The sequence below is a fragment of the Dermacentor variabilis genome, chromosome 5 (assembly GCF_050947875.1).
Source record: "Dermacentor variabilis isolate Ectoservices chromosome 5, ASM5094787v1, whole genome shotgun sequence".
In the NCBI taxonomy this organism is placed as follows: domain Eukaryota; kingdom Metazoa; phylum Arthropoda; class Arachnida; order Ixodida; family Ixodidae; genus Dermacentor; species Dermacentor variabilis.
Genome location: NC_134572.1, coordinates 143,043,464 through 143,187,642, shown reverse-complemented (window position 1 = coordinate 143,187,642; position 144,179 = coordinate 143,043,464).

The window sequence follows — 144,179 nt, the reverse complement described above, 5'->3', positions numbered from 1 at the left end:
AACCCGCCCATTTCTAAGATAGATATTGCAACTTCGTTTGATCAACTACCTCCCAGAAATACTTGTGTCGTGAGTAGAACTTGTTGCGGGGCGAGTTGGTTGGGGTCAAATTAATACATTGTTGCACCAAAAAAGGAGAATAAAGACTTGGGAAGCAGAGAATCTGTCGTTTTGTACTCTTCCTCTCAAGTCTTTATTTTCCTTTTTTGATGCAACAATGTATTCATTAGTTGTGTTGTCATCTATGTGAGATGCATAGATGGGGCTTCTTGAAGGAGGATGTTGAAAGCATTCACTTTCTAAAGGCTCGTTTTAATATGGAATATATTTTCACTGCCTCCCAAAAAGAAGCATTTGTTGCACTCATAGACACATTGTTTCATGTTCACCATTATCGTATACCTTAATTGAAATGATATTACTTATATGTGCTTAAGCTTGTCCGTTGAATGATCCTTACTCCAGGGATCAAAACTTTTTTCTCTAAGTTCCATTCGACAACCCTTCCTCTCAATACGTGGTTGGAGAAAAGGGCTGTATGGTGCCGTAGTGTCCACGAACTGAAACTATTTATTCCTGTTTTGTAGACTATAGAGATGCCGGGTTTTTCTGGGAGATTCTCCAAAGAACACTGAAAGATGATTTAGATATCACAGAATACATAATTGGTTTCCTGCCTTTTAAAAATCCTCTGTGACCCATCGTGCGGTATGCTCATGCTACTTGGCCTATAAGGCATTTTTCGCAATAAAACATGCGACAGGTGTGTTGAACCGTCCCGGAGCACTCGGTAACTTTTTACGGGAAGCTGCTGCTTAAGGTCGCAGTGTACGTGGACGCCGCACGAGAAACACCACAGGAATGATTTTCTTTACTGGACGCTTGCATGCGCCTGCCTCCTGAATTTTGAGTGTGTTTTCAGACACCTTCCATTTCTGTAGCGCGTTGTCTTTCTGAAAGTTCTGCTTTCATGCATTAAGGAGAAAAAAAGGGTTCTGGAATAATAGTCAGAGCATGATGTTGCTGCGCTCGGAGCCCAGCGTTCGAAACCCGACCCCGGACGCGCTTAATATTTAGTGAATACGAATCAACTCGACATGAACCAGACCAGTGACTGATCGACTGACCAGCCGATCGAGATTCAAAGCTTCGCTTTGAAACAGGCTCTAGAGGACTGAGCCTTCTGCGTAAGACACGGTCAGATGCATTGGGTGACCATATGAGCTTTAAAGTTAGGAGTGCTTACGTCAGTAAATATTATTTCACTGTAACAGTAGTAAATTTGTTCCACTGACAGGGGCGTCTGTTACAACAAATCTGAAAACAACATAGGTGCGACACGTGACCGATTTCACCCTGCACTACAACGTCAGTCATGGCTTCATAAATTGTTGAGGCACACTTCCGAACGCCCTCTCATCACCGTAGTCTGTTTGTCACTGTACGAATCTACCTTTATTGTGAGACAGAGCCACCAGCTTGCATGCTCATGGTGAAGTTATGAGAACTAAGAAATATATACCTTGTGGACTCTGGGTATCACAGGAGTGCCGACCACCGCGGGTTCGAGCTTAGCGAACTTCGTTAAAACACGTTGGCGGGCTAGAAAGAAACAGATGCATGAAGCGCTATCTTTGTGTATCTGTTTATTTCTACGTCCTCGCTCAGTCCCGCTTATACACTCTATCATGGAGCTTAGCGAGCCACAGGACCGCGTCAGCTGTCCGCCTCTAGCGCCGTTGCGCGCGAACTCAGGTCCCGAAGGGATACCGAGCGACGCACGGAGTAACACAGTATTGTGCTCAGTTGACGGAAACCGTTTATTGTATCCGGCGGCACCCGAAACTGCACAAACGCTTGGTCCCGAGTCGGCGGAGAACCAAAGGGGTACCGCACATAGGGCGAAAAATAGTCAGGGGCGCCTAAGCACGACACTGCGAGAGCACTGGCTCAAGCTGGGACTCGCCGCTAGGAAAAGGCCCGGCAGCTATGCTACTTGCTCTCGCGATAACCAATGGGCCAACTTGCGAAAGCTCGCGCAATCTCCTTCAGCTTGGGCCTCCGATAAGTGCGCTTCGCGTGGTACGCCCTCGCGCGAGCATTAGGATCCCATTCTTCGGTTTAACGTCCGGAAAGGATCAACACAAGGTATGCACTCCTCGCATGGGCAAAGGCACCGTGTGTGAGCTCAATTCCTAGTCGCAAAAGTGGCGGCGGACGAGATCAAGCATGTACGTAGCCGAGTCCAACGCCAGAAGACGCACACTCCTGTCACGAGAGTAGCCACCAGATGACACTGTGACATCAGCGCCTCCCCCACCCCTTTCACTGCGAACCATCGCGGGTGGAGCACCACTGCTGACAACCGATTTGGAGCGAGAAGAGGGTGAGGCGTAGGGGTGGCAGAACAGGTGAATGCGCCCGCACAATGGCGCTGGCGAATTCATCATAAATCCCCACAACCTTAATGGACACAAGATTTCATGTCTCTTATAATGTTATAAGTAACCATAAGTTACGGCTCCAGTAAAATTTACATTCGAAGTAAAAACCGATTCGAATAATCAGGAAAGTACCCCCATGTGCTTGTCGTAAAACAGTCTTTCTTGATACGCCAGTTTTTAATAGCCAACAAATTACTCTTAGAGTTAAATGTGCCGGGAAACCAAAATATAAATGAAGTTACGCTCCCGCCAGACCCCTTTACATTGTTTGTATCTTTAACCATAGGAGAAAATACAGAATTAGAAAGGCACTGAACACATACCTTGCTCCACTTGTGTTTTTTAAAAAAATATATGCTAAAGTGCCATATACCCCAAGAACTTGCTAATTTTTAATCAATACCGCAGAAGACGAAATTCTAATTGCCAGAACAAATATAGGGGTTTAACGCAGCTATAACATTGATCATTCGAAAGCTACATCAGGGAGTTCAAACAGGATTTCCCGACCTGTCGATATGCGTTGTTGACATTTTGCTCGGCTTCCGGCAGGAACCGTGCGAAGCAAGCTGCCCACAGTGGTCAATGCAACGGCAGGAGCCGGGTAAGAGGGTTTGCTCTGCCAAGCTTAATTTGATACAAGGGCGTTTTTTAAAAAACGAAGATTATTTTCAACGCGACGCCACTTTCGGGCTGAAACGGTCCTCCGTGGACGCTGTTTTGCGAAAAGCAACGCTCCGTTCGAATCGTTGCCTCTGAGAGCTTATCGACAGGAAACACGCGGCTTTGTTTATCGCCGTGTGTTATCCAGCAACGCTTAAACGCACCTTTATTATCAAAATTCTTAACAAAAATAATAATGGCTACTGTATGTCTTCCTCTCAGCTTTCCTTCCTTTCTTTTTTTTTTGGGGGGGGATGGGGGGAGGGTGCCCGTTACATACGCGGTAGCTAAAAAATTGAAAACAGTTTGATGTAACTCCAACGCAGTAGTTCTAGTATTTGTGAAACTTTTGTTCAAATGCTTTACAACTAAATGTTACGCGTACGATTGTCATCATTTTTATTCTCTGCAATGTTTCATGCCCAGTAAGACTTGTGTTGGAGCACTAGATCGTTGAGAAGCTATGACGAAAGGGAAACACCGTTTCAGGTGGGTGCACTCTGTTACACGTCAGAGCATTCGCTATCGAGAAAGCAGTGGTGAGCGGACATGCATGCAAAGAGAAGTACGGCGCATGTCTATGTAAACATCTTCAGGGCTTTCCTAACGGTTTTGTCTCTCTCTGTCTCTTTCTTTCTCTCTCTCTCTCTCCCTCTCTCTCTCTCTCTCTATATATATATATATATATATATATATATATATATATATATATATATATATATATATATATATATGTAAAATTGCACAAATTCCTATACGTGAAATAACGTGCGTTTCTCCGTCAAGTTGTCTGTGTGTTTTAAATAGGGAGTCTTTTTATTTCTTTAACGCCCTAACATCATTTCTTAAGGTCACCTGTGGCCTGTAGAACAAATGTACTCATTGAGCTAGATTACTCGAAAATGCGAATATCACTTGCACTAAAATTCAAAAACCATAACTGAATAGTCAACGTTCTCGCTAGTTATTTTAGTGCACACGTTACAATATATGATCTGAAACCAGTTGTTTCACAAGGCGGATCCACTGAGAACCAAGGTGGCGCTTTTTAAATGGCGGAGTACAGGAAACCTAACAAGACGTCAACACCTGACGTTCCCTGTGCATGTGGTTTACTGCACGCCTCAAGCGATCAGTTCATGTTTTCTAGAGAAAAATTGGGGCATTTGAAAATTGAAATGAGATGGCCTAGCCAGTAGCTACAAAGCTTGCGTTGCCACGAACCATGTAGCTCCGCTACTTCATTACATTATTTAGCGCACCTAATTAATTAGCGAGTATATTAGTACACTTCACCTGATTTTAGATTTCCGCCGTGCCAGATTACCTGGTTTGTAAAAACTTGCGTTTTCATCTTGAGTATCCTTTCTTTAAAAATTTGTGCCAGTTTTTGTGGGAACGCCCGGTATGATGGCTCTAAACCTGTCGGGAGTCGAAAGTTTAGCTACATTTGTTTAAAGTACCACTCATAGGAGAAATTATTGATTGTGAGTTTTAAGTTTTATTGAGTAGGTCCGTGTCTGATAATCACGGAATGAAGCCGTGATCAATGAAACTTGACTTATTATTACTGGTAACATCCTTAATTATGATAATTTTTAACGTCAAGTCTAGACGTGCGCCGAAAACCAGATGATTGCTGCGTAGCGGCGGTCGCAACTGTGGGAGCACCTGAACTCGAGCGCTAAAGAAAAAAAAAAGGTGACGTGGAGAAAGGCGGTTGTTCAATTGCCAGTTGCATAATTCCTCCGCCAGTGGCCAGCATGTTACACCGTACCGTCGACATCGGAATCGGGGTCATTTTCATCGTTAAGTGTGGCCGACGACTTTGTGCAAGTCAGAATTCTTACCGCAATGGATGTAGCAAAAGAACGCACCTTTGCCGTCTGAAAAACAGTGGCCCATTGTGTTAGCTTACCCACACAGACGACTGTTGGTTGACCATGGTACAAAGTAACCACATTCCTCCAACTATGTTTTCGGAGGGATAGTTTCTGAATTTAATTTAAATCGAAAGGTTAACCCATGGTGGCACACACGTTTAGTGTATACGTGTTAGCACGTCTTTATTATCGCTTTGCAAAAGAAAGGGGGGGGGGGGGGGCACAATATATAATTCAGCTCGGCACAGGCCTAAATGCCTAAAAAGAATCATATTTTTACACCCTGCATACTCATCTCCGACGCACCAGTTCAATTTTTGAAAGTGGAGGCTCCTTGGGGACATTTTGCTTTGAGTATTAATATTGAATACCTGCATTTCTCTCCATCGCATGATGAGTAGTTTTGATGTGTTAAGGATTCCACCAATGAACAAGTTCAGGAATCAGTTTTCATGGACACATGGGGTGTTTTAACGGCAGCTCTGCTGGAATTCATGTCTATTTATTTGATGTAGGTACTTGTAGGGAGGGAGGACGGTGTGCTTCAACACAAGCGAGGAATTTGCATTATCTCCAAGGATGCTACTCTCCTTAGCGATACTTAATTGAGTAAGGATGATAGCGAGTTACACCACTATGAGTGATGGTGTCCTTAAAAAAATTCACTAGGTTGCCGCTTTCTTGATTTTTGATTCTTGGAATAAATTTGAGTGTTAGTGGCTGAACCCCCATTATGGAATGATATGTTTATATATATATATATATATATATATATATATATATATATATATATTATAATACCGAGACCGATCAAGTTGTCCAGCGCTGTTCATTCCAAAAAAGGCAACGCCCCCGCCCGATGAAGTAGAACAAGGAAGATGGTGATGGCTATGTACATACAAATGAAAACGATGAAGTACGTAACTAGTGCTTCCAACATATATATATATATATATATATATATATATATATATATATGTATATATATATATATATATATATATATATATATATATATATATATATATATATATATATATATATATATATATATATATAAATATATATATATATATATATATTTGGAATGTGAAGCTCATGGATTATTCCACTAACGAATTCCATGGGCACAGAACAATACAAACTTGATACATTACGCTGACTTTTCAGGATATTTATGTGTGTTACCAATGCTGTCTGAGGTCCTGAAAATTGTTGCTGAACTTTTTGCCTACACACTGTGAAATTGTACAAATTGAAATAACAATTGTTTCCCTTCAACCTCTATCACCAAGCAATGTGTGCACGAAATGTGTGTGAGGTTAAGCACATAAGATCAGCAGGTTCGCGTGGCTGTAGCCTCTATTTCAGAAGCCTTGAAAGAGTTCGTTTCTATCAGTTCGTACATGGTTGCAGAGAGCAATGAAAATAACAAGAATACATTATTGGGCGCAGTCTTAGTCAAGTCCTGCATAACCTCCTCCGTATAAGCGTTATGTTCTCGGTTCAGCCGAGACCATTGCATACACTCTTAAACAAAATAACACCCTTTGGGCCGTATCTTTCCACACAGCAATAATGATCGTCTGTCTTGTCCGCATTACCTTTCTTCAACGCTGCTAGCCCCGTGCTTGCAAGTCACGAAAAGCATGCGCGTTATCAGCACGAAAGAGCATTCTCGACAGGAAAGTAGCGAGCGCAGCGTTTTCAAGAGACTTAAGCAAGACAGATGACGAATGCTGTTGTGTGGCAACATACAACACAAAGGGTGTACATTTGTTCAAGAAAGTATTAGCGTACTTTCAAACACGAGCATGCCTGACAAAACGCGGCCGACCGGCTGCTCACGGCGGCATGCTGCCAATGAGCAAACACAACGTTCATATGCAGCCCTGCAAATTTGCACCCCCCTCCCTCCAAAAAAGAAAAACGAAACGCGCCGAAGCCTTGAGAGAGCGTTACAAAGCAAAAGCTGCCAGGAGTGGCGAGGAAGATGCTGTGAGGGACAAAGAACAGATAAAGGCAAAAGGAGAGAACGAACAGATTAAGAAAGAAGTCATCGCATCTGTGCGTAGCTTTAATGACGGAGAAGGAGGAAAGACTGCGCCGGGCCGGGATGGAGCAAAAAGATAGCGTGAGCCGGTGGACGAGGCGATTGTTGGCGGCGGCACTTATCGCCAGATCTTTGTACCGGCGACGTCACGCGGCTGTGCTCGTGTTGTGAAGTCACCTGGCCTTTGCTTAATTTCTGCCATTGTATCATTATCAGCGAGCAGAAAACGACTGTCTGTGGTTTAAAGATCTGAACGCGTCGTACTAATGCAGACACGTGCATTGAAGGTTTGGCGTGTGAACTAGCTATAACTTCAGGTGTAGTTCCTTTTCGGCTTGCTCCAATTGCATTATTGCAAAGGTGATTTCTTTTATAGCAAGTTGTCCTTTAAAAATATAAATTATGGGGTTGTACGTGCCAAAACCATATTGTGGGTATGAGGCACGCCGTAGAGGGGGACTCCGAAATTTGGGCCACTTGGGGTTCTTTAACGTGCACCTAAATCTAAGCGAACGGGTGTTTTCGCATTTCGCCCCATCGAACAGGTATCCTTTCGTCAACTTTGCGAAATGAATTCATTGCACTTCGTAGTGTAAGTTTGTCGAACGACGGTTTGATATTGAACAATTAATTTTCTGGAACGCACTTGCCTCCGTGTCAAGTGTCCATTTTCGTGGGGTTCTGGCTTTGCTGTTCAACGCGCCGAGTTCACTCGAATTCAAGGCCCAATTTAGCTCGAAGCTTGCTTGACGAGAAAATAATCATTTTAATTACGACGCCGCATCAGCACCGAAATGTCGCTTTACTATAGAATAATAATTTGCCACAGTACCTCTTGTAAAGGAGCGCAACACTCGTTAATTGTGAAGGGGCGAAGTTTTATGCCACTGGCATGATTTCAAGGGCGCGCTATTGAACGTCGAGCTAGTAGTTTAAAGTTTTATTGCAGGCTGAAAAATCTCTGGATTTCAGTACTGTCGTCGTATTATAATGTCAGAAAACAGCGCGGCATTGCTAAAAAGCTTTCAAAGAACAAAAAGAAACATATCTGCAAGTTGAAGATTTCGCTTTCGTCTAGTGATTCTTATGTAGTGTTAATTTTCGGCTACGAGGTACCCACTAGCCCCAAAATAGGCCTTAATTAGACCTTTCTTATGGGCTTTTCTTTCTCGAATTATAAAATTTCTGCAATTGCTTTTTATTCTCACTTGTGTGATTTTCTTGTATACACAGGATTAAAGCAGGAGAGGTCGACACTAATAACAAAGCCACCACAGGAGGCAGAACCCCCGGCTCTGCAGAGCAACTATAGACTGGACCAAAGCACCGGTAAGGAAACATCAATTTCAGAAGGGCTGTTCATTGCAGTGCGCAAAGATCATATGCTTAGATGAAGCACTCGAAGGAAAAGCTGATATCTTGCCAGCACGAAAGTGGGGTGGGGTATAGAAAGAAACAAGTGTTTACAATATTGCTCGCATGTGGATCAATGACATCGCAGCCCTTGCTCGCGCTGTAGTATCGTCACATGCAAGCGCACATCCAAGAGCGCTCTCATTAATTCCCGCTGATTTCGCAACAGTGGGAAGTACTGACTTTGTTTAGGCGAGTGTAAATCAATGGAAGTGCACCTGAATGTCAGTAAGTGTAAGAGATATAAACCAGCACCCTTGAGTCCCAGCTTACAATCTTGGCCAATTAGTCATTACCTGCAAATGTGAAGAAATTTTACAGTGAAAGAAACCATAGGCTCAAGCACTTTGAGTTGAGTGAGTGAGTGAGTGAGTGAGTGAGTGAGTGACTGAGTGAGTGAGTGAGTGAGTGAGTGAGTGAGTGAGTGAGTGAGTGAGTGAGTGAGTGAGTGAGTGAGTGAGTGAGTGAGTGAGTGAGTGAGTGAGTGAGTGAGTGAATAAACTTTTATTTGGTCCAGCAAAGCGCGATAAAACGCGCACCCGGCTAATCCCACGACGGGACTGATTTCGAAGAGTTCAACTATATGTGAAATGGGCTGGTGCAGAACATGGCGAACGCAACTGAGCGTACTTTGGTCGCTTTAGTTGCTTACTCAGAGCATTACGTAGGTTCATTTAGTGTCATGGCTTGAATACTTTGTTTACACTACGTATGCACTCATTGCATTCAGATTAAGTTGGGATGGACATTGGTACAAATAACGCCAGTAAGTGTCAAGCACAGCGCTGTATCTTCAAAGGTCAGACATATTCGCATGTCCTTCAGAATTTCTTACGTATTGTGCACATGTGAAGTGTGTGATATGGAACACTCTTCTTTCTGTAGCGAATCATCGACACCTAATTTTATAATATCAGGATGGATGGCTGGACGTGTTGGTTGAGCGTGATCTGTTGTGACAGGCGTCAACTTTTGTACACGGTGGCCCACGTCAATTAAGACTGACAGAGGCTGTACCGTCGTGCCATCGACGACATCCTGGGCTGCTGCTGCAGGCAGCACAAGATCACCACGTCATACCATCCCCAGACAAACAGCCTCGCCGAGCGCTTGACTAGGATCTCAGCACACACGATTTCAAAGAACGTGTAGGTTGACCACCGAGATTTAGAACTTGCGCAACCGCAGGTGACGTTCGCACATAATTGCTCCATCCACGACACTACTAGATACTCCCTCTTTTATATTTTGTTCGGACGGGAACCACTTCACCGATTGCACATTTCTTCCTTCCCCTGCAATTTCGACTAGTTAATGCGTAAGCGATGCCTTTTGCACGAGCTGATTGCGCGCGGCCGACAGCCCGTAGTAGACGTCCTGCTTCATAGGACAATGAGAAGTGCCTTTACGACCAATGACACCATGACGAACATTTTGGCCCGGGTGCCCTCGTGCTGCTTTGGACCTCAGCCCGACGTGTTAGCCTTTCTGAAAAGCTCCTCCCTCACTACAAGGGCCCATGCCTCATATTTCGACAAGCGACTGACGTCACGTACGACATTGTTTCTACCAGTCCCGCAACTTCTTCTGTTCCCTTGTCCGCCGACATTGTCAATCTTTCTAGACGTGTATTATCACGCCTCCTCTTCTGTGGACCCTTAGGGGCGCCGGGCCGGCGCTTCTGCCGCTGGGGGCCATGCTACGTGATATTCGAAGATCGCGTGGACATTTGGATTTGGTAGGACTTACGTATAAGAGGCCTCTGGCTTATGTGAGGACGACCACATGCTTTTATTAATATTGGATGGCTTCCGTGTTGGCAAGTTCTTGCTTCCCCTTGTAAATACACCGTGTAAATAATTTACCTGCAGTACTTCCACTTCACAAAATATAGGACGCGTTCACACATAACCGCGCTAGCACTTGGCTTCTTCAATAGCCGTGAATATCACGTGCACGAAATAGTGTTCAGGTCAAAACACTACAGCTGTCTCTTCGCCGGCTTCAATGCATTTGCACGGTCTTTCGCGTAGAAAAAAAAGTAGTAGTTCTTGCATCTCTCCGCAGTTTAACAAGACATGTAATTATGCGCCCAAATCCATTCACACAATAAATGATGAATAGACGGCAGAGCTGCAAACGGCAAGTTTGCTAATAGCATACATTACGTCAACGCGGAACACGGCGAAATCTATGGAGGCTCTGCGTGCCCCGGAAAAAAATATTTAACTGGCGGTGTGAGCGATGAGGGAGAGCGCGTAGGACAGAAAGCACGGATAAAGAAAGGACGGCGGAGGAGGAATGGATCTACCTTGTAGCGACACTCTTTCAAAGATTCTGCATTCACAACGACTCTAACTTTCCTCGCCGGCCAGCCTCGCCGAGGCCGCCGACCACGTCCCTATTGGCCTACTGGCGTCGCATGGGGCGACATGCCCGGTTCGTTTCTATACAGTGTTCATTTTTTTTAGCTGCACAAAATTTTTATTATTAGAACATATAAATCATGCTAACGTTATGTTTACCATTCGAGTGCAGAATGGGCAGCCGCTAGATAAAGAGCGATTTCCACAGTAACGTGGGTCATTAGCGAAGTTACGGTAATTACCATTCTGATTATCAACGGTAGGTGGCTACAGCAAGTGGGCACTTTGGGGCCCGCCCTCGACACAGCCTATCACAACGATCAAATTTTGAATGGCGGAGGTCATGTGGAAGCTACGCGAATAATTAATTCCCCTTGGCAGGCTCCTTGAAACCAAACTGGATGCCAAAAGAGCGTTGGCCATCGGTGTCGCCGGCCATAGTCATCATACTCACACCGTCGTCGTTACGCAGGCGTAATGCATTCGTTAATATACCTTCGTCCTGAGGCCGTCGAAATCGTCAAACCATAGTCGTCAAAGCTTTGTCTTTCATCATGCATGCAGCAGTGGTGGCCTTCTTTGCCTAACTAAAGACCCAAGTTGTCGAATAGCGTGGGCCACAAGGTATGTGCTCGTGGCCATGATGCCGTTGTGGTTGCTGTATTGTCGTCATTCCAAGCTTCTAATCCCACTCTTTTCATGGCATTGTTCCCACGCCATCGTCGTCATACAGATTGCCATGCATTTGTTGTCATACTGTCGCTCTGAGGCTGTCGTGGGCGTTTCATCGTCATTGCTTTAGTTTCGTCATTTCACTCTAACCATGCCGTCGTCGTTACACCATTGTCGTCATTCAGTCCTAATGATGCAGTCGTCGACATTCCATCGCCGTCACATACTCGTCGTAATCCCATTGTGCTTATTTGTTTGTTATGTCATCAGTGCCATCACCACTCAATAATTGCCAAGCATTAGTTGTCATGCCTTCGTCGCGATGCCGTCGTGGTTGTTCTATTATCGTCATTCTAACTTCATCATGCCCTTCGTCATGCATAAGGTTTCATGTATTTGTCATCACTGAGCCGTTGTCATGCCATTGTCGCCATGACAAAGTCCTCACGCGGACGTTTTGCTATCATCATCACTTCAGAAACGGCATCCCATTGTCAACATTCCACTATCGTCATACCGGCTTTGTTGTTCCATCCACGTTGTTTTTCATCATTCTGTTAGTCATGTTGCCGTCATTCAATCGCGGTTATGCTGCTGTTCTCAGATCCTCGTCGTCATTGCGTTGTCATCATGCGGTCGGGGTCGTGTCAACAATTTTCGTTACTTTAGAATTGATATGCGGTTGTTGTCATGCCATCGTCCTCAAGGCATTATCGCTATACAAACATCGTGACCCGATTCCCTCAAGCCATCGTCGTCCAAGAGTCTCTAGTTATACTATCATCATTTCAGAATAGCCATGTCAACGTATTCATGCCATCGTCGTCAACCCGTCGTTGTCGTTGCATATTCGTCACTGCGTTGTCCTCATCCTTATGGGTGAATTTGGCGAGCGAGTATATTGAATGTGGGCGAATGCTACAGCCAACGTATGCCACAAGTAGCCGATTCAACTGAAGTTTCAGTAAGACCACTTTACGCCATGTAATAGAAGTATCATAATGACGCCTACTGATTTTAAATAAGCGTCACTTCAACGACAATGTATGTGGCTACATTGCTTGAATGCAGTCGTATTGCCGTCCGAAGTGCTCGTGAGATGAATTACGCCATAATTTTCTCTTTAGCACACTGAAAGCGAAGAAATCGGGAGGACAGACAAGACAGCCAGGACATATATATATATATATATATATATATATATATATATATATATAAATATATATATATATATATATATATATATATATATATATATATATATATATATATATATATATATATCACAAAATCAATACAGTTAGGCTTCAACACACTTAGTGTTTAGTGTTCGTGTTTATTACTCAGAGTTTGCTTTTGAACTCTACATCAAGACATTGGTTGACTGAATGTGATTTAACAACTTATAAACAGCCTGCTTCAGTTTAAAATTAGGCATGTAAATATATTGAAAAAATATGATGATGTATAGTTACTTGCACCGGCAAGCCTGTAATGCCTTCATATCGGTAATGATAAGTTGAACTTGCACATATTTCAAAAGCTTCAGGACGAGCTACCTCAAGTTTTTGATGATTGTTTCGTTTTGAGTCAAGTTAGAAGCACACTTCCTTTGCCACAACATCTGCGTGTTTGTGCTGTTCAGAAAATAGCTACTGTCAAATAGAGCAAATGATTTTGCGAAGGAAGTGGAACCGCCTTCCATGCACGCTGCTCCCAAATATTGAGGCTGCAACTGGTTTTGCAAGAACCAGTGCGTAGCTTCTAGAAGGGATGTGTTTGCGCTTGACGAATTAGAACGTCGTAAACGCTCAAGAACTTGTCAGACTACGAAAATTATATTTGACACAGAAGCTCGCTATTCTCGTTTTGCTTAACCAAGGAGAAATGTCGTTACTGCGTTCTCATTTGTCGAGTTCTGAAAATCTGATTGTATTTCCTTTGTATGCAAATTCAGGGCTTGATGATTGGCCGCGCGTGCTTCTGTCCTCATTATATTGTCTATCTTTCTTAGCACTCGGCTTACACGCTGTTTCCCCTTCCAAATGGAACGCCATTTAGCCCAAAGTCGATCCGTTATGTCGTTTAGTCAAAAGAGACATAATAGCGCATGCGCACATCGTCTGGGCGTTTGCGCGTACTTAAAAGATGGGCAGGTGAACACGAAGATTGGCGCTTCCGCGATACCGTAGCTCTACTGCAGCACCCAACTTTCACATCGGCGACCGCTCGTGCCTCCTGTGAGCCTTTCTTCATCACAGCTGATATGCGCGGCGAATTCACGTGACGAGGACGGCAATGGACGTCTAGGTTGTAAGATTACTTACTGGAGGGCTTGACGACAGCGTTCGATTCTAAAACTGTCGCATACAATCACTCGCACCTAGATTTTGAGATGTCGACGCAGCAAAAGCTGTGTATTTAATTGTAGCATCCACGATATATTCGGAGTTGTCGTCGGCTAGCATTGCTGTGCTTTTTCGCTACTTTCGTTGCGGAATAGTTCTCAAAGAGAAGAAGATGCACAAATTAAATTTCATGAACCCGCCAACAGAAATTATATCCTGTACTTGAAGTTATTCTCATGTAGGTCGCTATGCGCAAATACTCAAAGCGCACCGCCTGGCTATGAAATTCACTCGGTGAAAAATCTTACACTATGCTGCAATAGATTAGGCACGCAATGTCCTTGGAGAGAGCGCAGATAGGAGGAGAAACAAGGATCAGCGAAGGAGGACGCGGAAAGTGTCCTCAATTTACGAAGTTTGAGGGAGTAAGCACAGTCAGGGTGGTCCGGTGAGGGAAATTGAGCAGTTCTCTCAAATAAGGCACGTTTTTCTAACGAAAGGATCGCGTTTTACACACCAAAAAAAGAAAATATTCATTTACAGGAACACACAAAATCAAACAGCCGAGTTCTTTTTGAACGTAGAGTGAATGTGTCGAGTTTTTATCTACGCACAGCCAGAAAATGTCACATGATTCGCGCATAGATCAGCGGCACTAGATGGTTGCTGGTTGTCACTGCTTGCTACTTCGAGACATATAGAAGCTCTTTTTGTATATTATATTACCTTTCTAATTGCACTATATTTTGCTCAATGCGCTTTATTCTGATTACGTCTGCCTAAATTCCATGAAAATAAAGATTGCCTTGTATCGTGAATCCATGTCATCACAAAGCAATAAACACAACGAGCCGAAGACGAAAATGAACAGCATCATCACTTTCTATTCAATACACGCACTGTGCGAGGACCATGAGGCCTTTCTACCGCCCAAGAGGGCGTTAGTATCCCAAGGGTATTATTTCCCACATATTATTTTAGTAGTTTAGCGTTCTTTTTTCCTTATTTAGCACTTGGCGCAGTATTTAGAATCACGCTTCAATAATTTCGAATTTCTTTCATGCCTCCACTATAGAATTATAGGACTGGACATTACGTTCACTTTCAAAGAGACGTTACCTTAGCAAACACTGCCAACAATTTCCTGACTTCGGCTACTTGGTGCTTCTAGTGTCTAGCCGAAAATTTCGCAATTAAAAAGCAGCAATTCGTACTTACAAAATCATTGCATCGCGCGCGTAAAGGTGGTATGGAACCTCGGTCCCCGTGTACATCAGGCCGATGCTCCTACTCTTAGGTCACTATTGCCAGACTAGACCTTTGAGATGATCGCTCCATGTGTCACATTGGGCTGAACATGGGTGTTTGAGAGCGCATTTGCATGCGATAGTCTCTCTTACGCCAAAGATGAAGAAATTGAGTGGGGAAAGTTATAGCATTTCATTAACTGCCTCCCAAAAGTTTGCTTCACACAGGTTCCCATGACGTGCGTTGTATCTGCATATTATGTTTTGTAAACATATATTTCACGGTAAAGAGTACCGCAGGATGTTCCGGGCTGAAACCTGGAATTTATCAATAGAATGCGTACTTGTAGTTGGGGGTTTACTTTGCACCCAACTTTTTGGAGGTTTAAAAGAGTGCACTTGCGAGAACAGGCGTTTGTTCGCGTGTGCTGCTGAGAGTATTTCCAGTGTCACAATTATGTTTATGTGACATTTCTGCATGGAAGTCATCGTAATCGGGCAGCACTCTCTACATCTCTCACTTGCTCTAACATCTTGGCCAAGAACTAACAATGGCAACGGTACAAACAGTGACAACTTACGGATTGCGTTCAGACATTGATTCCAGCGAACGTTTTCTAACATCAGGAACTTTGTTTCGCTAACTGCGAGCAGTAGCGTATGGCACTTGGAACTTCCCTCTCATCGTCGGCAAGTTCTGACGGGAACTTTGCGCTAAACGGGAAAAAAATGTATTTCACTGTATAATAAAAATAGGCAGATTAGAATAGGCAGGACAAAATGTCTGTTTCCCACGGCTTGCTTTATTTCCTTTATAGCAAATGCTAAAATAGTAGGCCAACAGTCAACCGTGCCAAGTCGCTTTTGGTAAGCACCTCAATTCATTTGTGAGGAAGTACGTGACCCAATGCAAAGCAGAACTTAAAGGAGCTGACGGAGCAGTGAGCACGGGATCACAGCAAAAGCCGAGAATTAAAACGTTCGTGCGGCCCAAAGAAAACACGGTACATCGCTCGTGAGATGGAGCGAACGGCCGTCGTGCCTGTTTGATCGAACGCCACAGGACCACCTGACGGCGACTAGGTACATAGCGATCGTTGAACCTACAGCAAAGCGCGAGGTTCTAGGAACCTTGTGGTTCAAGACTGTGTGCTGGTCGATGGGAAGGCAAGTGTCACGGGTCGTCGTCTGACGTGTATCGTCGGAGCGGGACGACTCCTAGTACTCCAGGAAGCTTCTGGCGGGCTTCCATTCACGCCTGCTTCCATCATTCAAGCCTGTTGCCATCCTCCATTCCTGCTCCATTCTGTTCACTTCCTTGTTTGACATCACCGCTGCAGGCCAGGGACAGCTGCAGCCACACCGCAACTTCCTGGGCTTCACTTCAGCGCAGCCAGTGAGACTAACATGTTTTGAGTGCTTTCAGCACTCCTGCCAAAACGTCTTCAATTACAAAAAACACATAGAAAACAAAAATAATGCGGGAAAATGCTGTTGAATCGGCGTTCTCCTACTCAGTATCGACATTTTTTCCCCGCTTCCTGAGTGCTCTGTATATACATCAAGTCGGAAACTGGTTGCCTAATAGAATTTGTTTTGTGAGCGAGAATTGGGATAGGGGCGACTGGGCCGGGAAAAGAATACTTCATTTCTTTTTCTGCGACGAAGGTTGTGAGGGTAAAATGACAAGTATTCGGTATCAACAGAAAACAAGCACTAGGCAAGGCGCGCCGATCTAACCGATGCAACACTCGAGAAAGTCTGGACGATTTCCTCTGTGTGCATTTGCTTCTCCTCGCAGACAGCTGCCACCGTTTGTGCACATCGCTGATTTTGCCGACGCCCTACACTGTACGCCGCTCTACATTAACCCTTATTGAGAAATTTGCCAGCCGCCACGCATCTCGCTTAGATCGTGACATGCGGTGGACTGGTTGCGCCTCTCATCGTGTCAGCACTAAAAACCTCAGTCGTCCCTGAGTACCCTTATCCGGGTCCAAAACAAAAACGTAATTGTCCAGAGTGGCATATGGCTGTGGCGAAGACGATGCTTTTTTATGCTAACCACAGTTAGCGAAGATTTCTGTTAAATACCACTATCTGGTGGAAGATTCGCTAGTGAAATGGGTCAGAACGTCCGGAAAGGCGATCCAAAGAGAACAAAATCAGGAATGCCAAAATAGTCCAGTCACGGCGTATGCAGCTTGTGTGGAGGAGAGGTACTAAGCATTTGATTGCGGAGATGCGTGCTCAATACCAAGTCCTTATTTTTTAGAACAAACCTTTCCGCAGTCAGGTAATTAACAACAGAAAAAAAGTCACTTTCTCAAGTGTGCGGACGCATTCTGTCAGCAAAATTAAAAGGGCCAGGGATTCGCGATAAAGATGATCTCCTTCTCTGCCAAAGAATGTTACTTGAAGTTGTTGACTGCAGTCGAAACGGGGAATTTCGAACTTTTCAGTGCACTCGTCAATTTTTGTTTGCGCTTCACGCTTACGAAACCATTCGCTTTTTCCGGTTGAGTCGGCGGTCAGTATATCGTTGCCCACGGATGCATTTAGAGAAATCTGACATCCGGCTATGACATACGCTAGCCTCCCGCTATGCGCCCCGACAGACGACTACGCAAGCCTTTCAACAAGCAAACGTTGTTATACTATGCCATAGTCGCAATACGGCCACTATAGGTTGATCGCACCCGCAGCCGGCGTCGTGGTCAGCAGTGCGACGTCACATGTCCACAGAGCCACCGCTGCAAATAAACGAGAACTCGGCCCATTCAATCACGCATCAAGTTTTCGGACGCGTTCATACTGTAAGATTACTGAACATGGTCATCTTACACACCCCTTCATTTAATGACGCTAACAAAGACTGCGGGCAATGTTTGGAAGACATCGACAAAGCTGACTTCTGCGACGCCCAGCTTACTCACTATACAGCCCGACTGCCTTCACATAGGTTACTCTGCAGGTAGCACATATATAAAATGCAAGCCGTGCTTGTACACTCATATATAAGTTTCAAAGTCATTTTTCCTGGCTGGATGGATATTTTCCAGTTCAGTTTCTTGCAGCTATGAATGCGTGGGGGCAGTTGTCGAAAAGTTGCTGTGGTCTCTGGCGTCTTTTATTTACATGTGTATGTGTGTGTGTCTGTCTGTGCATGTTTCCTCTCTTTGAGCACGTGCTTGATAGCTTTGCTTTACTTGTGATCTTTTTCTCCCCTTACGCCTCCCCCAGTGTATGATAGCAAACTGGATGTTGGTTTTCAAGTTAACCTCCTTGCCTTTCTCAAGCCACTTCTCTTTCTCTCTCTTTGTCCCCGTCCCTCTCTTTGGACTCCTGCAACGAGACATTCGCGGCTCATTTCTGGCTATATTATTCGCTGTCTTTGCGAAGCGACCTGACAAATGTGTGTGCCGGCGGCGTAATATACCGCGACGGAAACAACTGCACTATACGTGTGTGAATTGACGTACATGATATTTGTTAGTGCTGCTTTTAGGTTCGTGTCGTAATAAATGACAACAATCGCAAAGGTATGAGAATCCCCATGGTGAAGAACAATCTTTTACAATAGCTCCGATCATACAAAGGCGTGATATTATGTGAAGTGCATGAGTCAACTACAGGACATCTCATATATAACTCACTTAACTTTTGTTTCCAAGAAACATTGAACTTAGATCATTACAACGTAAGTTGGCTTTCTCCGACATGTTTTCTTTTCATGCTTTTCAAGTTTATCTTGAATACGCATGATCGTTGTAGGACCCTGTGAGGTTTCTATATTTCTATACCTGTGATTAAAGGGAACCTTCATAATGTCTATTAGTATGTCCACGGCAGGACGGAGGCCTCTCCGAGCGTTCTCCATTTACCCTTGTCTTGCGCTAGCTGATTCCAAGTTGTTCGTGAAGATTTCCTAATTTCATCACCTCACCTAAGTCCGTGCAGTCCTCGAGTACAGAATCATAGCGTATGGTAATCCGAACTGAGTATTGTTGGATTTAAATCCTGACCCGCATGGAAAGAGAATTTAAGTTTTCGCTTCTTGCGATACGCCGGAAGTAATCACATATGTGTGTTTTGTGTATAATAATGTTACGTAGGAAGACACTGACGAAAAGCTATTTACAAGTATATTTACAAGGCTACAAGGCAATACGCTGCGCTTGGCCAAGAGGCAAGAGCCCGCGCTAGCTGCTAATCCTCGTCGTCGTCTTCACACTGCTCGCCTTTCGTGATCGCACATACTGTGCCGTAGCACTACCCCCGGCGGCAAAAGCGCCGTCTCGGAGCGACTAAAGATCGGACTCGGAAGCAGTGTAGTAGGCCTTGAGCCTACTGACGTGTACGACATCACTAGATGCCAGAGGAGAGGACGAGGTTGAACCCACAGGTGCAATTTCGTAAGTCACAGGCGTCACCTGGCGCAGCACGCGGTAGGGCCCTGTGTATCGCGAAAGGAGCTTCTCGGAAAGTCCGACGTGACGAGTGGGCGACCACCGGAGCACGAGCGCCCCAGGCGAAAACTGTACGTCACGATGGCGGGCGTTGTACTGGCACTGCTGAGTGGTTTGTGAGGCCGTCAGTCGAGCACGGGCAAGCTGGCGTGCATGGTCGGCGAGGGCGATGGCGTCGCGCGCATACTCGCTTGTTGAGACCGCAGCAGGAGGAAGTGCCGTGTCTAAGGGCAAGGTAGGTTCGCGACCGTACAGTAGATAAAAGGGAGAAAATCCAGCGGTGTCGTGCCGGGAAGAATTGTATGCAAATGTTACGTAAGGAAGGGCAATGTCCCAGTCGTGGTGGTCCATGGAAACGTACTTGGCCAGCATATCGGTAAGAGTACGGTTTAACCGCTCTGTCAGGCCATTGGTTTGAGGATGGTATGAGGTAGTCAGTTTGTGTTGAATGGAACAGGAACGCACAATGTCAGCGATAACTTTCGAGAGAAAGTTTCGACCACGGTCAGTAAGCAGCTGTCGCGGGGCGCCATGAAGCAAGATAATGTCACGCAAGAGAAAGTCCGCGACGTCAGTGGCGCAACTGGTAGGGAGAGCCCGAGTGATAGCGTATCGGGTGGCGTAATCAGTCGCGACGGCTACCCATTTGTTCCCAGAGGATGACGTGGGAAAGGGACCGAGGAGGTCTAATCCAACACGAAAGAACGGGTCCACGGGGATGGTGATCGGCTGGAGATGACCGGCAGGTAGCACCTGACGTGTTTTCCGACGCTGGCAGGGATCACAAGCAGCAACATAGCGTCGAACGGAGCGAGCGAGACCAGGCCAATAGAAGCGGCGGCGGACGCGGTCGTACGTGCGGGTTACCCCAAGATGTCCTGCAGTGGGTGCGTCATGCATCTCAAAGAGCACAGTCTGTCGTAGCTGTTTTGGCACGACAAGAAGAAGGTCAGAGCCGTCAGGGAGGAAGTTCCTTCGATACAGAATGCCGCCCTGGAGGACATATCGGCGAACGGATGCGTCGGTAGGTGTAGAGCGCAGACGCTCGATAAGTGCTCGCAGCGATAGGTCTCGGTACTGCTCATCGGCGATGTTAGCGAAGGCAGACACAGACAAAATGCCGTTGGCGCTACTGCTGTCGGCGTCGTCAGGCTCGTCGACCGGGTAGCGAGACAGGCAGTCAGCGTCCTTGTGTAGTCGGCCAGATTTATAGGTGACAGTATACGAATATTCTCGGAGGCGTAAGGCCCAGCGACCAAGTCTTCCTGTAGGATCTTTCAGTGAGCATAACCAGCAAAGCGCGTGATGGTCGGTGACAACGGAAAAGGATCGGCCATATAAGTATGGGCGGAATTTCGCAACCGCCCAAACTAGGGCCAGACACTCACGCTCAGTGATGGAATAGTTGCGCTCCGCGGGGGAGAGGAGCCTGCTGGCGTAAGCGATAACCCGGTCGTGGCCACGCTGGCGTTGTGCCAGTACCGCGCCAATTCCGTGACCGCTGGCATCAGTACGGACTTCGGTAGGCGCTGAAGGATCGAAATGGGCCAGAACCGGAGGCGTTGTGAGAATGTCGATTAGATGTGAGAATGCAGAGGCCTAGTTATCGCCCCACTGGAAAGGGGCGTCCTTTTTCAAAAGCTCGGTTAGTGGTCGTGCTATGGCGGCGAAATTTCTCACGAAACGGCGGAAGTACGAACAAAGGCCGATGAAGCTGCGCACATCCTTGACACACTTCGGAACAGGGAAGTGCGCAACAGCATGGATCTTGCCTGAGTCCGGTTGCACTCCGTTCGCGTCAACGAGATGTCCAAGGACGGTAATCTTGCGACGGCCGAATCGGCACTTGGATGCGTTGAGTTGCAGACCGGCTCGACGAAAAACGTCCAGGACTGCTGAGAGGCGCTCGAGGTGCGTAGCGAACGTTGGGGAGAACACGATGACGTCGTCCAGGTAGCACAGGCACGTGGACCATTTGAATCCGTGGAGAAGGGAGTCCATCATGCGTTCAAAAGTGGCAGGGGCGTTACATAGACCGAACGGCATCACTTTGAATTGATAAAGACCGTCGGGTGTGACAAAAGCAGTCTTCTCGCGGTCGAGATCGTCCACGGCAATCTGCCAGTAGCCGGAGCGAAGGTCAATAGAGGAGAAATAGCGAGCACCGTGGAGGCAGTCAAGGGCGTCATCAATCCGAGGTAGGGGATACACGTCCTTTTTGGTAACCCGATTAAGGTGCCGATAATCCACGCAAAAGCGCCATGAGCCATCCTTCTTTTTCACCAGTACTACAGGTGACGCCCATGGACTATATGATGGTTCAATAATGTTCTTGGCAAGCATTTTGCGAACTTCTCCGTGAATAACTTGACGCTCAGTTGGTGACCCTCGATACGGGCGGCGATGAATAGGAGGGGCATCGCCGGTATTAATGCGATGTTTGACAGCTGTAGTTTGGGCCAAAGGACGATCGTTAAAGTCAAAAATATCGTGGTAGGAAAACAGAACGCGGTAAAGTTCACGAGCGTGCTCGGACGGCAAGTCGGGGGCAATCATTTTCTGGAAGTCGGCGATGGTACAATTTGCCGACTGCGATGGTAGAGGAGTAACGGATGAAGTGTCGTCAACTGCAATGGATGCTACTGAGTGGTCTTCGAAGGAGCAAAGGGGGGCCAGAGACATCCCACGTGGCAGCACTTGTGTCGTCAAGCCAAAGTTGAGCACTGGCAGGCAGACGCAATTCTCCGTAACAGATAAAACTGTATGAGGTACTGTGATCCCGTGTGTAAGGAGGACGTCTTGCAAAGGAGCCGCGATGTAGTGACCGTCGGGGACTGGTGGGGATGACACTAGGTCAACGTAGGTCAGTGCCGAAGGTGGCAAGCGAACGAAGTCGGCGGAACTGAGGCGACTGGGTTGAGGTTCAGCAGGATCGAGAACAGGCAGGTCAAGGCGGAGAGTACTGGCGGAACAATCGATGAGAGCAGAATGTGCGGAGAGGAAGTCTAAGCCGAGGATGATGTCGTGGGGACAGTGGGCGATGACTGTGAATAGCACGATTGTTGAGCGATCGGCGAAGGAGACGCGGGCGGTACACATACCAATAACGGGGGCTGTTGCGCCATCGGCGACACGGACAACAGGCGTCGTGGCGGGCGTGATAAGTTTCTTGAGCCGGTTACGAAGGTCAGCGCTCATTACGGACAAATGCGCCCCAGTGTCTATGAGTGCAGACACAGAAACACCGTCGACTTGCACGTCAAGAAGGTTCAGATGAGTGGGCAACGTCAGGAGAGGATTTGGCGGCGTAGGGAGCAATGCAGCGTCACCTCGAGGCGCTGCATCGTCTAGTTTTCCGGCTGGGAGCGGCGTCCGAAGGGAGTCGGCGAATAGGAGCGACGGGGCTGGGGAGAGCGAGATTGTCGTCGTTGGGGTGAAGGCGAACGAGAATAGGGGGGCTCGTTGCAGGAGAATCAGTGGCGGCATTATCGGAGCGTGCGGCATAGGGACGAGAAGGGCCACCTGGGGAGCGAGAGTAGGCAGTGTAAGTAGACCGGATCGGGGAACTCCAGCGACTGCGACAGTGCCGAGAAATGTGCCCGATTCGATGGCAGTAGAAACAAATGGGCTTGTCGTCACCAGTGCGCCATTCAGATGGGTTGCGGAAACGTGGAGGGTAAGAAGACGCGGGACGGGGCGGAATGGAAGAAGCCGGGCGGGTATCAGGGCGATGGGCCGAGCAGATGGTGTGAAGACCCATGTTTTCGAACTCCTGGCGGAGAACTCCCTGGATCAGTGAGACCGTGACTGCAGATGTGTTAGTGGGACTGGAGTCGAAGGCAGCCGGATAGGCGGCCTCGATCTCACGCCGGACGATCCTGGTAACATCAGCAGTGTTGTTGGGACGAGGAGCGTCGGCACAGGAAGATGTCGCTGGGGTGTTGGGCAGACGGGCAAACTTCTGGTCAATACGTCGGCTTTTGGCGAGTTCCAGGCGGCGGCACTCTTTTATAACAGCATCCACCGTCGCTACGTTGTTGCACACGAGCAAGTTGAAGGCGTCATCGGCAATGCCTTTGAGGATGTGGGAAACTTTGTCTGACTCAGTCATGTGGGTGTCAACTTTGCGACACAGAGCCAAGACGTCCTGAATGTACGTGACATAGGGCTCTGTGGACGTCTGCACATGGCCGGAAAGCGCCTTCTGCGCGGCAAGTTGGTGACCGTAGGGGTTGCCGAACAAGTCTCGAAGCTGTGTCTTAAGGGAATCCCAACTGGTGAGCTCATCTTCGTGCGTGCGATACCAAACTCTAGGTGTGCCACCGAGGTAAAAGACTACGTTGGCGAGCATAATAGTAGGGTCCCACCGGTTATTGCGGCTGACGTGTTCATACAGGCTGATCCAGTCATCGACGTCTTCCCCATCTTTGCCTGAGAATACGCCAGGATCACGGGGAGCGGGGAGAGTGATGTAGGTCGTCGAAGTGGCAGCAGGTGTCGGAGCCGGCGGAGTCGGGATGTCGTCGCCGGGAGCCATGAAGGAAGGCTCGACGTACCGTCCACTGCGAAGCTCCGTGACGAGGTACAGGGAACGTCCACCTCCACCAGATATGTTACGTAGGAAGACACCGACGAAAAGCTATTTACAAGTATATTTACAAGGCTACAAGGCAATACGCTGCGCTTGGCCAAGAGGCAACAGCCCGCGCTAGCTGCTAATCGTCGTCGTCGTCTTCACACTGCTCGCCTTTCGTGATCGCACATACTGTGCCGTAGCAATAATAATAATTAGCTTCCTGTGGCAGAATGTGATAAAGGAGGGACACATATATGGAGCAGTGGCGGGGTATAAAACAGACAAAAACATGGAAGCATAGATTATACAATGCATATACATTGCAAACAATCAGCTGGGGTGACTACATACTAGTGTACATTTAGCGAGAAGTGAAGCATGGGAATTACCGTAAGGCTTCTTGAGTCCGGACATGACATACTCAGATAAACAGGGACGCATGTACATCAAAACCTTTACATTAATAATTAGCAAAAGAGGAAAGCCGACAAGAACACATTATTAACGCTTGGATTGCACAAGACAGGTGCGAAGCTAAGAATAATTCACGCTCTGAAATGTAATGCCGGCTGCAAGCAACCTTGATTCGTGGAAGCTTATATAGAATCTTTTGTGCATAATTGGTTCAACTAAAACGGACATCCAATTATCTCATGATAATTTCATATTTGGCCCCTAGAAAATTCGTGAGGCTACACTCATAAACGAAATAACAATCATCCCAATTGGAATGCAAGCAATACAGTAGAATCATAACCCAAAATCAGCTGTATTTTATATATTACATAAATTAAAATAATAATATCATTGCATACTTGCAGTAATTATACCGAGAACCAATGAAGACTGGCACCGCGAACCAGCATCTAGAAGGATTAAGCGGAGGGTTGAAAATATTTCATAAAATGCCTCAATATTTCTCGTTGCCTATTCATCCTGTCTTTCTTAACTTCATTTTTATTCTGCATGTAGCGAAAGTTTGTAGAATGTAGAAAATATTGTTGCGCAGTATTGCAGTGCGCAGTGTTTCCCTGTGTTCTGCAGTTCGCAGTTATATAAAGTGTTGTCCCTGCTCCTCGTTCTCAGGCAACCGGCCCGAAGCAGCGTTTCCTGCAATGCAATGTAGATTTCCTGGTGTTGGGGGACCTTGTGAGACTCCTGGCTGAATTCACACGTCAAGAAGGGTCGCCAGTTCAGTCAGCAGAGTAGCGGCTGAGTGCCAGCGAATCGCGTGGAACAAAATGAAGCCACCGACGAGCTGCTAGCGGCACAATTCTCCGCAGCTCAGCAACGTCACATTAGCCTGCAGAATAATTAGGCTATCCATCCCTTTGTGTGAATAAAACAATTTTTCGCTTCCGCATTGCGGTGGAGGCGAAGCGTGGCCATCGTTTCTACAAACTTGCCGCGATGTTCTCATCGCGACGAGATGTGACATAGCATGCTCAGTTGTAGCAGCTATGTGGACTTTCCGCTTTCAAAAACAAGTACGCAGTAGGTCCGACCTGTCCACTCCAAATGATGCTGATGTGGAACCCGAAAATGATAGTGCTACAATGTGCCTTGCTTTGTGCTCCAAACCCTTCCTGTGCGTACCCACCTCTTCCTGATGCCTTTCTAATGCGTTGGCTCCATTCTCACTTTTTACCCTCTATTACAACAAAATTGGAGAGCCAACGTCAAATTGCGCCAAATTGTCGAGAAGAAACAGCTGCCGTCGGAATGCGTCGGCACGGGGAAATTTGGAGCTGTTCTGCAAAAGGCAATTTTGTCGCAATTTCTTTTGTCACTCCGTTACAGAGAAAAAAGAAAGAAGCACGATCGACTTTGTGATGGTGAGAATGCACACGTTCCTGGCGCATCTGCTGCGCAGAACAGCAGGCGTCTTGCGTTACTCCCCCTCCCCCCCCCATTTGCATTTTTTTGGTTGTCAGCGCCCAATTTCTACGGCATCTTTTGTTGCGCCACGAAGCTATGTTTTCAGAGGGTAGCAGCGCGGACCCTTTATTCGAGGACTTGACAGTCCGTCCTATCTTACTCCATGTTTGCGACGCTTCCAGCATTACCGGAAAACTGATGTTCAGTGACACCAGGCAGCCTGCACGCTGAACGCACATTGCAGCACTATATTATTCAGGCCGTTCATCGAAGCATAATGTCGAAGTCTGCATCTCCGCTGAGACTGTCCAGGTTCCTATAGCGACAATGTTATGAATTCTCTTCAATTCATTTCTATCGAATACCAGGTCACACCTTTTTTTTTGCGTTGCCTTCTGCACTTTGCAGGTTTAAAGCTGTAGCCACATAAATTTTTGCCGAAGCGTATCTGCCCTTGAGTTTGATAGGTTTGCTGGCACATTTGTTGGTAGGATGTTAATTCCAACTTTCTACATGCTCAGACGTTTGAGAAACATAACTCAGAAAAAAATATCAACGAACACACACATGATATTTCGTTATAATATGTTCGTGGCGTGCTGTACATACTTTCGAAATTGCCTTGCGCCATATCGGGCCCGCAGTTTCTTAATAGAAAAAAAATGATTTCAGCCCCGTCACGATGCTTATGATGGCTGCTTTTATTGGGATTGTAATTATATTCATGGATGCTCGTGGCACTTTCACGACTTCGTATTGCTGCCCCCTTATCGAGGGTGCAGGCATCATGTGCACGTGGTGGGTTACAGGCATGCTTGAAAACTGCGCAGGTGAGAACAGGGCAGGCGAATGACATTTGACCACGGGTGTTATGCAGCCTTTGCCAAGTTTCTAGTTCACATGAGTTTTACCCGAGGTTGCTCGGCTGCAGTCAGTAAACGGAGATAGGACGGAACGCGCAAAAACAGCAAGCGAAAAAAAATGTCGATAGAAAAGCCGCGTATGACAACATGAGCGCACCCTGCGTGGCACACTGCTTTCGAGCTTCAAGCTCAGAAGGCTGCGCAACCAAACGCGCCAGCGCCGCATTTTGTTATGAACGTATTGCCGCATTTGGCGATGCCGAGGCGGTCTGGTGGGTACCCGCAGTGGTTGCTCAGTGGCTGTGGTGTTAGGCTGCTGAGCACGAGGTCGCCGGATCGAATCCCGGCCACGGCGGCCGCATGTCGATGGGGGCGAAATGCGAAAACACCCGTGTACTTAGATTTAGGTGCACGTTAAAGAACCCCAGGTGGTCGAAATTTCCGGAGCCCTCCACTACGGCGTGCATCATAATCAGAAAGTGGTTTTGGCACGTGAAAACCCATAATTTTTAACAGTGTGGCTGTCTATCTGCACGCTTACCCTGAGCCCTTTGCCACTCGAATGCGTCGAGGGCGTGCATCCTCTTTCGGGCATTATCGTTCTACCCTCCATCGAACGCGAACAGGGCACACGTAGCGCATTCTTCCACCTACATTAAATGTTGCACTTGCTTTCCCCAAGGGGCGACAGCAAAGCGAAAGCTTACAAGAGCGGATACATTCAAGAGGATCGTACGCATGAGTGAGCTCATACGGTGAGCAGTTGCCAGGGGCGCTGCAGGGCTAGTCTTGATAAAGTCAGTGATACGCATAATCTGACCATTCCCCGTTTATTATAGGGGAATGGCAGCGCAAGCGCCGTGGTATGGCTGTTCACCGCAGCAGCTTAACTGAAGCTATGAAGGCCGCCGCCTTACGAACTAAAAACGACGCTCTATTGATAGAGACGGGAGGAACGGCTGTGGCTGCAATATGGAGGTGCCGGACGTGTTCTGGGGTCCGTACTGGCTCATCATAGAGAAAATGTGCCAGTTTATCTGCGTGCGCGAAGCCTAAGCGATGTGTTGTGAGGAAGAGCGGGCTGCCCAGCGACATTATCGATATCATCACCATCATCACTGCCAAGCGATATTCATCGCTTGCCCAGTGAAAGTTCCTGCGCGTGTACCCAATATTTAGTATGTTGTGCACTCCAAAGTGCTGGCGGATTGCCTTAGCTGGAGCTAACAGCGATCGCAGATGGATATCATAACGACACCGCAGAAACCGCATTTTGGCAGGTGGTGGGTCTTGCGTTCAATTACGAAATGGGGCTTCAACTGGAGGAAGGTGTTCCAATTGTTTAAATCCGCAGAGTTTGTGATGAAGAAATGTAATTGCACTAGGTCAAAAAAGCGAGCAATTCTCGACACTGACCCTGTTCGCGACGCTGCGGATCCGATACATCACTGATGACAGAGCAGCCATCTCAAACGACAGCTCCGATACGTTGTCGTTCGAGAACACTACGCTCTCCTCGGCACCGTCGTCTACCACGGTGCATAGACGCCTTGCAACTAGCTACAGTGGCGTGTCGATTATTACTTGCTGTCCGCTACGTAGCCACAATGCAGGCAACCAAACCCTGTTCTGGGGCCATGACAGCTCGAGAAGATGTATGCATAAGTCAGCGACGGTGGACGCTTTGTTTTCGATAGAGGTGCTCGGTAGATCACCGATGACAGTGAGTTGTGCATGTTTTACTTCGGCGGTCTATATATCCCTCTCAGCTCAGCACCGTGTTGCTGTCCGGAAATCTACTGGTTTAATTAGCCAGGTAGTTAGTAAACATTAATTATCCTTGTGGTAGAAGCGAATTGATGACTGAACGCTGTTGGTCCTATGAAATTTATGTTGTGTAAGTTTTTGTTTTGTTTTTTGTTTGTTTGGTTGTTGGTTCGTTCATTCGTTTGTTCGTTTGTTTGTTTGTTTGTTTATTTATTACCACCATTACTAAGCTTGTCTTGGCTACCTTTTATAATAGTCTGCGAAGGTAAACCACTCTTTAAAAACACTCAGTCGCTGTTCGGGCTGTTCAAACGAAATTTATGAGAATGGCAGCTTTTTAAACTTTTTTTAATTTCCCGAGGATAGCAGCGTTTTTCTTTCTTTCAAAAGTGCGTAGACACCGAGGCGATGGTTTGCTCCCTGTGCGCTCTGTTTGGTCTAATAAATTAGCCCGTTAAATAGACGAGAGGAATCACGAAAACGCAGTACTTGTAACACCATGACGGCTTCGACTAGTCGGTACATATTCTACAGGGAAGCAGCGCGAAATAGACGAAGAAAATAAAATTTGGTGAACACACACCAGCACTGGTGTGTGTTTACCGTCTTTTTTATACTTCGTCTTTTCGCGCTGTTCCCCTGTGGAACAATTCACGTAATTAATGTTTTTTTTTTTCTAAAACGAGAGTGAGCTTGGTTATCGAGCAACTCTAAGGAGTCGCTGACACCTGTCTAGTCAGTACAGTACAGTACAAGCGGGAGGACGGAGGATATTCAAATAAACAAAGTATTCTCCGCTCACTTTTAGCTTCAAGGGACAATGAGTGACAACACATTCTGGAGTTTTCATCGTAGGTGTCAGAAACTCAGATATCTGGCTAGAAAATCAGCAGGCGGCTTTGCCCTGTTACTCGTAGCCTGAAGTAGTTTGTCAAGTGCGACGTGAAAGCGAAAAACAAACAAAGAAAAAATAAGTAGAAGTCGAGGCAACTTCCTGGAACCACCGATCGCTTGACAACATTCAGGACACTCCTTCGACGGTGGCTACGTGTTGTCAACCCAGTATACTGAACGCATACGCACACAAAAGTAAACGACCCCACCCCCCCTCCCGCTTCTTCATCGCCTTCATAAGAAACCTAGCATAAAAGACAAGTCCCCAATATCGAAAGAAAAAAGCTCGCTGAACGTGACGTGCTTGTCGTGGAACTCGGCTGACAAAGAATCTCCGCGCTCACTTGGCTGTAATGCGAAGCTTGTAGACTTAAAGACAAAGTGGTGTTGACAGCGTCGACGACAAGGTTTCGGGCTTCAGCGAAAGCGTGGCAGGGGAATTGGGACGGAATTCATTTGACAACTTGAAACTTGTTCAATCTTTTATTTTTGTTCCCGGTACTATTTCTTAAAGCTGTCTTTGATTTGTGAGAAGAGGAAACGAACGGGACAAAGACGAGGCGCGAGAAGCGGAATTAGGGCAGGATATGCGTGTGCGAGTACAGCATTGCCTTAGCGCGTGGCATGGCGGCATCTATCGCTGTGCAGTGAGCCGTCCGTTCACAATGTTGCACTTATTTGACTAACCTTGTAGGCACAGGTAATAATTGGACTTCTCTCTTTACCATGACAAAGTCGAGAACTAGCGCGTTCGCCTCTTGCGCTATCACCTCTTGTGTTAACGTGATCGGAAGGTGAGCAAATTTGACCGTATATCATGCAGTTGTCTGCGAGCAAGCGAATCGATGACGTTATTTCGGATGGCAGACTGTTAATATAAATCAGAAAAAGCAATGGTCCGAGTACGCATCCTTGTGGCACACCAGATGTTACATTGGTAATACTGGAAATGAAGTTATCGACGTCGGAGAATTGATTACTGAATGAAACATTTTTTTTATCTAGGATACTTTTAGGGAATCAATTTTTAAGCAAGAAAGTTTAGCTATGAGACGGCGATGAGAAATGTAAGCGATAGCCTTAGCGAAATCAATGAAAATGAACGCTGTGTGAGAGGCAGTATCGAGGTTTAGAATAGTATCTCTAGTAAATTTGATTAGGTGTGTTTCACATCATAGCCCTTTCCTAAAATCACGCTGATGTTTCAAGAAGAAATTGTTACTTTCCAAGTTGTGTGCTACATTTGAAGCTATGGTGTATTATAGTAGTTTACCGGGAACCCTTCTTAGTGATATGGTGTGGTAGTCGTGAACAGCTTTCTTCTCACCGGACATAAAAAAAGGCATAACTTTACTGACCTTCCAGCCATAAGTAACGTACCCTGTTGAGAGGGACTGTTGAAACTAGCGAGGTATGACTGTGCTAGTGGGTACTCTTTATTTCAGGATTTCTGAGTTTATATCATCTATGCCCGAAGAATTTGGCATCTTCAGGTTGTTAATCAACTCAGCAACACCTGTGGTTGTAATACCGATAGGGGCATTGTAGAGATAGTCTAGGTCGATGGCTGTCGGTATCTACGAATGGTCTTCCTTTGTAGATATGGTCGTGAAGTGATTGTTAAAAACAGATGCGGAAAGCTCTCGTGGCATTGGCAAGCAAGAACCATCATCATCATTAGCAGCAGCAGCAGCAGCCTGGGTATACGCCCACTGCAGGGCAATGGCCTCTCCCATATTTCTCCAACTACCACGGTCATGTACTAATTGTGGCCATGTCATCCCTGCAAACTTCTTAATCTCATCCGCCCGCCTTTCTGCCGCCCCCTGCAACGCTTCCCTCCCCTTGGAATCCAGTCCGTAAGCCTTAATGACCATCGGTTATCTTCCCTCCTCATTACATGTCCTGCCCATGCCCATTTCTTTTTCTTGATTTCAACTAAGATGTCATTAACTCGCGTTTGTTCCCTCACCCAATCTGCTCTTATCCCTTAACGTTATACCCATGAATCTTCTTTCCATAGCTCATTGCGTCGTCCTCAGTTTAAGTAGAACCCCTTTCGTAAGCCTTCAGGTTTCTGCCCCGTACGTGAGTTCTGGTAAGACACAGCTGCTATACACTTTTCTCTTGAGGAATAATGGCAACCTGCTGTTCATGATCTGAGAATGCCTGCCAAACGCACCCCAGCCCATTCTTATTCTTCTGATTATTTCACTCTCATGATCCGGATCCGCGGTCACTACCTGCCCTAAATAGATGTATTCCCTTACCACTTCCAGTGCCTTGCTACCTATCGTAAACTGTTGTTCACTACCGAGACTGTTAAACATTACTTTAGTTTTCTGCAGATTAATTTTTAGACCCACCCTTCTGCTTTGCCTCTCCAGATCAGTGAGCATGCATTGCAATTGGTCCCCTGAGTTACTAAGCATAACTCAACTATCAAGCAGAACCAGAACTATCAAGCATTGGTGAAATGTCGGAACGTTTCGCAGGAGAGATCGTTTTTCAAAAGTTTTTGGGGGTTATTTAGAAGCAGAGATTGCAGATCGCAAGACAAGTACTGATGTTTGGCTTGGTGCAGAGCATTGCAATAGGCTTTATCACAACTTTTACGCTTGCTACAAGATACTGGTGTGTGCGTAACGTTTGGCTGTCCTGTAAAGACGCTTTTTTATATTGTTACGGTGCATTTGGACAGTGTCGTGCACGGAACACAAGCTCGCAACCGCATGTCACCCACAAATGAACGGACTGATTGAACGACTACATGACATCCTTACAGAGATGTTGTCTACCACATCCTCTTCTCCTCCCTCTTGCGCGCATTGCCCTGTTCAGATGTACGGTAACAATATTTTAGAGTACGAAGAGCTTTAATGAACCATGGTCTCGATGCGTTATCGCGAAATAAAATCTTTAGCATTTGCGCATGTGCTAATTCCATTACATTTTCTTTGTAGAGGCACCAATTCTCGTTCACTGTTCGCTCAAAGAAAGCTTCCAAGAATGACGACATGAAGCTTTCCAAACCATTGGTAATAGCGCTGGCGTTTGTCTTTTGTAATCAAATGCTTGTTTAGTCTTCAGGTGACGTGAACATGAAGGTGCATGGACGGTGAATTTCAATAGCTGGTGAAATAACCTAACCGCAAAAGTGATAGCGTTAGCCACCTCGGGTGCGGACGTTATAACAATATTCAAATTATTATTGATACGATTGTGTTGGTCGGTATATTGAAGAAGTGAAAAATCAAGTGGTTGTTGAACGAACTCACAAACTGCACGTCATTGGCCTCGCAAGTATTGCAGTGAATGTCCGGATAGGTAAAGGCACCAAGAAAAAAATGTCGGGTTTGTTATACTGGGTCGAATGAAGATAATGTTAAAGTGCAATACGGAAATGAAACTAGACGAGCTATTGGGTAGTCTGTAGCATGTGCCACAAATAATATTCGATTGGGCCAATCATAGGGAGACACAAAGAATTTAGAGACCAGAAGGCATCGGCACAAGAAATGACGTGATAGGTATCTTTTTTTATGGCCAGCAACACCCTCCCCCCCGCCCTCCTTTTCTGTAGTCCCTATCTCTGCAACAGATAATGAAATCGTCAGAATAGGACATAACTTCGCCATACGTAATTTCATAGCTGAGCCAAGTTTTCGTACTTTTCAAAATGTCGCATTCACAACCATCTATGTTTGACGAAATTTCGTTGCGTTTGGGAAGAACGCTACGACTGCGAGTCAATGATATGCATAGCTGCGCGGGGACGATAGGCACATGTGGCGAATTGGGTTTTTTCTTAGGAAGGTTTTAGTTCTTGCTTCTTTTAAGCTCTAGCTTTACACCAAGCTTGAGGCGAAGGACATCATTGAAAGGTCTGCTCGCGCATGTACTTCTAGCCTACTTATAGTGTGTCATTCGTCTTTCCTTTGGCGCCAAACAATACAATACACAGTGCAACAAAAATAGTTATTCGATCAGCGCTCTAAAGACAGCACTTTCTCTTATACCGTAATAGAAGCAGCCAAAATTACTACCACTGCCAAAAAATGAAAAAGAAGTGAAGCCTATTACAGGTGACTACAATAATATCGGCACACTCTTTGCAGCGTTGGAGTGTCGTTATTCACCCTTGTATACAGAGTGAACATCTTTAAGTTTTACGCAATTTTAGAAATCTACTGTTGTAGATGACATATTTCTAGCCCTTGAGCTGGGTTAGTCAGAGAGGGGGAAATTATTTGCACGACAAAGTGACACATATACTCGACTAATTAAGATAAATTAACAAATTAACTTTATAATTATTTACTTTAAGGCACACGCTGCAATTTGCGAATTGTAGCTGGTAGGCTCGCAAGGCGTACCCGCTCAAAATGAATTTACAGAATGATGTCAGTTTGGATATATATGCTCCCTCAAATTCGCGGTAAAAAAGCACTGTTGTCCCACTTGTTTTTTAAGAAGGTGCTCTTTTATGTATTTAAACAGAGGGGTAAGTGGAACCCCCATGTATTTAGTCCTACACTTTGAATGTTACACGCCTGTAACACCTGAAGGCCAGCTGCACACTGTTGATGATACGCCGTCTCGCATCGTCGCGTTGCTGCTTTCGCAGTTCGGCTTCTTCGACTCGTTTTCAACGCTTAGCTGCGGCTTCGCGCGCTCATATAGTGGTGTCAGACTCGCACCGACGACATTTCTCTTCGACTTTACGTTGCATGCTGTCAGCATGGGATTGAAACGTATGCTGTTCGGTGTGTTGTATAGGTGATTTCAATGAATGTATGCACTGCTCACTTCACTTAGCTAAGCGCTTGTAGACTAAGCCTTACGGGTGTATGAGCCACTGCCTTTCTTGCTTGCTTACGGGGGTATGAGCCATTGCTGATGATGGTAGTTTTTGTACCGCTGAACCAGACAACACGTTTTATTCAAGGCCATCGGGGGTATGAGCCGCTTAAGGCTTTCGCTTTAATAATATGTTGAAACTGTGGTCGTCTTGGAGAAGAATTGAGAGTGGATACGCCTTGCAAGCTCACTGGCTACAATTTGTAAATACCAATATGTCCCGCAAAATAATTAATTATAAGAATAATTAGTGAGTTTGTGTTAGTTGATTATGTGTCTCGATTTCTCGTGCCAGTAATGTCCGCCTCTTCGAATAATTCAGCTCAAGGACAAGAATTACGTTATCTGCAACACTGAATTTTCAATAATTCCGTAAAACCTAGAAATGATCACCCTGTATACGTCTGTGTGTAGACTCCTATGATTTCTGGAAAGCTTCCGGCGCGTTTTCTTCGAAATATTGTTACGTAAGCTCGCAGGCAGAGAGGCCTTTGTCCTGAAGCAGACATAAATATAGGCTGCTGATGATCAATGCTCACGTCAATTGCATGCGTACGAGAGTGCGCTGAGACACCGGCTGGTGTGCAACGCCGCGATCGGTAATGAACGCAGTGGGCACATCGATATCAATTTCAGTGTGGTAGAACTGCATAGGGTGAGCTGAAATAGAGGGTAAAAAGAAATCCCAAAGAATCCTTGACCTTTCTACGCGAATAGTAACGCAGCACCTAGCCCAGTGAGAACAATCAATGAAACGTGACCGCGGTAATGGGTCGTCCGAGACGGCAATGATGAGATCCATGTGCTACCGTCATGCGACACTTCGACTGCTACGGGAGCAGAGCGGCAGAAAATAAATTAAGCGGTCTGGCGATAAAGCCATCCAACTTTCTCTCTACTGTGGGAGTGGCACCATTATGGAGTTGGTTTCTATGTATATTGTTTCTTTACCACTGATTTTGTCGCTGTATCGTTGAGCGCTCCCGAAGACGCGCTTTTTCTCTAATTTTCGTATCTGATTACCTGCTTCGAGCTCCTCGTATAATTTATTCGTTAACTGCTATTTCTTCTAAATTCAGGCAAATTACATTTCACTGTCCATTGTATAGAAACAATAGAAATGAAGGTGTTGGACAACGAATATTTTTGCTATCCGAACATCCGGAAATAGCACTACTACATCTCTACAATAATAACAGTTGCATTTCCATACTTACTCCCATGAGGGGGAGAGCGAAGCAAGCAAGCTCAGTGCTTTTCCACTCTGGGAAGAAGGATGACCAGCGTATGTGGGCCCTTTAATGGCGAACTGCACCTCCGCCGCGTGTCGGCCCGGTATTTCTCTATCTTCGGGACTGGCCCACGTATGAAAAATTGTTGGTTTACGCGCAGACGACATCCGCCAGATTCTTGCCATAGACAGCTTCGCTGTAAAAACATGACACGTAACTATTGACTCAGTCTTACCAACTCCGTACAGACAGTTGAAAGCTACCATTTTTGGTAGCCAGTTAGGTTAGCGAACACAGAGGTAAGCGCTGTTCCTTTGCGGCTAGTTATTTCATGGCGGCGTCGTGATGCTATAGTGATGCTATAGGCCCATGCGCACAAAGTCTGTCGATATTTCCACACTGACCCGTAGCTTGCTCAGGCTTGCGCACGAAACACATGTTAGTAGTTCCCCTACAAGGGACCGGCGGTGCCGTGTAGGGCAGTATTGGCTCAGTCAAAGCTATTTGCTGGCCCTGACGACCCTCCGCACTGGATACAGACCTGTGGCGAAGCCTTTACAGCGCTTCTCCGTCTGCTAACTTTGCTAGCCGGACTGCACTATTATGACGCGACTGCTCCTACGAAGTCAATACAGATGTTAGCGTTAGCAATCTTGGAGGAGAGCTTTCGGACCTCAAGCCCAACTTTTCACAATGTGTCATTGCCTATTCGCGCGGCGCCATCATCAAGCTAGAATAAACTTACTGTGTCATTGAAACGAAGAAGAGTGTCTCTGAATTGGCAGTCGTCTAGCATTTGGGCAAATTTCGTCACTACATCTTTAAACCAATTGACACCCTTTGGGGGGCTTATTTTGCAGCAGAACGATAATCGTCATCTGTCTCGCTTGCGTTTCCTTTCTTAAAAACGCTGGGCTCGCTACTTTCCTGCCGAGAATGCTATGCCATGCTGATAACGCGCATGCCGTTCGCGACTTGGATGTATCGGGCTCGCAGCGTTAAGGAAAGGAAATGCGAACAAGACAGCTGACGATTATTGTGTGGAAAAATAAGCCCTAAAGGGAGTACATTTGTTTAGGAGTGTACTTCTACTATCCACCTTCTACCAATCTGGGCGCGAGCATAGAACGCCGACGCACTGTGTCAAGCCCCCATGCCGTTCAATAAATAGCCACCTACCATCGTCGACTTTCCCTTGGCTTCACTAAACAACGCTGACATACCTTCTGAACAGCGAAAAGGTCCACGGATTCTTTTAATACTGAAAGCTCTTTCCGCCTCTGCAATCGCCTGCACACCCACGTGCTCTTCGTCCTCAGGCCATGTATTTCTTAAGATCGGATGCACTTTTATGCTTAATCATATTACTTTATAAAATATCATACACTTAAACTTATTCAATCCTATCAGGCCGATTGTCAAAAATTGCGGCTCGCTATACCCCTGCGCATGCACATGACGTCTGTCGATATTTCCACACGGACCCGTAACTTGCTCAGGCTTGCGCACTAAACACATGTTAGTAGCTGCCTTAGCGCTACTGCTAACGTGTGATTGCACACGCTTCGGCAAATACATTGGCTCATGTCCTGCCTGTAAACTACAGAAGACGTTTCGCTATACTTCAGTTCAGCTTCAGCCTTTGCCATGCCCTGCGCCTCCATTTTGACTGTGTTGAAATCGACCTGTACCAGCTTGTTCTCTAACCTGTTTCTGGTACCAATAGAAAATTCATCTCACTCCATGTTTACATATAAACTGCTGCACTTTCAACGGCTGGCGTTCCTCACATCGCTAACTTCGTCAAACGCCACTTAAAGTGGCGTCGCTGTACATCGCGAAGACTAATGAGCGGCAGCGGACGCGTATTTTTTTTATTTGGTCTTTTAAGAGGTCCTCAATGAGTGCCGTACTGTTCTCGACAGATATGCGTAACACGTATTGTCACATCAAGTCCTATCTGAAATGACAACTGAACTTCAACTATTTCTCTGATTTGCCAAATTTTTGGCGAACTGGAGAGTTTGGTGAAATGAAACTTCGACTGGAGGCATCGTCCTAACTGGACACCAGTGCTCGTAGTCTTTCCTCAATAAAAAAAAAGAGACGCAATATTTGCGCTTTGCTCGATTCGGGAACATAATTTTTTGGATGACATCAGCAGTGAAAACACACAAGCTTTCCTCATGTGGTCAGTTTTCCGATTGGACGTATAGACTTTTTTAGCGATGTCACAAACAGCGGTAGATGCTCATGAGTGCGTGTTATTAGGACAGTTATTTTCGACTAATATAAAGTGTAACCTTATTCTTACCACGATGGGTTGCTTTTATCAATCAGTGCGTATAAATAATTACCAGCAACCCTTCCAGTTGTCTATGGTTTTGACTCACACACGCGCACGTATTCGAGCTCAAGCTAAACAACGACCGAAGCCTCACTAGCTGTCTAATCTCTTGAACTTGAACACCACCTGTGCAAATGCCTCATTCATTATTGTACAATATAGTGCATCACTTCACTATAATGTAACGCACTTCAGATGAAGTAAACCATGCAGGGGATGCTCCACTATCAATTGTCATACACTAGACCACCTTGCTTGCACAAGAAAGTAGATTGAACGCAATAAGCAAGCATGTAGAGGCTTCTACATGCTCCCTCACCTTGCAGCGTAAAAAACAGAGTAAAAACAAGCAAAGTGCGTTGCTGCAATGAGTAAAAATAAATGCTCTCTGTACAATAGGAACTTATCTGTTTACACATTTGCAAAGCTACTTCTTTACTGCATAGCATGAACATTACTATTGTTAATATTGACGCCAACAAATCTTCATATTAATTGTGTTGTGTGATCTGACTTACAAAAGTTGTTAACTATGAACTAGGTTGATATTTTGTGTATTTTAGATTTTACTTCTCTCGGTACTCACACAAAAAATAGCAAATTATTATTTTTATTCCTGTTCCTTGAGGTGCTTCTTTGTAGTTTCATGTACGATTTGTTAAATATTGCCAGAACAATTATTATTTCCACACACATATTCAATACACGAGTGATCAGGCTACAATTTTATGTATTGCAGTATACTTAAGAATACCGCGCCTTGAAATAAAATGAAATAAATAAAAAGCATACAAACACATATGAGCATAATTCTAGCACTATGGAAATATTTACTATAGTTTACTGTACTATTTATTTCTTGGTGGTATGAAAACAGCAGCTAGCAGGGCCGAGTTCAGCACAAAGCAGGCGGTCTGGGTTGCTTGAGGCACTATGTTGTTACGCAACCACGGTTACATGCCGTAGTTGAGAATGCTATCATACACGCATGCGGTGTGGGCCGATATTATCCCGTATCGCGCCGAATGAGAGCATTCTAATGTCTGATGGATCGCTCACTGCACAACACCAAAGAAGCTATGGAATTGTGCAGCGCCCAACAGGAAAAGGACACAAGGGGAATGTAAGCAAGAAAGGCTCCACCTTCAAATTGTGTTGGCCTACATCTTCACTGTAAAGGCACTAAAAGATCCATTGAGACAGGGAAATTCATTAGAGCTGCTTTGCATTGGTGGTGTTGAGAGCAAGCATGAAGAAATATTTTGTCGGCAAAGACAAATTTACCTCGAACACCAAGCACGGTCCTGAAAAGTATGGTGTGTAAGAACGGCCGCGTTGTGCGGTTTCGTCAGCACTTTGTCGGCAGCGACTCTAAGCAACCCCTTGGCTTTATGAACTGCGCAGGACTAACGAAGATTATTGTCAAACCTTCTTAGCGACTTCGGTTAACTGGCGAAATCAAACAGACACACTAATATTACTTCCATTGTGTACTGCTGACGTCGGTTACGGTGCTTGATGATGGCGGTGAATGTGTGTCATGTTTTGACATGTCATGTCATGTTTTTGATTGTTGTATTCATATAGGAGGTTGTGGCCAAGTACTGCACCAGGGTGGCCAATCCTGCTCTGGTGAGAGAGTGCGTTACCGGTTCTGGTCACCGGGATCAGGCCGCACTCCAGGCCTGTTCGTGCAATTTTCTCAACACACGGTTTTTTTTTGTATTTCCCGGTGGAGAATTGCGTGGCACCGGGATTTGAATCACGGTCCTCTTGCACTGGAGACGGATACTCTACCATCCCCGCAGGAGTTAAATTAAAAATTGAATTATGGTGTTTTGCGTGACAAAAACCACTTTCTGATTATGCACGCCGTAGTGGAGGACTCCGAAAATTTCGACCACCTGGGGTTCTTTAACGTGCACCTAATTCTAAGTACACGGGTGTTTTCGCATTTCGCCCCCATCGAAATGCGGCCGCCGTGGCCGGGGTCCGATCCCGCGACCTCGTGCTCAGCAGTCTAACACCATGACCACTGAGCAACCACGGCGGGTCCCGCAGGAGTTGTACGCCTCATTTAACCTACAGTGGTGCCCTATTTGATCAGTCAAGGTGGACCAATCTGAGCTCGGTTATACCGCATGGATGGCACTCGGCTAGAGAACATGGTATTTATGACCTGCACATGTGTGGCCACACATAATTGAGGATATATAATTTTTTTTTAGGAAGGTTTCCGTACAGTGATAAAAGGAAGGAAAATACATTAAAAGAAAGAAAAAAAGGGAGAAACAGGAACATAACATGTGATTTGAACTCGTGATCCTTCAATGTTGCCCGGAAAGGTAGCTCAGTCGGTTGGTTCGTCAAGCCAGCGGTTACTTTCCGAAAGCCAACGCGCTTTCCGATCGCTCAAGGTTGCGCGGACATTGTATAGCTCTAGCGTCTAGGAAAAAGCTTAAACAGGTGCGGGGGCAGCACGCATATCGTGGGAAGCTAGCCGCCGGAATAGCTATCTCAAGTGCTGCTGCTGGCGAGGGCAAAATAGCTTCGTGTAATTATAATAACCCTAATAGGACTTCTTTCAAAGAAAAGAAAAGGGAAACGGCTCAGAAGGCTATACTACGAGAGCTATGACTGATACTTTTCTATATATATGTATTCATTTCATCTATGGGATCGCATGCGCGCGCTGTTGGTTTTAAAGCGCAACCGTGGTAGGGAAACGGAAGGCGATATAAGCATGCATGTCCATGATACGCACACGACAAACTGCCTTACAATATTTAGAATTGATATATATATACACACACAAAAGCCAATATAGGCTGCTCGACACTATCTCGCGCGTTTTTATAGCGAAGTACATCAGAACCGACTCGTCGTTCCACAACAACCATTTCCTGAGTGATCGCCAGATATATGCCGAATAACTTCCTGTCATTCAATAAGAATGTCTCTTTTTCATTCAGCCTACCAATTCGCGCTGTTTCGGTTTAGACAAAACAATTTATCATTCGAGGCGCACTTGCCAAGTTTGCCTCCAATTAAAACTGCCTGCGATGCCTATAGTGCAGCTCTTATCTCACTCAACATACACAGTTCTATATACGTGCATCCGGTGCAATGCTTTCCGTTGTATCAGTAATTTCAATGTCATGGCCGATCATGTAAGCAAAAGTAGCTGTTTACTATTTACAATATCCAGAATTGATCAAACGTGAAGTTGTCACCGGCATTCCGAGTGGTTGGAAGGCATAATTTCCTGGAAAAATGGCCGCCAGAGGAGCAGCGTGAACTCGAGCGGCTTTATAGACTAGGAAAACTGCCTTAAAATATTTAGACTTGAGGGGAAGCTTCGTTAACAAACTATAACACATGTTTTGCTAGACGGCGGTGGTGGGCAGCCTTCACGCGCACCTTTACGACCTGCTTTACGGTGCTTTGGCGTGTATGCGATTGTGAAGGCTCTCTAAGCTCTGATGCTTGATCAAGATGAACAAGATGGCATGGCGACAACAAAATCACGACAGCCCGACGACGATGGAATGGCAACAGAGGCTAGATGCTCTTGTCGTCATTTGATTTGAAAGCTCGCAGATCTCGTACACTGTCGGAATGGTTCGTAGTCGAGCAGTGCAAGAAGAAAGCACGCACCTCCTCAAGAGACGCGCAACAAACTTCTGCGGCGAAGGCGACCAAAGTATTGAGGGATTCCGAAATTGTCAGCACAGGCCGGAGAGAAACGTGGCACAGCGTCGGTATAGCGGCAGCGGCATCGAAATCACCTGACGCAACGAAGTTCTCGTGCAGCAGCTCTTCGCGCATCTGCGTCAACGGAGAGCCATAAACGATGAGCGCGCCCCACAACTCTGCTGCGTAGCTCTCTCGCGAGAGCGCTCCTTGATTGACTGTAGTAGCCCATTGTAGGCCCCGCGAGAAGGCGTGCGGGCTCTCTCTTCTAATGCTTTGCTTTCTCCTCTTGCTTCTTTTCAATGCTTAACCCCATGCTACCGACGTCGGCTAGCAAACCGGATGCGCCCTGCTTTACTTTCTTTCCTCTCCCGTCGATATACTCTCTCGTCCTCCTCGTACGGTAAAGATATCGCCACTGTAGCTACGACATGTCGAAATGCACCTTGACACCTTGACATGATTATGGAAAAATTCCCATCCGGCCGAAGCTATAAAAACACCACAAAGAAAGAAAATAGCTTCTAAAAGGAATATGAAGTGTCTTTCTGACAGGACGAGTAGTCAACCAGCTCTCCGTTATTGCAGTTTTTTATTAATTACCATTGAAGTGTCATTATCTGCTTTGTTGCGACGGGGGCCTCACATGCATCCGGCATGCGCGGCAGTGCGCGAGCAGCTGCTCTCGCCTCCAGGCACCGGAAGCGACACTTCGAGTTGGCGCGAAGCCGTAAAGCAAAGAGAAGGTTTTTCACCATAGAAGAGGCGCCAAGAGGAAAGCGGTGAGGAGCACGCAGCGGAGGCATATAACGGAACGCGGAGGAGTCTATGGTGAATGCGCAAGAAGAAAAGCGTAGTGCGGCAACAGCGGCTAGGAGATGGCGCCACACTAGCGCGCGTCGTCTGGCAGGTTTGTCCGCGGCGGTTCCTGCGAATCGCGCCTACGCGTCACCTACGCGCTGGCTCCACGCGCTGGCTCTGGCGATCTCCAGATTACTAAGCAGTGGCGTCAAACTTCGCTCTGTTTGGAGCGTGCCGCACGAGGTCGCCAATATATAGCGAAATGAAAACACGTGTAGAGCTGAGTTCAAATTTCGCATTAGGGGGTGCGGTTATTGTCGGTGATTGTTCTTTTTTTTCAGTTTCATGTGGGATTTGGCAAACTGACTGAGACTGTAAAGCGATACATTTGTACAGAATTACCTGTCTGGTTGGGAAAATGATTCAATTAACAAGTACAACAAATTTCCTTTACGCTGCCCTTGGTGTCGTTGTTTGTTGGCTTCTTATGATATGACTAATAAAAATCCTTCCCTCAGTTTCCCTTCATCTAGTTCACCAACCAAATAACGGAACTTATTAGCCCAACGTTTTGGAGCCCATTAGGCTACTTATTCATGGGTTCAGAATAACACCTGAAGAAACAGCCGAATGGGATCCGATACGTTGGGCTAATAAATTCCATTATTTGGTTGAAGCCACCCTCAAGGTCTTACTTGACACTGTGAGAAACAGGGTTAAGCTGCCGGTACATTTTGAAGCTCTACGGTTATCTATCTCACAGCGATGACGAATATTCCAAATTGTTCCCGCTCGTTGTCACCTAAGGTGAAAAAATGAATGTTGAAACCTCGGTTTATTCGCGTACCCTGCGTCCTTCCGTTTGTACTGACTGGGTTAGTGCCAGCTACTTCTTGTAAGAGCTTCCCGGAAAAACTGCGCTCTCTCTCGTTTGAAACGGAAACAACAGTAATGACATATATACTATATTGATAACTTTATTATTATTTCAAAAGCTATTAATTAGAGGAATTTTATTGGATGTAGGATGTACCATCGTCTCATGGTTAAAGCACTTTTGAAATACAAAAAATGCTATCTTCGGGAAAGTAATTTTGAAAAACGTAAAGAAGCTCCCATTCTAGTAAAGGTCGATAAAACAGCCCGTTCCCAAACAGCTACTTGGTTGTTTGCCACAGAGGTTTATTTTCGGGGACCCTTGTACAGTGTGTCCTATCCAACCTTAGCCGAAGTGTTAAAAAAAGAAACTTATGAGACATAATGTATTGGGGCTGACAGTGTTCGCTAGTGAGCTCTCTGCTACTAGCGTGATAATGTTGGTGCAATTATTATGCGGCTAATCAAGAAAAACAAATATTTAAATTTCAACACTGGAGTTAGCGGCGTGACTTCGAATATGAAAGCTGTTATTGCCTTCTAAGACATCCCATGCAGTCGTTATGAGCTGTGAAACGTCTCGCGTAATAATTTTTTTCTGTTTTACTAGTAGTGCGCGAGATATCAAAAGTGCCGCGGATTGTCATGCCCTAGCGCATGACAACAGCGGTCGTGCAAGAGATTTCAAGGAGCCAACTCTGCTCATAGCGAGACTCGGCGACAGCGTCGAAGTGCCCAGAAAGCGGTGTGACTCCCACCATCAGCGAGCTACATTGTTGCGCGGGACAATCGTAGCAGTGACCAGGTGATTGCCTTTTAAAGCAGTGAGTTAACTTGCTTCTTTCGGGGCCGCGTGTGTCCTGGTGTGCCGGCGCTGCATGACGCGGCACTTTTCGCATTTCGCGTCCTACGAGTAAATCGCGCACAAACATAATTGCGCAGGACATTGCGGGCGCTGTAAAACAACCAAACGAGACTTTTATGACGAAACAACGGATTTCTGAGTCATAAGCCATGATATTTCTTCAAAAATTGAAGCGGGTATTTATACTTTGGTCCACCGCGGTGTTTAGCGACCATGGTACTGCGCTGCTAAGTACGAGGTTGCGGGATTAAATCACGGCCGCGGCGGCCGCATATCGCTGCGGGCCAAATCCGATAAGGCCCGTGTCCCGTGCTTTAGGGGCACGTTAAAGATTAATGCTCAAACTTTATCCGTAGACTCGCACTTCGGCGTGCCTCGTGATCAAAGCGTGGCTTTTGCGCGTGAAACCAAGGAATTCAATTATTATATTTCTCTAATTGTTCAGTCAAGACGTACAGAAAGATTATCCAGCGGTGGAAGGCGCTTGATGACTAAGCACAGTTGATCTACGAATCGTGTATTGTACCAGTCTCCTTTACCGCAGAAGCAATCTACCTCGAGGTGTTACGCAGAATTCCGCTTCAGGATGATGAAGTCATCGCCCGACATAGCTCAAGATGGGCAGCACGATTGTACCGAGTCACGTGTGCGTATTGCAACCTGTACTACCGTTACCGATGCGCTGTTCACACGCTCTATTCACCGCAGAATTAGTAAACAAGGAAAACGAAATATGATACCTAAATAATTTCTAAAAAAAAAATATGCAATGAAGCTGGGCGCTTCGTTGCTTGAAATAAAACCAGCTTATAAAAGAACAAGCACTACCCAAATATTTGTACAACAGCAAATGTACTACGTAAAACGCATCTTTCATTTTATAAGTGAATGCAATTTATTTCACATTTATTGCGATAGCAATTATACGGACGCTCAAGGCACGTTCTAGCCGTCACCGTCATGCTGTCCAGCTATTGCGGTGCATGCACCTTACGCACGGAGGCATTCAAGTATCTCCAGAGACGCGGAGGGCGTTCCGTTGCAAAACGACTGAGTGTACGCACCATTAACGTTCGACGTAATTGGCTCGGTGATTGAGCCAATTACGTCGTGATTCGTCGAAGTACGAGTGATTGAGCCTTGCTATGCTGGCGTAAGCTTTGTGTGCAGGCACTCTATAGGGACATTAGCGCTCCATGTTCAGATGCCCTGCGTATGCACTGGTCTGAGCGGAACCGACAGGAAATTTCATGCTGCGCTATCCAATATTTCACCAACGAAGTGCGGACACCAGCAAGCGCCAGCGGTGTAAGTCGCCTGGTAGCAGCCGGGGTGCTGTTCCTTCTGCCCGGCAGCATTTTGCTTATGGTGCTGCTTCTCACTAGCACGTCGCAACCGCGCATATTTGTAACACCATCCTAGCAGTTCGAGAGCAACGCCGACCCCTTACTATTTCGCCCAATGCTGTGCCCTTTGGGCGAAACTTTATGTTTACTTTTTTCGTTCAATTCCAGTACAAATGCAGATAGATCGATATTTCACGAATCGATACCTAAATGACAAGTCACTTCAAATTTTAAGGCAGTTCGTGCGTTGCTCAAAGCTAACTTTCGCAGGTCGAAATGCCTTTCTGACCGCCATATTCTTATTTCTTTATTTCTAAGCACGAGGCCAAAGGGTTGAATCCTTGTGACGGCAGCAGCATTTCGATGGTGGCAAAATGCCAAAACACCCGTGGGGGGGGGGGGGGGGGGGGGCGTGGGGTACTTAGATTTAGGTGCACGTGAAAGAGCCCCAGGTGGTCGAAATTTCCGGAGCCCTCCACTACGGCGTGCCTCATAATCAGAACGGGGTTTTGGCACGTAAAACTCCATAATTAAAGAAAAAATAGCTCTCACGCTACTGCGTAGTCACAGCCGCGGTGCCGGAATCATTTGTACACAGGCGAAGTAAGGCGCGCTTTTCTATTTCCTTCTCTATACACACGTGTTTGCAAGATGGGCTAAGGTTTCGGCCATTTAGTTGCAGATGGATGTGGGCTGCGCAGCTTGTTTCGCCTAGTTTGGCTTCTCGGTAGTGTTACTTGTGCAGCAACCAAAATTTGCTCAGATCGGCATGATCGCGACGTGAGCAGGAGCCTTGGATCAACAACACGAAAGCGATACAGCTCAGTATGGCAGCAGCGCGGCATCGAGTTCCATGCAGTAATTAACTAAGGGGAATTCTGGGGCTAGTGTCTACGGGAGCTGCAAGCCGGGCACCTAAGTTAGTTAAACTACTTCGTCCTTCTGGCGTCCAACGTCATCTTCAACAACACGTCATTTTCAACAAAGTATTGCCTAATAAATATTTCAATAAACTTTCGTAAAATGGCCCGACGTCTGGATTTGAACAATGGATCTGTAGTACAGAGGCCCGATATTGAAACCATTATGCAACGGACGCACGCATCGACAAGCGGCATAGAACGACATTATGAATTTCTCGCGGACAAGCGGGAGCGTTTCGATTTGGCATTTGGACAAGCTGAACCGCTGCTATTAGTATCGCTTGTGCGCATTCACAGAGCCTGCTGCACTTAAAGAAGTGTAGATTGCCCTGCATTTTAGGCCAACAAAGGCAGATAAAGCGCAGTAAACAAAGCCACAAAAGCGTCTAAATCCGCACGGAGATTAAACATCCATGTACTACCCATCATTCCCATGGTGGCTGAACGATTGCACCACCAGAGTTCTCTACAGTAATTATTGCAGGAAAAAAGGCTATGCAGGAACGTATCTAGTAATTGCGGACGCGATAGTGGAACGAACCCGAAATGACGCGAGTGGATATTGTGTATATGCGAGTGGTGGCACGTAGGTGAGGGTGAGCACACAAACGCGTGCTGCAGGACCGAAGGGGCTTGGTAGCTACCGATCGTCTCATAATGCTAACTTTATGTGCACTGCCAGTGGTGGTGCAGGCTTCGCACCTTGATGGTGCGCGAGGTGAGACGGACGGAAAGCCGTCGGCGCCTTTAATCACTTAGTCAGTGCTAATGGACATGTTGCATGAAGTTAGCTTGACGTTTACCGTCTGTTCTGCTCAGACCAGTGCATAACACACAGGAAGGTCAGCAGGAACACTATAACTGTGCTTGTGGTGTGCTTGTTCCGCAACGCTGTCCTGGCAACGAGCCGGACGAGCGAAGCGTTGACGGTGGGTTGACTTCGTTTTTTTAACAACATGCACTCCACTCGTCGGGCAATACCTCCGTACTTCAGTGGAGCATGCGTCATCCATAGCGGGAGAGCACAATCACGTTGGTACAACAGCGACGCACGAACGGCACTATAGCGTCCCTATAATTGTTATCAACAAATAAAAAAATAGCGCCCTTTCATTCTGTGAAAGATGCATAGCGAGGATTTATTGGTATGAGTGTATTGACAACTGTATTTATTTATATAGTCATTGCCATAGTCATTGAATAAAGACACATAAATGTAACTTCGTGGTGGTGGTTGTCCATATTTTCTGTCATTCGTTGCCACAGTGACCACAGTTTTTTGGTCGCTGTGGTACACCGCGATCAGTTGTACTGATATGTTAGACGTATTTTTGCCAGAGGTTAAATCTACACACGACCGGTGACGCGTGGTGAGCACATTCACGTCCGTGCAGCACTCAATTCAGAACCGTTCCAACAGGAAGGATGCAATCAACTTGCCGTTGTTGCGGAAAGGGCTGGGAAAGGGCGGTTGCCCAAGTGCACGCGCTCTTTCCCAGCCCTGCCCGCGACGAACAAGCGAGCGAAGTAACAATCGACAGTTCGTCCCCTTCCCTTCCTTCTTGTCTATCCCTGTCCACTTGCCTGCCCGAAGAATGTATTCAGAGCGACCGCCACGACTGATAACACGCGGAAAGAGTTGGACGATTTATCGCTTCGGCTGATTGTTTTTGTCAAAATCTCGGATAGACTTTTTCTGTTCCCAGCCATAGACGGCTTCGCTGTAAAAAGATTACATTGCTTCAGCCTTTGAATGCGGTTTAGGCGCAAGCATATGTGCGCTATTCCGTTATTGCGCATTGCGTGTAGAAAGTTTTAAATATGCTTTGGCTGTGCGTAAGTGTGACCGTTTTATCAAGGCTTATTTTTCTATTTTGTACGTTCTATGTTCATTTATCAATTTTTAGAAAGTCTAAAGCGCCATTAGAAAAGATGGTGAGGCACTATAAGGCAACACAAAGTTTTGTTATTTCAAGCAATTTAGAATTGTACTATTCACACTACTAATTTTTCCCTTCTTCCCCTTCTTCCTCTTAGGAAGTTTCATGGGCACACCAAGCCCGCGCCTTTTGCCGGATTCGTTCAGTTCGCATGCCCGGTGCTTGGCGACTACTTCAAAGTCGGCCAACTCGTGCTCAGTCTGCCGTCGCTTGCGTTGCGGCTCCGTTTTTCTCACTCGGTTCTCGGCCTTTCGATCCCTAGACGAACCCGGTACGTCCAAAGCGCACACAAAACCCGTAGCAAACATCAGCGAAGGTCCACCCAGCGCACCTCCACCTGCGCTCCTCTTCCGCGATGCTTAGCCGCCTTTCTCTTTTCACGCTTCGCTCAAATCCTACACTTTACTCTAGGTGGCATTGCTTTGCCGCGCGCTCAGTCCAAATTAGAGCGGTGAAGAAATAACAAATATATTCACAAGAGTCGAGGAAGAACTTGGTAAACGACCAAACAAAGAGTGGAAATAGTATGAGCTTCTAAAAGTAATTATGACAGAATTACGGAAAGAGAAGCAACATGCTCGTTGGAAAGAAGAAAAAGAAACCGAAAAGCTGGTGGAACAGGGAGATACGAGACGCGATCACCGAACGACAGAAAGCGCCATGACTACACAGGCAGGCAAAAAAATGTGCAGTCGCCGCAAGATGAAGTAGCCAAAAAAGGGGAAATAGACCGGCAGAAAAAATCTACGTTTATAATATGGGTTCGAGCAAAGATAAAAGGTGAAAGTGAATGTTGGTTGTCAGGAAACCTGGGACAATGTAACAGCATATGCTAGACGTAGATTGAAACAAACTGAAAAGGGACGCGGCATTGAATTACATACGAAAAAAAAACAGCCCAATCTTTACAAAGTAATGGAGAGGTTGTATTTGAGGGAAAAAAAAGGGCATGAAAAATAACCAGATGGAAAAATATCTGGTGCTGACAAATTTCCCCTAGAAGAAATCCGAGAAGAAAATTCCTAAGCGCACAACCACAGGGCCAGATGACGTTCCCGCTAGACTGATTAATGAACTGGGACCAAAAAGTAAGGAAGCTCTGATGAAAGCAACATAAAAACATTAAAAGATGAACAAATACCACACAGTTGGCGACAAAGTAGAATGATCTTAATTTATAAAGGTAAAGGGGAAAAATAATTGTCTCATATAGGACGTTTATCATTACATCGGTAATATACAGGTTAGCAATGCAGGCGATTAAATTGAAACTGCAAGCATGGACATAGAGCAATGACATATTGTCACGTGTTGGTGACGTTGAAGAACATGAAGAACACAGCAACAACGCTGTGAACGACAAAACTAGCCTACATTGGGCGAACCTGTGCCCACAAAACAGGCTACACTTATAGCACAACGATAGCGGCGAACACGGTCGGCGATCGTCGAAAATCTGATCAGCGTGTCAAGTGCGTTGGCATTTATACAGCAGTCGTCGAATGTTCCACACTAATCGCTGGGACTCGCGCGTCTTCCACAAAGTTCTACACCATTCGCTTCACGCGATGAAATCAGATAACACAAGGTTCGGCGACAACAGACAGCGGATAGAACCATCGATAACATTACAGAAACTTAATAATAATATTTGGGGTTTTACGTGCCAAAACCACTTTCTGATTATGAGGCACGCCGTAGTGGAGGACTCTGGAAATTTTGAACACCTGGGGTTCTTTAACGTGCACCTAAATCTAAGCACACGGGTGTTTTCGCATTTCGCCCCCATCGAAATGCGGCCGCCGTGGCCGGGATTCGATCCCGCGACCTCGTTCTCAGTAGTGTTTGGATCGGACCGCTGGTACGATCTGTTGGGAACTCGGCGCTGACGCCCGTGGTTGTACCTGGGTCGCAAGCCCCAAGGGTAGCGTTGGCCTGGCGGCCTGGGGTACAACTGCAAGCATCCGAAGGTCCCGGCAAAGCATGAGTCGACTGGTAACAACGATACAACTTGTTTATTTTAACATCGCAAAGAGTTGGCGGTCAGGTTGACCGAAGTAGAGAGACGGGAGAGCACTTCACTCAGCAGAAGAAATCGGAGCCCCCCTTTTGGCGTCCGGGGGCAGCTGTTTTTATACTCTCGCAGTTGAGGGCAAGAAGGAACCCCTCAAAAGACGAGCACGTGAATGTACAATGGGCTAATGGTGACGCACAGTGTCGTGGCGCTGCGCACGATCTCGTAGCACCCTGTCGTGGCGCTGCGCACGATCTCGTAGCACCCCGTCGTGGCGCTGCGCACGATCTCGTAGCACCCTGTCGTGGCGCTGCCGGTCGGACACAATGACTGTAACGAGAAGATGGTCCCTGCTTTGGCATCGCCTGTTTCGGGCACAATGACTGGAACGAGATCCCTGCTTTGGCATCGCCTGTTTCGGGCCCAATAACTGGAATGAGATCCCTGCTTTGGCATCGCCTGTTTCGGGCACAATGACTGGAATGCGAGGAGGATCCCTAGGCGGTCGCATCGCCGCAGACGCGCCTGGAAACACCTGGCGATGAGTGTTGCGGCGACGACGATCGGGCCAAAATGTCTGCCGCCCCGCCGCAGTTGGCGCCGGCAAAACCACGTGTCGCAGGCGAAACGCAACAGACCGCCCCGCCGGGGGAAGGAGATCCCGATGGACAGGGGACTGCATCCGCTGTCCGGAGGGATGTCGCTCGATGATGCTCATAACCGAAGTCGGGCGTCCCTCGACGTTTCTTGAGCGCAGCGCACAGAGAAGGCCTCGTTCTCTCGTTCAGGTTCGCACGGGACACTGCAAAGTGACTTCGGGAGAGTTCACATTTTTGTTCTCGTTCCCGGCAAGCGTTAGAACTACGCTGAAAACTCAACCGCTCAGTCAGCAAGCACGGCACAACCCTCACTAAGCCCTGCCAGGCTCTTTCCCCTTTTTATACCACTGCCTAGTTCCTTACAGTAGTCTAGCATCACTCAGAACGCGTCCACAAATTGAAAAATTGCACTAGAAAGCATATCATCACTTTGAAACACTAAACAAAAGCAATATGTTAAAAAAAATCCTGCCTCAGGAAGAAAAACATCAGTAACAAACAATTTTGAGGCTGATTCCTACGTTAGGGGCTTCGACTTAAGCCATCGGCGTTACCGTTGAGACTCCCCTTTTTGTAACGCACCTCAAAGGAATATTGTTGTAAAGCGAGGCTCCAGCGCAGGAGGCGGCCATTTTTGGGAGAGATGGTCTGCAGCCATTGGAGAGGGCAGTGATCCGTCTCAATGATAAACCTCGAGCCGGCTAGATAGCATGACAATTTCTGAACGGCCCACACGAGACATGCACACTCTTTCTCGGTGGCGCTATACGCCTGCTCACGACTGGTCAGCTTACGACTAGCATACAGGACGGGGTGTTCTACTTCTCCATTTTCCCGTTGGCACAGTACAACGCCCATGCCTCGCTCACTAGCATCGCACTGAACAATAAACCCTTTTGTATAGTCTGGCGATCGTAGCACAGGCTGGCTTGTTAGGGCACTCTTTAGGGCGCTAAAAGCTCTTTCCTTTGTCTCGTCCCAGACGACTGTTTGAGGCTCTGTCTTTCTTAGAGCATCCGTCAGGGGAGCCGCGATATCAGAGTACCTAGGGATGTACCTCTGATAGTAGCCGGCGACACCCAAGAACGACCGAATATCGGTCTTGGTGCGCGGTTGCGGAAAGTCTCGCACAGCGGCCACTTTTATTTCAGAGGGGCGGCGACGACCCTGACCAATCACGTGACCGAGGTAGACAACCTCGGCCTGTGCTAACTGGCACTTAGGAGCCTTGACTGTCAAGCCCGCTTCGCGCAGGCGGGTTAGCACTGCCCGCAAGTGTGTCATATGCTCAGACCAGGATGCGGAGAATATCGCTACGTCGTCTAGATACGGTAAAGCGAATTCTTGCTGTCCCCGCAACACTTTATCCATGAGACTTGAAAAACAGTATGGCGCGTTCTTCAAACCAAAACTCAACACTTTAGGACGGAATGTTCCCATTGGTGAAATGAACGCCGCATACCTACTAGCCTCTTCTGTAAGTGGAACCTGCCAATAACCCCTGACAAGATCTAGGGTGGAAATAAACTGAGCGCTACTAACTTTCTCAAGGCGCTCCTCGATGTTAGGGATCGGATAAATTTGATCCTTAGTGATGGAATTAAGCCTGCGGTAGTCGACGCAAGGACGAGGTTCCTTGCCCGGTACCTCAACTAAAATCAAAGGGGAGGTATAATCACTCTCACCTGCCTCAATAACACCGAGCTGTAGCATTTTCTTTACCTCAGCCTCCATAATATCGCTCTGGCGGGGTGACACCCGATACGCCTTGGAACGTACTGGCTCTGGGGAGGTAAGTTCAATATCATGAGTAAGTACAGAAGTCCTACCAGGCCTCTCAGAGAACAGACCTTGAAACTCTTGTAATAGCTGGTGTAGTTCGGTTTTCTGCTCGGGCGACAGCGGTGCTTTACTGATAAGGTCACTAATGACTTGACCGGTGTCTTCCCTGTTCGTCACTGAGCCTAGTCCCGGAAGCTCGACCGGAAGCTCTTCAGGAACGTTTACCATCATGCACACTACTGCTTCCCTTTGTCTATACGGTTTGAGCAGATTACAGTGGTAAACTTGCTGTGCTTTCCGCTTTCCTGGCAGACTCACCACGTAGTTAACGTCCGACAGTTTCTGAACAATTCGTGCTGGGCCCTCCCACTGCACGTCTAGTTTGTTGTTTAGCGATGTGCGCAATATCATGACCTCATCGCCCACCTCAAAACGACGGGCCCTGGCTGTCCGATCATAATAAACCTTGGCCCTCTGCTGGGCCTTTGCCATTGCTTCACCTGACAACTCCTGTGCCCTTCTTAAGCGTTCGAGGAGCTTAAGTACGTACTCCACCACGACTGGGTCGTCGCCCCTACCTTCCCATGATTCTCGAAGCATGCGAAGCGGAGATCGAAGCGAGCGACCGTACACCAGTTCAGCTGGCGAAAACCCCGTAGCTGCATGCGGCGCGGTCCGTAAAGCAAACATCACCCCAGGCAGACACAGCTCCCAGTCAGTTTGATGTTCAAAACACAAGGCTCTCAACACGCGCTTCATGACGGAGTGGAGCTTCTCAACGGAATTCGACTGTGGGTGGTACACTGAGCTGTGTAACAGCTTTACCCCACACCTTTCGAGAAAAGTTGTCGTCAAAGCGCTAGTAAACACTGTGCCCTGATCTGATTGGATTTCCGCAGGAAAACCAACTCGCGCAAATATGGACAGTAGTGCATTAACTATCTCAACTGAGCTGAGTTCTTTAAGCGGCACTGCTTCAGGGAACTTTGTCGCTGGGCAGATCACAGTCAAAATGTGTCTGTACCCCGTGGCTGTTACCGGCAGAGGTCCCACAGTATCAATAACGAGCCGTCTAAAAGGCTCCGTTATGATAGGTACCAATTTCAACGGCGCCCTCGATTTGTCCCCTGGTTTGCCCACCCGCTGACAAGTGTCACATGTCCTCACGAAATGGTCTGCGTCCCGAAAACACCCTGGCCAATAGTACTCTTGCAAGAGACGGTCCTTAGTTTTCTTAACTCCTAGGTGTCCGGACCACGAACCCCCATGTGACAAGCGCAACAGATCCTGACGATAGCATTGAGGCACGACCAGCTGATCGAACTCCACTCCTCTGCGGTCTAGATACTTCCGGTACAGGACTCCACCCCTTTCCACAAAACGCGCAGTTTTCCTGGCGATACCTTCTTTGACATTGCAGCGCACGTTTTCCAGGCTGCCATCCTTTTTTTGCTCGGCTATCAAAGCCGACCGGCTGACTTTTAGCAACCTATCAAGTCCGTCTGACGTAGGCGCGATGAGCAAATCAGTAGATAGCTCTTCTAACTTTCCCGTGTCGGGCATTTCCTCTCCAGTATCTGGCGCCTTTAACGTTACAGACTCAAGTTTATTTAGTTCGGGCGTGCTCTGAATATCAGCTTGCTGCGCCTCTGACCCTTTTTCGTTGTTTGATAACGTCGGCCCCGCAACTACCGCCTTTGCAGCGAGCTCCCGAACCTTCGATCTGGTTAAGGCCTGAACACTAGCTTCACCAAACAAAAGCCCCTTCTCGCGCAGGAGGTGATCGGACCTGTTTGAAAATAGGTACGGGTACTGGGGTGGCAGCATAGATGACACTGCCGCCTCTGTCTCAAGCGCTCCGAAAGGTCCCTCAATAAGCACTTTTGCTACCGGCAGACACACGCTATGAGCTTCCACGGCTTGCTTGATCCATGCGCACTCGCCCGTGAACATATGGGGTTCTACGTAAGACGGGTGAACTACATCCATCGTAGCTGCGGAATCGCGAAGCACTCGGCACTCTTTCCCGTTCACGAGGAGGTCTCGCATGTAAGGCTCGAGAAGCTTCATGTTCTCGTCAGTGCTGCCTATTGAAAAAAACACAACTTTTGGTGTTGTTTCCGGACACTGCGCCGAAAAGTGACCCGGCTTCTGGCACGTATAACACAAGCGCGCTCGCCTCATCTCGAACCGCTTTCTGCGTTTGGCTGCCGCCGTCTCTTTACGTTTGGTCGGACTGCTTTCGCTCGCATCCGCACTACGCGTGTCCCCCTTTGCTCTCATGGGTGTGAACTTCGGCCTCTCAAACTTCGAGCCAAATTCACCCTTTTGACCGTCCTTAGCTCCGCGAGCTCGACGCGTCACAAACTCCTCGGCTAGCTCAGCGGCTTTAGCCACCGTACAAACGTCTGGCCTATCCAAGACCCAGTATCGCACGTTCTCCGGTAACCGACTATAAAACTGTTCTAGCCCGAAGCACTGCAGAACTTTATCGTGGTCACCAAACGCTTTCTCTTCTTTGAGCCACTCCTGCATGTTCGACATAAGCCTATACGCAAACTCTGTATATGACTCACTTTTGCCTTTCTCATTTTCCCGAAACTTCCGACGGAACGCCTCCGCAGACAGCCGGTACTTTTTTAGCAGACTCGATTTTACTTTGTCGAAATCCTCTGCTTCCTCTCTATCCAAGCGAGCGACTACGTCGGCCGCCTCGCCGGGTAACAAAGTGAGCAAGCGCTGTGGCCACGTTTCCCGAGAGAACCCCTGCTTCTCGCACGTTCGCTCAAAGTTAACCAGGAACAAACCGATGTCCTCTCCAAGCTTAAACGGCCGCATCAGGTCAGTCATTTTGAACAATACGCGTTCTCCTGCACCGTGTGCCTGACTTCCATTACGAGCGCGTTCCATCTCTACCTCAAGACGCTTCATTTCCAAAGCGTGTTGACGGTCACGCTCTTGTTGCTCTCGCTCTTTCTGTTCTTTACGTTCACGCTCTTCTTTTTCTTTTGCAATCTCCCTCTCTTCAATAGTCTCAAGGCATTCCGACAGCTCGTCATCCTCAGCCTCTAACTCAAGAATAGCCTTTAGCAGTTCAGGTTTTCTTAGTTTGTCTGAGACATCCAGACCCAACTCTCTTGCAAGCTCCAACAATTTCGGTTTGCGCAACGACTTCAAATCCATGGCTGCTCTGAATGCTGCTTTCTCTACTGCTTACTATTGTCTTGCCGCAAACTAACCCGGCAGCAACGACAACCACAATTACCAGCTCTGTTTCTGACACTAACAAAAGCCTGGCAAAGCTCAGAAGAAGAAAGTCCCGCACTCACCTAACCTCGCAGGCAGGAATTCCGCGCAGTCGTTCCGCTGCAGGCAACCAGTCGTCACACAGGGCTCGTTGCACTGCTCCCGGATCGTCGTTGAGCTGCTCAGCATACTGTCAACTGCATCTCTTTGCTGCTGGCCTCCGTTGTCGCGATCTCACCGCTGGCAGACCGTTGTTTGAAGTCGTAGGCGATCCCACCGCTGCCACCAGATGTTTGGATCGGACCGCTGGTACGATCTGTTGGGAACTCGGCGCTGACGCCCGTGGTTGTACCTGGGTCGCAAGCCCCAAGGGTAGCGTTGGCCTGGCGGCCTGGGGTACAACTGCAAGCATCCGAAGGTCCCGGCAAAGCATGAGTCGACTGGTAACAACGATACAACTTGTTTATTTTAACATCGCAAAGAGTTGGCGGTCAGGTTGACCGAAGTAGAGAGACGGGAGAGCACTTCACTCAGCAGAAGAAATCGGAGCCCCCCTTTTGGCGTCCGGGGGCAGCTGTTTTTATACTCTCGCAGTTGAGGGCAAGAAGGAACCCCTCAAAAGACGAGCACGTGAATGTACAATGGGCTAATGGTGACGCACACTGTCGTGGCGCTGCGCACGATCTCGTAGCACCCTGTCGTGGCGCTGCGCACGATCTCGTAGCACCCCGTCGTGGCGCTGCGCACGATCTCGTAGCACCCTGTCGTGGCGCTGCCGGTCGGACACAATGACTGTAACGAGAAGATGGTCCCTGCTTTGGCATCGCCTGTTTCGGGCACAATGACTGGAACGAGATCCCTGCTTTGGCATCGCCTGTTTCGGGCCCAATAACTGGAATGAGATCCCTGCTTTGGCATCGCCTGTTTCGGGCACAATGACTGGAATGCGAGGAGGATCCCTAGGCGGTCGCATCGCCGCAGACGCGCCTGGAAACACCTGGCGATGAGTGTTGCGGCGACGACGATCGGGCCAAAATGTCTGCCGCCCCGCCGCAGTTGGCGCCGGCAAAACCACGTGTCGCAGGCGAAACGCAACAGTAGCCCAACACCATAGCCACTGAGGAACCACGGCGGGTACAGAAACTTCCGACACATGCAAGCGCGTCCTGCGTTGTGCGATAACCATCGTTAGGCGGTGAAACGTGTCGCCCGATAAAGACAAGTACACGTGTTAATATCGTTCAGAACGATGTCATAATCGATATGGCTCTTGGGGAGAGCTTATTTGTCCTTACTCGTTGTATTGCGATATATAGAGAGGAAAGGAAACCGTTATATGTGGAGTTTTTAGACATTACAGGAGCGTATGACAACGTAGCCCGCAACATTTTGTGTGATATTCTGGAAGGGGGAAGGCTTAGGCGACAATTGTATACAGCTTTTGAGCGAGATTTGGCTAAATTTACCGTTTGCATAGAATGGGGAGAGATGAGGGGCGAAGTGAAAGGTTATACGAAAACGGACTGAAACAGGGGTGTGCTTATCCCCACTGCTGTTTATTACCTACATGGTAAGGATGGAAAGTGTGCTAAAAAGAAGTAATATCAGTTTTGTCTCTCATAAAAACAGGCGGCTTCAGTAGTGGAGCCACAGTTCCAGTTTTGTTTGAATCGGACGACATTGTGTTGCAAGCTAGCAAGCAAAGTTGTGTGCAACGTCTGGCTGATATCTGTGGACAGGAAGGCGAGAATTTAGGTTTGAAATGTAGCATTAGAAAATAAGGTGTTATGGTATTCAATGAAAACAGTGAACGGACAGTGGCAATACAGCGCCAGGAAATACCTCGGGTAAAAAGGATATTGATGTGGAACAGCCGCCACAGTGTGGCTGCCCTGAAGAGGAGGAAGACAACGTTTTCCCTATTGCTATACGGTCGCCATCATGGCCACCGTTGGCCTGCGGGTAAATATTTTGCAAAGAGCTTTGCGCATCGGCTACACGTAACACTATTGGTGGAGGTAGACGTTTCCCGTACACGCCATGGATCTTCGCAGCGGTCGCAACGCCGGCAATGCAACTTCAGCTCCTGCTTGCAGAACTTCATCTACGCAAGCCCAGGCGTCTACCTCCTCTGGCTGATGGCTTCCCTCCCGGCAGCACACATATTCTTGCCGACTTCACAGACGGGGCGTGTACGCTTTCACGTTAAATAAAAGCTGCATTTAAAGGCAGATTTATGGCCAAAATTCATTTTTCTGTGCAGAAAGTGCCAGCGCGATTCGGCACAAGATCATTCGGAGAGTGAGTGCAGCTGGTATGAGACATTTTACACGCAGAGGTTACGCGTATATATAATATTATTATTCTATGGCAAATATTTTACCATCTGTGAAATAACTATGGATGTGGTTTTCGGAATTAAAAGTGCGCCAATGGGTGTGCAAGCAAATCTATCTCACTCAAGGGCACATGTCTCAAACCGCTCGCTAAAAAAAATTATTTGTATGCCAAATGGTTTAAAGCCTGCAACATATAGAAGGCAACGGGTTCAAAGCCAACGTCGCGTAACAGAAAGTGGGATGGGATATTCGAGTGACAGAAATAAATCATTCATAACACCGTTGCTATGCAGACATAAGACAGTTGGCGGTGTTGCAGATTTCGCCATTATGTTCGATGACCTCCACCTGCATACCATATTTCTGCAACGTGTGTTTAGCGCACACACGGCGTGTCGTCACCCTTCATCTATTTTCCCTTAATGCTGGAAGCATCGCAGGCATGAAGCAAGACAGGACGGTGAGGCGAGCCTTCCCTTCTTACGGTACATTTTTTTTTCTCAGACATGAACTAACTCGCCCAAGAAAACCTTTTACTAAGCAATATTCGCGTCAGTATTCTCCGAACACCATAGTTTTGTGGCGCAACGCAATGATGATGGGGAAATTGAGCACTGGGAATCAGAAAAAAGTGCGCGCAAGGCGGCTGTTGTGCTCTGCGGCTGACGCGCCCAGCGCATGTGCATTCTCAGCTTTCTGTCGTGCCTTCATTTATTTGCCAGAAAGGAAGTGACGAAAGAAAATTGCGACGAAATTGCTTTTCGGTCTGCACCGCCGGATTTCACCATGCTGGCGCACTCTACCGGCCGCTGTTTCTTATTTATCATTTGTCGCTCTGGACCATACTTTCAGGGTCCTGAGCTAACGCCTCAGCACAAGTCTTGTGCACTGCGATCCATGAGGTAATACTGCCTTCTCCTGCTGCCATAGAATATAGTTTCGATGCTCTGGAGTAAGCCGCGGCGAATTTTACGTCACCGCTTTCGTCGCGCCGGTCTTGACAGTGGAAATTTCTGTCTAAGTAGCATGACGTCATAAAGCAGAGTGCGCCGGCCTGCTATCTAGGAGGCGTTGACTGAGCACGCCGGCTCACCAACTGCGGTTGATAGCTGGTAAAGACAGAAAGGGGAGCCAACTGTTCCGAAAAGCGTGACGGAAACACGGTTGCGCAGAGGAAGGATTTGTAGCAGAAATCAAAGCGCGTTATAGCGCTTTCATTTTTGGGCGGCACGCCAACTTCATTTGGATGCATACTTGAACCGGGATCTCACAGGGCTGTCCTACTGCGCAGTTGTTTTTTAAAAGCTCAGGGTCGATATAGAGTATGCTCTGTCGTTACTCGTCGCGGTGAGAATAATGCGGCCTTGTTTAGAAACGATGGCCACGCTTGCTTTCACGGCTATTCGGGAATAGAACATTTCCGTGCTCGGGTGGCATCAGATGCTTATTCTAAATTCACAGCAAGGAGCGAAGCGCCTAATAAGTCCGCAGACGAGTGCTACGTGGCTGATCTGCGGCGAATCGGGCCGCAAGAAGCAGACGACCGCGGCGGCCGCATTAAGATTGCTGCGGAATGAAAAAAGAGAGTGCCCCTTGTTAAGAACGGCCCGCTGAGGTGCAAGTTTTGCCAGCCAGTTGCGACAGCGGCGTCAACGTTTCCTGGAACGCCACCACAGCCCTCTAGCCACGGCGTCACTAAGTCGACTGTGGGCGGGGGACAATGCGCTCCGTCCGCCACTCTGCGTCGCGAGATTGCCGAGATGAGTTCGACGAATCAGGCTTTGTGACGGAACCCGCCACCGCCGACCCGGTGTGCTGTGAACAATGGAGTGCTCGTGGGAACGTAGTTAGAGGCCCCTTCCCACGCGCCTTTCAAGACGCAAGACAATGGACAACCGGCGGCCGCGCGGCAAGGGTCAGCTCGGGGAACAAGATACGCCTTTCCTGACGTGAGCCCTGAGTTCTGCGAAGACCGTTTGACGTCGGTTGAGGACCGTGAACCTGGGCGGAAGTGTGTGTGTGTAATCCCTCGCGCAAAGAGGCGGCTCGTCTACGGTGCCTGGTCGGCCGTTTCCCTCACCTTGGGATCGAGGGAGGACCTAGTGTTTATGAACCGCTGTTGACCGGCTGCTCGGTCTACTTTCTCTCGCAGTCATGCTAGACTTATGAACTGCAACGTCCTCATGTAGATACTGTAATTGAACGCATATTCCTCGTTCTCGATGAGAAGCAGTCCTTCCCTTCAACAACGTCCTCAGCGTGGATAAGTTGGACGATGGCATGGGCCAGCCACCATCTAATTCATGCCAGACTCCAACCTTGACAACTGGCTATGAGCGGTGGGATTGACCTCCCGATCCTGACACCCTGTGCTGGGATTTCACTGCGTGTCAAAGAACCTCAGATGGAGAAAGTGAATGCGGATCCATTCAATTCAGCGTTGCTCACAGCCAGTTGTATAGCTGTCGGATCTTAAAACCAGCGCATTGAAATTATTTTATTACACCCGGGAACAACAGTACTAACCAGAGGCTCTAAGGAAAAAAAAGCGTTTTGTTTCTCGCAATCGCGAGACGCACACAGAGAAATCAAAGAGTGCACTGGAAATTTCCCAGTTCCTAGTTTTGACTTATCCTCAATTTCAAGTTACATTCATTGGCGCAGAATAAGATCGTGCTTATCGTGGAATCCCTGGTCCTTATACTATGCTCAGACAATGCGTCCACGGCTTTGTGAACAGGAATAGTTTTCCAGTTTTTAAGTATTCAGCGGTAGAGAGGTTTATTTAAAAATAACGACATGGTATTGATGAGCATGCTTGCCTGTAACGAAGGGCTTAGTACAGCCGCGCGACACGATCGAGCTGCATATGCCTGAACTGCGATATCCTAGCTTTCCTAACATTGCTCTCTTAGTAGTGTCTCGTAAAACGTTCTCTTCTATTTAACGAACGAATCTTGCTGCAGATGGCCGTCATTCTCGTTGAGCACCGCCAACTACGGTTTCGCGTAAAAAAACACGTAGCGTGTTCGCCACAGCTTTATGCCGCACTGGAAAATTGCATGTTTGCTTTGCGCCGGGATAAGGGTACTCCGAGTCGACCGAGGCTTTTACGGCCGAATCGGTGCACGCCTCCGCCACTCCATCACGTGCCTCGCTCCTAAGCGAGATGCGTTGCGGCTTGCGGGCTACGCCAATAACGCCTAATGCGGCCCGAAATAGTGTTGGGCGTCCACAATGTCGGCGGCGTGGACGAGCGATGGCCTCTCCCGGCGAGGGCAAGCAAACGCACAGAGAGCAATACGAGGAAGCTTTCTGGAGGGTTGCCTTCGTCTAGATCGGCGCGTAGAGCGTCTCGTGCTGGCTTTTGCTGACAGCGTATACGTTTACCGTCGCAACCTTATTTTGGCAGAAAAAGGGGCGCCACCATTTTGAGGACCATATCGGGGGCCCCACGCTAATCCGCACACACACACAAAAAAAGAAAAGAAACTTTCCATTGCGCGGGACATTTGGTGGTATTCTAAAGAGTTCGGGACACCTCCCCCCCCCCCCCCTATCTATAAATATGAGTGCTATCTGCTTTTGTGAGTGCTATCTAGAAGACTGAGAACTGAAGAACATTTTCCCACGATATTTGTGGTAATCTTATATTTTGTAATTGCTAATCTTTAGTGCAGGAAATAAATGTGATATAAATTGCCTATCGTTTGTTCGGGGCGTTATTGAGATATGTAATGGTTACGGCGGCGCTTGACGAAGGGTTTCACGGCCAGGAAGGAGCTAACCTGCGTCCTAGGATGTGAGATTCTAGCGCAGACGGAGTCTAGGATTCTCATTCTCAATGTCGTTGAAATAGTAAAGACGGAATGTCACTTGAACAAAAAAAATTATTCGGCTGCCATAAAAACAGCACCTTCGCCACCGAAGCACCGGATATTCTTGTTGCTTATCGCTTCATCGAGTGACAAGACCATTCTTTCCGCATGCACATGGTGCATGCTTTATCTTTTGAAACTGCCTTTCTGTTCAGCGTAGATCGACAAGACATTTGTCCACGCAGTAAGTTCCAACCGATGGTGGGCCAGCTCACTACTAAACAGCTCATCCGACTACCATGAATAGTGCTGCCGCCAACGTCACTGTCCTGCTGTATCATTCTTCAGCGAACACGGGTTAGCTGATGAAATAGGCTATGCTTTTCACGTCCTTTATAAAACCTACCTGTTCGAGGTCGTCGCCTACTCGCGAAATGCGTGGAAGCGAAAAATTCGACGGCCATATTTAAGTCACAGTAGGAGTTGTGACGTTGTCTCACGGTATGACCCGTCCTTAGTATTGCGCATCGATAAGAAAAAGAATTCGCACAAACATGTAAACATGTAAGCGCGTAGCACGATGTTCAAGTCCCCGCATAAGTGATTTAAGAACCTAAGTAGCGTTTCATTGATTAGGCGCACAAAATTAAGTTATAAGTTATGCTTGACTTACGTAACGACAACATATGAAACAGCACCATCTGCGTTGTTCTCTCTAAAGCGCCAAATGAACTTGCCTTTGGTGACGAATAGAGATTGAATAGGGACACTGTCACTGACATTCGTTGCTATAATTCGCACCTTTGCCTTATGTCTTGCGAGTGATGACGCAAAATGTTTTTTTTTATTCAAGAACAGGCAAACTCCTCCGCTACTGCTAGGAAGATCTCACTACACTTGTAGCTATTAGAGAAATGCAGTGGACACTAAGCCTTCACAAGAGATCGGTTAGTCTCTTCCCCTTAGTGTCAGGCTGTACACAATAGTTTTGTGCTGGCTGACGTAGTTGCCGGTAACGCCTTTATATCTATATATATATATATATATATATATATATATGTACACATGCTCGCCGGTGCCTTCCATTGTTTCTGATTGAACTGGCGAGCGACTAAAGCATAAAAGGCGCAAACTCTGGCAGCATCGCTCTTGCTTTCTTAAGGCTGCTGTGATTATCCGTGGTAACGAAATATGTATACATACGCAGACGATCTACAATCTCGGTTACCTAATTAGTGTAGTCGAATACGGATGGAACATTACCGATTGCTTGAGTCTTAATGAAATGTAGGAAAGTTCTCAAGTCGCTGCAATAAATGCAAGAGCATACAAAGATTCAAAATTTTGAATGGGAACAATAATTATAAAATATGTTTCTCGTTTCGCCCTTCATTCCACTTCTGCATCCCCTTGGTATCCTTAGTCATTTCGTGCTGTTTGCGCATTTGAGGAGTGTTGCCCATGATAACTAACCTAGTTTGATTATAGGTCATTCGTTCATTCAGTTTTGTTTTATTTCTTCGTAATACAATATTTTCCCCACTATTATACATCAATGTTTCTTTAGAGAACAGTTATCATTCCAGTGGCGCCTTAAGTCCAGGTAATGTTGTTCTCCGGTGTAATGTTTCTCCGGGAGCAGGCTCTTCAACGACCAAAATGTTCTAAATGACAGGTGTTCATGAAAGACGTATCAGTGCTATCAATACCCGTTGAAAGGTCGCACTGTTTTTCTTGAATTATGAAAACCCAGGTGTCCCAAACACTATACCGGACATAGCCTTCAGAAGAGTAAACAAGCACATGCGCTCGAGCGAAGACCGGGATGCTGCCCTCTACTTACTCAGACAACCGCTTTCCGAAAGCAGCTAGGCGAAGTAAAGCGCGATATTCTAGAGAATATTGCACGTCATTTGAACCAATCTACAATTCCGTCCTTCACGCTCAGTTTTCTTTTCTCTCAATGACGCTTCGTAGCGATACGACCTGTCCCTTACGTCAGCCGCCCGAGCAGTGGCGTAGACTGTCGACATCTCCTGTTGCTATATTCATCGATTGCCCTTTCGTAGGCTGTCGTTTTTCTGCAAACGGTGATGTAACTTTCGTTTGCACTTACGCGATCCTGCCCCGAATAAAAAGATTTTCTCTGCACTATTCGTGTCATTCCAGACAAGTAGTGCCAGCCGTTCGTTTTAGAGCTTCGAGCAAACTGTCGCGCTGCCGAGGATCGGGAGTCGAGTATAGAGCAATTGCCGTGCAATGTGCGCACAATCGTATTGGAATAAAAACAAACAAACAAACAAACAAAAAATGTTTTTCTGTCAGTGTTCGCCCGAAAGCCTTCGCGCAACTAGACTGAAAAAAACGAAATATAAGAAAACAGCTCTTTGAGCAAGCTAGAGGGAAGAAGTTGAACGGTTTTTCAGGCGTGTCTTTGGCGTGTTGTTTCCCGATGGTTTGGTTGGAAAGAACGGTGTTGTTCTTTTACTGTTTTTTATTTTGCACTGTCCTGCTATATCACATATACATGAATTCAGGCAACGATATATATATATATATATATATATATATATATATATATATATATATATATATATATATATATATATATGGCTAAGCATTTTTTAACGTAAATATAAGAAAAAAAGCTATATGTATATTTTTAGTCGCGAGGTGTAGAAAAATAATAATCACCATAGTGAACCAGAATGCTCAGAATAAGTTGGAGGAGCTCAAGCGGCCGGAAATATGCTGGTTGCCCGGATGAAGTTCGAACGATACCTTTTATTTCATTTTTTATGAAATATACCACTTGCATTCTTTTTCGCACTACACGAGCAAATTAGACTACTTGTAGTTGATAGATTTGGCGCCATTCTTTATTATTTTTCGACTCCACATTTGTACATGCCACTTGTAAGAATAAAAAGATACCGAGCACTGTTTCGTCTAGTGCATCCTGAAATAATTCTATTCGCTGCAGTGTAAGATGTCGGTGCTGGAATCAAGCTAAGCTGGGGTTAAGTGTATGGAAATTCAACCTCCCCAGTTAAGTGTCCCATCCGTTCACTGTGTCTGCAAATCAAATAGCAGTGAATTATCTTGAACATGCGAATTAAATTCAGTTGGCTTGCAAAATTTTCTACGATGTTTTCGTACGATACTTCCGAACACGTGAGAGGCTCTTCGCTTGTTGTGTATTCTTACGTAGTGCTAAATCGATTACTAAACTGAGTATTTGAGCACGTATTTTTGTGAACTATTCACGACTTCTAGCAAGGAAGCATGTTGGTTTCTGTATTTGCTTGGCCCTTAATACCATTGAAATAAAAATTTCGGGGTTTGACGTGCGGAAACTATGACATGATTGTGACGCACTCCGGATTAATTTTTACCACCTGGATTTTTTTAAAGTACACACGATGCACAGTAGACGGGCGTTAACTTTCTAGGCATCTTGGCTGGGATTCCAACCTACGCCTTCGGGCTTATCAGCCTAGTGCCATAGCGATTACACCACTACGTTCGGTTCTTAATATTGTTAATTGGAACAGCTCGAATAGCACATAGTGTTCATGATTTTGCTTGCATTGGTCGTGTACAGGGTGTCCCTATTAACTTGGACCAAGATAATAAAAATACCCAAGAGCCCTAGAGAAATTGTATCGACTGCATAGTAGCCGTAGTCGTATGTACGGACGGCCGGTATTTTTTTCATCACGAAGTATTATTAATTAATTACTCTTAATTAACGAACTGCTTAATTATTGCTTGAATCGCAAACATATCAATTACAAAGTTGTAGGGCACCTAACATAACCTCCGAATCAAGCATTTGTTTAGTGCTCAGCTTTGCCTTGCTGCTTATCCCGAGAAAAAAAAAGCGCGCGGAACATCCAAAATACTAAATATATTAGCGCTCGCGCACCACTGCTGAAGCGCTCCCAAGCAATAGCCGCGGATACACGGCTTTACTAGCGGCGGCAGCTCGATACAGAGCTTCACGCTATGTGATGGTGGCGGCACCAAGAGAACACGCTGCTGATGCTTTGATAAGCGTAGCGAAGCCTCGTACGATGCGGCGATAAGAGAATGCAGCCGTATATCTTTCAATGGTTGCTTGTAGGCGCTTGAGTAGGGCCGGGCGAGTGCGCATCAATTTTGTATTTCGCGTATTTCGCGGGCTTTTCTTTTTCTCGGAAAAAAACAACCAGGAACACTTCAGCACGAAATAAATGTTGACTCGGAGGTTATTTAAGGTGGCCTAGAACATTGTAATTATTATGCTTGCGAGTCAAGCAATATTAAAATTTTCACTAATTAAAACAGTTCACTAATTAATACTTCGTCATAAAAAAAATACTGGCTGTAAGTACACACGACTGCCGCTACTATGCAGTCTGTGGGATTTCTCTAGAGCTCTTGGGTTTTGAAAAACTCTTGGTCCAACTAACCATAGGACACCCTGTATATACCTCAAATGCCTCAGTAGCCTTCATTTTGAGCCTTGCATCTAGATACCTTTAGAAGATGCTGCAGGCGAAAAATTCCATTCCTTCTCTATGAAACAAGAAAGTCAGCAGAATTTGTCTATCATGAATAATCATGCGTATGCGATATCATTCAGCGCTACTTCATTCATAAGCTATATATGTTCATAGTGAGTGGCAAGGTTTGGGCGACTGTGACGGTTCATTGCCGATAATATCCAGCATGGAACTATGTATTCTGAAGTAAGATACGTACTACGCAATATACTGATTACTTTGTCACTTAAAATTTCAGCTGCACCTCGGAAATTTGTGCTTAATCGTCTTCGTAATAGGTGTCAAGACTAAATTCTACTAGGCATTCTGCTTGTCTTACACGGAAGAGTCAAGACGAGTCACTAACCAATGCAACGTTTTACCGGCCTGGTGATACTGTCTTGAATGCACTTTCGCATTGAAGACATGAGCGAAAGCGCAGGAGGGTTAACATCGTTTGTCGCACCCTTCTGACAGATTGACACAGCGCTATTATCTACATAAATACGTTGATACGACACCAAATTGGCCGAGTTGAGAAGCCGTCTATGCTAACGACTAGACGAATAGAGGGAAACCGTAATTTCTCTCTCCTATTGGCGTTATCGCCTTCGTTTTCTTTATAGACAAACACACACACACACACACACACACACACACAAACACACACACACACACACACACACACACACACACACACACACACACACACACACACACACACACACACACACAAACACACCTGCAAACACGCAGACGCCGACACACATATTTTATCAATATGCTTCGTGTGAGGTTGAAAACCATGTCTTCCTCGTAGGTTTCTGTCGGCTCTTCTTAGTCAATTATGGGCGCTTACATGAAAAAAAAAGAGAACTTCAGCATTTAAGCGAAGTTTTTTTTTATTGCGGTAAGAACTTGCCCTTAAGGCACAATTCTTGGTCCGTATGTGTGTATTATATGTTTCCTCTGAGGCCTGTGTTGTGTATGAATTGAAGCAACGTTTTGTGGGATATGTTGTCATGTATCCAGTGGTCATAGCTGGTTCTCACACTGTAGCGGAGGCCGGCTTGCAGTAGGAGACGCAAGCGTTCCGATTTTAAACCAGTACATGTTCATATTAGGTGGTATGCATCTTCTTCCATCACAGGAACGGAGCAGTATGGACACGTAGCACCCAGTGGTAAATGCGACCAGTTCCACCTTGAGATAACAGCCGATGTAAGGGCCACCCCGGCCCGAAGCCTCCTAAGCACAACTTCCTCCGCCCTAGTAAGGTGACGGGGGAGGGAGCAGACACACGGTGGTATAAGCGCGTGTGTCCAGCCGGAGAAAATTTTTACGGGCTCGGAGCGTGTTAAGGGGTTGAGGTGGGAGGGGAATAGGCGGAAGATCAGGATTAGGAGGGCAGTGTGCCTGCTGGTCAGCAGCAATGTTGTGAGGGTTCGCTGAATGGCCTTGAACCCAGTGTACCTTGAAGCAAGTAGCTGTTTTACTATTCATAGTGTGTATTGTCTCACAGATTTCCATCGCCTTATCAGCCTTCTTGAGTTCCTTAATAGCCGCTAAAGAATCAGTGAAGATATCTAGTTGCTTGATGGTAGGCAGCTTAGATGTCGCATCTTGCACAGCGTCGTGGATGGCTTGAAGTTCCATTACTAGAGCGCTGGCTTCCGTAGATAAATAGTGCTGGTGGCCACTGATGAAACTATACGTAGTACTCAGGAATGATGTCCTTCCGCCGTCTGGGAGAATGGCAGCATCTGTATAGACTTTGTAAGTGTTAGCGCATGATGCATGGACGATATCGTGTTCGTCAATAATACCTGTTGTATCGATGCGTCGTAACTTTGTTGGCTTATTAGTTGTGATGCTGGTGAATTCCCAGGGAGGCATTGGATAGCGCTAATTGTCAATGCGAGAGCGGCGTTGAAAATGAGCATGCAACGCGACAGCCGGAACAAGTTGCTTTTTTATTTCACGTGCTTTTTCACGTTGCAAAATTAGCTCTGCAATTGTGTTGAGCTTTATTGCATGTTCCTGTAAGATTGGTATCGGAGTGATGCGGGGCAGTGCTGTGATTGTGCGCATAGCATCGCGATTAATCGTCTCCAACTGTGCCAGCTGTGCCAAAGTCAGCCGTTGAAATTGTGCCTGATATAAAATTCGTGGCTGCAAGACTGCACGCACCAACCGTCGAGCTACGTCAGTACGAGCTCCAGCTGCTTTTGCTGCAATGCGACGAATAAGGTGAAGTGTTTTTGTCGAACTCTGTCTGGTTTTACGGGAGCCAGTGTGCACCACTGCCGGAGTGGTGAATATCGAGACCCAGTATGCGGACCTCAGAAGCCTCAGGGATTGTCACTGCGCCGAGTCTAAATGTAAAAGGCTGCTGCGTGATTCTTGTGCGTCCTTTCTTGTTGGCCACCACAACATAGCTTGATTTTTGGGCGGAAATGTCCAACCCTGCTTTCCGAGCGTAGTTGTTCAGAACATCAAGGGCTTCTTGAAGCTGTTGAGTTTGTCTAGATAGATCTTCATGCACGGACCACAAAGTGACGTTATCCGCATAGATTAAGAACCGTCTGGAATCCAATGTAGTTGCCAGGCTAGAGGTATTAGAGCAACGTTGAAGAGAAGAGGAGCCAAAACCGAACCTTGTGGGACTCCTCTATTCGACGTGAAGTATCTTTCTTGCCTTCCATCTACTCTAACCGCAAATGTGCGATTCTGAAGGAATGAGTAGATGAATCTTATCACCCGCGGTGGAAGTCCCAGGTTGATGAGGTTGGCTATAATGATTTCATGGTCTATATTGTCATAAGCTTTCGTTATGTCTGTTGCTACTACCGTGCGCACTGTGTGACTGTGTGGTGAAACCTGTAAAACATCGTCTGATAAGATAGAAAGTCCGTCTTCAGTTCCCAAGTAAGAACGGAATCCAATTTGAGCAGGGTGATATTTATCGTGGCGCTCAAGCCACCAGGAAACACGTGTGGCCAGCATCTTTTCAGCAAGCTTGCAGACAGTTGAGGTTAGTGAAACTGGGCGTAAAGACTGCAGGCTATTTGGAGACTTTCCTAGTTTCGGAATCGCGACAACAATTGAATGCTTCCAATCAGGTGGAACGTTTCCAGTCTCCCATACTTTATTAATAGCTTGAAGAAGTGCGTCGAGAGCCGCTCGTTCCATGTTCTTGAAAACCTCATAAGGAATACCATCGGGACCAGGTGTTGTTCGTTGCTTCGAAGTTTCAATCGCCGCTATTAGTTCGGCCATGCTGAAAGGGCTGGTTATTTCAGATTTGGAAGTTGTGTCAGACTCATCAATTTCGGGGCAGTTTATAGATGACGCGTGGTCGTATTTCGGGAAAAACGCTCTAGCAGCGTAATCTGCAAATTGATGTGGCGAACTCTGCGTCGCTAACCTAACGCTCGCTGCAGGGTAAGGTTGCTTATGACCGCGTCCCATTGATCGGTACGTACGCCAAGGTGCTCTGTTTCCAATGCCCGATCCAAGATTCTCGCACCACTCATACCATCGTCGTGCCGACGCGCCTTCGCCGCTATATGGTTAGCACGTGCACGGCTACCTGGTGCATCGGGATTCATCGACGCATACACTTCTGCCTGACGTCGCTTTGCCCAAAGTTGCAAAAAGGCGAAGTCCGGTTGAGGTTGTTCCTCGTCAACTGTGGTTACAGTGGTGTTCCTCCGTAGCAGTTCTTGCAAAGCGGGAAGAATTTCTGAGGGCTCTGAGGGTACTTTATCAATCGATGATTCCCGAAACTTATCCCAATGCGTGACTGTTACGCGTCGTCGAATTTTCTTTATGCACGTTCTGTACAAACCAACCATTATTGCTATATGATCACTGTCCCATGTATCTAGTTCCACCCGCCACTGCCGCATTCCAGGGCCCAACCACCACGTGAGGTCTGGAGCGTTTGTTCTGGATACTGCGGGTACAGCACAGGTAGCCACAGCGTGATGGTTCAACATTGTAAAAGTGGCATCGCTCATGATGTTTTTAACTTGGTATCCTCTTCGGGAGTTGTACTTGTACCCCCATTCTGTATGAGGGGCATTGAAGTCTCCACTCACGAGAATAGGAATTCCCGGTTACGCAGACCGGAGATGGGCTATCCACCCCAAGTTCAAACGTGTGTGCTGTGGTCTGGCGTAGAATGACACTAGAATGACAGGAGTCTTCACCGGTCGTTTCAGGACCTCGACAACTTCTTGATTACCACTACACCATGGCTCCAGATCAATCACTGTGTGAGCAATTTGCGGTGATATATAAACTGCATCTTTTCCCGGAGCTGAAGCCATTGTAGTAGCACGTCTATCTCTAATAGATGGGTTATGATGCCCAATATAATTGGACAGGGAGCATAGCTTATTATGCTCTTGAATAAGCAGTGCCCGTACATGTAGCTTATTGTATTGAAGCTTGGTTTTAATTTCTCCTAACTTGGAGCTTAGGCCCCGACAATTCCACTGTAGAATTCCATCCTGTGGCAGCTGCTGCAGAGAATTAGCCATGATGCAGGCAATTCTGAATCAGCAACATTAGTTGAGCAAGTTGATCTCTAAAACTGCTGTCCAAGCAGCTTGGTTGACCTGTTGTGCCGGACGGGATACAGGCGTAACGGTGGCATTCGCAGTGGTTAATGCGTCACGTGTTGGTCCTGTTTTCTGACGACGCAGAATTACCAATTCTTTATGTTTGCGTAGTCGCTCAATCTCTCTGGCCAGTGCGTCTATCCGAGCGTCACTGTCATGATTGATCATTATCCAACTGATACAGAGGTTCCAGTAATTTCTGTTTCTTTGTCTGCGACTGCTTGCCACGTTTAAGAACAAAATACAGTTGTGTTTCTGGGATTTTTCGTCTTCTGCCAATAGCATCTCTGGCTCTTCCGCAAGAACCTCATAACGATTGTGTGTTGTTACTATAGTCGTTTTTTAGTATAGCCTTTCGTATCCGTACTGTGCCCTTCTGTTAAGTCAGAAAATTTGTGCTTGTCATATCGTGCTCATCAGATTTACATAAGCCACATCGATATCGTGGTTGGCCTTCTGGTGTGAGCTTTTCTGGATCAATAGTACGTTATGGGCAAAATGCCTGCATGTGTCCACGTTGAAAGCAGCGGTAGCAGAATATTGCCCGAGGGAGCTAGGGTTTAGGTCGCAATATGCAACCATAGTAATAAAACCGTTCTGGAATGCATTGAGGGCCCTGTACCGTCACTAAGCATGTACGGCTTTTGCCCGTGGATCTAGCTGCGAGCACTCTGTCTGTCATGAAGGTCAATTCACGACATATTATCTCAGGGGTTTCTTCCGGGTCACTGCCATAGACAACAAACCTCTGTATATTAGGGCCCGATGCGAAGTAGAGACGTTCTCTCTTGCGGCACTCATGATCCCTGAGACTTCTCTTGATGCTTATACCTCAATTACCAGAAGGGGCTCTTCCCGGAACGTGCAAATGAACGTCACGCCTTAGAAAATAAGCTACCTACGCTAGTGTGCTTATTGCTCATGCATCTGTCTTATCGCCAACGTTAAGGGGCGAGCGCTCGAAACTACGCGCCTCTTACAACTGTCGAGCGCGCACGCGTGAAAGCAGAGGCGCACAGAGACGCGCGCAGTAGCGCTTTCGCTAACGAAAGCAATCAGTGCCGATAGTAACCCCTCTGGAGCCACTATGCGACGAGCAGCCAAGCAGCGACGCTGTCCAAGAAAGAGACGTGCGCGCGTGCGGGCCATAACGGCCGGGGAATAAATGCCCAACTTCCATCGGGCGGCCGCAATCAATAAAACGTGACCGCGGCTAATGGGCCCACAAGTCCGGAAGAAAATGGGTCCATATGTCACCCCCAGGCGACGCCGGCGACGCGACTAGGGAACGGGCTGGGGGTGTCCGGGCGCGACTTACTTCGCCGGTCATAGCGCCGACCTTTTACTCTATACCCGGTTCGAGGGGGGGAATTATTTTTTGCTTGCGGCGATCGTCTCTTCCAAGACGTGTCCATTTTGCTCGTTCGCTGCGTGCTTTGCGTACCCGTGTCATAGTAGCAATCAAAGTAAACCAAGTTAGCCTCTTTGTGGTCCTATTTCTTGCCTTTTATTTCGTCATCCTTTGCCGCGAAGCCCTTTTAGTCATTGCGGCAAAATTTTAAACGCGAAGCATTATTGGCCGCTTCCCTCTAGGTTTGAGTGGGCGGTTGCCTGCCCGAATAAACGGGACCGATTTTGGAGACAATGGGACCAAAAGTGAGGACTTAGTGTGCTGATGGTAACATACTGGTGCAGTATATGGGCCCTTGTAAGGGTTTGAATTTGGTTTGCACCGCGGGCGGATCCTGTAGGCAGTGCCTCGCCGTAGCACTCAAGAGACCCATACAGCATCGTCCAATAGACTTAAACAAGTTTTATTCCAGCAGCGTGCCTCTTGGAGAACCTTTTTCTTTACTTTAACGATCATACTGCGACGGTGTCGGTCCAATTTTTTACACAATCTGTCCGGCCCTTTTCACCTCACATAAATTTTCTTACAAGGAAACGGGAAAATTCTCTTTAAAGGATTCTTTGCGATATCTTACTGCGCCATTTGTGTCAAGGTGTCGTAATCAATGTATCATTTACACATTTTAGTTATTCTCTTGCTATAACAATTTATGATACATTGTTTTAATTTTGTCCCGTGGTTCGATATTTAGGCATTTTTAATAGTTACAGAAAGTCAGCCTTCGGGTCTCGCGAGGACCCGAAGGCTGACTTTCTGCAACTATTAAAACTCACAGGTTTTATGGAAATGCGATGTTTCTTTTTTGCGAGAAATATTGACCGTAACTGATACCAAGTGCAACCACACAATTAGACAACCAGACAATCACTTGTATCGAAATTGCATGCTGTAATGCAAGCCTTATTGACGCACTTTCACAATAGCGTGCTTGGCTCTCATACTCTTTCGTTTGACTTGCAGTGATTCCTTTGTCTATTTGGGCGGCCGTGCTCTATATTTTGCCATTGTTTTATTTTAGTCTTTATGTGGTGTTATTTTGTTCTTTCTTTCGTCTTTTCCCTTTTTTTCTGCTTGTCTTCCGTTTCGATGTGTTTGGTATTTCTTTCTTGAAGAGTAGACAAATAATGCTCCCCTGCCGGTATACCCGTAGGCAACCTGCTCCCTGCTTTATTTTCCCTCTTTCGATTGCTCACATGTTCTGTAAAAAAATAATAATAACAACGATAAGAATATACATGAGTAGGTTTGTTCTTGCTTCTTTCTAGAATGTGAATTTTCTCAAACCAGTCTGCGCATGAATTGTCGCTACAGATCGCTAGAACTTCTGCCATTCTTCTTCAAAGTAGAAGAATGCTGCCTGATCATTTCAGTGAGCCACGGCTTCGGTGCCTAATATAACACTCGCCGCGTGTTAGGGTGAAGTTGTGTGATACTCTAACACCTAACAAAAGTTTGGCTCGCTCTTTTTGCACGGTCAGAGTTTTGTACCTCCACTTTAGCTATGCAAGCAGAGTTGGGGCCAGGTTCACTGAGACCGAAAAGACATCGGCAAATCAGGGCCCAGAACTCAAAGAAGAAGATATATTAGGCATCATCCAAAACACTTCTCACTTGCATAATTTGGTACGGAACACGTTACCTGGTTCTGAAAAACACTGAAATTCAAGAAGCAAAGCATAAAATCACGAAAGCCACCAGATTCACCTGGGGGACTCGCCCAATTGCGTCGACGACATGACCTCTCAAATTAGGCGTGCACAGCACCTGGCAAGAAATGCCCAACTGCCACAAGGCCGGCCGACTGCAGCGCCTCAAGCAGACCGCCACTGGCAGAGCAGTTTTTCGCTACGTTCACAACAGCAAAACCTACATCGCAGACACCAAAAACAACGATACGTTATCGTGCCCATGGGCCTCCTGGCAGTGCACATTTTTGACTAGGCATCAGAAGCAGAACAGCCATTTGCCGAAGACGACAGGACGACAGCGGCAGTAGTACGTCCGGCCTGTTTTACGAACTTGTGTTCTGGTTGGCCCGCGGCGCAGGATTCTGGTGGCAGTGGGGGCAAAAATTCATCCGGTATCCATCAGTGCGTCTGTTTGGTGGAACTCACCGCCGACGAATTGGATTCGATGCGGCTCTTGATGTCAGATGCCGAAGTGTGAACGTGCCCATAGTATGACTCGAAAGCCTCCAAAACGTTATGGGCGAGTGTGCCGGAAGAAGTGGATAACTCACGGAATCTATATTTTGACGGAATATGGGAGCATGTTATAGGAGCTATGTGCAGGGAAAGGCTGAAGTGTGCGGGTTTAATAGGTGCCCAATGAGAAATTGCTAAACCCTCGCTTACTGCGAGTTTAGAGGCGTGATACGAAACGCCTCGTCTTCCCACTGCTCTAGAGGAAAACAAGGGCAGCTATTCAACGTATTCCGAGAATGAGCGCCATGTTATGGGTGACATGAAGCGAATGCTTGAAGTGTGTAGATTGACTGTAGCCCTTGTCGAAAAAACTGCTCAAGCGTTGCAAAGCTCTGCAAGCATATATTACGAACCGCACCGGAATTTTCCCCATCATCCTCACAGAAATCGTACGGAATAGCTGTAGGTGAAAGATAGGTTCAGAATATGTAGATTACCTTATAAATTTTGGACACTGTCGCCACTCGTACGCCGTCAACGCAAAACATGGTGACCGAGTGAGAGGCACACTCCTAGCGCGCCCACCGTATGTACGCCGTCTTCGGGCCTACAACCGAGACGCTTTATAATCTCCTTGGTCGAGACAGACGTCTGCTACAGCGCCCTCCCCCTAATGAGACAGCCGAGAGGCTCCTGAGCGACGACACTGGAATAAATTTAGCCGTCTTCCTTGGCGAAACGTCCTCTAGGATGCCGAGAGACAGGTGCCGGAATATTGAAATTTTGGAGGAATAGTTTTATGGGAGTCATTTTTCCGGTATCTTTACGTGTAGCGGCCAGCCCCGATTCAGCCTGTTCAAATGCAGGGTATGGTTTTATGAGACAAACGCTGGGCCGATCTGATGGTTTTTTTTGTTGTTTCACCGAGAAAGTAAACATTTAGGGATGACAGGGAAGTACAATTATTTTTTGAGATAAATATTTTTATATAACTTAAACATAATGTGAAGTTGAAAAGAACTAAAAGGACGAATGTTACACATCTGTAACTCTACGCAAAAATAGATATTGCAATTTTGCAAATTGGACTTGGTTGAGCATTTAAAACTGGAAATTCTATATGCGATTTCACCACTTTGCATACACTTTTAGAATGTTAGCGACAGTTTCGCATAAGTTCTACATACAAATAGGCGGTATATTTAAAAACGTTGTATATTACACCAGTTTATAGCAGTTTGTATGCATTGTAAGGCGTTGTTTACAGATTAGTTACAGTGTTTTTCATCTCTGAGTTACAGAGTTTAAGCTTGATAGCTGCCTTTTCTTTATTAATTGACAGCATAAATAAAAACGCTTGCTATAGTAACCTCGGGTATTACGCATCATGCAGTTCGTTTAGTGGAATACGGGCGGGAAGAAACGGAGTGGACAGGACAGGCGCTCTCTTACAACTGAAGTTTGCAGATTTCACAAGTTTTTAAAAGCTTTGCATGCGATTATGCATGAGCTTTGTATCAGTCTTTCAACTGCTCATGTGCGGACTTCCGCTCCCTGTAAAACCTTTCATTAAACTTGAGTTGTAAGTGAGCCTCTGTCCAGCCCACTCCGTTTCTTCCCGCCCGTATTTCCGCTCAACGACACAACATGATGCACCAACTGGCCCAACAGTCTACGCTACCGCGTAATGCCTTTCATCTTACAAGAAACAAATTTCATCAAAATCATTGCAGTCGTTGCATATACAAACAAGTTAAAAATTTTAAAAGCGAGCGGTAGAAAACATGTTTCTCGGATCCCTAGAGAAGTCTTCTTGGCATGGAGTTTTACTTGGTGATAACGTGCGTGAGTCGATGAGTAAGGCACGGCGAAAATTTAACGTTTGCTGCTTAATCTAGAGTTCTGGAAGTCATTGCTCACTCATCTGCATTCTACACATTTTCATGCGTTATAGGGAGTTCCTAGTAGGGTTCGCAGCCTCATGGGCGAGCTAGAGAATTCACCTAGGTTGTATTTGTTGAAGGGGGGGGGGCGCAGATTATGGTAAGGTATAGGAGAAGAACAAGGTCTTTGTCTCTTTTTTCTTACAGCATTTGCGGCAAATTGCGTGTTCAAGTGCTCCGGAGCGTCTGCTGTGTGCTTTGCGAGCAACCTAATATTTAAACCGCTTTCATGAATGATCTTTGACTGATACTGAGATGAAAAAAAATTCGTCAGAACCGATCTTGCAATGAAATTCAAGTACAGTCCAATTAACATTTCTTCACTGTAGTGATATAGCTTATTTTTAAAGACCCCTTAATTTTAGAGGTGTGCGCATATTAACGTGTTAGGATAAGAATCAAATACAAACGGTAGATATCCAATTTCGAATAGAATACCAAATAATTCATCTAGAGCGCGTATATTTACAATCCGGCCGTTTATAACGGTGTAATTAGGTTCCACGCCTATATTGATTAGCGCGAAAAAGACATTGAATTATGAGAGGCAAACGGCCAAGTTTAAACACAAGAGCAGTAAACTTGGCCGCTTCACATACATCTCAGAAGCCTGGTCATAGAGTAACATAGTGTACGACAAGAGCGGACACGCCCAGTAGGCGCCTGCGGCCGACTGTGGCTCTCAGCGCACCAAGCGGAATCGGCGAAATGCACCAGCTTCCAAGATAGTCGCGCACGCTGCCGAATCTCGGAGGCTCCAATTTCTGTTTCGTTTCTTGTTTTTTTTCTTGTGGGGGGGGGGGGGGGGGACCCATACCTTTGCTTAAATCGCGTGATTTCATGCAGGCGCTTGTGCCGCTGTTTATATGTTGTGACGACGAGCGCGCAAAGGTGTTTCACTCATGTTAGTTTCATTTAAATTCATATTTGCTGTTTCAAGCTGTAACTTAGCGCAACATTCATGTGAACTGTTGAGGAAGTAGAACTTTTACGTTTATGATATGGTACGTCTAGTAACTCACGCCAAAAGGTGTATCCTAAATAAATGTGCCGTGTTCCTTAAATATAAATGAACTTGCTGCACAGTCAAGAACACGAAAATGGCAGACAACAATTTATTGCAGCAAGATTGTAAGAGGCAGATACATGAAAACGGGAAGAAACAGCGAAATGCAAGCAATACGGGTGTCACACGGCGCACTTTTAAGCGCCATCAAGCCCAACCCGATTTGAATTTCTCAGTCACGATTGGTTCTTTTGCGCAAGCTCCGCGATGGCGCAAATATTAGTCGCGAATTTCAATCCGGATCGGACTTGTTCGCGATCGAAAGTGGTCGTGTGACACCGGTAAATGGAGAATAGTCGGAAACGAATGGCGTGATGGCAATAACTTTGCACGAGCAAAACACATAGAAGACGTGTTGCAACTATCCAGATAATGAAAAAGGAAACTGCAAATAGACGACAGCAATTAATTTGCTTAAAATGGGATTGTTTTAGAAGGTAAAAAAATGTGACGTTTTTTTCTTGTACTTCTGCAAAGGAGGGTGAATTAGGATAGCAAAATTATGTAAATCGTAGCGTGCCGAAATAAAATGGCTGCAAAAATAATTGAGCACGCACCAACATCATCATCTCGAATGTGTAAGCCAGTGTGCCGTCATTAAAGATCTCCAATTAAGCATTTTGTGTTGGGGGTCTTCACCTGCTGTCTTCGAAGCCTTGCAATCGTCTTCTGATACTTGGAATTTTGCACTTGAGTATGCGCGATGTCCATTGGCTGTACAGTGTATTTTCAGCAAATGGTGGAGATTCCTGCAATACGCAGAATGACAGACAGAAGGTAAGCAATACTGGAGCCTTCAAAGCTATTGAATGTAGACGCTACGTTCCTTCGTATAAGCAATATTGGTGCCTGCAAAGCTTTATAATGTAGATGCTGCGTTCGTTTATGCAATGCGTATCTTATTTTATTTTATTTTTTTGGTTAAGGAAGCACTGGTTATAAAGGCTAGGAAACAAAGAACTTTCTACGGTAACGACTCCATACACAATTAAGAAATGAAAACACGTATTCTCAGCCCCTATGCAGAACAGCTAACAACTCTCGAGCGCACATAACCTTCTATAGAGGTTGGGAGAGGGCGCATTATTGCCATACTGCAAATATTGCACGTGTACCGCTTTAGAAATAACTACATTTCTTTCGCAGAAGGACAGCGTACTTTTTCAGCAGTCGCCGCGCGTATCATAAAGCTCTCTGCCCCGAACGGCATGTGTTCATAGGCCACATTTCTTAACGAACCATTTTATTTTATTTTCTAACTTCGTCATTGTATCGAACGTGCATCGCAGCTTGGACGCTGCCGCATCGTTGTTATCGCCAGCATCACCGCTCATTGCTGCGCATAAAAACAAGAACACGAAGTGAAAGTCAGCGTAGCAAATGGGTAGCAGCTGTTCATGGCTGCAAGGCCGCCGTCACTCGTTCGTGCGGCTAACAGTGACATAACGAAATGCGAAGAGAATAAGTCGTTAACAACGCGCAAAAGAACTTGCGGTGGCCTTACCATGAAACGGCGACGAAGCAGACGCTGTCAGAAGAACCCAGCAACGATGCTTAGGTGCATGTTACAGAAAGAGCCTGGCGGAGCAATCTGACAAGGCTTCGCACATGTTGGGCCGTGCCCAGTGGTCGTGCCGCCTGTCAAGCTGCTAGCCGCAGCCGCAGCCACAGCCGCATTTTTCTTGATGGGCTCTGCCACCTAGCGGAATCGGCGAAGCTCCATAGCTCGGCCGCGAAACGCCTCGAGTGTCCGCTCTTGTCGTATACTAAGTTACTCTATGGCCTGGTTGCGAGCAAGGTTTCCAAGGATAGATCGCTGCGGCATGACTGGCTTTCCAAAAGCGCAACCAATGTGGCTTCCGAAAAGAAATCAGGGGTTGTGGTAAAAAAAAAAGAAGCTGCGGAAGGCCCTTTGTGTTGTAAACACATGTAAAAGAGCGCATTTCAAAGAAAGCATATCCTGTGTTGCAATGTAAAAGGTGAAACTGCTTCATGACTAGACTTGCAAAAGCACTAACATAATGGTAAAGCAGAAATCAGGCTTCTTAGACGTAGCCTCCACCAAGAAGCCGAAAATCAGCTTCATTGCATTAGCAGCTTGCAAAGTTTTGTCGTTTGATTTCCGATGACTTCCGATAGTTTGTGTATAAGGCTGGGAACAGTAGCTAGACAATAACAGCAGGCTGTTGCGGAATATTTGGTTGGTTTTTAGCACGGCTGGGCAAAGCTGCTTTAAACATTCTATCCACATGGAGATACCAGATACCGAGGTGATAAGTATTCGAGATACAGGTAAAAGATACTAAATGAATAATTTTATCTGATACGACACTTACGATGTGTATCTCAAGAAACTTCAATGCATTAGTTATTTATTCATTATGACACAGTAGGGGCTTCTGCACTGCAATAGTTCGCTTGCAAATCGCTGAGTTAGAGGCGTTACTGTTGCTGAGTTAGAGAGGCGTAAACCTCAACCCTTTGTTTTCTTAAATTTTGCCAATATAATTCATTTTTGCGTGCAATTAACAACCTAAATAAAAAAATTACGAACCCTTCTCCTGACAGAAAATTGAGGTAAGTGAAGCTTGTCCTGCGTGCACCTCACCATCGTGACTGTTAAGTAACTTACAGGTAAGGGTGCCGGATTGTTTCGGGCTCCCGCTCCCTCAGCTCAGTATCTTCTCGTAGCTGGCGGATTTCCTGTGCTCGGGCGACACTAAAGGCGCGTTTAAAGCCCGACGTTAGCGATGCGCGGGCGAGCGTCGTTAAACGAAGGGTGTGTCGGAGTGCGTTGGCGGCGTCCGGTTACGTTGGCGGCGCCAGTGCGTCGAACCATCGGTTGACTATATACGCTGCAGTTTCGTTCTCGCCTACGTGACGTAACGTGTCGCGCGTTCACGCTACACCGGACTATATTTAGGCCATAATGACTGAATCGGCGGGCCAACGCCGAGCCTTTTCACGGGTGAGTTCCTGCCGCTGCTCGTCGAACGCTGCCAGTTCCTCGGGGGAACGCACAGCGTGTGGCCGTCCCATACATTTTCCGGGGATGAACTGAGCGGAAACGAAGTCGGCGCAGCACACGCGAAACCCTTTCCTGCCCGTTCCGTACTTGTCTGAAACGAAACTTCTCCGATTGAATGTGGAATTGTTGCTACAGAGTCACGCTCCGGCTCCGGCGTAGCTGTTAAGTCATCAAACCGCCCTTTCACGTAGCTGCGCTGCTATGGGAGCAACTGGGTTTTTGCGCGTACACGACAACAGCACGTGTGAGCCAATACAAGCTTCGCCTGAAAAGTTGGTACCTATACATTCGATAGATCTTCGCCTTTTCTTTTAAACGCAACGAACCTTATCAAGTTTGTGCGGCGCAAGCCGATGAAAGCGAGTTATTTATTCCCCGGTATTTACATAGCAGCTCTGGAGGCACAACATCGTAGCATTCTGTACAGAGCTAGGAGGAGCAAAAGAAGTGAACTCATGTAGGCTGCGTAACCACCAATTTTTCTATGCTACTTCTATAATAGGTATGGGGTGCTGGTATTTCTCTAATATTGCTACCTGTTAGTTTACATAGTTTTGTGATTGTCCCACATCAACCTCCAGATTACGCACTTAGTGGGTTCGCAGGCGATCGATGGACCTAAAAGTTTTACAGTGAGGCAGTTAGCCTCTTGGCAGTCGGCATTTTTTTCTCAGTCCGTGATCGAAATTTTGTCATCATCAGCAAAGGATCATAACCCCTAAGTAAGCAAAAATGCAATGGCTCCTCCCCCTTTAATGCACAGGCTACAAGCACACAACAAAGTGAAGCGCACCGTGCATTACATTCATTGGAATCGCACATACAACATAAAGAACAGCGTACTTTCAATATGGAGCAAGCTCGAAACAAGCGCGTATCATCAGCAGCAAGAGCTCATAACTCCTAAGCAAGCAAAAATGCAACGGCTAATTCCCCTCGTAATGCAAAGCTGCAAGCACTCAGCAATATGAAGCGAACAGTCCACACATTCATTGAAATCATCTACACAACAAACAGAACAGCATACTTTTCATTAAATAACAAGCTGAAAACAAGCATCGGAACCGTCAGTAAAGCACTGCAAACCCCCCTCAGCAGTTGAAGTAGTGGTCTTGCAACAACTTCGCCGGAAATACACTTTCGCAGGACCAGGATGGCGAGTCATTATCTTTTAATAAACAATCTGTCGTTCTATAGACTCTTCGTTTTTAGGCGGCAGTAAACGGGCCGGAATGGCAGCGACATAGAAGGATTACGCTAAGGTTCGAAGTTCTCGCAGCTTTATGTGAAGCTGAAACTTTTAGGTAGAACGGTAAAGGGGGGGAGGGGGGGCACTGTTGATGACATCTCAAAACTTTCATTTTGGTTTCACTTTGACGTTGCCAGATGAAATGCACATCATCAAACAACAGATGATGTTCTGTTTAGGATGGCCAGCCGACTATAATCAGCCATGCAGAACTCATTGATAGAAATATCCAAAAAATAGGCTCTCAAACAGTGAATTCCCCATCACCGATCATCCGAATTTGGCAACAGCACTCGACTGATCGCATCACTTCATTGCGCTCTTGTAAAAGCTCTTTGGAAAAAGACAGAAAACTTTGGAAACTCTTCAAAAGCGCCTACTCACCGTAGCGAAAATGAGCTAGAAAAATAACTAGTAATATTGCGCTGAAAGGTGCTTTAATTCGCGGATTGCCAATAGGAATGAATAGTCAGGATGAACAGGAAACCCAGCTGTCGAACTATATACTATAACTGCAAATTATTTTAAGAAGAGCTTTACGGTAATCAAGAACAAGAAATCCGGCTGCATACCACCCTGTGAAAATAGATGTAAATCGACGCTGGTGCGGACGTTATACAAGTGCTGTCAACCCAGCTGACGTGAGACGATGTTGCACAAGTGCCAGCACCACAAGGGCCGTACGCGACGCGCGCACACACGTGAGCGGGAGTGCAGCATACATCCTCATTCTTCGAGGCCGTCCAAGCCAAGCGCGAGAGCCTTATTGAATTAAATTATTGTTTAAATGCAAACTGAGTCAGCAAATTCGTAGAGTACGACTTACACGCAAGCTGCAGACCTGACAGCTTCGGTTTATTGTTCGAATATACGAGAAAACATATATCTGTTACGCGGAAACTGAAAGGCAAAACCCTATTGCAGCTGCCGCTTGAGATTTGTCTGAGTGGTGACACTACCTAGGTAGCGGTACCGTTAGTCCTGCATACATCCTCATTCTTCTAAGCCCTCCGCCTAGCGCAAGTGCGTTATTGAACTTATTGAATTTCTCAACTTAAACTGCTTTCGAAAATTCGTAAAGTACGACTTACATGCAACCTGCAGACATGACAGCATAGGATTGTAATAGGAATATACTAGAAAACATCACTCTGTTACATGGAAACTCAAACACAGATTCCTGTTCCAGCTGCCGTTTTTTGGGTGAGCGCGCTGTGAAAACTCCCAACAAACTAGAGGCTAACAGCTTCGCTGTAAAAGCTGAGCAGTACTCTTCCAAGCCATATCATATTTTGAATCTGAGAACGCTGTGTTACAGGGAAAAAATTCCCAGAGGCAACTTTTCACCCCAAGGGCGTGAAGATAGCGCCGTGACTATTGGCCTATTTACCTAAAGGGAAACTAGAAGAAAATATCATTCGAGTTGGATCAATAGACTATTCGCATAGAACTCTGTCATCGTTTCCTGTATGACAATATATCAGTTTGTTTCAAAGAAAATTGTGATTGACGCTCCCCAGTGTTGCACATTAACTGAAATAGTCCACTCAAAGGCAGTCGAGTTGATCTATGCCGCTCGTGCCATCTCTGTTTGCCACTATCTGTGAATCAGCCAGTCAGTGGTGGCCTAACATGAGAGCTAAGATACGTACGCTTTCCGTTCCGTCTTGCAGTAATCTCACATTGGATTTCAGAGACTTCAAGCTTGGATGGCGTTCACAGCTTCAGTCACGCGGGACTGGGACTCCCTACCTGAAGAAGTATGAACGATACAAAGCGCAGTGTTGAGTTTGTGTTTATAAAGAAAAACTCTAGAAGGGAACGAGAATGCTTAAACTGCTCACTAACCAGCGTTCAAATTACGCATGGTTACGAAACTTAATGAATTCGGCAAGCTAGCTTACTTGCATTCATCGACTTTAGCGTGACGTCTGAAAACATTCGAGCAAAATATAACTAAGGTAGACATAGTTACGCCTGTTCTAGTTGTTTCCATGGCTCCAAACTATTGCCGTTTAAGAGGCACAGACTTATCGGCTGGAAGAAAGTGTTTGGATTTCAGCTGTTGGTAGTTGCAATTGCAACAGCTGTGACAGTCACTTAAACTGATGTGCAACAGGCAACACCAGTTATTGCATTTCTTTATGCTCAGTTTATTGCTCAAATGACCGCGTTCTCACACTGACGTGACCAATTGATTATAATGGGCTATTAACATTCATATCTATCGCATGCGTTGTAAGTGGTGTATTCTGTGTAGTTGAGACTCTAGAAGTACTAGAAGGCGTATGCATGTTGAAGAAGAGCCCCAAGGCACAAAGTTGCGAGCCACACGCCTCACGTTTCGGCATTCTTGCTAATAGTCGCTGGGATAATCACCACGAAATTAGGACAAAAGATAAAAGGAGGTTTTACTGCGCAGTGGTGCGCGGCCTCTTTACAAAGTAAAAAAAAAACTCAAGCAATGACCTGCAAGAAATCTCCATAAAATCTAGCACGACTTGGCGACAACCGAGTAGAATCTGATCTACGCTATGTGTTGCCATCGAAGGAGAGTGAGAGAGCTGAAAAAAAAAAAGATTGTTTGAATGAAGAAAAAGGAAATGGGGGCATGCCTCAATCGTGCACTGAGCAAGGACCGCTTCTTAGCGTGGCAGAAAGCGGGCATCATCCTTCTTGCTCCGATTCCTTCCTGCACGTCCATATAGGAAACTCGCACGTTGTCAAAGTGAGAAATGTTCATTTGGTTTCCGTGCAGGCAAGAAGTCCAGGCCGATAGCTGCAGGAAAATCTGCCCTGAATATGCTGGCTGTGGGGAAAACGAGTAGTTAGTGTACTCTATCATGTGAGGCAGTATGCCCAACAAGGCTCGAAGCCGTCGCCGTTAACGAAGTGTTGCGAGCAGATATGATTGCTGCGGCATTGCGAAAAGTTTTATGAAGGCATACTGTGGAGAAGAGAAAAGCGGATATGCTTGAGTGATCAGTTCTCGCAATATACAACTATAGAAAATATGATTGTGAGGGTATGCGCCAAGTATGGTAGGGGAAAAAAGGATAAGTTAAATTGCAAGATTTGGACATATAAACCGATCATAAAATTGTCCGCGGTGCATCCGTCTTTCAGAGGTGATTCGCGACGTTAATGCTATTGCTAATAAAATTAAAATATTAGCAAAGAAGCATAGATCTACTGTCATTAGTTGAACCTGCGATACTTTAGTGGTGCAGGTGGGGTACACCCAACCCCTCTCACATCCTGTCATTTGTTGAGCTTGCAGAAACTACTTTCAGTCAGACTAATTCTTTTTATATTTTTTTTCTTACTGCCTGTGTGCGTGTAGTTTCGGGCATATAAGCGCCCGCCTGGTTCGTACTGTACTCTGCTTATTGCAATAATGCTACGTTTTTTCTATGTCGTGAAAACGTAAGGAATGAGTACATAATCAATCCTGCTGCTGTATAAATTCTTGATATTTTCTAGTGTGCACTGACTATATGTTTTCATTTTAATCAAGTGCACTATTTCTATCGGATCTGTTACATGTTTGTACACTGACGTACATTTCATCATTTAAATTTTTTCTCTAAAATTTGCGCCTCCTGTCTTCAGTTTCCTAGATTGAATTTTGGGCCAGTGAAGTTGCCTGCCAGCAACTCTTACTGCGAACCTCACCGTAGAATTTCTTGGACCTTTATAATTCATCTATGCATTCAACTTATGGTTCGGCGTAGCTGTGGATATTATGTTTTATGTAATGATTATTTTGGAAGACGGCACATATCCAATGATCCATGTTGGCAACAAAGAGAGAGAGAGAGAAAAGATTACAGAGAAAGACAGGGAGGTTAACCAGAGGTAGTTCCGGTTGGCTTCCCTGCACGGGGGGAAGAGTTAAGGGGGATAAAAAATGAAAGAGAGTGGAAGGGGCAGATGGAGAGAAAGAGAGACGAGCACGAAGAAAGCGCGTACAACAGAGATGTTTATGGAAGAGCGGCACTTACCTATAGTTGCAAGTACTCGGTGGCCCAAGTTGACGTAGAAGCGTTCTTTATTGAAAAGCAGCCCATACCCAGTGACCCACAACTAGTAACTCAACTTGACGTCAAAGAGGCTCATTAAAGCGCACCTCATGCGAAGAGTTACATACTCAGTGATCCAAACTGGCGTTAAAGAGCTTCATTGCAGTCCGGCTCGACACCAGTGACACATACGCATCGGCCGCAGTTGACGTCTGTATTGAAAAACACCAGATGCCCAGAGTTGCTACCCAGTGACCCAAGTCAGTCCGACTGTTGGTTCTTGGCAGGAAAGATTTAACGCATGGACCCGGATACATCAATTAATGTATAAGCATAGAGACATACCGAACACTTGGGTTAGTTCTGGAGCAAAAGGGGATGGGTTGGGGGGATTTTAAGTCCGAAAATAGCAGAAAGGGTCAGGGACAGCGAACCAACAGACGCACCGCTTGTTATCTTTGGCTCCATCGAGCGCCTAGACGCGAGACAAAGCGCGCCTGAGGAAGTGCATACATATTCCGTCTCTAACTACAGGCTGTAGTGATTTCAAGATATCGTTTCGTTAAACGATGCGCTAAATACGAGGTAGGAAGCACTATACACATTAACTGGGTGCATAACAGGTCCTATATTTACGTATGCAAGATTAGCGGATGCAAGGATAAAAGTTGAAGCAAGTTAGAAAGATTGCGTGAGAGTTCGTCTTGAACTACGAGCGAGGCGCAGTAAATTTGCGAAGACAGCTCAGCATTACGGGCTCAGACCCACCTTGATGACATGCATTACCGAAATATGCGGTTTGCACTCATATTCCTTAATCAGCATAATCATCTTCAATAGCACATAACATAGTTGAATCTCTTCCCCGAAAGGTAACAAAAGCTTGTGTTACAATATTATTTTACAGTTTTAGTTGAGGCAAAGGAGTGTCTTTATAATATGGTGATTGTTGTGTTATTTTTTCTCGGATGGGCGCCCCTTTCACGGGCATTCACCTCATTGGTTAGCTCGTTATAAGTAAAACGATAATAATAATAATAATCATAATAATAATAATAATTGCCCATTTTTTTCATTATTCATTGGCCAAGTTAGCTATAGCCATATTTACTTATCTAAGGCTTATTATCTAAGGCTCGCACTTCTCCGCCTTTTTACCGGCTTGTTACCGGACCCGGACAAGTTACTAACTGCAGCTGCGACGGGAATTACCTATAGAACGCGATTATGCGCGTCACGCTTAGCAAATATTTTTTTCCCAAATCTTCATGCTCCAATAGGGAGGAGTGGCCTTACACATGGGCGGGCGTTACATGAGTAAATAGGGTATCTTCCACCATCGGGAACGCCTGCGTCCAAGAGCATGTATTGGTGGTATTGCTAAAGCTGGTTTGCTAAAGTCAATTCACGCTTCTTTTCGGGCACTGGGACCTAGTTTTCAGCTTGTTTCTTTTATCCTGACATTTCACGCCTAGAACAAGCGCAAGCAAGCAAGGAGACAAGGAAGCTGTGTGCATGTGATAATGAGGAGAAGGAAATAAAGAGAGAAGGCAGGGATGTTAAGCAGAAAGGCATCTGGTTGGCTGGCCTAGTCTAGTGCACAGGAGATAGGATATTGCGGGTTACCTTGTATAAGACACGCCTGGAGCCCTTATATTTATGAAACAGGTATGCAGGAGTCACTGTAGTGATGATTGGCGTGTTCGGGGCCTTTCAGCAGTCTGGCTCTGTTAGGTGATTTCACCAATATCCATAGTAGAACATTGGTGGCGTGTTCTAACGGTTCCTCCTGATATAGTGCGGTTTTTAAACATCCAACCCTCCGCAAGCAATGAAGTCGGTGACGGGTGTGGATGTCGGGCGATGGACTGAGGAAGCGTAAAGAGAACGCGGCCTAACTGTACGTTCCGATAGTTTCGTTGGGATGGTAGCGTCAACAAAAACAGCCGTCGTTGTGCATAGTGGAGAAGCTTGGACCCGAGTTGTTTTTACGCAGGGCCGTCAAGGCACCTCTCATGTTTCAGTAACCCGTTAGTCGTGAAGTGTGCGTGCCTCCTTCGGGACACGGGTGCACATAATGCTTACGCGGCCGCCTATCGCTCTACTAGAGAAAACGGGATATCAATGGAAACGGACCAAAAGCGAACAGACAATGTGAACGCAAGACAGAATGCCCGGGCTAACACTTCTTTAAAAGCTCATGTACATCAAGAAATCGCTCCGAGCAATTAGCGGCGAGAATTTGGATTGGCGCCCTCTTGCCAGTGACGCCACGGCCAGTGCGCCGCTCGCTGCGGCTCGCTCGGCTGCCGCGCTCGCTCGTTCCCTTCGTGTATGCTTGGGCTATTTATTTATTTATTTATTTCAGAATACTGCAGGCCAACAGTTATGGCCCATGCAGGAGGGGCTATACAAGGCATGTAAATACACTGTGACATAAAAAATGAAAAAGAAAAAGAAAGAAAGGCACTTTAACAGATTGCCGCTAATAGACAAGCAGGAAAATATATATACAACATGTACATATTCATTCATATATATACGCATACGCACATATACAGCACTCATTCACTCAAACAAATGCTCTTCTAGAGCTTTAACAAAATTAGGGGACTGGAAGATGGCCCCTGGAAGACAGTTCCAGTCGGAAACGGTCCTCGGGAAAAAACTTTGTTTGAATGTTTTTATTTTTGAATGCTATGGGTGGCTCGAGCCGTGCTCATTGAAGGATATGTCTGCTTCTTTCTCCTGCCATGCCTGAACCACAGTTCCTTCTCCTAAAGCGCGTGAGCCAATAAAATTTGCGGCCTGCATATCGCAAGCTATGTAGCGTTGAAGGAGTCTATACTGGCATTGCAATGTATATATTCGCCGTGTCTGTCCATAAATTTTGCGTAAAAGGAATGTCTGCGAATTCAACACGCGAAGTTGTGTATGATGCTCCGATAAACACTTAACATTGCCTTAGTATTTCGCTATGAGAGACACTGCATTTTACATGGAAGGAAAATCTTGATAATTGGCGTCAGCATGTTATCCGTGTTATAGACACTGCCCAGCGAAGCTGTCATCGTGATTCTTATTACTCTGGGGAGTTGTTCTAGTGAAATATGGCCATTTATTAATGCGTAGAAGAAAGAGTTAGACATGAATTCCTTATAAGAAAGTTTGCTACTACTTTCACCTCTCTCTGAAACAGGCCTCCAAAAAACGAATTGCTCATGGCTGCTAACACTACGGCACGTCGTGTAGAGTATTTACGTAGTTAATTCACAAATTCCATAGTAGCAATCATCTGAGAGAAAAGTTCCGTTGTTAAGATCGAGAGCCAATCAATTGCAAGCGAAGAAATATTTCATGGTGGCCCTCAGTAACCTTTATCAATAATCTGGCACACCCCTGATCACGCAACGGTAGCAACCGACTGTCCGTATGGCGAGGCACGCTTTGTTCGCGAAACCCATCAGTTCACTACAACTTCGAATTGAAGCCATAAAGCATTTTTTACAACGCCAATTGGAATGACTAAAGTATTTTCGAACTACCACAGCGCAGCTTCGATTGCCTAGAAAAGGAAAATTGAAGCACTTTCTGTCTCACCATGTCTCGATCCAGCGTCGTTTAATTATACAAACTGAGAACTATTCGCTTCGTCAATATATAAAGGAAAACCTCGCCCAACTGCAGACAAAATAAAGTTTGCTCCAATCGAATCGCAAACATTCATAAAGAAAACACCACAGGCCTTACATATATTTTCACTTGATTTTCGACCCTCCACAGTGGAATTGTGATATCTTCATTGTGTCCGTACTACTAATGATTGACGCTTCCACTTCTCTCTGGATGCAGCCATGCGGTGCAACAGGCATATTTCACTAAAAAATTTAGGCCGAGCAGCCTGTGTCAGTTGGCCAAACAGATTCGTCATGTATATTCCTCAAGCAACAAGCAGCAGTAAATTTCTCAAGTGAGTTGAACGTGTAGCACAGAGAAGGAAATATATATTGGTACATTCCTCTTTGTGTTCTGTAAATGGCTGTGAGCCTTCATTAGCTGTACTTCAGGTTATCGCCGTTTAAAATAAACACGTGAAGAACCGCCTAATTTTGAGAAGCAGTTAAAGAAGCAAGTGGCGTCTGTAGAATCTAAACTGCGGTATTAGTTAAGTGCTCGTGTTACTGCCGAGCGTTTCTGTGAAGAAATGCAAAGCTCGATATTATACCATGAACTACTCGTCGTGAGCAAACCTGTTCTAGCGGATTAAAATGAACGCAACTGTTGTAGAAGTCATATATAGCCAGCGTTTGTGACATACATGTTGCACCGCGGCAGGTATGGTATCATAATTGGATTCTTATGTGCTCTTTTTTTGCGGTTGTCGATCCCCGCATGAAAAACCCGCAATGGCCTGGTCTGCGCTTCTTCGGCTGGCACCGTAGCGTTCGTTGCCTTTGAAAGCTGCACTGTCGTCTAAGAAATAAGCTCTTTGAATAAATTTTCGCAAATGAAGTCGTCACAAAAATATATTTGAGACGACCGCCATAAGTATACAAGCAGAGAGAACGAGAGCGAGCAAACGAAAACACCGCAGAAAGCGCCTTGACACCGCCCGAACTGTAGCAGACGACAGGCGCGAGTCCGTGCCCTGACGTCACGCGAGCGGCGCTCGCAGCGCCCCTGTAGTTGGTTCTCGGGGCTAATAGCGCTTTGCATTGAAAATATTTGATTCTCCCTTCATGACAGCGACCGAAAGGGATTATCAACCTTAGCTCAATGCTCCCCAAAAATCCCGCCAAAATATTTAAACGTTCTCTGTAATTGTGCGATTCGGATAGAAGCTGGAACTCGAATGATATGCCTTCGGTGGATGAAACAGCTGCCTAATTATAGATGGAATAAGTGATATCTTCGGGAGGCAGAAAGCGTTCATCGCGTGTTGCTATAAACGTGTAATTTTTCATCACTCGAGCATCCCCAGAAATACTGTCAGTGTTTGAGTATATTTTTCAGAACCTTATCATAAGGCTCCTAAAGAACTATGTCGTAGTTTGCGCAGTCGACATCGTATCCCCGGATGCAGCCGTAATAAAGCGAGACAAAATCTCATTTGTGGCGCTTTATTCGACACAACACACCTTTATTAGGCCCCATCAACAAGTATTTCCCGCGCTCGCGTAATGTGTATCCTATAGCTCCAGCTACCATTTCCCCACTTTCATACCTAACAAACCTGCATTCTTTCCCGGAGAGAAGACTGTTTGCACACAAGACCAGAGCTTTGACTAAGCACAAATTATAACAAGAACCTCTGCTCATAAACGACACTAGTTTGTAGCCGACAATAACGCCGAGTAGATTTACCCAGAATAAAGCTTACGTCTCGGTTTTTTGTGCATCACAGCGAGAGCTAACAAACAAGACGCCTCTTCGCGGGATTGACGCAGCTGTTAATTTTTTATCTTCTCTGACACGCCGTTTGGATATTGTGGTATTTTCAATGACGGTAGCGGGTATGACCATTTGGTCAAGTACAATAGTGCTCCTCATCATCCACAGGAGAAGGATTTCGTCGGGAGGCTGCACCGAAAAGCAGTTTTATCATTAGCAAAATTTGGGATACAGACTAGTGTACCACTCTGTAGCATTTGTTTTTTATCTCCGATATTTCTTTGGCGGTAGTGTGCCTCACTGCGTGTGGAGACCCACGAGTGGCGAGACCCACGAGGGGCTTTCTCTTTTCGTGAGAACCGCAAAGGGAAACTGCGTGACTACTGGCGACTTGTTCTGATTTCTTGTCACTAGGCTATAGATTTTTGTACCATGCTGGGTACTAGTCCGTACATGGAAACACACGCATAGAAATTAATTGCAGAATTACGCTGTTTTACTTTAGCGTTCTGGCTGTTTGCGTAATGCACAAAAAACAGCTACAGCAATGCCATATGCAGGTCGTCTGATGATGCATTTAGCAGAGCGTTCCGCAACGCGAACAAATGATCGCCGCCAAATGCGCTGCCAGCATCTGGTTTATACAACTCAGAGTAGCCTTTCGCGGCAACGAGGGCCTTTGCTGTCTGGCCTGGCAGCATCAGAACAGACGTATCATCTTTGTATACATTGTATAGGGAGAGAGATAAGTCTAAGCCAACTATAATTTCACCGTTTCTTCTATATATATACTGCTTCAAAGAAGCGCAAATAAGAGAGCCGAATTCGAATAGAACTGAGCGGCCTCAGCGCCGCCTAGCTGTGACGCTAGCCACTCTTAGCATGCAAACTCCGCAGAGGTAAATGCAAACATTAGCGTGCGCAAGTACCACGACAGGGTTTTTATTGCGTTTTGCGCATGCGCATTTTCGACCCGCTGTTTGTTGGAGTATGCAAGTTCATTGCCGACTGTATGCTAAAACTCTCTAAAGCCAAGTTGCACTGTGCCTTATTTACCGCCCCCGTAGTTCGACTTTCCCTCTTGATGTGTTTCTCAATACTAAGACGCACAGTTTTCAAAGCACTGTTGAAAAAGTCGACAACGTACGAGCCGCTGTACGAGCCGGCAGAGACAACACTGTGCAGAGCGTCGAATACATAAGTTGTTACAAATGTTGCATTCATTTATGATTGCAAAGGCGTCGCGTACATATGGGACTAGGTGGCGTTGGCGCGATCAGTACTACCCGCTTTTTGGAGAATCCTTCGTTGCAGGTCCTTACCATATATATAGCATGGAAATCATCACCGCAACATACTCGTGGTGACCATCTGAAAGTACTAGTTCGCAGTTAGCGCTAGATAAATGTGCTTGCTGCTGTGGCCTAATGGCTGCTGCGTCGGTTTGTTTCACTTGGGTGCCGAAGTTAAGTATCACCACCGAACGCGCTTTAGTTTTTTTTTTTTGTGTGTGTGTGTGAATGCGAAACTACTCGGCGAGAACCCGATCAAAGACCGACCAACCAACCGACCGATCGATCAACCGATCGACCCAGGTCAGACTATAGAATGGTAGGCAAGTAAAGCTTCACTAGATGAATCCTCGCAAATTGAATTGTTATTAGTTTGGTCCCCTAACGTTGACACTGACGTTTGATTTAAAGTGTATAATACACCTCGAACGCGAGAGAGGTGTAAGGCAATATTCAGAGTGCCCAGTAGGTCACATAGGAACAAAAGCAAATCATTCCATAATGCTTACTTACCAAGGTTGCACTACAAAACCATAACACAACTACAGAATAAGGAACCAGTGTTGAGATTTGAGCACTACCCAGAGGCAGAAAATGAACGCCTGTTTTCTAGAAGGCGCCTGAGATATAAAGCGCTTTACCTATGCGGCTGAAATTATGGAAAGAACTTACCTACTTAACCAGGGCGGATACTCTGTGAGTGTCCACTAAAGGAAGTGTTCATCTCACAGCCCACTGATTGGATGGAGCAGGAAGCCCGCAAGGCAGGTGCCAATTGTCACCGCTGGCTCTCAAGCTCTATCCATTCAGTGCGAGCGGAAATCGGCGGACATGTACAGAATACCTCCCATGCGGTCTCGCCTAGCGTTCACGTTCTCTTGTATTTCTGCTCTCTCCGTCAGTATACTTTTCTGAAGCCTAGTGGATGTCCACATTTTGTGGTTTTGGGAAAGCGTAGTGAACGTTACACTTTCGCGCTTGAATAGCACGTGACACCCATTCCGCATGCAGAATGACAGCAATTGTTCCAAACACCTTATTCTGAGTCTTTCAGCACTCATTTAGAACAAACCGGGCAAACCTAGGTGCCAATCACACGTAATCAAGGGGGGCGTGTGCTCTACTGAGCCGGGTAGAATTCAGGTTTGAGAGTTCTTCCTTCAGTAGGGCACAACATCCAGGGAGGGCGCCGTGTGCTTCAGAGGGGAAGCGTGTCGTGTAGTTTACGCATCTCTTTCTAATGGCAACATAAAATGACGAGCAACACGAGAACAAGATGAAAGCGGAAGCCAACGTTTCGCCGAGTGGACTTCTCTTTGTCAAGACCTACAAACAAGTCCACTTGTCGAAACGTCGGCTCCCGCTTTCGCCTTGTTCCCGTTTTACTCATCGTCTTGAGTTTTTTATATCCCGCCTTCACCCTGTTTTAATGGCTGTATAGTGGCATGCGACACACTACGTTATTCATCCAGCCCCCACAGCACTTAAATATGCCATCTTGAATGTTCTGCATTAATATGATCTGCGGCATATTCCGTATGGGTAAACATTGTAAACCACAACGTACATACAAATTTCTACTTTCGGCGCCATTTTTTTATTGATATGATATAAGGAGATGTTGGCGCACAATTTAAGGCGCCGGCTACTCATTCCCTCTTGAGTGGTCGAAGCCGTTTACTGCGAAGTGCTCATAGATGTGACAAATTTGCCCTCTTGCTGGCTCGTCCTTCTACAACGTTATTCTCCAGCAGCTATTCAATTTAAAAAAAGGAGGGGTCTAGAACGTAAGGCCAATGTCTCAAGGAGGCAGTGGGTGCACCCCAAGGCTCTATTTCTCCTCCTTTGAACCCACCAATGTGAAACTAGCGTGAAGGCGAAGTATTACTTTATGCGTCACGCTCGTAAGAAGAGTAAAGAGATAGTACGAAAAAAAATACGAACCAGTTCTAGTCAGTGTTCACTTCCTATTCACCTCTTGACGCAAGCTTTGTTCTTTAAATTGAATTCCGCTGATCGCAGTCTGCGCGTGCACTTTTTTATTCTGTACTTTATATAAGCAGTGCAGTTCCATTAATGTAATAGCAATAGCAGGTTGCTAAAAGCCCCAGGAATATGTTAGAGCACGGTAAGTTGTGGTCAGTTTTTCTTTATGGGAATATTAGCATGCTCCAAAGTAGCGTTTACTCTTCCTGATTTAAAAGTTCAAATAAAAATGTAGTTCATTTTTGTATGGTTTCCCCAGCCGCGCACATACAGCAAAGCGTAAGTTCAACACAAAAGCAAAATGATGAAGGAGAAAGGCAGTTGAATAATTGTGAAAATATCGCAAAACAATGCAAAGCACCGAAATGAACAATGACAGAGAGTTATGATAAATATCGATATCATAAAAATAGGTGTCATAAAGACTGTATTCTGTGCACGGTTGAGTGTTGGTGAGGACAGGCAAGGACATTGAAAGGTGAAAGTTCTCTGGCGATCTTGCGTGGGATATGAAACAGCACAAAATGGAGGGGTTCAACGCAGCTGATGTTACCATGAAGGAATTTGAAAAGAAACAAAAAGTCAGGACGAATTAATTCCCCCCGAAGTAAGTAAGGGCAGTGGAAATAATCGAACAGTGTTAGAACAAGGTCCAGTGTCCTTGTTAACAAAGCGTTGGTGGTAGTATATGGTTGGAAAGCTTGTCTGGACGTGATCTATAATATCGCTGTTGGATCTAGAAATGCCATTCCAGACTACTGACGCGTATTCGGCCAGAAGAACACAGTTGATAGCTGGCGGAACGGTGTAGGAGAATTGAATTCCCTCGATAGTCGGCAAACGAAACCAAGAGAGCGCATACCCCGCGTTATAACGGGCTTAATGTGAGCAGAAAATTGTAAAGTTGTACCAAAAAGTACATTGCGATCATTGATCTGACAAACCGTACACAATGGCACAGAACCTGCAGAATAATAAAAAGAAATGCTTCCTGTGTTGCGTATGAAGGTCGTGATTTTCGTCTTAGCCTCATTCAAGGTAAGAATAGTATCTTTGCATAATTTAGAAAAACAAAACAGGTAAGGAATGCATGATGCGATATACTGTCATCAACAGTATAAGTTTCATTAAAAATTTTGATGCCGTCGGCATATAATAGGAAAGAAGAATTCCGAATAGCCGAAAAAAAACATCATTAATAAAAAAGGAGAAAAAGGAGTGGTCTTTATACAAATCCTTGCGGGTCGCCGCTAGTTCCCTTATAAAAAGACGACGTTTCGCCATTGACGTCAACAAAACATGATGTATCAGGAAGATAACCGTGCAAGATATTGACAAATGACGATTCAACTCCAAAGTGCGTGAGCTTGATAAAAAACAATGAGTGGCTGACTACATCAAAAGGTTTGCTGGGGTCACAATAAATGCTATTAACTTGCCTCTTTTGGAGTACCAGCGCGGCGGGTGCGTAGCCATGGGAGGGGATTTATAGGGCTTCAGCAACTTCCCTCGAATTTATTTATTTTTTTTCTGTCATGCACCTCCGACCAAAACAACCCTCGGCCTAGGAAATCATTTTAAATTTTGTCTAGAATGTCTTTTTCACGCTCGAAAATGCATTTCGACGTGAACATTGCGAACTTGGGCTGGAATTCGTGGCAACGCCGATGCACCTGGAGTCACATAACGCCGGGAGCCCCATCTGAGCACAAGGTTTCAAGGTCGTTTTGAAGGTGAGCGGGCTCGTCGCGCCATCTCGCGGAGGCCGGGGAATCTACGGAGTTCATGGATTTTATATCAAAAGTTCTTATAAACTTTTGATGCCCCCCCCCCCCCCCCAAAAGGGGCACTGACATTTCCAAAGTCATGCTTTACATTTTCCTTTCGTAACATTGTGAGTTTAATGTTCTTGTAAACATTTAACGACAAACCAAATAGCCCACAAAGTCTTCAAAACGTCGTATTAATGGATTCAACCTCTCAAACAGATTTTTGGCCAAACCTGACGCATTGAAAACGTCACAAGCATCATAGCTTAAAAACGAGAGGTGAATACGCAACGGAAACGTTTTCGTTAAACTGACCGTATCTTTTCAATTAGCGTACTGGGTTTTCGATGGCGCCGGTCTTTGTGGCCGAATTCACCATTCCTCAAGAGGTACTAGTCAATTGCCCCTCTAGTCGCCCCGCATTAGCATGAGGTCGGCTAGGAAAAAGAAGCAGTTGGGGTGTTTACCTCACATCAGAAAATACGAAGGACTGCAAATGAAGTTGACACCACAACAGGCCACAAAGAATTGGTGTGCGAGTGCAGTAACATTGAAGTCGCTCTTTGTCGCCCGGACAGCGGTTGCACTTCGGAGGAGCGCTATCAGTCAGTAGAGCGTGCTGGTGTCAGTGCTGATTCTGACAACGCATCCTCTACTTCAATAGCTTTCGCTTTTTCATAAAGTTTGCCATCATTCAATTCTTTCTGGCGACTTCATTCACTCCTCTGCAGTAACTTTTTTTGTCATGGTCAACTGTGCAAATGTGAAACGACCGATATGACACACTCATTGTTTCGCAAATTCATTCATACCACTCACTATCGTCGAATGGAACAACTTGCCTTCGCAAGGAGGTACTGAAGGATAGGCAGCCAGATTCAAAAAGCTTATACACACTGAGCCCATTTCCTGACATAATAGATTTGTGCTTACTTATTACGCGTTTTGATTTCACAGTTTCTTAGATATCGAGATGTATTTTACCGATGACATGTTAATTCTTCTCCTTTTCCATTTTGTAAGCATTCTTATGCGCTGTATTTATTCGGCTTTCTTCTATAATGCGTGTACATAAACGTATCGAGTTAAAGAGAAAACATCACTTTCAATGGCGCCGAAGGAATACATCGGTACAGCCGTTAATAGGAACAGTGCTCTGCAGAAAGTGTTGCGTTAAATTCTACTGTGAGCACAATGCACACAAAAACAATGCGCAGAAACTACCGTCGATGAATGTCAACATATAGCCTGAATGAGCGAGCGAACGAGAGAACGAGAGAGAGAGAGAGAGCGAAATATAGTTGGTGGGAGAGCGAACGAACGAAGGTCTTCCTTGCGGACCTACAGCATGACGACCGACAAGCTACCTCTCATCTACTATAAAAACAGCCGGAGACACAAAACAATTCCCTTTAATATTCCTGGAACTGAATGGTATGGGCTCGGCACGCTTGAGCGCATTCCTTAGTGTGATCGCGCCTGCTCGCACGCACCGATCGTCTATTAACACTCTATAATCACAATGAGGCGGCACTGACGGCACTCGAAATGAAAGAGGGAGATGTAAGGCCTACGAAATCCATAGTGGTGACTTCAAGCTCACCGGTGGGGCTTGGGACAGAGTGGAATGTCGAGCAACCGAGCCCATCACGCGAAAGCACAACGGAACAGAAGGCGGCGTCTGGCTCCATTATTCGCAGTCGATAAACAGAAACGCGCACTGCGCAGGACACGCACGACGTCCACACCATGCCTTCACACCGTGGCGCTTCAACAACCCATCAACAAGATATAATCTTACGCAAGGTGGCGATACAATACCATCGTCACATCACCAAGCGTGTAGCCAAGGCTTCCGCATGAAACCAGGCTTCGCATAGTTCCGTAATTGCGCTCGTTTGGGCAGTTGAGTGTTTCTGACCGTTTTCGGTTGCGCTGTCCTTTGTCATGCGAGTACTGCAGTGTTTTATTGCCTTACTTGGCACTGCGCGTGTAGTGATTTGTTTGTATGATTTTAATTTGCAGAGCAGCTGAGCTTTTCATTGGAGAGCGCTGAGTGGAGAGTCCTAATTTGCTTTTCAACTTCACTCTCATGTCGCTATAACTATGTGAGGCGCCTTTTTATTGACATTCTAATTAAAGCGTGAAGAGCAGTATTAGGATGAAAGTTAGGGAGACGAAATATTGCGTCTGGTTGCCTGGCATCAGGATCGGCCACCATGCGTGAGACTAGCAAGTTTTGCGGGATGCGAAGAAAGGCGGGAATTGCTCTTTGCGCACATTGCCAATATCTCCTATGCAGCCGTCGTCATGGTATTTCAATCTCTCGTTTAGCAAGAAGATTGCAGAGAAGAGAACTGACAAGCGGGATCTTTGTTAATGATTCATAAAGAGTACGGTAGCGCAAGAGATGAGCTGAAGTGCCCGTTCTATTTCCTTGACATGTGCTACAGCCCACTCGTAGAATATTACGTGAACCACGCCGTGCTGTTATCGCTTGCTATTCAACTTCTTCCATTGTGTTTGGCCCCTTTTATCTGAAGTGATTGGCATTTCATGGTCTTAAGAAAAACTGTGTTTATTCTGAGACGGGCGAATTCGATTGTCTTCGCGCCTCGGAATGGTAGCAATATATTGAGCTGCTTTTAGCTTTGTTCTTGTTATAGTTTTTCTAGTTCGCGAATGGACACCGCATAGACTCTGCGTAAGCCGCTAGTAGCTACTGCATTCGTGAGTCGGGAATCTCCTTGGCTTAGGAGGCCCTGTTACTAAAGGTAGTCGCTATTCTTTACAATCTGTGACTGGTGCCAGTCTACGCTGCGCGGCCCTCGCCGGCGTAACAGTTTCAAGTCCAACAGGCTGCATTTGTTCTCTATGTAATGATTGTAATAATAATACCTAAGTGTGTTCCAATCAATTCCACGTGTATTGAAATCGACAAGAAGAATTACTTCGAGCTTGCCATGGGAAGATATTACACGTTCAAAAGAGATTACCTTATCAAACAAACTGGATAAATATTCGGCGGCACATATAAATATCCCATGAACAATTTTTCACAGCACGTTAGGCAAACTTCTAGCCAAGTCGACTCCTGTGCACTTTCTACGTCGTTGCGCCGCATACATCTCAGTCAACTGTCAACGCCAATCAATACACCACCACATTTTTGTTTAGATTCAGTGAAGTGCCGGTCACTGCAGGAAATGTAGTGCGGTAGAAAAAAAGCCTACAAAGTGGAAATTTCAAAGCAAAGCCAAGCTTCGGAAATAACTAAAATAGAAAGAGAAGGCGAAATGACATCGCTCAAAAATAGACATACTAATAATAATTATAATGTAATATTATTTTTGTAGTAACAGAAACGATAATAATGAAGATGATAACTATAGTATATTTATTGCCATAACAGCGGTCTACAATTATCATCGGGCCTGTGTAAGCCAACATCGATTTGAGGGACATGGCCCTGCAGATCTGGCAAGAGAGCACATCTGCGAAGAGAGTATCGTTATCTATTGCCTCTTGCCTATTGTCTCTCTGATGCGCAAAACTCATACAAGAAACCGTAGAGTTGACGCATATTCATACCAATTAAAAAAAGGGGGCAAACGAAATGTTGTGCTCAAATCCCGGAAAGAATTGTCACATAAACGTTACCTCACGTAGGACGTCCACGTTATCGTGAAAATGAAAAATATTCAACCTAAAGAGCAGTGATCACGTTTTAAGCACTCTTTTCAGAGTTGCTGAGATAATATGCTCCGGTAAATTGTTAAACAGATTAGCAACGTACACACCACGCCGTGCCTCAGGGCGACATATGAAGTTAACGGTCAAGTACAACGAAAAAATTCAGCGGCACCTCTCAGAATTGCAACAGTCCAAGACATGCCTTGAAATATATAGGGTGTTTCAGCGAACACTTTCAGAAATCTTTGAAAGTTGCCTGTGGGAGATATCACAATTCTAATTCATGAGCTGGTCTACTCGAAGCGGCGGACAATACTTGCACAAAAGATTGAAATGTAAAATCGACTAATTAACAAGAATTCTATAATTAACTTTTTAGTTATTTATCTTGTGACCCGTATTTGAATTTACAATTTCTACGAGTGGACTTCGCAAGGCGGATCCACTTGAAATGAATTCTCTCGATGACACCAGTTTTGAGATATAAATTCGCGAACTTTGCAGAGAAATGCATTGCATTCAGGTTAATTTGTTAAGAAACCGTCATTTCATGCACTGAAGCACACAAGTAACTGGAACGCAAATGCATTTCTCCGCAAAGTTCGGGAATTTATATCTCGAAACTGGCGTCGTCCTGAGAATTCGTTCCAAGTGGATCCGCCATGCGATGTCCACCGCTAGAATTTGCATATTGCAATACGGGTCATAAGATAATTAGCTAAAGAGTTAACAAGTAAATTCTTGTTAATTAGTCGATCTTGCATTTCAATTTTTTCCGCAAGTATTATCCGCCGCTTGGAGTAGACCGGCCCATCAACTAGAATTAAGCTATCTGCCACAGGCAACCTTTAAATATGTTTGAAAGTGTTCGCTGAAATACCCTTTATATGACTGTAGGCGTGGTGCGCAATGTGCTACCCGCGGTAATCATGTGTGTAGGGAGTTATGCGGATGTAGTGTGCGTAATTTATATATGCGTGAGCAGTACGATCAGAGAAATTCGCATATTTACATTGCCCAAATATAGGTTTCCTCAGGTTCAAAGAATTCTTTAGGTTTGGGTACCCTTTGCCCTCTTCCATCCTCACTGGTCGGGTGTTTACCAGGGCGTCCCCTACTGTATGCTATCTCCCATTTATTGTAGGCTCAGGCAGGTCTGACCTTTGTTTAACTCCTCCTTTCTACGTATGGTGGACCACCCTCCAACTTCTTCTTTAAGCTTTGTAAATGATCTGTACAATCAGATTAAAGGCCCACTCCGGCGTATTTTTGACCATGTAAAGGTCACGGCATCTTACGGCGAAGCTGTTAGCCTCTGGTTGATCTGCATTCTTCGTGGCGTGATCACCCAAAAACAAAGACGGCAGCTGGAAAAGGGGTGAGTGTTTGTAGTTTCTGCATATTGAAATTACGTTTTCTTGTATATTCGAATTAAAATCCGATGTTATCACACCTGCAAGCTTGTGCGTAAGTCGTACATTACAAATTTTATGGCACATTTTACTTTTAAAGATCAATTTTGTTTAACAAGGCACTAACGCTTGGCGGACGGCCCAAAAGAATGAGGATGGCTGCTGCATTTCCGCACATGTGCGCTCGCGTGTCACGTGGGTCGGTTGTCGCGGTGGTGCTTCTGTAACGTCGTCTAGCATCCGCACCAGCTTCGCTATACATCTACTTTACCTGCCCTCGCTACGATGTCCAACGCCTCTCTCTGCGGGCAACTCTACGCAGACTGGACTCGAGAGCGTTCACCGAGTCAAAGATACTCGGACCGTGGCCACACCCGTCACTGGCTCGAAAAGCGATTCGTGCACTAGTGCGGTACTTGAAGTGCACGGGCTTAACAGTCCGTTTATAGTGTCCTTGTGTATGGTGTCCCTCCCACACGTACTCAGTACTTATTCTCTCCCTTTCTTCCTTTTTCTATTCCCCTTTCCCGCACCCCCAGTGTAGGGTAGCAAACTGGATGCTGTTCTGGTTGACCTCCCTGCCTTTCCTACCCTTGTTTTCTCTCTCTCTCTTCACGGGATGGAATGGGCAGCCGACTTGTCTTACGTTCCCGAGACGCCCTACCAGGCGTCTGATGGTAGAATTCTTCGCCGCAATTTGGAAATAATTTGAACTAAACAAAAAAATGTGCATCAACAAAGCCGAAGCCTGAAGAAGCAGTCGGGCGAACAACTTCGTGTGACGTCATGAACGGCGCGCCAGCACGCAAGGCGTGCAACGAATGCCGGTCCCGGCAGCGCTGAGAATGAAAGCGGTGAAGAGCAGACGCTTAGCCGATTAGTGACCGCGCTCGACCATTTGCATAACGTCCTTGTTGTGAAAAACTTCAGCTGCCCTAGCTGTTCGGAGTTGTCGAAATCTGTCAGTTACGATTCCGGTGAACTCAAGAGCCACGAATCGCCGTTCACATTGGTGCCGCCAGCACGAGAGCAGGCGCGCAGCGCTACATATCGCGCTGCAACATCATCAAGCCTAGCCCTAACCACTGATTTGATATGTGCTGCTTGCTATTTAGGCGTCTTACCCTTTCTAAGGGAAGAGTTTCGCAGACTCCTTATAAAGTGTTCTGGAGAGCTGCTTTCCGCATTTGTATTTTCACTGATACAGCGCACAATTTCCCAGAAAGAATGAATATGAGTCTCCGAAGCACTGAGCACAGGTGAATTTCTCCACATTTGCGTAGTAGAGCGACCGCTCGACGTTCGTTGAATGATTATGCAAGCAGTGCATCAGTGATATTATATAATGTCAGAACATGGCAAAGCATGCAGGTTTTGTACATGTAAGCACTGTCGCATCACTCTCAATCCCGCTGGTATGAGCGACCGGAAACCTATCGTAAACAGAGAGCGGAAGACAATAGCACGCGTTGTTATTTTGCCCACTTATCATTCTTCGTACTCTTTTCAATCCCACAATTCGTGCGTTCGATAAAGTAAACGAACATTAATATTTGCGCGTATTATCGTTCACTTAGAGAACGCGTAGTTCTCTTGCAGAAGTGCCAGCGTCAGTACTGGCATCGTTGTCAGCTGAATGAGGTGGTGTTTAGGTTGCTGTATCAAATCTAGGGGCCTCCGCTTGTTGCCCATTAGGGATATGAGCCAAACAACACGCCTCAGAAGCTACGTTTTGAGCCAGCATAACAATACACAAAGCTACACCGATATATGTCGCCACATTCAATTTAGGCAAGTGAGCGCAACTGGCACCCTTACAGAACTGCAACGTACAGACGTTGATAGTGCGCCCTGTCGTCGCTTCTCGCTTCTTTTGTTTGCGTTGTACGAAATAAAGAATAGTTTATTTCAAATCCGTGTTGTGATAACGCTGAACCAGAAAAAGAGTTTTATTCTTCCTAATGGCTTAACTAGCTTCAGGTCAGTCGCTCAAGTCCGCCAGTAGCAGACGAACTAACCACCGGACGGACAAGCTTCACCTCGTCTGAACTTGATCGCCATAACGTCAAACTGTGTGCAGCTCGCGAAGGCTGCAATTCTTGCAGCCAACAACGCAACATGACTTTCCACGCGTCACTTTTTCCGTCCGTACAGAACGCAATTTCTCGCGACAGAAACTAGTCACGCCAAACAGTAGTTCCCGATAGCTGGCTGGCTCTTCAATGCTGTCGTCTGTCATTCATTCCTACAGCATGCTCCGCGTATGCCGCTTTTAGGTCATAACAGAATGGGGCCAGCAGCCGAGGAGCAGGCAAGGCAGGTGGTTGGAGGAAATTACCAAAATTAATTCGTAAAATATTGGCGCAACTCTAAAGCTTGTTTTCTTTTTTGAAGACATGACTGAACTGGGGCAGAGGAACTTACTCAGTGACTTTCATTGGCGTCTGTTAACATCGAGAAACCGTTGGAGTTGCCCTTTAACGATGTTAAGTCCCGCTACAGTCCATGACGTACCATTTTGCTTGGGTACTTTTCTGGCATCAGACTGTATGCAGCGCCACCTAGTCTTAGGTCTGCATTCTCATTTTCTTCCGATTCCACGGCGGCCGCATTTGGATGGGGGCGAAATGCGAAAACTCCCGTGTACTTAGATTTAGGTGCACGTTAAAGAACCCCAGGTGGTAGAAATTTCCGGAGCCCTCCACTACGGCGTGCCTCATAATCTGAAAGTGGTTTTGGCACGTAAAACCCCATAATTTATTTTTTTTAATTTTCTTCCGATTTCTCGAACGTAGATGTTCCTCTTTAGCTTGGACAGCTTGTGAAACAGCCCACTTGAATTGCGTACTCCGTTTTTAACACACTTGACCTCCTGTTTGCAAGTGCTCTTGACCTATTATCGAGAACAAAATGTTTAGGTGATTTAAGCCATCTCGTATTGCTTAAATGTCACATTGACTTGCCAGGTAATAAACGTACTACAAGAACTAAGGTAATAAAGAAATATTACAAAGCCGTCGTTAATACCATTATTTCCTAAATTATCATTTTGTTAACATCTTTCTAAGTGGGTTTAGTGCACGAAGTTTAGTGCACCTGTTTATCAGCAACGTATAGGAACCTAACGTCATTTATATTCCCACCCTTATCGTTAACATTATTTCGAGCGCCACCATAGCACAACTGCGCCCTTAAACGCCATTCTAACAAGAAAAATGTGTTTTTAAATTCGTTAAGCACACTTCTAACTATGATCGTTGTACTTAATACAAACGTACTAGCGATGAATACATAGGTTCTCTCAAAAACACCAACGATAGCTATTAACTTGCCACACTGCCAGTTATATTTATGACAGATCATAAAAAAATGATCGTCTATTGTAAGATTGAAAACAGATAACGCACTGGTACACTGAAGAATAATAGTTAATAATATTATTATCATTACACCTGTTGTAGCGTCAGCGCAGCGAAAATAGCAAGCTTATATAGCAAATAAATGCCACGCTCAATAACCAAGTTGTGGCCGAGCGGACAAACGCCGCGCTCACACTTGGAAGGTAGTGAGATAGTCTCTCTGCCGATGGGACATGTGGTCCAGGTTGGCTTCTTGTGACCTCGCTCTGAGCAACGTCACAAGAACAACGTCACTGTGTGAAGTTGCATAGGCCAGGACATGCGCCCACGCAAAACAGGATCGGGGTCCAAGCGGATGCGGCTGCGGGGGTAGGAACTGATCCTTTGCAACCACCAGGGTGAGGCTTTAGTGGGGGCTGAGGCAGAGGCTGCCAATATCTCAATGGTAAGGTCAGGCGCGACACAGTCCCATGAAAGTTCCGAATGGTAATCTGTATACGTATGTGTACAGAGAATGCCTTTCACAGATCCGTTTCTTCTGTAATGTGATCAGCATTTTTTACAGAATTTCGGGCATTTTCAGCGGGCTACCTGGGAGTCTTTGTGCCTAATCGAATTTCCGCCAACTTGGATTGTTGGGTTGCCAATGAACTATAGTGTACAATGTCGAGCTGCTGTGCAGAGGGAACCAGCCCCAACACAAAAGTTTCGTAGACTTGTGTCCCTCGTGATATGTCCATTATTCGCCTTTCTACAAGAATCTTATGCTATTGTGACGCAATAGAAAAATATCTATGCTTGTGCGAATGATAACTATATTCAAATATTTGGTCGAGTATTACGATATTTTATAGTATCCTCGGTTGGAATTGCAGTATGGTAAGTATTCGAAGCCGAAGAACATACGTGTTTTTCCGCGTGTAACTGCGGAAAGGGAGAAAGTAATGTAAAGTAGCGCGTAAGTGCAGAAAGTAACGACTGGTGGAGTTGTTAGAAACGTTAAACTCGCATTTTGTCACGAGAAGACCCAAACGCCACTTTGAAAACACACTGTCTCCAGAGATGAAACTGTTTCCTTTGTTTTTTGCAAACTTCATAGCCAACGTTTCTGAGATTTGACAACTTATGGTTGTTATGTCAAGGTTTCATGCAAATATCAAAACTATTATACGCTTCGAAATAATGGGACGCTAATTGATATTCACTTCTACTTCGCTTTTAAGCAAAACCTACATATTCGCACAAGCGTATAGGAAAGGTTTATATGCATTTAGATATACGTAGTATTTCACGGTGCACGCACCTATGGTAAACATTTTTCATCGTAACCCTTCATGCACCTATCGTAAACACCTCCCTCTGGGGGTTGGTTCATCCCCTATACAGCTGCTACTTTGCTAACCAAAACAAGCCTCGCGTCATTAGGTTTCCATGCTGCATTGTATCTGCATGTCAGTATTCGAAGTGCATGTTCACAAATCGCGCGCGATGAGCGCTATAATCCCCTCAGCACGATGAGTGCAAGTAAAAAAAAAAGCTAAAATACTAGCGACATAACCCATCTCGCGATGACTGTCGATAATATTGCGCTAGCATTGAATCAATATAGCTCGGCAGCGCATTGCCACCGACGAAGCAAGTTGCGCATGAGGCGTGTACTGCAGCAGGACCCCACTTTCATGCTTCCCTAAGAACACTCGGCGCCCTCCAGTGCCTCTGCCGCGAAGCCTGGGCTTCGCCTATGGAATGTTCACTGAAAACCGCTACATACCTAGCGTCACACACCGAGTGACCCAAGTTTGTAGGATGGTTGGTTTTGAACTCGGTACCCTAAGCATAGCAGCCGAATCATCTACCCATTAAACCATGAGCAACCCAGTAACCGGAGATGGCAGGAAAACATACATACATACATACATACATACATACATACATACATACATACATACATACATACATACATACATACATACATACATACATACATACATACATACATACATACATACATACATACATACATACATACATACATACCCGGGAAAGTGCATGAAATAACCAAATGCTAATTGGATTATTTGTATCTAAATAGTGCAACGAACAATGGCTATCTAATTGTACAGGTTCTTCTTTCTCAACCACTTGGCCAATACAACCACTACATCGATCGTCAGTAGCACTTGAAACCTCCTATGTAGTATTCCCAAAGAAGGCTTACTAAAAAAAAATAGAGAATTTGGGTGCAGCGCAACAGCGTTCCAGTCATCATTTTTTTCCACGCACATAACGTGAGGTACACACCCTAACTAATATTATTGTTACCCCGCCCAGTGAGTCCTTTTCCACCTTACTGAAGCAACCATTGCATGAAACGCAGTCGCGATGTAAACCTGCACCCGTTCTTCCTCTTATCTTCTGTATTTTTACTTTGACTTACACGTGTCGTCTGTATGGTACTCACGCTGATGCTCCAAGTCTGTTTTGATATTATAGCCATTATGAATTTTTCGTTTTTCGTTTGTCTTTTATTGTACCTCGGCTAAAATAATGCCCTCTGGGCGCAGGTAGTGATGTTAATAAATAATCATAGTAAAATCTCCCTCGAGTAGAATACCAGCAACAGATCACAAGCCGGGGCTCTGCTGATTTTTTCTAGCTGTTTCACTCAGACCCACTCAAACACATCCGTGCCGTCATGGAAGCTGTGAAACAGCTGTCCACAGTGTCGGAAACGTTTTGATCAACATTACAAGCTCACGTAACGCATATCAGCGCTTCTAAAGGCAGAGCAGTGCAAACCTATATATAACTATTGGGAGATGGCATATTCTCGGCATGCAAATTAAGATTAGTGAACGAGAAGCCAAGCAGTATACAACAGTTACATGTAACGCACACTTTTAGCAGGAGAAAACAAAGCAAGCCTCTGCTTACAGCCAACGCTTCTACGAGGGGTTTTCGTTGGTCTGGGCGAAGACAGATCTCTCTGTCGAAACGTTACATCCGGGCTCAGGCCGCCCTTGTTAAGTGGATCGCTTTGTGTTTGTGTCCATGAGAACATATTTTCTTGCATTCATAGGCTAGTGCTTGAAATATCTTTTTCTACATGGTATGACGGGAAAGTTATTGTACAACTAGACACTTCATGCAAAATTTAGTACGTACTTTAAATCAAGTATACAAGATTAGAATAGCGTACGGAATAAAAAATACAGGTGTCTTGCTCATGTAAATTAGTCGCGTTCAGTTTACGACGCATAGAATACACAACCGCGCACTGTGCGTTAGCGGGTTCCAGCGGCTTACGTACATGCTATGCTAACCTACGTTATTAGGCTAATCTATCTGGCCCATCATTTGCGCACTCCAGTAGCATTGGTTAATTTGTCGCAGTGCTGCCAACCTCCTAAGTAAGTCTTCGCCTACAATGGGTAAACAAATTTCCTAGATTTCCCTAGGCTTTTGTAAAACACATTTGTTCAGCTTCTGTAAACGTAAGCATTTTGTTCTGCAAATAGGCTAGAAATTTAAGGTTTAATCTTATTTTCAAGCTAGTTTTTATTTTCAAGTTCTTTTCTTTAGTTTTATTAAAATAATAAGCTTACGTACTCGTTCAAGTTAAAATAACGTTGCAGTGAAAGATGCACTAGATAGATTTCTTTGTGCTAACACAGCCTCCCGCTGGAAAATGTATTCACAGAATAATGCGTGAGCTCGTTTAGAGTTTGTACGAAGTGTAAACGGAATTCCGACAACAGCGGAATGCCAAGATTGAGGCGAAATCTTATTCAAATTGTAAGTAAGCTGGCACTGGACCACGCTTTTAGAATGGAGCAGTTTTGAAACAGCTAACCTCCTAGAGACAAAAATAGAAGCATGCGTAATGAATTTTTTGCATGCCGGAACGTACTGGCGTAGCACCGCCGTGATTTCGCGCTCACAAGTAATTTGGAGCGAAGCACACGGATACATGTCCAGTGTTTAAATGCTTAGTCATAGCCAAAGCAAAACGCGAGAGCGCCAAACGTAGCAGAGTTCGTCGCCAATGCGTGCTCTTCCACGCGCGCCGGCTCACTTGCCGATAGTGGTTCCTTCTCTTTGCTCCATTCATATGAGCACGCAACGCCCGGCGTCCGTTCGCTCACCGCTACTGGCTCGGCGACTCCTTGCTTGCTTCACCCGCCGGTAAGGGTGCGCCCGACAGAACGCTCAGTTGCGCTGGATACGCTATGTTGTGCATAGGCTTCTCCTAGCATGTGCAACAGTTGACCCTCTAAAAATATCAAGCGCTAGAGAAGCTTAAGAGTGCAAACATTTTACAGAGTCTGTAAAGGTAAGCGATGCGCACCTAATCGGCGAGGCGGGAGGCAAAGCGACGGGATGACAATAAGGATGGCCGTGGAGCGCTACCAAGGAGAGAGACAACGCTCGGCCGAGGAGCAGCACCTCGGCAGGCAGCGCGAGCAAGAGAAGCGACGCGTCGCCGAAGAATAGCGACACGCCAAGCGAGCGGCCACCGAACGGGCCGTCGAGACAAAGCGGCGCCTATTGGAGGACAGGCATTTGGGGCGCGTAGACGCGTACTTCCAAAAGCTCTTCGTCGAAGTTGAATGTGATGCGGCGCGTAGCTTCTGCGATCGCCTCTGATTCCGATCGTACGTCGTCAGTGGGTGGCAGCCCGCGCACTTGGCGATCTTCCAGCGTGCGTTTTCCCGGGAGGACGTGAGTTCGTTAGGATTGTGCGTCATGTGCAGGGGAGAAATGATTTGCGTTCACTTAGATAACCATCGCGGATGGTCTGTGGAGTATATATTTTTTTGTCGATCCTCTGTGCTAAAACTCACCCAAACACATAATCACTGGGACTGTACAATGCGACGTTTTACAAGTTTACTTTCCCTCTGAGTAAACTTCAGACAATTACAAACGGATTCTTACAGAAACCCCAGACTCATGCACGCCATGTATGCAGACATGTACACTACAAACGAGTGTGGCCTGATCCCGGCGAGCAGAACCGGTAACGCACTCCCTCACCAGAGCAGGATTATCCATCCTGGTGCAGTACTTGGCCAGAACCTCCTATATGAACACAACAATCAAACCCCGGGCCTCAGTCCCCGGCAGCTGCGAAGCAACTGACCACGGCGGCGGTCAGACCTGCGACGCAGCAGAGGGTGCTAAGAATCCCTGTCTCCGGACAGGCCGCCATTGGAATATGAACCTGGCAACGTTTAACGCTAGAACGTTATCTAGTGAGGCGAGTCTAGCAGTGCTATTGGAGGAATTAGAGGGCAGTAAATGGTATATAATAGGGCTCAGTGAAGTAAGTTAGGAGGCCAAAAGAAGCATATACAGTGCTAAAAAGCGGGCACATCCTGTGCTACCGGGGCTTAGTGGAGAGCCGAGAACTAGGAGTCGGATTCCTGATTAATAAGAACATAGCTGGTAACATTCAGGAATTCTATAGCATCAACGAGAGGGTGGCAGGTCTTCTTGCGAAACTAAATAAGAGGTACAAAACGAAGGTTGTACAGGTCTACGCCCCTACATCCAGTCATGATGACCAGGAAGTCGAAAGCTTCTATGAAGACGTGGAATCGGCGATGGGTAGAGTGAAAACAAAATACACGATACTGATGAGCGACTTCAATGCCAAGGCAGGCAAGAAGCAGGCTGGAGACAAGGCAGTGGGGGAATACGGCATAGGCACTAGGAACAGCAGGGGAGAGTTATTAGTAGAGTTTGCGGAACAGAGTAATATGCGGATAATGAATACCTTCTTTCGCAAGCGGGACAGCCGAAAGTGGACGTGGAGGAGCCCGAACGGCGAGACTAGAAATGAAATAGACCTCATACTCTGCGCTAACCCTGGCATCATACAAGATGTGGACGTGCTCAGCAAGGTGCGCTGCAGTGACCATAGGATGGTAAGAACTCGAATTAGCCTAGACCTGAAGAGGGAACGGAAGAAACTGGTACATAAGAAGCCGATCAATGAGTTAGCGGTAAGAGGGAAAATAGAGGAATTCCAGATCAAGCTACAGAACAGGTATTCGGCTTTAACTCAGAGGACCTTAGTGTTGAAGGAATGAACGACAATCTTGTGGGCATCATTAAGGAGTGTGCAATAGAAGTCGGTGGTTACTCCGTTAGACAGGATACCAGTAAGCTATCGCAGGAGACGGAAGATCTTATCAAGAAACGCCAACGTATGAAAGCCTCTAACCCTACAGCTAGAATAGAACTGGCAGAACTTTCGAAGTTAATCAACAAGCGGAAGACTGCTGACATAAGGAAGTATAATATGGATAGAATTGAACGTGCTCTCAGGAACGGAAGAAGACTAAAAGCAGTGAAGAAGAAACTAGGAATTGGCAAGAATCAGATGTATGCGTTAAGAGACAAAGCCGGCAATGTCATTACTAATATGGATGAGATAGTTCAAGTGGCGGAGGAGCTCTACAGAGATTTATACAGTACCAGTGGCACCGACGACGATAACGGAAGAGAAAATAGTCTAGAGGAACTTTAAATCTCACAAGTAACGCCCGAAGAAGTAAAAAAAAAGCCTTAGGAGCTATGCAAAGCGGGAAGGCTGCTGGGGAGGAACAGGTAAGAGCAGATTTGTTGAAGGATGGTGGGCAGATTGTTCTAGAGAAACTGGCCACCCTGTATACGAAATGCCTCGTGACCTGGAGCGTACCGGAATCTTGGAAAAACGCTAACATAATCCTAATCCATAAGAAAGAGGACGCCAAAGACTTGAAAAATTATAGACCGATCAGCTATAGACCGGTCCGCTGAGTTACTAAGCAAGGCAATATCATCAGCGAATCGCAAGTTACTAAGGTATTCTCCATTAACTTTTATCCCCAATTCTTCCCAATCCAGGTTTCTGAATACCACCTGTAAACACGCTGTGAATAGCATTGGAGAGATCGTATCTCCCTGCCTGACGCCTTTCTTTATTGGGCTTTCGTTGCTTTCTTTATGGAGGACTATGGTGCTATGGTGGCTGTGGAGCCGCATAAATATATTTCAATATTTTTACATACGGCTCGTCTACACCCTGATTCCGTAATACCTCCATGAGTGCTGAGGTTTCGACAGAATGAAACGCTTTCTCGTAATCGATGAAAACTATATATAAGGGTTGGTTATATTCCGCACAATTCTCTATTACCTGATTGATAATGTGAATAGGGTCTATTGTTGATAGGCCTTTACGGAATCCTGCCTGGTTCTTTGCTTGAAAAAAGTCTAAGGTGTTCCTGATTCTATTTGCGATTACCTTAGTAAATATTTTGTAGGCAACTGTCGTCATGCCCGCAGAAAGCTACGAATGTCACAAAATACACCGAACATGGAGCGCAATTACCGCTCATAACATGTAATTCAAGTTAGTCACGTAAAAGCACAAGCTTCACTCACCAGTTACTGGCAATGAACTGAAGTAAGAGCATTCGTAGCTTTCTGTGGGCATGACGACACTTGTCTACGCAGAAACAGCATCTTGAATTGAAGGGCTATTGTATTGTTTTGATTAAACATGTTTGGCGACGGGTACTACGTGACACTCACCACGCTCAAGTGCGTTTTATTAATGTCTGAGTTTCCAGTCCTTAACGTATACGTTCCAAAACTTAACGCCCAGCAATGTGTTTGCATTTATGGTACGTAAATACTGAGACAATATTCCCGAACTCTCCGTTAACCAAAACTTCACAAGAGTCTGCACGCACGTGCATCAATTGCGATACATGAATTTAACGTACGCCACAATAAACTTTTCGTTTACACCCGAGCAAACATCAATGCCCTTACATACTATATAGGACAAACAAAAATAACGTGGAAGCATCATTCGCGTCGAAAGAAATGCTCAGTGGTTGCACGCTAAAAGAAGTCGCGTAAACAAATAGGTTAAATATTCACCCCTAACTGGATCGTCGAACGCCCTTGTACACGTCATGCGTCGTTGTGCCTTATTACCTGTCTTATCTACGCGGTTATTCTTGCTCCTCGGCAAGGACAGGTTCTGTGTCGCTTGCTTTGTACAGCTGCGCTTCTGCCATCAGCGCTCCTCCGCCCCACACCAAACCGCGTACGCGCGCAAACACTGACGTATCTGCGACCTGGTTACGCTCTTGCTCATTCACCTTATCGATCGCTCTATGCAGCTCGCAAAGGTGGCCCGTCCGCACGCGAGTTTGTTGCCATGCAGTTTGGTAAGAAGCCGAACAATCAATAACGCAAGCACACCGTGGTGTAGTTGGCCAGTTTAATAACGTGAAACATCATGAATGTAATATTTCGTTCATCAGATAGTAGAGGCGTAAAGAGACACTAGCTTCCGCTCGTAACCGCGACGTATAAATGGGATGTATAGGGTAGCGGGACAAAGAAGACCCAAGACAGAGTAACACAAAGATGCGCCCTAGTGCTTCATTTCATGGTTACGTTGGTCTTCCGTCTGGTGCGTCGCGTTAAACTACGCCTTGCGATTGGAAAACCGAATACGGCAAATATTTGTTCTACTAAGGGGGCATGTAAATATGCACAAGTATATAAAGGAAACAAATAAAGAAGGCAAGGAAAGCGCAGGGTAAATTATTTGTTGTTTGATTTATTGTGTAAAAATCGCAGGACAAAGGGAAATGAAAGTGGACGTAAGAAGGAACTTGCCGCCGGAGGTGTGCCAACACCATGCGGAGGGGAGGGGGCAGGGGGAGTTCGGCTTTAGCGGCAAGTTGTTTTGCAGCGTTAGCTGTTACGGGCTCATTCCAGTAGCCGTTTCGGTTGGCGGTGATGTGCACCACCGCCACCGCCACAGGTATTCGCAGTTGCTATCGCCGGGAATGAGAGAAAAAAAGAAAGAAACAATACGGTTCCCTCTGGGCTCGAGCCCCGGGATTCTCCGTAGGAGTCGACTACTCTACCACTGCGCCATGCCAGCGCTAGCTCACTTTTCTTTCTTTATTACATGGAAAACAAAACTGAAGATGTATCACAGAGCGCCCGCAGCTACACACTCAAAACTCTGGCAAACACACACATGTATTTAACAAGTGAAACCAGCTAGCTGCCGCGAAAACACACCGTTTACTCGCTTGCTAGCGTGCGAGGAGAAGGCGATGTGAGAAGCGCACTTCGTAGCGGAGATATGTGAACACCTTGCATTGCAGCTTCATATTATTTTAAAAGGTGGCACGCCATGTGCGTGGCTAGCGGTACAAGGCAGTTAAAGAAGGTTTGTGGAAGCGAAGTTTAAGGAGATGTATACAAGAATGATATTGTGTGCCTGAATAAATGAAGCTGGCTAGATGTCTATGTGATCGCTGCATTTCACAGGGGATGCTAATAATAATAATAATAATAATAATAATAATAATAATAATAATAATAATAATAATAATAATAATAATAATAATAATAATATTATATAATAATATATAATAATAATATATAATAATATATTAATATTATATATTATATTATATATAATATATAATAATATATATTATTATTATTATTATTATTATTATTATTATTATTATTATTATTATTATTATTATTATTATTATTATTATTATTATTATTATTATTATTATTATAGTTAGCACGGTATCGTGCCACCTGCCTTGCGATGTGAGATTCGCGCCGCGTAGCGTCTATACCTGCGCCCTTTGCATTGCGCTTGCATATTATTGCACAAGGTGGCATGCCATGTAGCAGTCGCATAGGTAGCGGTACAAGGTAGATACAGAAGTCTTGAAGAAAAAGAAGGTTATCTAGATGCACAAAGAGTTGGGAGGATGCTTAAACTTCGCAGTTAAGATTGAAATACGTAGAATTCAAAGATCGCTGATGGCTTGCCACGCTACCCGGCAAGCGCAGTTTTCTTACGCATGCGCGGAGGCGAGCGCGATGGTGTCGTTGCGCCTGTCCCGTCTCGCTTGCTGTGTGTTGTGTTTTTTCGGCGCTATAACCCTCTTCTGGAGACATGTTCTTACATTCAAACGCGCTTTTGACCTAGACTGTTTTTTATCCTTCTCGACATCACGCTCTAGTGGAGTTGGTATTATTATTTTCAACAGAACTCTCTTGCGAGATCATCCTGTCTTTTTTGATGGGACAGGGCATATATTGGCATTTCATTGTGTACTATCTTCAGTTAGGTGACGGATTTTGTGCATGTATGGACCCGCGCGAGCCATTAAGTCCAATGTTTTTTTTAGTCATCTGGACGTTTATTTCCTAGACGGTCGTCACGTGGTGCTTGTTGGGGATTTTAACTGCGTCCTAGACACGCGAGCAGATGTGCAAGGCCCGGGTTGGGGTCGCCCTGATTGGTACGCATGGGAGTTGCGTCGCCTGGTCCACCACTTTGCGTTGCTGGATACATATCGACTTTTTCATGGTTGTTCACTTGCCTGGACATGGTGACGCGGCGGGTCGTCAAGCAGGTTAGACCGCGCCTATGTGCCAATCAATTTAGCTCGCTATGACACTCGATCTGACGTGATAATTTTACCTTCATTCCCTGTTTATATTTCCGATCACAGACAAGTTATACTTGAAGTTCGCTTTCTTGCTTCCTCATCAGGAAAGCCTTGGTGTCTAGTCATCCGCGTTCCACAGACGCGCGCTCGCGCTCTTGTTTGTCAAGAGTCTTGCACGCCCCTGTTTCTAGATCTGTCCCAGAGTCATGTGACGCGCTAAAGTCACAGTGGCGTCTGCATTGTTCAGTTTAAGGACGTGCACTCAGGCCACATATGTCAGAACAACTGGCGGATATTGCCACAAAGCTCCGTATTGCCCTTCGGGTCAATCAACTGACTCCGTTGATGCGGTCATTGCAGCGTGAGCCATGAACGCCGCGGCGATCGCGAACGCAGCGGCGATCATGAGAGCGCCGCATGTTTCGTCTGACGTAATAAAATATATACGAGGAACAAACCCTTATGCCACCCCAGTCGAGACAGAGCATTGACGATCAGCTGCTGAGCTCTCGAGTCACACTGGGCTTCTCAAGTTCTGGTATCTATGGGCTCCGCATTGCTTATTTAATTTTTCCCAATGAGTACTGTCATCAGCTTGCACCTGCTGCGGCATTGGGCCAATCGCGGTAACCTTAAGATGGCTGCGCCTCCTTATCACAATTTGGCCGCTTGTTGAACAAAGATGTTGAACAAGGAACGCTGGAGTAACTGTGGCGACAAGGCGACATGCATTCGCCAAGGCAGCAACTGCTTTTCCTGGCGGAAAATGCGCACCCATAGCTCGCACTGCTCTTCCTCTCAAGTCAGAAGAGGCAGTGCGTTGCTGTTTTCTGGAGAAAATAGGCGTACCATTAACACTGCCTATTTACAGATTTCTAGCATTTTTTGTCGTCTCTAGTTCTGGGGTGACCCGCCAAGGACACTCAACACCTGTTCCCTCACTATCACTATACAGCACACCGTCCTCCTCCCAATTTCCCTTTCATTTATCGAATACTTCGACCTTCCTCAGCCTATTCTAAACGCAGCAGTTTATACTTTTTATTTGCCATAGAGAGAGCGGGCTACGCTTCAACATATGCGGCCAAAGAAAGTAGTTCCTATTTTGACAAAGAGGACAAGTTTCCTTGCTCGAAATGCTCGCTTCATTTGCCACCCGTTGTTGAACCACTGTTAATCACTTCAAGTCACCGTCTTCCTCTGAATATTTATCTCTTTTATTGGAATAAATATTCAAGGGAGACACTACTGCTTACACGGACGCTCTACGCTTTGCAAGTCCTGCCGGGAATGGAGCAGGAAAGAACCAAGTAGGAACTCTAGGCAGTGATCGATAGTTGTATTAGAAGGCACCACGAAAATTCATTACCGGCTAAGATGGAGTATGCGGCATACGTTGGATAGGCCTTCGCCAAAGGGCATTAGCGTGCTTCACCCCACCTGGATACGAGACCTTTATCTCACGCAAATCCTATTCGAAATTCAGAACGCTTTCAAGCACCCGAGATACGGTGAGATAGCAATCGACTGTTCTGCTTTCGAGCACTTCTCAAGGCAAGAATTGTGACTAGACTTTTCCTGCATGGTGTATCAGATATATCAACAATATCACCAAGACACTGAATTACGCTGATAAGTGCGCCAGGAAGAGGATTATGTGTTCTTCTGTATGCTGGAACATATTGACTCTGCTTCGCTTCTCCGGTCGGTTCACTCGTTATTGCGGCATTTATGGCAGCCGTGCGTGTACAATGAGCAACATTTCTCACAAATCTGTGGTTAACCAAGGGAATCAGGTATGAGGAACCGATGACCATCGGAAGATGAGTAGGCGATGGCGAAGATAAGCAATCTATTTTCGTCGTAAGAATGAAATGGCGGAAGCAATGACGCGGTAGCTATAAGACCCGGAATTTGATTGACGTCATTGACTGCCTCTCCGTCAATTTTGCTGCTAAACCTCAACAATATTTTAATTTACGGACACTCTTCTGTTTTTTTTATTGAAGACGTTGTACAATTCTCAGATGCCGGACCCAATGTAACCGAGCGAAACGAATACTTCCGAGCGCGAGAAAGCGGATATTTAGAAATATACGGACTGGTTATGCAGTTCGTGGCTTTTGGTGAGAGCTGCAGCATTTTACATTATACTGACTGTGTGAACCGCATTATCACTGTTAGGAAATCTCCAGAGCAACTTGACCGATAAAAAACCAGCTGGCCTTTCACATATTTATATTCGTTGCAACAATCCCAAATCAGTTACTTTCAGCAGTGTAATATTACTTAATGCGCGCACAGTGGTAACATTGCATCGAATTTTGTATGTCTAAACATATCCGCTATCACGGACAAGTTAACCGAAAACATAATGCATTGAATAGAAGTTCTTTCTTAAGCAACATTCCGAGTCTTGTTCGGGCCTACAGAAGTGCTTGGAAAAAGGAGGTGAGCGGACAAGCCAAAATTGGCAATAGGAAGACAGGCAGCTAGATTAGATGGAAAGTTCGGGTTGTTTGCGTCTTTAAAGGAGCGTAAGCCTAAGTGCGAAGCACACAGGAACAGCCAAAACTATGTTGTCATTATACATAGTGCTGAAACCCGAAAAAAATGGGCTTCTAGCTAGCCATAGTTTCATCGCGTCTTATTTGTCAGCGATAGTACATACCGGAGGCTACGCGATAAAGTATCACAGTCTAAGCGCCAAACTAACATAATTCACACCCTCGCACAACTGCTCCGATGATTCGTCTTACAGTGTACTAAACCTCCCAAAATATATGGGTTAGATGCACTCGTGCTTGTGTAGAAAAACATGTTTTACAGTGAAGCTGTAAGCCTATAGTCGGTTGGTATTCTTCGTGGCATGGTCACCCAAAAACCAGCAGCTGGAAAAGGGGTTTGTGTTTGAGGTTCCGCATAAAAGAATTATGTTTTCTCGTATACTCGAATTACAATCCGATCCTATCATGTCTGTTGGTTGTGCGTAAGTCGTATGTTATGACTTTTCTGACACATTTTACTTTGAGAAATCGGATTACTTCAATAACGCACTTTCGCCAGGCGGAAAGACTAGAAGAATCCGGATGTACACTGTGCTAATGGTGCGGCCACCTTGGAGCTGCGACCACTCAGACAGATATAAGTCGGCAACTGGCAAAGGGCTTTGTCTTTCAGTTACCGCGGAGCAGGTTTCTCGTATATTCCAATAACAGGGCGAAGCTATCATCTCTTGAGTTTCTGTCTACAACTTGTCTGCAGTCGTAAATTACGCACTTTATGAGGCAATTTACTTTTAAACCTTAATTTTTTGAGTATAAGTGAGGCACTTGGGCTTGGCGGATGGCCTAGAAAAATGAGGGTGTATGCTGCACTTCTGCATGCATGCGTGCGCGCGTGACATAGGTCGCTCGTGGTGGGAGCGCTTGTCCAACGTCGTCTAACGTCAGTTGGGATGGCGGTACTTGTCTAACGTCCGCACCAGCTTCGCTGTGCATTTACTTTCACAGGGTGGAATGGAAGGCGATTTTTCAAAGCGAAGTGTCTAAACTTACGTTGGACCTACGCGTGAACAATTCAGTTTGTCGCCGTAAAAAATACGGCGGAATAGCGGATCCGCCAGGAAAACGTTCTTCCAGAACCGCATTTCGCGAAGCTTACCACTACTTGCAGCAACCAAATGTCAAAATATGTACATAGTGCGCGCACCCTTTCCCGTCATCATAGGCGCTAGCTAGTAACCTGCATAGGAACAAAATTGCATAGAAACCTGTATACGTGCTTCATACGAACCAAACTTTCTAACAATTACGGGACAGTGGTTATTATGGCCACTATAAAAGCCTTTTCGCCAGATTCAGAGGTGGCGTTGAGATAACGAGCCTGCCTGGCATGCGGCGGTCGAAGGTTCGATTCATCTTCGCAATGTGCCCATTTTCTCGCTTCCTTATCACTATTTTTTTTCTACGAACAGTGCCTTTGACGTGACGAAAACATTTTTGACACTCAGATCTTAAAATGGCAAATGACAGCAAGCAACGTGTCCTCACGGCCCCTCGATAGTCAGATCTAGTACATCATCGGGTAATAGGTACGCTTATTGCGCTGCTTCTACAATACTTTTATCACGCTGTTTTTATATGCGCTGTGTAGCGCATGTATCAACGGCACAAGAAACTTGTTTAAACGCATGGCCCGACGGTGCGACGCATGTGACCGTTCTGCAGCAGTGATGCTACACTGTTTCTTATCGTATTGGCTTCCCAAATGTAAGTTGCCAAAAGGCTATTGCCACGACAGGCGAAGTGTCGCAGGCAAGGACAAAATAAAGAAATAAGAAAAAAAGCATTTAGTGAAGTGGAGTCCAAACCAGTTACCCGGCGTAGGAATAAGAGATTATACAGCAAGACCTGCAAAACGACCGACTTGCGAGAGTTTCTCGACATTTAATATTAACCACTGAATGTAAACTATTCAGATTTTTGACGCTAGATTTTCACAGAATTAGGCGTTTCTAAATGCCAATTGTTGTGCTCTTTCCTTGCGTTATTTTTAACGTATTGAACGCGAAGGGCTACTACACGTTTTCTTAGAAAAGCGAGCCCTCAGCCGCGTTGACACTGATTATCATCGACGTTAGTTACGTTACGTGTATTGTTAATCGCGTTTGCCCCTCGCCACCGACCCATGGCCCCTCTCGCCATTGCCACCGGCCTGAGCGCACCTCGGAACCTGTGCGCCATGCTTATGGTCTCGGAGACCAAGCGTGGCCATCTCGGCAGTTCCACTAGGCAGCGCAGTGAGTCCGGACAGACTGCAGGAGGGGAGTCCGGTCGCCGCATGACGCTTATTACACGCGGTATGACACGATTGGCAATTGGGGTTGCTGCATTCGAAATGTTCCTGAGCGCATGTCCAAATTAATCACGTGACTCCCACCATCCCGTCTTTCAAGGCCCTATATTTCGTCAATAAAAATCGTCAGCTCCTTGAAGTCGCTTGTGCAAACGTGTATCAGAAAATGCCTCGTTGGCCTTTTGATTTTATCTCGACGATGAACTTAAATTTTAAGGAATCGTTTCTGTCCCCCTTCATATAATTACTTTATGTGTTCTTGTATGACATTGAGGTCCCCACTTGATGTAGTTTAGTCAAGCACACAGTCTTTCTTTAGCTCGCTCCCTTTATAACAATTTCCTGTGGCAAAAGTTATACCGCAATTTATGAACTGTAATCAGCGGGAAGTATCGGCAACGATCACGAAGTACTTCTTCTTTTCTTGTAACCTGTGATTTCTTCGGAATATTCAAGATGTACAAGAAAATAGGCTGTACGATTTTTTTTTGTAATTCAAATCTATGGGCTGCTGGCAAGTGATCTGTGAAGTGCCAGATACATCTTACTGGTCGTACGTTACGTCGAAGAGATTTTCAGGCTAGCCGGGCGAGTAACATATTGGTTACAGAAGAAGCCTCAATTAACATGGACTTACTTTTAGGTACCTAGTTCTCTGTCCAGTCTCGCACACAGTGTGGCTGCTGCATCGTCAACTGTTCCTCCAACGTTGTCGACAGACACACGCAGACACGATCGTTGAGGGGGCGTGTACTCCTGTCTCTCTGGGAGCCGGCGCACACCCCGAATCAGATTGACACCTCAAAGCCGCAAATCCAGATTGATGGACGCATCGAACGCACACTACATGTAATATCTATATGTTCAATTCGAGGCATGGCAACGTAATAGATGAGGGCAAAGTGCAATATCGAGCCCTACCGAAAGCTCCTTATGAGCATCGACCGGCCGTTCACCGACCAGCGAAGGGGGAGTACGCGCGGGGTTCGTTGCGTCAGAAGCAGCTGCCGGTTTGAAAAATTAATGGCGTTCAGAGGATAAAGGAACTGAAGTAATTATCCATGTTCAGGTATCCATAGAAAGGGTGGAACTTATAGCCACCTTTCCATTTAAGGCATCTTTGAAACGAAAGCGCTCTCTCGCCGTAAGGAACTATATCGGGAAAATTATAGCCTACTTCGATGTGAGCCTAAAGCTCTCAAAAGGTCTGTGCTTGCATTTAATAAAATCATATAACTGCCACAGTGGAATTGCTAGAAGTGTTTCACAACGCAATGCGGCGCGGGCGTATGATGGTGGAATCGATATGAGGCGTAAACACAGTGCAACGTGGATTGGGGCGCCGAATTTCCTTTGAAATCAGTGACTATAAGAATAAAGTTGCTTTGAGTAGACGTATAACAGATCAGGCTCTTCCTTTTTTCACCGCAAAATATTTCAGTTGTGCATCTTTCCCCACGCCATAGTCACCGAATTAGATATGTCGTGCGCCACGCTACCGAAATGCCACATTAACTCTTTATGATTCACTCTCACAGCTAGGAAGGTTATGGGAAGCGATATGCCTTCCACTTCCGCTTCGTTCCTGGCGCGCATTTATGCAGGTCTAATTTATCTCGCGCGTGTTTCATATTTTCCCTCCTCTTCTGACAACGCGTGGTTGCGTTGTTCGAAATGTACTCTGATTAAAATAATGCCTTTCAGGCGCATGAATTTTCCTGCATAAATATCTATACGGGGATTACGCGTTAAGAAAAAAACAAGAGTGTGCATTTACCCAATACATACAATGGAATAGAGCAAAAAAACCGGCTACCAGCTCGTGCAACGCTTCTTCACCCCCTCGTCTTCGTGCCCAAGGCAGCGATGTCGCGTTCGTGCACAAGCGTCGGGCAACATGACTACCCGGCTGAGTAAGCGCCGTTTCGGCTTCTGCTGAGTTTGCGGCGCACTGGAGGAGTAGTAAAGCTTTAGCCGCAACACATGCACTACGTCACTCGGAAATGAAGTAGGAGATGAGGTTCGAGGATAGAAGATGCCGATCACGTAGTACACGTCGTTTATCTTGCAAATAACCTTCTATGTTACCGCGTAGCGGTTCAGGAGCTTCTCGCGCAGGCCTTGATGGTGACAAGGCGTCCAGAGTAGAACCAGATGTTCATGAGGATAGTAGGAAGTCGCGTGCCTGTTGCCGTTCTGTGACACTACCGGAGCACAGAGCCGCGCTTGACCAATGTTGCGTTTCGCCTGCGACACGCGGTTTTGCCGGCGCGACTGCGGCGGGGCGGCAGACATTTTGGCCCGTGCGGCGTCGCCGCAACGCTCCCCGCCAGGCGTTTCCAGGCATGTTCCGATGCCACGTGTCTTCATGTGCGTGTGTGAGTGTATGTGCCATTGTGCCCGAACCAGGCGATGCGACAGCAGGGGTCATCCTCCCCTTCCAGTCATTGTGCCTGAACCAGGCGATGCGACAGCAGGGGTCATCCTCCCCTTCCAGTCATTGTGCCTGAACCAGGCGATGCGAAAGCAAGGGATCACCCTCTCATTCCAGTCATTGTGCCCGAACCAGGCGGTGCGACAGCAGGGATCACCCTCTCATTCCAGTCATTGTGCCCGACCGGCAGCGCTACGACAGTGTGCGTCACCATTAGCCCATTGTACATTCACGTGCTCGTCTATTGAGGGGTTCCTTCTTGCCCTCAACTGCGAGAGTATAAAAACAGCTGCCCCCGGACGCCAAAAGGAGGGCTCCGATTTCTTCTGTTGAGTAAAGTGCTCTCCCGTCTCTCTACTTCGGTCAACCTGACCGCCAACTCTTTGCGATGTTAAAATAAACAAGTTGTTTTGTCGTTACCAGTCGACTCATGCTTTGCCGGGACCTTCGGATGCTTCCAGTTGTACCCCAGGCCGCCAGGCCAACGCTACCCTTGGGGCTTGCGACCCAGGTACAACCACGGGCGTCAGCGCCGAGTTCCCAACCAATCGCACCAGCGGTGCGATCCAAACATCTGGTTGGCAGCGGTGAGATCGCCTCCGACTCCAAACAACTGTCTGCCAGCGGTGAGATCGCGACAACGGAGGCCAGCAGCGAAGAGATGCAGTTGACTGTATGCTGAGCAGCTCAACGACGATCCGGGAGCAGTGCAACGAGCCCTGTGTGACGACTGGTTGCCTGCAGCGGAACGACTGCGCGGAATTCCTGCCTGCGAGGTTTGGTGAGTGCGGGACTTTCTTCTTCTGAGCTTTGCCAGGCTTTTGTTAGTGTCAGAAACAGAGCTGGTAATTGTGGTTGTCGTTGCTGCCGGGTTAGTTTGCGGCAAGACAATAGTAAGCAGTAGAGAAAGCAGCATTCAGAGCAGCCATGGATTTGAAGTCGTTGCGCAAACCGAAATTGTTGGAGCTTGCAAGAGAGTTGGGTCTGGATGTCTCAGACAAACTAAGAAAACCTGAACTGCTAAAGGCTATTCTTGAGTTAGAGGCTGAGGATGACGAGCTGTCGGAATGCCTTGAGACCATTGAGGAGAGGGAGACTGCAAAAAGACAGGAGCGCGAACTTAAAGAGCAAAAAGAAAAAGAAGAGCGTGAACGTAAAACAGAAAGAAAAAGAAGAGCGTGAACGTAAAGAACAGAAAGAGCGAGAGCAACAAGAGCGTGACCGTCAACACGCTTTGGAAATGAAGCGTCTTGAGGTAGAGATGGAACGCGCTCGTAATGGAAGTCAGGCACACGGTGCAGGAGAACGCGTATTGTTCAAAATGACTGACCTGATGCGGCCGTTTAAGCTTGGAGAGGACATTGGTTTGTTCCTGGTTAACTTTGAGCGAACGTGCGAGAAGCAGGGGTTCTCTCGGGAAACGTGGCCACAGCGCTTGCTCACTTTGTTACCCGGCGAGGCGGCCGACGTAGTCGCTCGCTTGGATAGAGAGGAGGCAGAGGATTTCGACAAAGTAAAATCGAGTCTGCTAAAAAAGTACCGGCTGTCTGCGGAGGCGTTCCGTCGGAAGTTTCGGGAAAGTGAGAAAGGCAAGAATGAGTCATATACAGAGTTTGCCTACAAGCTAATGTCAAACATGCAGGAGTGGCTCAAAGAAGAGAAAGCGTTTGGTGACCACGATAAAGTTCTGCAGTGCTTCGGGCTAGAACAGTTTTATAGTCGGTTACCTGAGAACGTGCGATACTAGGTCTTGGATAGGCCAGACGTTTGTACGGTGGCTAAAGCCGCTGAGCTAGCCGAGGAGTTTGTGACGCGTCGGGCTCGCGGAGCTAAGGACGGTCAAACGGGTGAATTTGGCTCGAAGTTTGAGAGGCCGAAGTTCACACCCATGAGATTAAAGGGGGACACGCGTAGTGAGGATGCGAGTGAAAGCAGTCCGACGAAACGTAAAGAGACGGCGGCAGCCAAACGCAGAAAGCGGTTCGAGATGAGGCGAGCGCGCGTTTGCTATACGTGCCAGAAGCCGGGTCACTTTTCGGCGCAGTGTCCGGAAACAACACCAAAAGTTGTGTTTTTTTCAATAGGCAGCACTGACGAGAACATGAAGCTTCTCGAGCCTTACATGCGAGACCTCCTCGTGAACGGGAAAGAGTGCCGGGTGCTTCGCGATTCCGCAGCTACGATGGATGTAGTTCACCCGTCTTATGTAGAACCCCATATGTTCACGGGCGAGTGCGCATGGATCAAGCAAGCCGTGGAAGCTCATAGCGTGTGTCTGCCCGTAGCAAAAGTGCTTATTGAAGGACCTTTCGGAGCGCTTGAGACGGAGGCGGCAGTGTCATCTATGCTGCCACCCCAGTACCCGTACCTATTTTCAAACAGGTCCGATCACCTCCTGCGCGAGAAGGGGCTTTTGTTTGGTGAAGCTAGTGTTCAGGCCTTAACCAGATCAAAGGTTCGGGAGCTCGCTGCAAAGGCGGTAGTGGCGGGGCCGACGTTATCAAACAACGAAAAAGGGTCAGAGGCGCAGCAAGCCGATATTCAGAGCACGCCCGAACTGAATAAACTTGAGTCTGTAGCGTTGAAGGCGCCAGATACTGGAGAGGAAACGCCCGACACGGGAAAGTTAGAAGAGCTATCTACTGATTTGCTCATCGCGCCTACGTCAGACGGACTTGATAGGTTGCTAAAAGTCAGCCGGTCGGCTTTGATAGCCGAGCAAAAGAAGGATGGCAGCCTGGAAAACGTGCGCTGCAATGTCAAAGAAGGTATCGCCAGGAAAACTGCGCGTTTTGTGGAAAGAGGTGGAGTCCTGTACCGGAAGTATCTAGACCGCAGAGGAGTGGAGTTCGATCAGCTGATCGTTCCTCAATGCTATCGTCAGGATCTGTTGCGCTTGTCGCACGGGGGTTCGTGGTCCGGACACCTAGGAGTTAAGAAAACTAAGGACCGTCTCTTGCAAGAGTACTATTGGCCAGGGTGTCTTCGGGACGCAGACCATTTCGTGAGGACATGTGACACTTGTCAGCGGGTGGGCAAACCAGGGGACAAATCAAGGGCGCCGTTGAAATTGGTACCTATCATTACGGAGCCTTTTAGACGGCTCGTTATTGATACAGTGGGACCTCTGCCGGTAACAGCCACGGGGTACAGACACATTTTGACTGTGATCTGCCCAGCGACAAAGTTCCCTGAAGCAGTGCCGCTTAAAGAACTCAGCTCAGTTGAGATAGTTAATGCACTACTGTCCATATTTGCGCGAGTTGGTTTCCCTGCGGAAATCCAATCAGATCAGGGCACAGTGTTTACTAGCGCTTTGACGACAACTTTTCTCGAAAGGTGTGGGGTAAAGCTGCTACACAGCTCAGTGTGCCACCCACAGTCGAATTCCGTTGAGAAGCTCCACTCCGTCATGAAGCGCGTGTTGAGAGCGTTGTGTTTTGAACATCGAACTGACTGGGAGCTGTGTCTGCCTGGGGTGATGTTTGCTTTAAGGACCGCGCCGCATGCGGCTACGGGGTTTTCGCCAGCTGAACTGGTGTACGGTCGCTCGCTTCGATCTCCGCTTCGCATGCTTCGAGAATCGTGGGAAGGTAGGGGCGACGACCCAGTCGTGGTGGAGTACGTACTTAAGCTCCTCGAACGCTTAAGAAGGGCACAGGAGTTGTCAGGTGAAGCAATGACAAAGGCCCAGCAGAGGGCCAAGGTTTATTATGATCGGACAGCCAGGGCCCGTCGTTTTGAGGTGGGCGATGAGGTCATGATATTGCGCACATCGCTAAACAACAAACTAGACGTGCAGTGGGAGGGCCCAGCACGAATTGTTCAGAAACTGTCGGACGTTAACTACGTGGTAAGTCTGCCAGGAAAGCGGAAAGCACAGCAAGTTTACCACTGTAATCTGCTCAAACCTTATAGACAAAGGGAAGCAGTGGTGTGCATGATGGTAAACGTTCCTGAAGAGCTTCCGGTCGAGCTTCCGGGACTAGGCTCAGTGACGAACAGGGAAGACACCGGTCAAGTCATTAGTGACCTTATCAGTAAAGCACCGCTGTCGCCCGAGCAGAAAACCGAACTACACCAGCTATTACAAGAGTTTCAAGGTCTGTTCTCTGAGAGGCCTGGTAGGACTTCTGTACTTACTCATGATATAGAACTTACCTCCCCAGAGCCAGTACGATCCAAGGCGTATCGGGTGTCACCCCGCCAGAGCGATATTATGGAGGCTGAGGTAAAGAAAATGCTACAGCTCGGTGTTATTGAGGCAGGTGAGAGTGATTATACCTCCCCTTTGATTTTAGTTGAGGTACCGGGCAAGGAACCTCGTCCTTGCGTCGACTACCGCAGGCTTAATTCCATCACTAAGGATCAAATTTATCCGATTCCTAACATCGAGGAGCGCCTTGAGAAAGTTAGTAGCGCTCAGTTTATTTCCACCCTAGATCTTGTCAGGGGTTATTGGCAGGTTCCACTTACAGAAGAGGCTAGTAGGTATGCGGCGTTCATTTCACCAATGGGAACATTCCGTCCTAAAGTGTTGAGTTTTGGTTTGAAGAACGCGCCATACTGTTTTTCAAGCCTCATGGATAAAGTGTTGCGGGGACAGCAAGAATTCGCTTTACCGTATCTAGACGACGTAGCGATATTCTCCGCATCCTGGTCTGAGCATATGACACACTTGCGGGCAGTGCTAACCCGCCTGCGCGAAGCGGGCTTGACAGTAAAGGCTCCTAAGTGCCAGTTAGCACAGGCCGAGGTTGTCTACCTCGGTCACGTGATTGGTCAGGGTCGTCGCCGCCCCTCTGAAATAAAAGTGGCCGCTGTGCGAGACTTTCCGCAACCGCGCACAAAGACCGATATTCGGTCGTTCTTAGGTGTCGCCGGCTACTATCAGAGGTACATCCCCAGGTACTCTGATATCGCGGCTCCCCTGACGGATGCTCTAAGAAAAACAGAGCCTCAAACAGTCGTCTGGGACGAGACAAAGGAAAGAGCTTTTAGCGCCCTAAAGAGTGCCCTAACAAACCAGCCTGTGCTACGATCGCCAGACTATACAAAAGGGTTCGTTGTTCAGTGCGATGCTAGTGAGCGAGGCATGGGCGTTGTACTGTGCCAACGGGAAAATGGAGAAGTAGAACACCCCGTCCTGTATGCTAGTCGTAAGCTGACCAGTCGTGAGCAGGCGTATAGCGCCACCGAGAAAGAGTGTGCATGTCTCGTGTGGGCCGTTCAGAAATTGTCATGCTATCTAGCCGGCTCGAGGTTTATCATTGAGACGGATCACTGCCCTCTCCAATGGCTGCAGACCATCTCTCCCAAAAATGGCCGCCTCCTGCGCTGGAGCCTCGCTTTACAACAATATTCCTTTGAGGTGCGTTACAAAAAGGGGAGTCTCAACGGTAACGCCGATGGTTTAAGTCGAAGCCCCTAACGTAGGAATCAGCCTCAAAATTGTTGGTTACTGATGTTTTTCTTCCTGAGGCAGGATTTTTTTTAACATATTGCTTTTGTTTAGTGTTTCAAAGTGATGATATGCTTTCTAGTGCAATTTTCCAATTTGTGGACGCGTTCTGAGTGATGCTAGACTACTGTAAGGAACTAGGCAGTGGTATAAAAAGGGGAAAGAGCCTGGCAGGGCTTAGTGAGGGTTGTGCCGTGCTTGCTGACTGAGCGGTTGAGTTTCAGCGTAGTTCTAACGCTTGCCGGGAACGAGAGCAAAAATGTGAACTCTCCCGAAGTCACTTTGCAGTGTCCCGTGCGAACCTGAACGAGAGAACGAGGCCTTCTCTGTGCGCTGCGCTCAAGAAACGTCGAGGGACGCCCGACTTCGGTTATGAGCATCATCGAGCGACATCCCTCCGGACAGCCGATGCAGTCCCCTGTCCATCGGGATCTCCTTCCCCCGGCGGGGCGGTCTGTTGCGTTTCGCCTGCGACACGCGGTTTTGCCGGCGCGACTGCGGCGGGGCGGCAGACATTTTGGCCCGTGCGGCGTCGCCGCAACGCTCCCCGCCAGGCGTTTCCAGGCATGTTCCGATGCCACGTGTCTTCATGTGCGTGTGTGAGTGTATGTGCCATTGTGCCCGAACCAGACGATGCGACAGCAGGGGTCATCCTCCCCTTCCAGTCATTGTGCCTGAACCAGGCGATGCGACAGCAGGGGTCATCCTCCCCTTCCAGTCATTGTGCCTGAACCAGGCGATGCGAAAGCAAGGGATCACCCTCTCATTCCAGTCATTGTGCCCGAACCAGGCGGTGCGACAGCAGGGATCACCCTCTCATTCCAGTCATTGTGCCCGACCGGCAGCGCTACGACAGTGTGCGTCACCATTAGCCCATTGTACATTCACGTGCTCGTCTATTGAGGGGTTCCTTCTTGCCCTCAACTGCGAGAGTATAAAAACAGCTGCCCCCGGACGCCAAAAGGAGGGCTCCGATTTCTTCTGTTGAGTAAAGTGCTCTCCCGTCTCTCTACTTCGGTCAACCTGACCGCCAACTCTTTGCGAAGTTAAAATAAACAAGTTGTTTTGTTGTTACCAGTCGACTCATGCTTTGCCGGGACCTTCGGATGCTTCCAGTTGTACCCCAGGCCGCCAGGCCAACGCTACCCTTGGGGCTTGCGACCCAGGTACAACCACGGGCGTCAGCGCCGAGTTCCCAACCAATCGCACCAGCGGTGCGATCCAAACACCAACCTCACGAGCCATTTGGGATCTCTCAAGGATGTCGCGGGCATAGGCAGTGAGAACGCAAGGAACCGCAGGTAGCAGTATGTCGAATGGCAACACCGGGTGGTGGCCACAGAAAAGGAACGCCGAGTAGCAGGCGGTGTCCTGACGGGACTAATGTTATGCAAATTTAGCATAAAGTAGGCTTGTATCCCAATCGCGGTGGTCAACAGAGACGTACGTGGCCAGCGTATTCTTGTGTTCTGTAGATCCCATCGGTAAGGTCTTGGGAATGGTACACAGTCGCCAGTTGATGGGTTGTAGAGTAACTGCAAAGAATGTAGCGATGGTTTTTGGCGCCAATATTGATTAAATCGTAGATAGCCAGTGCATAAGCGTCGACGTCATGGTCAGGAGAACCAGCACCGTCCTTCGAGCGGAGTGAGAGGCAGTTTGCTTCGTGATGCAATTTTCCAGACTTGTATTTGGCGACAAACTAATTCTTGGATCTGGAGAGCCCAACCAAAAAAGCGTCCACTCGCGTCCTTGAGAGTACACAGCCAGGAAATAATAATAATAATAATATTTGGGGTTTTACGTGCCAAAACCACTTTCTGATTATGAGGCACGCCGTAGTGGAGGACTCCGGAAATTTTGACCTCCTGGGGTTCTTTAACGTGCACCTAAATCTAAGCACACGGGTGTTTTCGCATTTCGCCCCCGTCGAAATGCGGCCGCCGTGGCCGGGATTCGATCCCGCGACCTCGTGCTCAGCAGCCCAACACCATAGCCACTGAGCAACCACGGCGGGTTCAGCCAGGAAAGGGCGTGGTGGTCGGTAAATACAAGCACGGGGGAATTTTGTGACCGCCCAGACTAAGGCTAGGCACGCGCGTTCTGTTATCGAAAAGTTATGTTCCGGAGTACTAAAGCGGCTGGCGTATGCGATGACCTGTTTCCGGCCGTGCTGATGCTGCGTGAGCAGAGCGCCTATTCCAGCTTCACTGGCGTAGGTGCGAACTTTAATGGGTGCAGATGGGTCGAAGTGGGCCAGTATAGGTGGTGAGGTCAGCAAACTGATTTGCACGGAAAACGCGGCGGCTTGATTTGTGGCCCCATGAGAAAGGGGCATCCTTCTTTAGAAGATCCGTTGGGGGAGGAGCGATGTTCGTAAAATTTCGTACAAAATGCCGAAAGTACGAAAGTACTCTTATGAAACTCCGAACATCTTTTGGCGGGAAACGGCACCGGAAAGATTTGACAAAATTCTTGGCACGGTCAGGCTGGACGCCGTGCCAATTTACAAGATGGCCAAGTACTGTTATTTTTCGTCTGCTTAAATTAGACCTGGCGGAGTGGAGGTAAAGGCCAGCTCGAAGAAAGATAGCTAGAACATTGATAGATGGGGAGGTTACCCTGGAATGGTTGGGCAAACACCATGACGTCGTCGAGGTAACAAGGGGAGATGGACCATTTATAGCGTGTAAGTAAACAGTCCGTTATCCATTGGAAAGTAGCTGGAGCATTACAGAGTCCAAAAGGCATACATTTAGAATCATAGAGCCCGTCAGGTGCATAGGGATTGAAATGAGACAGTGTAGCCCCTGGGACATGTCGTGGGCTAGACCGACACACAGAGGAACGCCTAGAAAAGAAAACAAGAGAGAACTGATTTTTAATTATCCCGAGCGCCTATCTCTAGGAGCCCGAGCATGGCGCAGGAGCGTGGCCAAGTGGGGTAGCCACCAAAGAGAACGAGCCGCTATAGGTGTGATACACACTGTGTACTCGTGGTCCTTGTCGCCAACAGAAATCTGCGACTACCCAGATCGTAGATATATAGATGAGAAGTATATATGACTGCGTGATGGAAGTCAAGGGCGTCATCAGTACGCGGCGGCGGATATACATCCCAGTGTCCCATCTTGATGAAAGAACGGTAGTCGACGCCAAATCTACAGCTTGGATGCTTCTTCCTGAGCAGAAAAAAAAACAGAAGAGGTCCATGACCTGTACAATGCCTCGATTACGCCGTTGGCAAGAATTTTATCTACTTCACGTGGAATTACTTGACGCCTGATAGGACTAGCTGGACCGGTATCAATGCGGTGAGTAACCAGTGATTTTTTTTCCTAATGGACGGCCGTCGAAGTCAAGTATGGCTCTGTAAGTTGCTAGAACAGTGCGGAGCCTAGCAGCTTGGTCAGGATGACGATCTGGAGCAATCGTCCTCGTAAATGCGTTGGGGAGTGAACTAGAGGTACTAGACGCAGCGAAGGTTGATCGAGTGTGAGCGCGTAGGACAAATATGTCGCATGCGTCCGGCGCACGCAGCCTTGCCACTGAAATGCCTTGTAGGGGAACTTGAGTCGAAAAGCTTAAGTTGAGGAGAGGCAGGTGTGCATGGTTGGCGGTGATTGTCAGGAGAGTGTGCGGAACGGCGACGTTTCGTGCGAGCAGGACATCAACAAGTCGAGGCACTATGTAGTCGCAGTCGGGAATGGACGATGATGGAGACAGGGCGACACACGTAGTGGCTTGTGGTTGCAACCGCACACAATTCACTGAGCACAAGCGGAGCAGCGTTACAGCTGGAATACTGGCAAGACGAGAAAGGTCAAGTTGAAGCACGCCGGTAGAGCAGTCGATGACATCCAAAAAAGTCAAACAAAGAACGACGTCATCGGGGCATTTACTCGAGGACGACAGAAGATAAAGGCCGTATGGCAACCGGCAAAGGTGACACGAGCTGTGCGCCTCTCCAAGACTGCAGGACTTCGTCCGTCAGTGAAATGAATAAAAGTGGATGTGGCAGGGGTCAGTACATTGTTCAGGAGGCGCCGAAGGCCAGCACTCATTGCGGAAATTTGCGCGGTGTGTCCGCAAGATCAGGCGCAGTTACAACGTCAATCAAGCTTCGTCTTGTCGGCAGTGTAGGCAAAGGACTTGCAGCAGAAGCCAAGAACATAGCGTCATCTCTCAGAGCTGCATTTCTTAGTTTTCCTGCTCAAAGTTAAGCAGCGAGGCCGGGTGTCATCGTTGCTGGAAAGGACACGGCGGGCGTCGTGGTGGTGGTGAACGGGACGGGCGACCTAGCGGCAATGGCGAGCGGCCGCTGCCGCAGGATGGCCTGAACGAGAGGAACTGAAGGATCAGAGGAATTGCCGATGCCCTTGTAGAGTCAGGAAGAGACATTGCTTCAATCTTTCGGTGCACCATCCATGCAAGCTCAGGCAAAGTCGAAAAGCGAGAGCCCTCTTCGCACGAGGACGTCGCAGGGGTGCTCGGTAACAGGTCGAGTAGCTTCTTAAAGGGTAGCTCTTGGCCTGCTCAGAACGAACGCCGGCATTTCTTAATGATACATTTGATGGTCGTGCAATTTCGCCACATCAGGGGATTGAGCGCGTCGTCCGCTGTCCCCTTCAAGACGTTTCCAACTTTGTCGGACGCCGGGCTTGCCACTATTAACCTTCCGACATAGCGCCAACACTCCCTTATATAATATATATATATATTGTTCCGCAGGTGTCAGAAAATAGAAGGCTAGCTCTAGACGGCCTTCTTGAACAATTCGGCGGTTTTTTTTTACTTGTAAGCGTCACAACTCTTCCTCGTGGTTCTTAGGCAATACCTCTACCGTTCCTTTGATATAAAATAGAAAGTTCGCGAGCCTAAGCATCGGATCTCAGTGGTTGTGCTGACTCGTACGATCGCAATAGTCCAACCAAACTTCAACGTCAACGTAATCCAAAGCGTAGAATATTTCCGAGTCACAACGATGTGAAAGGACGGCGACATTGGCGTTGCCAGTGCCGTTGATGTTGCCCGTGCTGCTGATGGTGAGCTCGCCGACGTGTCCGCTATCGTGGACACACCGAAGTGACGACCTGTGCGTAACACTGTGGTAGAGCGGCTGGAACCCTGTACTTTCACGAAACTGATTCGGGGATGACGCGTAGGCTAAGGAATGCCAAGAATTTGTATTTACGCAATATATAACGGATTGATATAGAGCAGCAAAGCCGATTGCTGGCTTCCGCAGCGTGTCTTCGCCACGTAGTCTTCTTCGCGTTTAAGACATCATTGTCGCATAACTTCGAGTCGGCCTAGATGGCACAGATTCATGTTTAGGGACACTTTGAGCGCAAAACAAACAGGGACGAAGAAAAGGAGCAACACAAGGAAAGTTCTCGTTCTTGTCTCGCTCCTTTTCTTCGTCGCTGTTTGTTTTTCGCTCAAGATGTTTTTAGAAATGAACCATTGCCGCTTTCATGTGCTAGCGCCGGGCAACAATATTGCTACACGCGTGTGATACTTGCTTGTTTGAAGGAGGCGCGTGGGTGCCATCACTCGAGAAAAGTTTTTAAAATAATTTTCGTCCATCGACCTTCCATCTGGTTATTGGCAGCTTTCCGTCGACGAGCAAGACCAAGAAAAGACCGCTTTCGTCCCTCCAGATGGCCTCTACCGATTCAAGATTATGCCATTCGGTTTATGCCATGCCCCTGCCACGTTCGAACGGATGATCGACTCTCTGCTTCAAGGTTTCAAATGGTCAACTTCCCTTTGTTACCTCGACGACGTCCTTGTGTTTTCTCCTACATTTAAGACGCGCCTTGAGCGCGTCGCAGCTATCCTTCACGTCTTGCGCAAGGCTGGGCTCCAATAAACTCATCGAAGTGCCACTTCGGGCGCCGGCAGATTACAGAGCTAGGCCATTTCATCGAAACTTCTGGAGTACAACCCGAACCAGAGAAAATTCGAGCGGTAACGGCTTTTCCTGTACCTCACTCTGTCAAAGACGTCCGGAGCATTGTGGGCCTCTGTTCTTATTTCGGACGGTTCGTGAAAGATTTCGCAACAATCGCCCGACCACTCGCGAAACTTCTGAAAAAAGACGTGCCTTTTACGTGTGGTTCCCTTCAGGCTGCCGCATTTTCACGCCTTATCATGATTCTCACCAAACGACCGGTCTTGGCCCACTTTGACCCGTCCGCACCTTCGGAGGTCCGAACCGATACAAGTGTTTCTGGGACCGACGGCGTCCTATCGCAATGCCTACACGGACACGACCGCGTTATAGGCTACGCTAGCCGGCTCCTGACAACTGCAGAGCGCAACTATTCCATTACCGAGCGCGAATGTCTTGCTCTTGTCAGGGCTGTTTCAATTTTACGCCCATATTTATATGGCAAGCACTTCTCAGCAATCACCGACCTTCATGCGCTCTGTAGGCTTTCGTCGGTCAAGGATCCTACTGGTCGACTCGGTCGTTGGGCCCTCCGACTACAAGAATATCTCTGCACAGTAACTTAAAAGTCGGGACGCCAACACCAGGACGATGATTGCCTCTCTCGCTACCCAGTCGAAGACGCGACCTCTACACCTGGTACTGACACCGACGTCTGTGTTCTCTCTGTTTTTCCCCTGCTCCATGTCACCGACGAGCAGCGCCGTGACCCGTCCTTGCGTATCATCATTGACCGCCTGGAATCGTCACTCGCCGACAGTTCCCTTCGCTTATTCACACTTCAAGATGGCGTACTCTACCGCCACAACGTTCAACCCTATGGCCCTGCCTTGCTCCTTATGATCCCTAAACACCTTCGCTCGGCTGTTCTACATGAACTTCACGACCTCCCTACTGCCGGTCACCTGGATGTGTCACGTACCTACTAACGAATCAGCCGACGCTTCTTTTGGCCCGGGCTTCCTCGCTCCGTTCGAAGATACGTAGCTGCGTGTGAGAAATGCCAGCGACGCAAGGCACCATCGACGCCCCCTGCTGGGTACCTTCAACCACTCGACATTCCCGCGGAACCATTCTTTCGGGTTGGTTTGGATTTACAAGGCCCTTTTCCTCTTTCTACCTTTGGGAACAGGTGGGTCACTGTAGCCACGGATTACGCCACGCGCTACGCCATCACCCGAGCGCTTCCTACAAGCTGCGCCACAGATGTCGCCGATTTCTTTCTCCGCGACCTGAGTTTATTAAGTGGAGTTCCGCGACAACTTGTCACTGACCATTGGCGGACATTCTTATCAAAAGTTATCGCGGACATCCTGCTGTCCTCGCCACGAGGCACAAGCTATCCACGTCATACCATCAACAAACAAATAGCCTCACGGAGTGTCTCAATCGCACTCTCACAGACATGCTCGCGAAATACGTCTCTTCAGACCACACTGACTGGGACCTCGCTCTACTGTTTGTCACATTTGCCTATAATTCCTCGCGCCACGACACAGCCGGTTATTCCCCATTTTTCCTTCTGTTTGGCCGAGAACCAGCGCTGCACCTCAACACAACCTTCTGTGTTCACGCGGCACCGACCAGTGAATATGCACTTGACGCGATCGCCCGCTGTGCCCACGTAAAGGAAATCGCCCGTGACAGCCTTCTGAAATCCCAAGGCAGTCAAAAGTGTTTGTACGACCAGCAACACCGCGACGTGCGCTTCCCGCCTGGTTCTTTGGTGCTTCTATGGTCTCCGTCGCGTCAGGTCGGCCTGTCAGAAAAACTGCTGTCGCATAGCGACTGCTTCGTGCTGTGACTCCCGTCACCTACGAGGTCGCCCCTGACGTCCTATCTGCTTCCCAGTCCGGTGATATCGTGCACGTTACACGAATGAAGCAGCATCGACCTCCCAGTTATTACATTTAGACGTTCTGGGACGACGCTTCTGCCACAGGGGGATTATGCTACACGCGTGTGATATTTGCTTGTTTGAAGGAGGCACGTGGGCGCCATCCCTCGAGAGTATAGGAGGAAGAACAACACACTCCCGCACTGTTGGATAGCACTGGTCTTCCCATACCGCGAGAGCACTGCGCATCTGTATTTAGCAAATATTTCCTTTCCACGTTCACAAAGGAAGACCATTCCATTATGCCAAAGGTTTCAGACTCTGATTACCAATATATGGCTCCTATTACCGTAACAGCCGCGGGGATCACTACTCTGATTGACAATCTTAAATTATCGACTAGTTCCGGATTTGATGGCATCAACACGAAAATCCTAAAGCATACAGTAGTCCCTTCCAGTACAATCCTTAGTCATATATTTCAGCAGTCACTGTCAGCAGGGGAGCTGCCGAATGATTGGAAAGCCGGCAAAATCATACCCATTTTCAAGTCAAGTGACAAGAGCGATGTGAGTAATTACCGTCCCATATCACTAACTACCGTTCCCTGCAAGTTGCTCGAACACATCATTTTTACTAATGTCGTTCATCACTTAGAATGTAATAACTTCTTTCTTAAAAATCAGCATGGATTCAGAAAACGCCTTTCATGTGAGACACAACTAATTGAATTCACTACGGATCTTTTTCGAAATATGGACGACAATGCTCAGACTGACTCAATATTCATCGACTTCTCTAAAGCATCTGATCGCGTGGCTCACTGTCGCCTCATTTCTAAACTCTCATGCTTAAACCTTGACGAGCTAACAATTTCTACGATCAGAAACTTTTTGTCTTTTCGAAAGCAGTCCACTGTCATTGACCAGTACTCTTCCCCTTTCAGTAACGTAACATCAGGCGTGCCTCAGGGAACTGTCCTCGGACCCTTACTCTCCATGATTTTCATCAATGACTAGCCATTAAACATTACATCCAGTGTTCGACTATTCGCAGATGACTGCGTTATCTACCGTCAAATCCGCTCCCCCGCTGATCATTATGGTCTTCAACATGACCTTCAATGTGTCACTAACTGGTGTTTGGATTGGCAAATGACCCTAAACACTAACAAATGCAATCTAATGACACTTACTCGCAAGAAGTCCTACTCTATTTTCAGTTACTCACTTGGCAATAGTATCGTCGCTCGCACATCTTCATACAAGTACCTTGGAATTATTCTTACACCTAGCCTTTCATGGTCATCTAACATTGAGAAAATAACGGCTAAAGCATCGCGCACTCTCGGATATCTAAAACGTAACCTTCGCAACGCTCTTTCCCTCACTAGAAAGATAGCCTACCAAGCATTATTGCAACCGCAGCTCGCTTTCGTAGCTTCTATATGGTCACCTCTTCAGGCATATCTAATCCATCTTCTCGAGTCGATCAAAAACCGTGCTGCACGTTTCATTGCCAGAGATTATAGCCCATTTTCGAGCGTAACTAACATCAAGTTGTCGTTGTCGCTTTCATCTTTGGAATCACGCAGGAATATAGCATTACTTTGTCTTCTGCACAAAATCATGCATAATGTACACCCATCTACTTTAACACTCGTTCGTCCCTCCCGCACATCTAGACGTCTGCATAATCATCTCAGTTTCCAACGTATCTTCAGTCACACCAATGCATTCAACTTCTCAGCTTTGCCACGTGCGATTGCACTGTGGAATGGTCTTCCTGATAGCATCGCTGACATTCACGACCCATTAAACTTCAAACAAAAAATCACTGCATATTTGGCTAGTAATTAGCTAAAAACAAGTATCTGTTTTGTTACTTTTAACTTCATTGTTAGTTATTTATGTAAGCATTTGTTCTAAGGTTGTTTGCTTTACTGTATACTGAAAAGCTAACTACTGTTCGTTTACCTTCCTTTCTTTTTATCTTTGTTTATTTCGAGTTCTTTGTTTATTATTTGATTCTCGTTTTGTTCCTATTTATGTGACAAAATGTTTTTGCTCCACAATTGTTATCTGTACCGCCCCCCTCACGCAATACTCCTTCTGCAGCCTGTGAGGTATATGAAATAATAAATAAAAACTGGACTCGCGCTGTGAATCTAACCGGTCAGCGTTGCAACCACTGTTGTAAATATAACCTGTAAATAGTTGCTCGTTTTACTGGCTCGTCCTTCGCGTCACAATATGAAGGAAAATATGTATATGTAGGCTTCTGTTACCGTCAACTTGTAACTTTCGTTTGACATGTCGCGTTTCACCGCCTCCACCAAGGGGTCAGCTAGGAGTTGGTACGGCTGCGGCGGTGAAAGTTGATGCCGGTATCCGGCAACGCAGCCGGCCTGAAGTTCGGCCTGTGAACTGCGAAATAACTTCTCGGGAGAGTTTGTGCTTGCGATATGACATGCTTTTTGTAGCTCAACAATTAGAAAGGGAAAGAAAAAAGCAGCGAATGGAAAGAGTAAACAGGAAAAGAAAGAACTGTAGGGTCTGGCTTTCTGCGTGTCCTTTCGTTTTCCTGCTGTTTTGGCTTCTCCGAAAAAAGTATAATATTGAGTGTTTGAATGTTTTCAAATAAAAAGGAGCAAGTGAAGAAAGATTTAACTTAGCGTAGGCCATCAAAATTCATAGCGTCACGGTGGGCTTGTACGTTAGGAGATTGGAATAAAAACATATTGGAACAGTTTTTCGTTATACGGCACCAGGGTACAATTCACATTTGCTATACCTGGCACGCTTCAACAAGGCATACGTGGCAGGTGAGTGTTGGCAAAATGCACATTTAATATATATATATATATATATATATATATATATATATATATATATATATATATATATATATATATATATATATATATATATATATATACACATAATGTTACACACGGTGTTCAATGCAGAACCAGATGAATCTGGTTGATAGGCGCGGTTGTTGAAGAGCGTTCTCGCGGCAGCTTGGCTAACGTCGTTCTCCTCTTTCTTTCATGTGGTTGTCTGCGTGGCAGGCGTGGTTCATGACAGCTTGTGACATTTCCCCTGCTGGCAGACGAAGCCCGCCGGGCGAGTCAGTCATCTCGTGGGTTGTAACGCCTCAGACGCACGACGTGTGTCAATTCAGCCTTGGCCGAGCGTCGTCCACTGCTCGTGAGACGCGCAATGCGGTAGTTTACTTCGCTGAGGCGCTCCAGAATAACGTAAGGGCCGACGTAGTGGGCGAGAAACTTCTGGCACAAGCCACGCTTCCGCAACGGCGTTCAGAGCCACACAAGGTCACCAGGATCGAAGTAAACGTGGCGGTGACGCCCGTCATAGCGTATCTTGGACCGGTCCTGCGATGCTAGGGTGCGAAGCCTAGCGAGGCGTCGCGCTTCTTCTGCTCGACATAGGATCTCATCAATTGATTCGTTGTCATGAGCGAAGTAGGGAAATATGGTGTCGAGGGTGTAGCGCGGCGGACGAGCATACAGAAGGAAAAATGGTGAGTAACCAGTGGTCTCGTGTCTCGCGGTATTGAAGGCATAGGTAATGAAAGGCAAGATACTGTCCCAATTCTTGTGTGCTGAATCGACGTACATGGACAGCATGTTGGCAAGCGTTCTGTTTGTGCGCTCGACCAGTCCATTGGTTTGTGGATGGTAGGGCGTTGTTGGACTCTCTGTGCTGACACCCGTTGTTGCACCTGGGTCGCAAGCCCCAAGGGTAGCGTTGGCCTGGCGGCCTGGGGCACAACTGGAAGCATCCGAAGGTCCCGGCAAAGCATGAGTCGACTGGTAACAGAACAACTTGTTTATTCTAGCATCGCAAAAGAGCGGGCGGTCAGGTCGACCCAAGTGGAGAGACAGGAGAGCACGTAAGTCAACTGAAGAAATCGGAGCCTCCCTCGGCGTCCGGGAGCAGCTGCTCTTATACTCTCGGAGTCGAGGGGAAGAAGGAACGCCTCGTCAGAGGCGCACGTGATGCGCGGCACGGACAGGCTGAGAGACACGTTGGGACGAGTGTAGTGACGCATCCGCCGGGCCGGCGCCGTTCAGACCTCCTCGCTTCACACTTGGGGAGCTCCTCTCCCCGGCTGCCGCGCTTTGACAAGCGTGGGCACCAACATGCACACACACACACACGCACACTTGAAGACACGTGGCATTGAAACATGCCTGGACGCGCTTAGCGGGGAGGCGTATCGGCGGCGCTGAACGGGCCAAAATGTCCGCCGCTTTGAACGAAGCCCCGGCGTCCGTTGCATCCGCGCCGGCTATACCGCGCGTTGTAGGCGAAACGTAACAGCGTAGAATGGCGGAAGCTACATGAACACAGACGAAGGGTTTCTTCAACCACGTCCGCGGTAAACTGTCGCCCACGATCGCTGATTACTATGCGAGGAGGTCCATGTCGGAGTATAACGTTAGCCAGCAAGAAGATAGAAACTTCTGTAGCTGTGGCCGATGGCAATGCGGCGGTCTCACAGTAGCGGGTAAGGTGATCTACGCAAACGATGACCCAACGATTACCCTTGGAGGATCGCGGGGAAGGGCCCAGAAGATCTATACCAACTTGCTCAAAGGGGACACTAGAAGGGGGAACTGGTTGAAGCAGGCCATGTGGCGCTTGTGGCGGACGCTTGTAGCGCTGGCATTGAGAGCAGCTGGCGACGTACCGTTCGATATTTTTCCGCATCTTAGGCCAATAAAAACGTTCTTGAGCCCGGTAGAGTGTGCGGTACAGCTCCAGCGACATGACGAACAGGCGTGGTTCATGACAGCTTGTGACAATATATATATATATATATATATATATATATATATATATATATCGAACGCTTACTGTTCAAAGTGCTTCGCGACATTTGGTGGAAGGTGCTGGACTTATTGCCATCCTGGAACTCCGAAGCCGCACGATCCCTGTCACATCTCCCATGCCTGAGGAGACTAGCCCTACCGCGCCACCCATGGCACCGCCTCCAGTCGTCTGTCCTGGTGCGCCACGCCAACGGGATCCTCCCATATTCAATGGAACTGACGATCATGACGTAGAGGACTGGCTGTCGTCATACAACCGAGTGAGTGCCCACAACAAATGGTCTGAAGCTGACAAGCTTGGCTACGTCCCATTCTACCTTTCCGGGGTCGCCCATCTTTGGTTCCGCAACCATGAGGCTGACTTTTCCACCTGGTCAGCATTCCGAACGGCACTTCAAGAAGTATTCGGTCGCCCTGCTGTGCGCAAACTTCGGGCTGAACAACAGCTTCGCTGTCGTGCCCAACAAAAGGGCGAAACTTTTACGAGCTACATTGAAGATGTAGTTGACATCTGCCGGCGTATAGACCCAGATATGACCGAAGATAACAAGGTCAAGAACATCTTGAAAGGCATAGAAGACGACGCCTTCCAGATGCTCTTGGCAAGGAATCCTCAGACGGTCAACGACATCATAACGCTTTGCCAGAGCTATGAGGAGCTGCGCAAACAGCGGCTTTCTACGCGCCGAGCTCTCGCTCCGGACGTCGCGCTTTCAGCTCTGAGTGATGGTGTCACTTCTACTCCTTGCAGTTCAGAAATTTTCGACAGAATCAAGCAATTTGTACGAGAAGAAGTGGCGCGTCAACTCTCTCTTCTGCCAGTCACTCCAGCCTCAGAGCCGCGCTTGTCTCCAGATCTCCGTCACCTGATACAAGAACAAGTCGCTAACGCAGTACCACTTGCTCATCCACCGCCTCCTACGCCTGTGCCACTTACGTACGCTGCCGTTGTCGCTAATCCAAGGCCTCCTTCTGCAGGTAATCAATCCAGACTTACCAGCGCCTTTCCCTCACCTCCGCAAGCAGCTGCAACATATTCTCCTGCCCCCCCAGGCAGCTACTGGCCGCCACAGCAGCCCGTGCGCCCACCTCGCCAATATTTCCAACAGTCTACGCCCGCGGTTCTCAATCCATGGCGCACCCATGACAATCGGCCTATCTGTTATTCGTGTGGCCTACCTGGGCATGTAGCACGGCTTTGCCGCCGGCATGGATGGTATCCTTCGGATTCTCCGCGAGCGCAAAGTAACGGTTTCGACTCTCCGTCCCGTTCTGCTCCTGCCGCTCAGCCCTTCGAAGCCTCGTCTCCTCTTTCCCGACCCTTCAATACCCGTCGGTCTCCGTCTCCCCGTCGGCGTTCTCTGTCGCCTCTTATCCGTCGTCCTGAAGCTATCCGAGAGGAAAACTAAGGGCCGCAGTTCCGGAGGCAAGAACTGCGATCTCAGCGAACTCCTCAAGCCCTCATTTATTTCCTGCGAACTTCCTTGAAGTTTATGCAGAAGACATTGCCGTTCATGCGCTTGTAGACACGGGAGCAGGAATATCAGTGATTTCGGACCAGCTTCGTCTTACCCTTAGAAAAGTCGCGACGACTTATTCAGCCATTTCATTACGTACAGCAAGCGCTGCGCCGATTGAACCCTTAGGGAAGTGTACAGTGCGTGTTGTTATAAGCGGCGCTTTATACCATATTGAGTTCGTTGTTCTGCCTCGCTGCTCCCATGCCATGATTTTAGGCTGGGACTTTCTGTCCTCTCATCATGCCGTTATCGATTGTGGCCGTGCTGAACTCGCGCTGTCGCCATTCGGCACCAACGTTTTTGAAGATACTGATGACAATTCCAGTCGTGTGTTCGTCACCGCCGACACCGAGATTCCTCCATACTCTGCCGCACTTGTACCCGTTTCCTGCGTTGGGCTTTCCGACTCCACAGTTCTTTTCACGCCATCTAAGCTTGTTGCTCGCCGCCATCCTTTCTTGCTTCCTTTTGCCCTTCTTGCCATTCGACGAGGTTCGAGCGCACTTTATGTATCCAACCTGTTTCCTTGCCCTGCTAGGCTGCTCCACAATGAGTGTCTTGGTTACGCCGACGAAATCGAACCAAGCTTCCTTTACGATGTGCCTGACGACCCGGCTTCTCCTCCGGTTGACGCTCTGGCCCTTCAAGTTTCTCCTCCCACGCCGCCATGTGACCCAACATTTTACCAGAGTATTGATCCCAACCTCACTCCAGCGCAGCACGCCCAGATCGTCCATCTTCTAGACCGCTTTCGCACGTCATTCGACCTACAACAATCTCGCTTAGGCCGTACTTCCACTGTTGTCCATCACATCGACACCGGCAACCATGCGCCTTTACGCCACAGGCCGTATCGTGTATCCGCCACGGAGCGTAGCGTGATCGCTGAGCAAGTTGCAGACATGCTCCAACGCGGTGTCATACAACCTTCGCACAGTCCCTGGGCTTCTCCTGTAGTGCTGGTAAAAAAGAAAGATGGCACAATTCGCTTTTGCGTGGACTACCGGCGACTTAATAAGATCACACGCAAGGACGTTTATCCGGCACCCCGTATTGACGACGCGCTAGACTGCCTCCAAGGCGCTGAATTCTACTCATCCTTAGACTTACGATCCGGGTACTGGCAAGTGCCAGTGGCTGAGTCAGACCGTCCGAAAACGGCCTTCATCACACCTGACGGTTTATTCGAATTCACCGTGATGCCATTTGGCCTGTGTAATGCGCCTGCCACATTTGAAAGAATGATGGACAACATCTTGCGCGGCCTCAAATGGCAGATATGCCTGTGTTATCTGGACGACATCGTTATCTTTTCACCGGACTTCCCTTCCCACTTACTTCGACTTGAACGCGTCCTAAAGTGCATCGCCGATGCTGGCCTCCAGCTTAACTTGAAGAAGTGTCACTTCGCTGCCCGGCAGCTGGTCATCCTCGGCCATGTCGTGTCGAAAGAAGGTGTACTTCCTGATCCGGCGAAACTACAAGCTGTTGCCCAGTTTCCCCGACCAACGACTTTGAAAGAATTGCGCAGCTTCATTGGATTAGCGTCATACTTTCGCCGTTTCATCCGAAATTTTGCCACTATAATAGCACCTTTAACGCAGCTTCTTCA